The sequence below is a fragment of the Phacochoerus africanus genome, chromosome 1 (genome assembly GCF_016906955.1).
Source record: "Phacochoerus africanus isolate WHEZ1 chromosome 1, ROS_Pafr_v1, whole genome shotgun sequence".
In the NCBI taxonomy this organism is placed as follows: Eukaryota; Metazoa; Chordata; class Mammalia; order Artiodactyla; family Suidae; genus Phacochoerus; species Phacochoerus africanus.
In genome coordinates, this window is record NC_062544.1 from 87,212,846 (window position 1) to 87,339,316 (window position 126,471).

The 126,471-nt window shown below is 39.7% G+C and overlaps 1 protein-coding gene across 1 annotated transcript; it reads right to left on the reverse strand.

The window, feature by feature from the left end:
* Window positions 1-59,553: 59,553 nt before the first annotated feature.
* EFHB (EF-hand domain family member B) lies at window positions 59,554-121,596 on the reverse strand. The gene is given in 14 exon segments (XM_047769056.1): window positions 59,554-59,886; window positions 63,369-63,550; window positions 65,561-65,773; window positions 69,817-69,839; window positions 69,841-70,019; window positions 79,370-79,524; window positions 83,601-83,668; window positions 85,120-85,203; window positions 91,925-92,054; window positions 96,193-96,303; window positions 99,810-99,990; window positions 101,178-101,321; window positions 102,578-102,640; window positions 120,631-121,596. Coding segments are annotated over 14 exon segments (2,634 nt in total). The 5' UTR covers window positions 121,558-121,596; the 3' UTR covers window positions 59,554-59,712.
* Window positions 121,597-126,471: the final 4,875 nt, after the last annotated feature.

Sequence of the window (126,471 nt, forward strand, 5' to 3'; positions counted from 1 at the left end):
AGCTGTAATTTTGGTGTGCCCATGAGAGGTTGTGAGCTTTAGGGTATTTCCACTCTACCATCTTGGCCTGCCCCTCAAGAGAAGATTTTGAAGCAATGCATCAGGCCCTCAATTAAAGTTTTCAAATCATCTAGAAAATTCTAGAAGGGCACTCCCTTAGAAATGATGAGTCCTGAGTGATATAGGACTTTAGCATTTAGCTCTCCAGACAGCTGACTTTGGTCCATATGTAACCACTCACCAAAAATGTTGGCTTTATTAAAACAGACTCAGCACACCACAAAAAAAAAAAAAAATTGTAAGAATTTGAGTTTTACTAAAAGGTTGTAAAGGGAGAGGAGGAGAGGTTTTAATTACTTATGTACTTTTATAATTCTCATGGAAATTTGAGGTTCAAAAAAAATTTACTCCATATGAAATTGTAAAATACTGACTATATTCCTAGTGCTATACATTACACCTTTGTTAAATTATTTATTTTACGCCTCATAGTTTATACCTCTTAATCCCCTTCACCTGTCTTGCTCCTCCCCCTACCCCTCCTCCCTCTGGTATCCACTAGTTTGTTCTCTGTATCTGTGAGTCTGTTTCTGTTTTGTTATATATGTCATTCACTTCATTTTTTTAGATTCTGTATATAAGTGAAAACATTTAGTATTTGCCTTTTTCTTTCTAACTTATTTCACTAAAAATCACTATGTTGTACACCTGAAACCAAAATATATAATGACTCAACTATACTTCAATTTTTAAAAATCTAAATTTAAAATAAATCAACCAGGAGTTCCCGTCATGGCGCAGTGGTTAACAAATCCGACTAGGAACCATGAGGTTGTGGGTTCGTTCCCTGCCCTTGCTCAGTGGGTTAACGATCTGGCGTTGCCATGAGCTGTGGTGTAGGTTGCAGACGAGGCTCGGATCCCGCGTTGCTGTGGCTCTGGCATAGGCTGGTGGCTACAGCTCCGATTCGACCCCTAGCCTGGGAACCTCCATATGCCACAGGAGCGGCCCAAGAAATAGCAAAAAAGACCAAAAAAATTAATTAATTAATTAATTAATTAATAATAATAAATAAATTAAATAAATCAACCAGCTAAAAAAAATTTTTTTCTGTTTACAGCTGCGCCTGTGGCATATGGAAGTTCCTGGGCTAAGGGTCAAATTGGAGCTGCAGCTGCCAGCCTATGCCACAGCCACAGCAACACTGGATCCTTGACCCCCTGAGTTAGGCCAGGGATCAAACCCGCACTTTCATGGACACTGTGTCATGTTCTTAACCCACTGAACCACAATGGGAACTCCTAAAAAACATTTTGAATGCACTAAAATAATCTAAATTCTTCCCATCCAACAAAAACTTAGAAATGCTACATAAAATATAACCATCTCTGATTTGGGTTTTGTTTTGTTTTGTTTAAAAGGAAAGAAAGGGAAATCTCCAAATGCTATATAGGAAAAGAGGCTAAATGTTAGAGTCATAGGGCTTACTCTGGTATTAGACTTCCTTAATGGGTAGGAGTGGATCTTGGTAACTAGATTTGTGCAGGGTTTTTAATCAACTTTGTTGACCGATAATTTATATACAATAAAATGCATCCAGAAATTCCCATCAGGCCTCAGCAGAAGCAAATCTGACTAGCATTCATGAGGACGCAGTTTCCATCGCTGGCCTCACTCAGTGGGTTAAGGATCCAGCATTGCCATGAGCTGTGGTGTAGGTTGCAGACGCGGCTCAGATCTGGTGTTGCTGTGGCTGTGGCATAGGCCAAGAGCCACAGCTCCAAGTCGACCCCTAGCCTAGAAACCATGCCATGAGTGCAGCCATAAATATGCCATAGGTGCAGCCATAAAAAGACCCAAAAAAATGTACCATATTAAATGTACAGTTCAATCAGTTTTGACAAGTTATACACATAGGTGCATTTATAACTACCACAGTGATCAAAACATAGAATATTTCCATCACACTAAAAAGTTTCCTTGTGCCCATTTTAAGTCAAACCTGCTGAAATCCCAGCCCCAAATAGCCATTATCTGATTTCTGCCACTGTAGATGAGATTTCCTTTTTTTAGAATTTCATGTAAGTAAAATACTACAATATACCATTAGGGATAAAACTTCTTTTCTCATAATGCTTTTGCAGTTCATCCATGTTGTTGAGTGTCTGTAGTTCATTCCTTCCTACCTGAGCAGTACTCCATTATATCCATATATCACAGTTTCTTTATGCAGTCACTTGTTGATGAACATTGGGTTTTCTCCAGTTTGGGGCTAATGTTTATAAAAACTACTATGAAATTTGTTTGGACATATATTTTCTTTTCTCTTCAATAAATACCTAGAAGTAGAATTGCTAGGTCATATGTTTAACATTATAAGAAATTGTTGTCCAAAGAAAGTTGTACCACTTAAACTCCCTAAAGCAATGTGTTTGAGCTCCACATCCTCTCCAATACTTTCTATTGAGAATCCTTTTTTTTTTTTTTGTCTTTTTGCTATTTCTTGGGCCGCTCATGCGGCATATGGAGGTTCCCAGGCTAGGGGTTGAATCGGAGCTATAGCCACCGGCCTACTCCAGAGCCACAGCAATGTGGGATCCGAGCCGCGTCTGCAACCTACACCACAGCTCATGGCAATGCCGGATCGTTAACCCACTGAGCAAGGGCAGGGACCGAACCCACAACCTCATGGTTCCTAGTCGGATTCGTTAACCACTGCGCCACGACGGGAACTCCGAGAATCCTTTTAATTTTAGTCATTCTAGGAGGCATAGAAATCAAATATTAATGTGACTGGAATTTGTATTTTTGTGCTGATTAATGAAGTTTAGCATCTTTCATGCTTATTGGCATTCAAATATCTTCTTTTTAAGTTATCTATACAAATATTTTATGCATTTGTATTGAACTGTTTAGCCTCTTAGTGTCAAGTTGTAGAATTTACTATGTATTCTGGACAGAAGTCCTCTGTGAGATATATACGTTGCTACTATTTTCTCCAACTTTGTGGTTTGCATTTCCATTTTTGCAGACTATTAGATCAAGTTAAACTAAAAGGAGCTACAATTATCTGACAGCTATGGAGATCCATGATATTTCTAAAATCTCAGAATCAACTGAGATAGTCTATGGAGAAGTATATCTGAAATAGTCTTATTAAAGTCCTATAAAGAGCTAGATAACTTGGCTTCATTATGTAACTGATTTTCCAGTACAGGGAAGCTAAGCTTAAATGTATGTAGAATCATCCAGAGATGTGGTTCGCATACAGATTCTGATTGAGCCAAGTCTGAAGTAGAGTTTCAGCTTTTGTTTCAGACAAGCTCCCAGGTGATGCCGACACTGCTTGTCTAGAGGCCACACTTTTAGTAACAAGGCTCTAGTAGAGCCAGAACAGTTTCAAAACAAAAGAAAAAACACATTCATTCCCATATTTATACCAAAATGTTGAGTCTGTGAACATAAAACATACAATGGTTGCGTCTATCTTATCAACACCATTATCAGCATACATTCAAAACACTCAAACCCACACCATGGTACAGAATGGGCTTAATTAAAAAACAAAGTTGCATCTGAAGCCGGTGTGAAAGGAAAAGCAGGGGAGAGGGAAGGGAATGAGGAGGGGCCATCAGAACAAAATCTTCTGTTCATGTTGAATTGCCTGGTTAGCTATAGTCAACTTTTCTTATGTTCCATCTGCAAGCTAATATTTTCAATAATCGTTTTTTTGTCCAACTTAGGAGAGGATATAAATACATTTTAGATGCATCAAGGGGCCCAAGATGCAGTCAACTATTCCATCAATTCACATTTAAAAATACTTAGCACAATATTTGAAGAATATAAAATGACCAAGCAAGAATGTTTGATAGCAGCCAGTGTCAAAAGGTTCATATTCAGTGATGAATAAATTTCTATTAAATAAACTCACACCCCAGCCTGAATGGCTCAAAAAGTCACTCATGTCTGCCATCATTTTAACACCTAGCAAAGCAAAAACTCCTTCTGTTTGTGTTCTGGAGTCCACAACCAACTGTCTGAATGCCTGGGCAACAGGCAAATAATATATCTCTGATTGATTCTTTTTTGGGGGGAGGGGAGGCGCACACTCATGGCATATGGAAGTTCCTGGCTAGGGGTTGAATTGGAGCTGTAGCTGCTGGCCTATGCCACAGCCACAGCAACACCAGATCATTAACCCACTGAGCGAGGCCAGAGATCAAAACTGCATTCTCATGGATACTAGCCAGATTCGTTTCCACTGAGCCACGAAAGGACCTCCTCCGATTGATTCTTTAAAGAGATGCAGATTGTATTGTGTCAGCCACCCCAAATGGAATAGAGATTTTTTCAGGACAAGCTAAACTAACTCTTCTCAGGATTAAAATGCATGAAATTTCTGGAAGCAGCTTAGCCATAATGTCATTTGTGAATAACAGATACCAAAGATTTTCCAGAACACACCCCTAAACTTCATTTCCTGTCCTGTTAGTTCCAGTATTACCATTAACAGTAGAGACTGCTAATTGTCATGCAAACTCCATTCTACGTTTCTACAGCAATAGAGTTTAGGCTGTAATTATGCATTTAACACTATGTTGCCTGACTACCCTTGAAGCTAATTGTGGCTATGTAACTGCTATCACTAATGTAACATGAGCAGAAGAAGTGTGCAAATTATGCTTCACATACTTATGAGAAAATATTACTTGCCCCTTCCCAGTCTACTGTGCCTGAGATTCAGCTTGACCATGCAGATGAAGACAAAGCCTTAGGGTATGGAGGAACCCACAAGATGAAAGACTCCTGTGTCCTTTAATGACTATGTGGAGCTGAGCTCTCCTCACCTGGACACTCTTGTGTTAGACTTGAATAGACTACATTCTTCTTTAAACCACCGTAATTTAGCCTCCCTATGTTATATCGGCATTGCCTGTGTTTTATCTGTGCCGTAGCCTTCTGAAGAAGCTGTCAAAAACTTGTCTTACCAAATTAATCTGACAAAGTAATTTCCAGCCTTCCTAAGGAAGCTGTACCAACCATCCATTAGGATTTACTGTGTTTTTTAATAATAAAAGAAATCTATTTGTGAGCAAAACTATTTAAAGGGAGATTGGAGAATTTAACCATTTTTGTATCTGTTAAATCACTGTGCTTTAAATAATAAGGGAAACATATTTGAAGGCAAAACAACTAAAGAAAGTGGAGGAGAAAGCTATTTGTATCACTATCAGTCATTTTTATTTTTAGTTATTCAGTAAAAGAAGATATGTGTATAAAAGAGGAAATTACATGAATTATCAAAGCTAACTGCCTGAAATCAAAGTGAACACTGATTTGTTTCATCACATGCATTGAAGAAATATCATTAGCATGTTTCATTAGGCAGATTCTCCTAGCATACCTCCCTCTTCTCATGGCCCTGTGGATTAAGGAGAACAGCACAGCTTTTGTTATAAGCTCCACCTCCATCTGAACATTGGATTTACCAATTGCTATCTGTTCATTCATTTAGCACTGGGGATAAAAAGACGGTGATGTTTCTGTCATTACCCTCTAGGAACTCACAGCCCAGAGTGGGAGACAGACATCTAAAAAAATTATCACATACAAAATGGCAGAGAAGAGCAGGTGTTTTTAAGAGAGGACAAAAAGATACTTCATCTGTTTATGAAGGTGGGGACTTTGTCTTCTTTCACCTTTGTATCCTAGTTTCCATTCAATATTACTGATCGAACTAAAATTAATATATTTTTTATTTTTAACGATTTTTATTTTTTCCGTTAGACTTGGTTTACAGTTTCTGTCAATTTCTACTGTACAGCAGAGTGACCCAGTCACACACACACACACACACATATATATATATACATTCTTTTTCTCACATTATCCTACATCATGTTCATCATAAGTGACTAGATATAGTTCTCTGTGCTATACGCCAGGATCTCATTGCTTATCCACTCCAAATGCAATAGTTTGCATGTATTAACCCCAGACTCCCAGTCCATTCCTCTCCCCCTTGGCAACCACAAGTCTGTTCTCCAAGTCGAGTTTCTTTTCTGTAGAAAGGTTCATTTGTTTCATATATTAGATTCTAGATATAAGTGATATCATATGGTATTTGTCTTTCTCTTGCTGACTTACTTCACTTAGTATGAGAGTGTCTAGTTCCATCCATGTTGCTGCAAATGGCATTATTTTGTTCTTTTTATGGCTGAGTAGTATTCCATTGTGTATATATACCACATCTTCCTAACCCATTCATCTGTTGATGGATATTTATGTTGTTTCCATGTCTTGGCTATTGTGAATAGTGTTTCAATGAACATAAGGGTGCATGTATCTTTTTCAAGGAAAGTTTTGTCCGGATATATGCCCAAGAGTGGGATTGTTGGGTCACATGGTATTTCTATATTTGGTTTTCTAAGGTACCTCCATAGTGTTTTCCATAGTGGGTGTACCAATTTACATTCCCACCAACAGTGTAGGAGGGTTCTCTTTTCTCCAGCATTTATTTTTTGTTGACTTGTTAATGATGGCCATTCTGACAGGTGTGAGGGGGTACTTCATAGTAATTTTGATTTGCATTTCTCTAATAATCAGCGATATTGAGCGTTTTTTCATGTGCTCATTGGCCATCTGTACATCTTCTTTGGAGAAATGTCTATTCAGGTCTTTTGCTTCTTTTTCAATTGGGTTGTTGGCTTTTTTGCTGTTGCTGTGTAAGTCGTTTGTACATTTTAGATATTAAGCTCTTGTCAGTTGTGTCATTTGAAGCTATTTTCTCCCATTCTGTAAACTGTCTTTGGGGGTTTTCTTATGGTTTCCTTTGCTGTGCAAAAGCTTGTCAGTTTGATTAGGTCCCATTGGTTTAGTTTTGCTCTAATTTCTATTGCCTTGGGAGTCTGACCTAAGAAAACATTTGTAAAGTTGATGTCAGAGAATGTGTTGCCTATGTTTTCTTCTAGGAATTTGATGGTGTCTTGTCTTACATTTAAGTCTTTCAACCACTTTGAGTTTATTTTGGTGCATAGTGTGAGGGTGTGTTCCAGGTTCATTGCTTTGCATGCAGCTGTCCAGGTTTCCCAGCAATACTTGCTGAAAAGACTGTCTTTTTCCCATTTTATGTTCTTGCCTCCTTTGTCAAAGATGAATTAACCAAAGGTGTCAGGGTTTATTTCTGGGTTCTCTATTCTGTTCCATTGGTCTGTCTGTCTGTTTTGGTTCAGGTGCCATGCTGTCTTGATTACCATGGCTTTGTAATATTGCCTGAAGTCTGAGAGAGTTATGCCTCCTACTTGGTTTTTGTTCCTCAGGATTTCTCTGGCAATTCTGGGTCTTTTGTGGTTCCATGTAAATTTTTGGATTGTTTGTTCTAGTTTTGTGAAAAGTGTCATGGATAATTTGATAGGGATTGCATTGAATCTGCAGATTGCTTTGGGTAGTGTGGACATTTTTACAATATCAATTTTTCCAACCCAGGAGCATGGAATATCTTTCCATTTCTTTGCATCCTATTTGATTTCCTTGATTAATGTTTTATACTTCTCAGCATAAGTCTTTCACCCCCTTGGTCAGGTTTATTTCTAGGTATTTAATTTTTGGGGGTGTGATTTTAAAAAGTGTTGTATTTTTGTATTCCTTTTCTAATATTTCATTGTTAGTATACATAAATGCAACTGATTTCTGAATGTTAATCTTGTATTCTGCTACTTTGCTAAATTCATTGATCAGTTTGAGTAGTTTTTGTGCAGAGAATCCTTAGGCTTTTCTACTTACAGTATCATGTCATCTGCATAGAGTGATAATTTTACCTCTTCTCTTCTTGTTTGAATACCTTTTATTTCTTTTGTTTGTCTGATTGCTGAGGCTAGGACTTCCAATATTATGTTGAATAACAGTAGTGAGAGTGAGCATCCTTGTTTTGTTCCAGATTTTAGTGGGAAGGCTTTCTGCTCTTCCCCATTGAGTATTACATTGCTGTGGGTTTGTCATAAATAGCTTTTATTATGTTAAGGTAGATTCCCTCTATACCTACTTTGGTAAGAGTTTTATCATGAATGGATGTTGGACTTTGTCAAACGTTCTTTCTGCATCTATTGAAATGATCATGTGGTTTTTGACTTTTCTTTTGTTAATGTGGTATATGACATTGATATGATTTTCATATATTGAATCATCCTTGTGAACCTGGGATGAATTCCACCTGGTTGTGGTGTGTGATATTTTTTATATGTTGTTGGATTTGGTTGGCTAAAATTTTGTTGAGTATTTTTGCATCTATATAAACTGAAATTAATTTAGATTTAAGATGCATCTACAGGAATTCTCTGGCATTAAATGAGTTGCTTCTTTTTGTAATTTTGTTATTATAGTTGATTTACAATGTTCTGTCAATTTCTGCTGTACAGCAAAGTGACCCAGTTGTAGATATATACATTCTTTTCCTCACATTATCCTACATCATGTTCATCACAAGTGACTAAAAATAGTTCCCTGTGCCATACAGCAGGACCTCATCACTTATCTACTCCAAATGCAATAGTTTTCATCTACTAACTCCAGACTTCAAGTCTATCCCACTCCCTACCCCTTGACAACCACAAGTCTGTTCTTCAGGTCCAGAATTTATTTCTTCTCTGTAGATAAGTTCATTTGTGCCATGTATTAGATTCCAGATATAAGTGATACCATATAGTATTTGTCTTTCTCTGACTTACTTCACTTAGTATGAGAATCTCTCATTCCATTCATGTTGCTGCAAATGGCATTATTTCATTCTTTTTTATGGCTGAGTAGTATTCCATTGTATATATGTACCACATCTTAATCCACTCACCTGTCAATGGACATTTATGTTGTTTCCATGTCTTGGCTATTGTGAATAGTGCTTCAGTGAACATACGGTGCATGTATCTTTTTCGAGGAAAGTTTTGTCAGAATATATGCCCAGGAGTGGGATGGCTGGTCATATGGTAGTCCTATATTTAGCTTTCTGAAGAACCTCCATACTGTTTTCCTCAATGGTTAAACCAATTTACATTGCCAGCAGAAGTGTAGGAGCATTCCCTTTTCTCTACACCCTCAACAGCATTTGTTATTTGTGGACTTACTAACAATGGCCATTCTGACCAGTGTGAAGTGGTACCTCATAGTAGTTTTGATTTGCATTTCTCTAATAATTAGTAATGTTGAGTACTTTTTCATGTGCCTGTTGGCCATTTATATGTCTTCTTTGGAGAAATGTCTATTTAGATCTTCTGCCCATTTTTCAATTGGGTTGTGTATTTATTTGCTGTTGAGTTGTATGAGTTGTTTTTATATTTTGGAGAATAAGCCCTTGTCAGTTGCGTCACTTGCAACTATTTTCTCCCATTCCGTAGTTTGTCTTTTTTTCTTTTATATGGCTTCCTTTGCTATGCAAAACTCATAAGTTTGATTAGATCCCATTGTTGTCGTATTGTTTTTTTTTTCCTATTGCTTTGGGAGACTGACCTAGAAAACACTTGTATAGTTTATGTCAGAGAGTGTTTTGCCTATGTTCTCTTCAAGGCATTTGATGGTGTCTTGTCTTATGTTTAAGTCTTTAAACCATTGACTTTATTTTAGGCCATGGTGTGAGGGTGTGTTCTAGTTTCATTGATTTGTATGCAGCTGTCCAGTTTTCCCAGCAATACTTGCTGAAGAGACTGTCTTTTTCCCATTTTATATTCTTGCCTCTTTTATCAATGATTAATTGACCATAAGTGTCTGGGAAGTTGCTTCTTTAAGTCATATTTTTCCCATAAGTAAAATGGAAAAACTAATCTTTACCTCAAATGTTGTTTTGAGGAATTATTGAAATAAAATATATAAAGTTTCTTCACATAATAAGGACTTAAATGTTAAGGTTCCTTTTCCTTCTCTTCCCCTTCCAACAATGACTTGAAGCTAGAAATATTTCTGTATATTAGATTTGTCATCAATTTTCCCACTTTCACTAATTTCTATACTAAGTACTCTGTCATGTATTTATATTTTCAGTCTATAAATCTCTTACAGATAATCTGTTCTGATAGTTTATTATTTTCTATAAGGGAAAGTATTTCCATATAATAGCTCAAAATTTGCTTCATCAAATGTCAATGGAGTTACTCTATTTTTTAACACATGGTGATTTATTGAACAATTTTTTCACATGAGCCAAGCTGTAATTTCATCACCTGAGTCCAGACACAAGGAAAACAGTTTATCATCAGTGAACAAAGATTAGAAAATCTCAACCCACCAGCCCAAGATTGCAGCATAAATCACTCACCCACCTCAAGCCATGAGTGGAAACAGAACATAAGAGAAATTAGAACTTGTATTATGCATGAGTAAAGATCAAATATGCACTACCTACACATGGAGAAACTCCAGTAATAGAAACCAACATGAAAATCAATATAGAAATGGAGTTCTAGCAAAAACAAAAAGGAAACTTCCCCATAGAAAAGGCTTCACTACAAAAAAAACACATACAGGACCTTCCCTTACACATACAAAACCACATATACACAATCATAGAAGATAACTTCCTTTAAATAATACTCATAGAAATTATAAGATACAGAAGATATTCGTGTTATTGTAAAATTCAGGTGTCAAAAATACTTAAGTGACTTAACAAACTTCTTGATATGAAAGAATAGCTTGTGAAAGAAAACTCTTCCACTAACAACAACCAGGAAAATTGAATACAATACCAGAAAAATCTATTTGAAGGTTCAGAGTACCACCAAGGCAATTAGGACTTAAGAAACCAAGATCTCAGAAAGGCTAAACCAAGTAAGCAATCTTTACCTTCAAAGAATTTGCAAATTCTTTGCATGAATCTGGGACGACAACTACAAAACCAGAGCAATTAGAACTCAGGTTTCCTAAGGCAGCTAATAATGGGTGCACAAGTTCCTGAGGAAAAAAGAAATGGAGAGGAGTTCCCATAGTGGCTCAGTAGTTAACGAATCCGACTAGGAATCATGAGGTTGTAGGTTCGGTCCCTGCCCTTGCTCAGTGGGTTAAGGATCCAGTGTTGCCTTGAGCTGTGGTGTAGGTCGCAGACGCGGCTCGGATCCTGCATTGCTGTGGCTCTCATGTAGGCTGGCGGCTACAGCTCTGATTCAACCCCTAGCCTAGGAACCTCCATATGCCGCTGGAGTGGCCCAAGAAAATGGCAAAAAGACATAAAAAAAAAGAAAAAAAGAAATGGAGAGAAGTCTAGCACGTGATGAGAAGCTGCTTACACTGCCTGGGGCAAAAATCTAAGTTAAACATAAAGGTGCTGAAAAGAAAGAAAAAATTGGAGAGTCTCAAGTGCTAAGGAGGCAAAAATAAGAATTCAAAACCTGAAAGTGTAAGGACTCTATAAGGGTAAATACCTCATCTGGACTCTCAGCTGAGACCTTAAAATAACCACACCCCAAGGACAGGGATAAACCAAATATCATATCATACCACTTATACATGGCATCTAAAACATTATACAAATGCACTAATTACAAAATAGAAACAGACTCAGAGACATACACACTGCTGTGGCTGTGGCATAGGCTCCGATTGGACCCCTAGCCTGGGAACCTCCAAATGCCATGGGTGCAGCCCTAAAAAAAAAAAAAAATGGACTCAAAGACATAGAAAAGAAATTTTTGATTACCAAAGGGGAAAGAGGGGGAGGGATAAATTAAGAGCTTGGGATTAACAAATACACACTGCTATGTATAATTGAATCATTTAACTGAATCACTTTACACCAAGAAACTAAGGACAACACAGATGTTCTTGGATTGGAAGAATTAATGTTAAGTGACCACACTATCCAAGATAATCTAAAGATTCATTGCAATCCTTACCAAAATATGAATGGCATTTTTCATAGAACTAGAACAAAACATTTAAAATTTGTATAAAAGCACAAAAACCACCAAATAGCCAAACAGTTTTGAGGAAGAAGAACAAAACTAGAGGAATCACTCTCCCTAACTTCAGACTATACTACAAGGCTAGAATAATCAAATAGAATGGTACTGGCACAACAATGGGCATAGATCAATGAAACAGAATAGAGAGCCCAGAAATAAACCCATGCACTTATGGCCAATTATCCTATGATAAATCAGACAAGAACATACAATGGAGAAAAGACAGTCTGTTCAGTAAGTGGTGCTGGGAAAACTGGACAGCTACATGTAAAAGAATGAAACTAAGACACTTTCTCACACCATATACAAAAATAAACTCAAAATGGATTAAAGAGCTAAATGTAAGACTGAAAACCATAAATTTCCTAGGGGAAAACATAGGCACAACACTCTTTAATGTAAATCATAGCAATATTTTTTTATCTGTGTCCTAAAGCAAAGAAACAAAAGCAGAAATAAACAAATAGGACCTAATTAAACTTAAAAACTTTTTCATAGCAAAGGAAGCCATCAATAACACGAAAAGACCACCTGAAAAATTGGAGGAAATATTTACAAATGATATGACTGATAAGGGGCTAACATCCAAAATATATAAACAGTTCATACAACTCTATATCACAAAAACAAACAACCCAATTGAAAAATGGGCAGAAGACCTGAATAGACGTTTTTCCAGAGAAGACATGCAGATGGCCAACAGGGACATGAAAATACGCTCAGCATTGCTAATCATCAGAGAAATGAAAATACAAACCACAGTGAGTTATCTCATACCTGTTAGAATGACTATCAAGGGAGCTCTGTTGTAGCTCAGTGCTAATTAACCCAATCAGTATCCATGAGAATGCAGATTCGATCCCTGGCCTCCCTCAGTGGGTTAAGGACATGGTGTTGCTGTGAGGTGTGGTGTAGGCCAGCAGCTGCAGCTCTAATTTGACTCCTAGCCTGGAACTTCCATATGCCACAGGTGTGGGCCTAAAAAGACAGAAAAAAAAATGAATGACTATCAATTAAAAGATCACAAACAACAAACGGTGACGATGTGGAAAAAAGAGATCCCTGTATGTTCTTGGTGGGAATGGAAATTGCTGCTACTGTTTCTTGGAAAACAGTATGAGGTTCCTCAAAAAACTAAAAATAGAATTGCCATGTGATCCAGCAGTTTCATGCCTGGGTATATATATATAAAGAAAATGAAAACACTAATTTGAAAAGATACATGCACTTCAGTGTTCATAGCAGCATTGTTTTCAATAGCCAAGATATGAAAGCAGCCTAAATATTTATCAACAGGTGAATAGATAAAGATGCTGTGCTGTGTGTGTGTGTATATATATGAATAATACTCATCCATAAAAAAGTGTAAAATTTTGCCATTTGCCACAACATGATGGACCAAAGGCTATTAGACTTAGTGAAATAAGTCATGGAAAGACAAATACTATGTGATATCACCCACATTTGGAACCTAAAAAATGAAACAAACAAATGAATATATGAAAGGGAAACAGACTCACAGATATAGAGAACAAACTAGTGATTACCTTTGGGGAGAGGGATGGGGCAAGGGCATGAAGAAGTAGGTGATTATAAACTACTATGTATAAATTAAGTAAGCTATAAGAATATATTTGTGCAGCACAGGGAATATAGACAACGTTTTATAAAATTTAAATGGTGTAACGGTGTACATTCTATAAAGGCATTGGAGCACTATATTGTACACTATAAGGTAATGAAATATTATAACTATACTTCAATTTAAAGAAAAGAGAGAAAAAGGCAAAGTGGAGGCAAACAAAAGCAACTCAGCTGATAGGCAGCACCATGGCTCCCAACACGCATGGAGCCGTCTTGGACATATCAGCCTCTCCCAGCCCCGGATGAACACAGCTGCATGCGAGAGCTCAGCCAGCAATGTGTAAAGCAGAGATAAGCTATCTCTGCTAAGTCCTGCTGGGATTTCCTGACCCACAGAATTTTAAAAAATAAATGGTATTATTTTAAGGCACTGGGTTTTAGGGAGCCTTGTGATGCCATGATCTGATAAACCCGTATCTTTCCCTTACATCCTTATCTCTATTACTCAACTGCATTCCAGATCTCATCTACCTGGGCCCTTTAAGAAGCCAGAAAATTGTGTCTAGGTAGGAAAGTCTCCCAGGAGCCAAAATGGGCCTGCAAGCTTGATTTCTGCCCACATTTCTCAAACCAGTCTTGTCCCATTGCCACTTTGCTTTGGGATAAAATTCTATGAATTCCCCCATTTCTGCTTTATTTTGCAACACCTCCATCTCATAATTCCAAAGCCACTACCATATCCAGTTTGGATATTCCCTTGGAGACCCTAAAATCACAATATGCATATGTTTGTTTTTGAGCATAAGGAAGATCTGGAAAAGTGTATATGTATATATATCTGTATGCATGTACTTATTTGTATATATACTCCATAGGTTTGAACCAAGTCAAAATTATGTTTAATTCTATATACAGTTGAGTAATACAACCTAAATGTCTTTACATGACTCCCAGTGCCAACTAATAATGTACCAATTTCCAACAAAAAGTCCCTTTTAATTCTTTATAAAAGATTCTTTAATCCAATTTGATGTATTCGTAGTCACAATAGGAATATGAATTGACCTGAAGAGCGTATTCAGTGTATTTAAGAGATCTAAACTGTTTTCAATGGCAACCAGAGAATCAGCTTGACATCTCAGACTATAATAACCTTACAGTTCATCCATATGATGAGCCCAGCAGAGAACTGGGAGGTTTATGAAATTTTAATCATTGATAATTTGGGTTGTTGCTGATGAGAAGACTTTAATGTGAGGAACTTGGAGAGGATTCCAAGGAGAGTTGCCAGGGTAATTAAAACAGCCTTGTAAATTGGTTTGAAGAATATGCCAGACTGCCAAAACGACCATCAGCTTATCTGACCCTCCCCTTCCCTGGGCCACCCCCATCCCTTCATCAGATGTTCTCAGCTTTAATTGAAATTGACAACGCAATGAGGACAAAAATGTGCCATGGCTCATGCAGCACATACTACTTCATAATCCCATAGAGAATGTGACACTGAATGATGAGATAGGTCATTTATACCCTGCTGGCTTTCTGAAAGGGTTTTAGGTAGCTTATGTTTAAAATGCAATGAGAATGAATACGAGGGAATAGCCAGGCTTGGGCATCTTTAAACTGATATAGGAGAAGGTAAAGTAGTAGAAACTCAATCCCCAAAAATGCTTAATGAGGAGAACTAGGATATACAGATAAAAATATAAGGTTATATATATATATATATATATATATATATATATATATATATATATATAATGAAGGAAAGATGGTAGGAGAGGAAGGAGAAAGCATACTCATGATGAGGCAGAAGCAGAGTTCTAAGAGACACCAAGTTTTGGTCCCCAAATAGTGAGCTGTTCTAGGTCTTTCAAGTGTCTCATGTAATCTTCATGGGACTGAATGAAAAAATTGAGACTTGAAGCTTGAGTCTTACCCAAAGTCTCACAACCAGAAAGTAATGTAATAATATGTCTATCTAACCTGAAACCAAATGACTCCCAAGCCAGTACTCCCTCTGCCCCCAGAATTCTGAGTCAACAAGGAATTTGTTTAAGGGCACAAAGCAGTAGAATAGTTTATGCAAAGCAGTTACTTCACCCATGCAAGGGTGGATCTGTTCAGACATTTGTACACAGTGGTTAAGGGCACGAGATCAAGAACAGGAAAAAAATTTTAAAAAGTGAATCTTAATCGTATCACTTCCTAGCTGTGTGATCTTTGGCAATTTATTATACCGCTGGGAGCTTTAGTTACCCCATTAGAAAAATAAGAAGAGTTGATTGGGTGGTAAAAGAATAACATAAAATAACACAATGCGGAGTGCTTAACATAGAGTTCTGAACATAGTATAACTTAATAAATGTAAACTATAATAATTGATTTTATTCTCATTCCTTTATATATGATTATTAGGATGGCCATGAGATTTTTCTTTTGTAAACAGCTTTATTGAGGGGCAATTTACACACCACAAAATTCCCTCATTGTATATGAACAACTGCATGATTTTTATTAAATTACAGAATTACACAACATCACCACAGTCTAATATGGAACATTTCCATCATTCCAAAAAGAAATCTCAAGCCATTTGTGTTCTTCTCCTTTCCCACCTCCAACCCCAGGCAACCACAAATCTTCCGTCTGTCCCAACGCTTATCCTGGACTGGATGAGAAAAATATTAAAATATTAATTAAGTGAATTAAACAGTAATATTTTAAAATGCATGACAAAAATTAACAATAAAAAACAATTATAAGAACAGTTGTCAAATAATGTAAAAATTACAGTATGGTGAAGTATATACTTTATTACTAATACACTAAACAAGATCTAGCATTGGCTCTAATAACAACTGTAATTTTAAAAGTAATGATGAGTATTAGAGATAGTTTGAGTATTTGCAACAAGTATAATATGAGAGCGTATCTTTTTTTCGTTGTTTTTGTTTGTTTTGTTTTTTCTTTTTTTGGCCACACCCACAGTATATGCAAGTTCCCAGGCCAGGGATCAAATCCAAGCTGCTGCTGCAACCCACACCACTGCTGTGGTGACACAGTATTTTTAACCCACTGAGCCACAACAGGAACTCCTGATTTCTTTTTCTTAACTAGTGTAAATGGATTCTTTTGACAGAGGAAAAGATTCTTTAATTCTATGTTACTTTACAATTTTTAAGTTTCACACACATGACTTCATGTAATACCATAATAACCCATGTTCTATCTTGCCCCTCCCCCTTTCCTCTCCCCACTGGTAACCACTTGTTCATTCACTATAAAATGGCTGTGAATATTCAATGGAGAAAAGCTGAAAGCCTTCCCACAAAATCTGGAACAAGACAAGGATGCCCATTCTCACCACTGTTATTCCACATGGTACTGGAAGTCCTAGCCACAGCAATCAGACAAACAAAAGAAATAAAAGGCATCCAAATAGGAAGAGAAGAGGCAAAACTGTCACTGAATGCAGATGACATGATACTATATATAGAAAACCCTAAGGACTCAACCCAAAAACTACTTGAACTGATCAGCACATTCAGCAAAGCAGCAGGATATAAGATTAACATTCAGAAATCAGTTGCATTTCTGTATACTAACAATGAAATATTAGAAAAGGAACACAAAAATACAACACCTTTTAAAATTGCACCCCAAAAAATCAAATACCTGGGAATACACCTGACCAAGGAGGTAAAGGACTTATATGCCAAGAACTATAAACATAAATCAAGGAAATTAAAGACGATGTAAAGAAATGGAAAGACATTCCATGCTCCTGGGTTGGAAGAATTAATATTGTAAAAATGGCCATAATACCCAAAGCAATCTACAGATATAATGCAATCCCTATCAAATTACCCAGGACATTTTTCACAGAACTAGAACAAACAATCCAAAAATTTACATGGAACCACAAAAACCCAGAATCGCCAGAGCAATCCTGAGGAACAAAACCAAGGCATAACTCTCTCAGACTTCAGGCAATATTATGAAGCCACAGGCATCAAGACAGTGTGGTACTGGTACCAAAACAGACAGACAGGCCAATGGAACAGAATAGAGAACCCGGAAATAAACCCTGACACCTTTGGTTAATTCATCTTTGACAAAGGAGGCAAGAACATAAAATGGGAAAAAGACAGTCTTTTCAGCAAGTATTGCTGGGAAACCTGGACAGCTGCATGCAAAGCAATGAAATTAGAACACACCCTCACACCATGCACAAAAACAAACTCCAAATGGCTGAAAGACTTAAATATACGACAGAACACCATCAAACTCCTAGAAGAAAACATAGGCAACACATTTTCTGACATCAACCTTATGAATATTTTCTCAGGTCAGTCCCCCAAAGCAACAGAAATAAAATCAAAACTAAACCAATGGGACCTAATCAAACTGACAAACTTTTGCACAGCAAAGGAAACTAAAAAGAAAACAAAAAGACAACTTACATAATGGGAGAAAATAGTTTCAAATGATGCAACTGCCAAGGGCTTGATCTCTAGAATATACAAGCAACTTACACAACTCAATGGCAAAAAAGCCAACGACCCAATGGAAAAATGGGCAAAGGACCTGAATAGACATTTATCCAAGGAAGAGATACAGATGGCCAACAAGCACATGAAAAAATGCTTAACATCAACTGATTATTAGAGAAATGCAAACCAAAACTACCACAAGATACCACCTCACACCATTCAGAATGGATATCATTAATATATCCACAAATAACAAATGCTGGAGAGGGTGGGGAGAAAAGGGAACCCTCCTGCACTGTTGGTGGGAATGTAAGCTGTTACAACCACTGTGGAGAGCAGTATGGAGGTACCTTAGAAATCTATATGTAGAACTACCATATGACCCAGCAATTCCACTCTTGGGCACATATCTGGACAAAACTTTCCTCAAAAAGGACACATGCACCCGTGTGTTCATTGCAGCACTATTCACAATAGCCAAGATATAGAAACAACCCAAATGTCCATCAAGAGAGGATTGGATTAGGAAGAAGTGGTATATATACACAATGGAATACTACTCAGCCATAAAAAAGAACAAAGTAATGCCATTTGCAGCAATATGGATGGAACTAAAGACTCTCATCCTGAGTGAAGTAAGTCAGAAAGGGAAAGACAAATACCATATGATATCACTTATATCTGGAATCTAATATATGGCACAAATGAACCTTTCCACAGAAAATAAAATCATGGACTTGGAGAATAATGGACTAGTAGTTGCCAAGGGGAAGGGGGAGGGAGTGGGGTGAATTGGGAACTTGGGGTTAATAGATGCAAACTATTGCCTTTGGAATGGATTGGCAATGAGATCCTGCTGTGTAGCACTGGGAACTCTGTCTAGACACTTATGATGGAGCATGAAAATGTGCGAAAATAGAATGTGTACATGTATGTGTAACTGGGTCACCACGCTATACAGTAGAAAAAAATTGTATTGGGAAATAACAATTTTTAAAAATGCGAAAAAAATTATATTTTTAACATAAAAATAAATAAATAAAAATAAAATAGCTGTGATTTTACTGAAGTTTTTACAGGTAAAATAACATACAGTTTGGGATTTGCTTCAAAATATTTTAGCTTACAAAAGGGGACTGAGAGGAGTATTATGTGTGAATAGAGGAAACAAGACCAGAAAATTCTAACAGTTGTTGGAGTTCCTGCTGTAGCACAGCAGAAACAAATCTAACTAGTATCCATGAGGATATGGGTTTGATCCCCGGCCTTGCTCAGTGGGTTAAGGATCCAGCGTTGCCATGAGCTGTGGTGTAGGTCACAGATGCGGCTTGGATCCGATGTTGCTGTGGCTGTGGTATAGGCCGGCAGCTGTAGCTCTGATTCAGCCCCTAGCCTGGCAACCTCCATACGCCATAGGTGCAGCTCTAAAAAGCAAAAAGGAAAAAAAGAAAAAAAAAGAAATCAACTTCTAAATAACAAAATTTTGGAGATCCCGTCGTGGCGCAGTGGTTAATGAATCCGACTAGGAACCATGAGGTTGCGGGGTCGCTCCCTGCCCTCGCTCAGTGGGTTAAGGATCCGGCGTTGCCCTGAGCTGTGATGTAGGTCGTAGACGTGACTCGGATCCTTCGTTGTTGTGGCTCTGGTGTAGGCCAGCGACTACAGCTCCGATTCGACCCCTAGCCTGGGAACCTCCATATGCCATGGGAGCGGCCCAAGAAATGGCAAAAAGACAAAAAAAATAATAACAATAACAATAAATAAATAAATAAATCTCCCTAAGTCTTAAATTCACTCTCTATAAAATGGGATAAAAATAAATAAATAAATAACAAAATTTTAGCTCAGTATCACTTATATGCAGATTTCAGCCACAAAAGTGTTTTCCACATTTATTACCACCTCAGCCTGTTTTCTATCCCTTTTGTAGATAGAAGTCTTAAAAGATCAAGTCCAAGCACTCTATTAAGAAATAAAGCATTCTCGGAGTTCCCATCGTGGTGCAGTGGTTAACGAATCTGACTAGGAACCATGAGGTTGCGGGTTCGATCCCTGCCCTTGCTCATTGGGTTAAGTATCTGGCGTTGCCGTGAGCTGTGGTGTGGGTCGCAGACCTGACTGGGATCCCGTGTTGCTGTGGCTCTGGCGTAAGACGGTGGCTACAGCTCTGAGTCGACCCCTAGCCTGGGAACTTCCATATGCCGCAGGAGCGGCCCTAGAAAAGGCAAAAAGACAAAAAAAAGAAGAAATAAAGCATTCTAGAGTTCCCATTGTGGCTCAGTGGTTAACAAATCTGACTGGGAACCATGAGGTTGTGGGTTCGATCCTGGCCTTGCTCAGTGGGTTAAAGATCCAGTGTTGCTGTGAACTGTGGTGTAGGCTGCAGACTCGGCTCAGATCACACATTGCTGTGGCCCTGGTGTAGGCCGGTGGCTACAGCTCCCATCAGAGCCCTAGCCTGGGAACCTCAATATGCTTCAGAAGCAGCCCTCGCAATGGCAAAAAATACAAAAAAAAAAAAAGAAAGAAATAATGCATTCTAAACAGGAAGACGCACAGACATAGAAAACAAACTTATTGTTACCAAAGGGGAAAGGGGAGGGGAAGAATTAGTTAGGAGTTTGGGACTAACATATACATACTCCTATATACAAAATCGATAACAAGGACCTACTGTATAGCACAGGGAACTATACCCAATATCATGTAATAACCTATAATGGAAAATAATCTGAATGTATATATATATATATATATACATATATATATAACCAAATATATGTATAACTGAATCACTTTGGTATACATCTGAAACCATCACAACATTGTAAATCAAATGTCCTTCAATTTTTGAGTTCCCTTGTGGCCCAGTGGGTTAAGGATCCCACTGCATTGTCATTGCAGTATTCGATCCCTGGCCTGGGAATTTCCACATGCCTTGGGTACAGCAAAAAGATTAAATTATACATTTTTTAAAAGAATATATTTTCCCCTGAAAATTCTACATAAATTCTTTGGTCCTGCCTTTTTCCCTCACAGATATAGCAGAAGCTCAGAGATGTTTAGATTCATTCCTTTAGTCTCAGGTTCATTTCATGGTTGTTTATGATTGAAAGCTTTCCAAAAAGGCAGAGTTCCCATTGTGGTGCAGTGGAAACGAATCCAACTAGGAACAATGAGGTTGAGGGTTTGATCCCTGGCCTCACTCAGTGGGTTAAGGATCCAGCATTGCCATAAACTGTGGTGTAGGTCACAGACACAAACTCGGATCTGACATTGCTGTGGCTGTGGTGTCGGCCGGCAGCTGTAGCTCCAATTTGACCCCTAGCCTGGGAATCTCCATATGCCGTGGGAGCAGCCCTAGAAAAAAAAAAAAAAAACTGTGGCCCTAAAATGCAGATAAATAAATAAATAAATAAATTCAAAAAAGAAAGAAAGAAAGAAAGCTTTCCAAAAAAGCATTTGGGCCTCTGAGCATCACTTCAGTGACCCCATGTTAACCTTTGCCTTTGTAATTAGACCACAGCTAAAATATCTCACACTTGTGTTTTCCTTGCTGCCAATCTTTCATGCCCACATTTATTACCAAAGCAATTTAAAGAACTGCATTCTGAAAAGAAAAATTCTTTGCATTTTTCCCTTCTAGATTTTTCACTTCAATTGGAACAATGCTTTCCCCTAACGAGACTGATTAACCCCTTGTGCTGCCCCTTCTGTGTGCATGTTATACTCCATTGTTCTGTTCATTTGGTTGCAGTTATTCACTGACCTGTCAATTTCCCCTCCAGACAAAGAGTTTCTTTAAGGCAAGGAGCATCTTTCATATGCTTCTAAATCACTAAGCATCTAACAAAATGCCTGGTGCACAGAAAATGCTCAAAAGTTTGTGTTGAAAACACAGCCCATACTACATACTGTACTACATACTGTGAGTAAAACCATGTATGACACATAAGTATGTCCACATCAGCTTTGTTTGTCTTCACTTTAAGAACTGCTCTGTGTCTAAATATGGATATAAAGTATGTATTTATATTGCTCAGTTGGCTTTCTATCTGTCTTCTATTCTAGAAAATTTCCTTTATTTCTCTTGAGTATATCCTTCATTCCATTTCTCATTCCAAGAGACTAGCTTTCCTCCTAAAACTCCCGTCAATTGAATGTTACACCTTCTAAATATGCTCTCCTGCTCCCTCCCTCTCTCCCCTCTCTCTCCCATCTGACTTCATATACGTACTTTCTATTTCTTTATCTCTTTGTCCTAAGAGAAATTTCTTTAGCTTGAGGTCTCAGCAGTATCCATTTGTTCATCTATTAAATTTTTTCCAATACCGTATTTCTAATTTACATACAGTGAACTGTGCAGTTTTTAAGTTTAAAGTTTGATGAGTCTTAGCAAATGTATATACTCACCTTTCATGCAAGAACTCAATTTATTACCCACAGATCCAGCTGAGAGAATGATGAAAAAACAAACTTCAGGAAAAAGAAATGAAATATTAGAAAAAAAATTATTCTTAAGTCTAAATAATTGTTAAAACATTCAAAATAATCAGAAACTAAAGTTCCAGTTGAAATCAAGATGGGAAATGGAAAAAGGGGAGGAATTGGAAGACATAAAAGCATCATACATTTTTCATACCATTTAATGGAAGGCTACAGAGATACTAATTAACTCTACACATGAGAATAATACACTTAAGCATTCATGTTAAAATCTAAGAGTAATCATAGCAGAGTAATGAAAAAGTGGAGCCCACATCAGAGCAGTTTGGTATGGCCATTGTGAGAAGGTACTACTTGAGATCTGAAGGGTGAGAAGGATCCTGCCATGCAAAGATCTTGAGAAAAAATATTTTAGGCAAAGGAAGCAGCATGTGCAAAGGTCTGGAGGCAGCAAAAAAGACTGGTGAATTTGTGAACGAGAAAGGAGGCCGGTATAGGTGGCGCACTGAACAAGAGTGAGAAAGAAGCAGTTAGGTCTGAAAGGTCAGACCATGTGAGACCTTTAGGCAATGTTAAAGAACTTGGACTTTATCCTAATTTTTGAGGGAAGACCTTGAAGCGGACTTCTGTTTTTTTGTTTTTCATTATTGGCTGCATTTGTGGCATATGGAAGATCCCAAGCCAGGGACCTACACCAGGATGTTGTGCCGAGACCAGCTCAGCAGGATGGGGCTGAAGAACGGTTGCTGTGAAACTTAGGGAAAAAAGTTAACATAAAACAAGACACAGAGACATTTATCTTAAGTAAAGGTGGGAACCAGGGGACTCAAGGTCTCAGGGACCAAGAGCCCTGCCTCAAGAAACCACACTGCTTTTATTGTGCTCTTTAGATGAGATCAAGTGAGGAGTGGCTAGGGGTGGATAACATAGGGTTTGTTTACTATTTTATAAGTTCTTTTACAATTTTAAAAGCCACTTAGCTGGTAAAAGATTAAGCTCTTGCTCTGACCTCTAGGCACATAACAGTTCTTAAGCTTAAGTCATTTACCAGCACTGTGACTGTTTTTCCCAAGCAGGAAGATGGGATAAAGTAAGGCAAGAAGATGGGATAAAGTAAAGAAGGACAAGATGGAGTTTTCAAAGAAACATGTCTTGTGACAATGTTGCAGCACTAGATCCTTATCCCACTGTACTGGGCTGGGGAATCAAACCTGCACTACTGCAGAGACAACTCAGGATCCTTAACCTGCTTCACCAGAGTGGGAACTCCCTGAAATGGCATTTTTTGTTTGTTTGTTTTATTGAAGTATGGTTGATTTTCAATATTTTATTAACATGTACAACCTAGTGATTCACAATTTTTAAAGATTATACTCCATTTAAAGTTATTATAGAATATTGGCTATATTCCCTGTGTTGTACACTATGTCCTTGTAGTTTATTTATTTTAAACATAGTAATTTTGTACCTCTTAATCTCCCACTCCATCATGTCTCTTCCCCCACCCCTTTCCCCACTCATAACCAGTAGTTTTTTCTCTATATCTGTGACTCTGCTTCTTTTTTGCTATATTCACTAGTTTGTTTTATTTTTTAGATTCCACGTATAAGTGATATCATACAGTATTTGTCTTGCTCTTCAGATTTCACTAAGCATAATCCCTCCGAGTTTATCTTTGATGTTCAAAATGGTAAAAATTCATTCTTTTTTAAGATGAAATAGTATTCCATTGTGGGTGTGTGTATGGATGTGTGTACCACATCTTCTTCATCCGTTCAGGTGTCAGTGGACATTTAGGTTGCTTCCATGTCCTGGCTATTATAAATAGTGCTATGGATATTGGCGTCCATATATCTTTTCAAAGTAGAGTTTTCTCCAGATACAAGCTGAGAAGTCAGATTACTGGATCATCTATAGTAGTTCTATTTTTGGTTTTTTAATGAACATCCATATTCTTTTCCACAGTGGTTGTACTGTTAGTTGGCCATTCCCACCAATAGTGTAGGAGAGTTCCCTTTTCACACCTTCTCCAGCATTTATTATTTGTAGACTTTTTGATGATGGTCATTCTGACTGGTATGAGTTAAAACTACTGCACTGTAGTTTTGATTGCATTTCTTTAATAATTATTCTGCCCATTTTTTGAAGATGGGAAGGTGTAGAGAGGGATAAGATGGCAGAATAGAAGGACTGGAGCTCAACTTCTCTCCTAAAATCAACAAAATTCACAACTAAAGACTGAGCAATCTCTACCCAAATGGACTGGAAACCTTAAAAAAGATACCCTACTCCAGAAGAAAAAGAGGAAGCCACATCAAGAGGGAGGAGGGGTCGATTTCATGATATAAACAACCCCATACTTCCCGGGTGGGAAGCTCCACAGACTGGAAGCTAACTGGTTCACAGAGACTCACCTACAGGAGTGAGAGTTCTGAGCCACACATTAAACTCTCACCTGTGAGGATCTGGCACCAGGAGAAAGAGTCCCTGGAGCATCTGGCATTGAAGGCCAGTGAGGCTTGTGCACAGGAGCTCCACAGGACTGGGGGAAATGGAGACCCCATTCCTAAAAGGCACACATGGACTTTCAGGTGCACTGGGTCTCAGGGCAGAGCAAGGTCTCCATAGGAATCTGGGTCAAACCTGACTGCAGTTCTTGTAGGATATCCTGGGAAAACAGGGGTGAATGTAGCTTCTTGTGAGGGAAGGACATTGAAAGCAAAGCTCTCTGGAATATTCAACAGCTGCCTTTCTCTGGAGGTAGCCATTTTGGGAAAATCTGGCCCCACCCATCAGTCAGTCAGTCAGCACTGAGAAGCCCCAGGGCAAACAACAATCCAGGTGGGATCACAGCCCTGCCCTTCAGTAAACAGGCTACCTAATGACCCCTCAGGCACACAGCTGCCTCTAATACCATCCAGAGACTAAGCCCCACCCACCAGAGGGATTAGAATCAGCTCCACCTACCAGTGGGCAGGCACCAGCCCCTCCCATCAGGAAGCCTGCACCAAGCCCCCATACTGACTTCAACCACAAGTGGGGCAGACATCAGAAGTAAGAGAGGCCACAACTCTATTATCTGTAAGAAGGTCACCACACCAAAAACCTATAAAAATGAAAAACACAGAGAACTATAATTCAGATGAGGGAGAAAGGAAAAACCCAGAAAAACAGCTAAGCAATGAGGAGATTCTTTGCCTCCAGGAAAAAGACTTCAGACTGTTGATGCTGAAGAGGATGCAAGACATTGGAAATAAACTGGAGGCAAAGATGGATAACTTACAGGAAACACTGACCAAAGAGATACAAGATATAAAACTGAAACAAGAAGAGATGCAAAATACAATAACTGAAATAAAAAAACTCACTAGAAGCAGCTAACAGCAGAATACAGGAGGCAGAAGAACAAACAAGCAAAGTGGAGGACAGATTAGTGGAAATTATGGATGCGGAACAGAAAAGAGAAAAAAGATTGAAAACAAATGAAGAGAGTCTCAGAGAACTCTGGGACAACATTAAACGCACCAACATCCGTATTATAGGGGTGCCAGAAGGAGAAGAGAGAGAGAAGGGGACAGAAAATGTATTCCAGGAGTTCCCGTCGTGGCGCAGTGGTTAACGAATCCGTCTAGGAACCATGAGGTTGCGGGTTTGGTCCCTGCCCTTGCTCAGTGGGTTAATGATCCAGCATTGCCGTGAGCTGTGGTGTAGGTTGCAGATGCAGCTCAGATCCCGCGTTGCTGTGGCTCTGGCGTAGGCCAGCGGCTACAGCTCCGATTCAACCCCTAGCCTGGGAACCTCCATATGCCACGGAAGTGGCCCAAAGAAATAGCAAAAAGACCAAAAATAAATAAATAAAAAAAATGTATTCCAAGAGATAATAGCCAAAAACTTCCCCCACATGGGAAAGGAACCTCTCACTCAAATCCAGGAAGCACAGCGAGTACCATATAAAATAAACCCAAGGAGGAATACACCAAGACACATATTAATCCAACTGAACGAAATTAAAGACAAAGAGAAAATCTTGAAAGCAGCCAGGGAAAAGAAACAAATAACACACAAGGGAACCCCAATAAGTTTATCAGCATATTTTTCAGCAGAAACTCTGCAGGCCAGAAGGGAGTGGCATGATATACCTAATGTGATAAAAGGAAAAAACCTCCAACCAAGATTACTTTACCCAGCAAAGCTCTCATTCAGATTTGAAGGAGAAGTCAAAAGCTTCACAGATAAGCAAAAGTTGAGAGAATTCAGCAATACTAAACCAGCCTTACAACAAATACTAAGGGAACTTCTCTAAGCAGAAAAGAAAAGACAGCAACAGAAAACAAAAATTCCACAAATGACAAGGCTCACCAGTAAAGGTATATATACAGTAAGAAACAAAATCATCCATGCACAATTACACCACCAAAGTCAGAAGTCATGAGAAGAGTTGGGTACAAATGCAGGACACTGAACTTGCAACTAAGAGAACAACAACTTAAAACAATCTCATATACATACAGACTCATATCAAATCTTCAGAATAACTGCAAACCAAAAATCTACAATTGATACACAAACAAGGAATCTCTGGAGAAGAAATATATCTCATAGTAAATAAGTGCATAATCCACCATGAAGGGGGGCATTTGACATCATTCTTAGAATGCTGAAGTCTTCTTAGATCTGATTCTGATTTCCTCTCCATCAAAGAATTTATGATAATTATAATTAAATAATGCCACTTTACAATTAAATAATACAGTTCTACAATTGTATTACTAATGACCATTTCTCTCCATGGCACAATGTAAAGTCTATAATGTCTTGTTTATCACATCACCTAGAATGGTGTAATGCCTATATTGAAGAATCAATAAGATGTAACAAACTGTGAGGACATATTTATATAGTTACACTGTTTTTTAACCAATTTATGCATTTTATATTTTACTTATTTTCAGAAGGTGTATTGTTTTTGTTATTCTTACCAGTTAAGTTATTCTTTTTATGATGCTATATAAAATATTTAATGGTATACAAGGCTTTCTTCTCTATAAATTTTAATTGCACAATATACACAATTTTAATATAATGCTAATATTTAAAGAAAAATTGAAATGTAATAGATAATACTAAATAGTAAGGATGAAAGCCATACAAAATGGGATAAAGTATAGAATAAATTTCCTATTTGTCTCAGCATATTTTTCATTCCACTTCTCCAGAGGGAGTCACTTAATCTGTTTCTTAAGATCCATGATATAATAATCTGTGTGAATATAATTGTGTTTAAATATATGTACTTTATTCTGTAAAAAAAATTAAAATTAAATTTAAAAAATAAATTTAAAAATTAAAAAAATAAAGTGTGCATCTTATACACAGCAAAAAAAATTATTATTATGCCCATTTTTTTTTGTCTTTTTGCTATTTCTTGGGCTGCTCCCAAGGCATATGGAGGTTCCCAGGCTAGGGGTTGAATCAGAGCTGTAGCCACCGGCCTACACCAGAGCCACAGCAACGAGGGATCCTACACCACAGCTCACGGCAACGCCAGATCGTTAATCCACTGAGCAAGGGCAGGGATTGAACCCCAACCTCATGGTTCCTAGTCGGTTTCGTTAACCACTGCGCCACGACCGGAACTCCGATTCTGCCCATTTTTTGATTGAGTTGTATAAGTAGTTATATCTTTTGGATATTAAACCCTTATTGGTCATATCATTTACAAATATTTTATCCCATTTAGTAGGTTGTCTTTTCGTATTGTCAAAGGTTTCCTTCACTGTGCAAAAGCTTTTAAGTTTAATTAGGTCCCTTTTGTTTATTTTTGCTTTTGTTTCCCTTGCCTTAGGAGACATACCCAAAAAATACTGTTACAAAGTTATGTCAAAGAGTGTACAACCTATTTTCTTCTAGTTAGTTTTATGGTTTGCAGTCTTACATTTAGTTCTTTAATCCATTTTGAGTTTATTTTTGTATATAGTATGAGAAGCTGTTCTGTATTTGGAGTTCCTGTCATTGCACAGTGGAAAGGAATCTGACTAGGGACCATGAGGTTGTGGGTTTGGTCCCTGGCCTCCCTCAGTGGGTTAAGGATCTGGCGTTACCATGACCTGTGGTATAGGTCACAGATGCAGCTCAGATCCTGCCTTGCTGTGACTGTGGTGTAGCCCAGCAACTGCAGTTCTGATTCGACCCCTAGCCTGGGAACCTCCACATGCCATGGGTGTGGCCCTAGAAACCAAAAAAAGAAAAGAAAAGAAAGAAAAAAAAATGTTCTGTATTCATTCTTTTACACATAGTTGTCCAGTTTTCCCAGCCACAATTATTTAAAAGACTGTCTTTTCTCCATTGTATACTCTTGCCTCCTTTGTCATAGAATTCACTCATAGAATAACAAGTGAGTAGGTTATAAAATTATTATGGAGAACAAATTACAGAGAAAGAAAAGTGAAATCCAGGAGACTAAGTCAGAGATAGTGTGTATTGGATAGGGGATAGCAAAGGAAATAGAGAGAAATGAGTGGATTGGGGGAAGTTTTTAGAGGGAACACTGACAGTCCCTGGTGATAAGCTGGATATGAGGGTGAGAGAAAGGATGAAATTAAAAATAATTCCCAGGTTTCTGATTTTAACAGTTAGGTGAGTCATTTTTACAGTAGGGTAAATGGCTTCTATAATTGAATGAGTGGATTTTATAATTGGGTGGCCCTTACTGAGTTGGGAAAGGAATTCGTCTGAGAACAGGGAATGAGATGGAAAACCACAGGCCTACTTTAAACACATACAAGAGCCCTTTTAGAAATCCATATCCAGGTGCCTGTCCATAAACCAAGGATTCTTTTTTTTTATTTAAGTATAGTTGATTTACAATTTTGTGTTAGTTTCAGGTGTAGAGCACAGTGAAAAACTGAATCACTGTGTGTTACACCTAAAATATATATATGATTTTTTTTCAGATTTTTTCCATTATAGGTTATTGCAAGATATTGAATATAGGTCCTTTGCTATATAGTAGGTACTTGTTGTTTGTCTATTTTATATATAGTAGTGTGTATATGTTAATCCCAACCTCCTAATTTATCTCTTTCCCTTGTTTTATATCTATGCACAGGTGGCCATGAGTATACGCCCCTGATCGATAGAAAACATTAGGATATTTTTCCATCTGCAAGAGATCCCTGTTTTAAACAACCAACCAATTTTGATAGTGAACAGATTTTTTAAAACCATATTCATCTATTACATTATTAAATATATAACTTGAAAAAAAGGAAAGTGTCTCCATTAATACTAATGACTCCATTAAGCATCTAGGCATGTGGGGGACCATTGAAGAGGGAGGGAGTCATTGAATTCATAAGATCTCTAAGGAAAGAATCCCAGTTCCCACATACAGAAGTGCAGCTGCTGTCTTATCTTATCTAGAAAACAGGACGGACAAACAAAATCTGGGGTAGTACACAGGATATGTTTCTGCAGCATCTTTCTGTCATGTGCACATGAGAAGATGCCACTTTATACACCAGCCATTTCAAGGTAAAAGGAGGGGCCTGCTGTATAAATATATAGGTATATTTCATTCAAATACCAGTTGGTAAGTAGAACTAAGTGGAAATCCCCATGATAGTGCCACTAGAGGTGAAAATAGCAGAATAAAAATAGAGGGTTGAGCACTGAAATTGGCTTCCCAGGGTAGTAAAAAAGTATTTGCCTTGGATCACCATTAGGCAGGCAATGGCTATCTGCTGTGCTGTCTGTAACCTCTGTAGTTGTGGCTGTTGTAAGGCGGGTGATTAAGGCCTACATGAAGGAGACAGGATAAGATGGAGGAATAGAAGAACTAGAACTCAACTTCTCTCATAAAAACAACACAATTACAACCAAATGCTGAACAACCTTCAACCAAATGGAGTGGAAACTTTAAAAAAGATATCCTACTCCAGAAGACAAAGAGGAGACCGCATCGAGATAGTAGGAGAGGCAATTACATGATATAAGCAACCCCATACTCGCCAGGTAGGAAGACAACAGACTGGAAAGTAACTGTATCACAGAGACTCACCTACAGAAGTGAGAGTTCTGAGCCCCATGTCAGGTCCCCATGCCTGAGGTTCTGGGATTGGGAGAAAGAGCACCCAGAACACCTGGCATTGAAGGCCAGTGGAGCTTGTGTGCAGGAGTTCCACAGGACTGGGGGAAATGGAGACCCCCAATCTTGACAGGTGCACCCAGGGTTTGTTGTGCACTGGGTCCCAGGGAAAATCAGAGGCTCCATAGGAATCTGGGTTGGACCAGATTGCAGTTCTTGGAGGATCTCCTGAGAAAACAAGGGGTGACTGTGCCTCATTGTGGGGGAAGGACATTGGAGGCAAAGGTCTTAGGAATATTCATCAGAGTGCATTTCTCTGGAGGTGGCCATTTTGGGAAAATCTGGCCCCACCCAACAGCACTGAGAAGCCTCAGGCCAAACAATAATCACAGCCCCATCCATTAGTAAACAGGCTGCCTAAAGACCCCCCAGGCACACAGCTGCTTCTAATCTCACCCAAAGACAAAGCTCACCCACCAGAGGGATAGGAATCAGCCCCACCTACCAGTGTGCAGTCGCCAGTCCCTCCCATCAGGAAGCCTTCCCATCAGGAAGCCCACAAGGGGGGCAGAGATTGAAAGTAAGGGAGAGGCTAGACTCTACTGTCTGCAAAAAGGAGACCACACAAAACACCTATAAAAATGAAAAGGCAGAGAACTATAACTCAGACAGGGGAACAAGAAAAAAAACTGAAAAACAGCTAAGTAGTCTGGAGATTATCAGCCTCCAGGAAAAAGATTTTAGACTGGTGATGCTGAAGATGATGCAAGACATTGGAAATAAACTGGAAACAAGGATTGATATTTTACAGCAAACATTGAGCAAAGAGGTACAAGATTTAAAACTTAAGCAAGCAGAGATGCAAAATACAATAACTGAAATAAAAAATTCATTAGCAGGAAGTTCGCTTCATGGCTCAGTAGTTAATGAACCTGACTAGGATCCATGAGGATGCGGGTTTGATACCTGGCCTTGTTCAGTGGGTTAAGGATCCAGAGTTGCTGTGAGCTGAGGTGTAGGTGGAAGATGTGGTTAGGATCCTGCATTGCTGTGGCTGTGGTGTAGGCCAGCAGCTGTAGCTCCAATTCGACCCCTAGCTTGGGAACTTCCATATGCTATGGGTGCAGCCCTAAAAAGCAAAAAACAAACAAACAAACAAACATCAGAAGCAACCAACAGCAGAATACAGGAGGCAGAAGAACAAACAAGCAAAGTGGAGGACAGATTAGTGGAAATTACGGATGCAGAACAGAAAAGAGAAAAAAGATTGAAAACAAATGAAGAGAGTCTCAGAGAACTCTGGGACAATGTTAAATGCACCAACATCCATATTATAGAGGTGCCAGAAGGAGAAGAGAAAGAGAAAGGGACAGAAAAAATATTCTAAGAGATGATAGCCACAAACCTCCTTAACATGGGAAAGGAACCACTCATTCAAATCCAAGAAGCATAACAAGTACCATATAAAATAAACCCAAGGAGGAACCCAGTTTGACATATTAATCAAATTGACCAAAATTAAAGACAAAGAGAAAATATCGAGAGCAGCCAGGGAAAAGAAACAAATAACATACAAGGGAACCCTGATAAAGTTTTCAGCAGATTTTTCAGCAGAAACTCTGCAGGCCAGAAGGGAGTGGCATGATATACTTAACATGATGAAAGGAAAAAACCTCCAACCAAGATTACTTTCCCCAGCAAGGCTCTCATTCAGATTTGAAGGAGAAATGAAAAGCTTTGCAGATAAGCAAAAGCTAAGAGAATTCAGCAACACTAAACAAGCTTTACAACAAATACTGAAGGAACTCCTCTAGGCAGAAAAGAAAAGGCCACAACTAGAAACAAAAATACCACAAATGACAAGGCTCACCAGTAAAGGTATGTATACTGTAAATACAGGAAATCTGCATACAAATATGCTACCAAAATCAGAAAGCATGAGAAGAGGAGGATACAAATGCAGGACACTGGAGATGCACCTGCAATTAAGAGACCAAGAATTTAAAACAATCTCATATATACATAAACTCCTATATCAAAATTTCAGGGTAACTGAAAATCAAAAATCAACAATTGATATACACACAAATAATAAAAATCAACTCAAATACAACACTAAAGATAGTCATCAAACCACAAGAGGAAAGAACAAGAGAAGAAGGGTAGAAAAAAGACCAACAAAACCAAATCCAAAACAGTTAATAAAATGGCAATAAGAACATATCAATAACTACTTTAAATCTGAATGGACTAAATGCCCCAACCAAAAGACATAGACTGGCTGAATGGATACAACAAGATCCATATATATGCTGTCTTCAAGAGACCCAATTCACTTCTAGGGACACATACAAATTGAAAGTGAGAGGATGGAAGAAAATATTCCGTGCAAATGGAAATCAAAAAAAGCTGAAGTAACAATACTCATATCACACAATGTAGACCTTAAAATAAAGAACATTATAAGAGACAAAGAAGGACATTACATAATGATCAAAGGATCAATTCAAGAAGATATAACAATTGTAAATATATATGCACTCAACATAGGATCAACTAAATATATAAGGCAACAGCTAACAACCTTAAAAGGAGAAATTGACAATAACACAGGAATAGTGGGGGACTTTAACACCCCACTTACAGCAATGGACAGATCATCCAGACAGAAAATCAACAAGGAAACACAGGCCCTAAATGAAGCATTAGACCAGATGGACTCAGTAGATATTTATAGGACATTCCATCCAAAAGCAGCAGAATATACATTCTTCTCAAGTGCACATGGAACATTCTCTAGGAATGATCACATTCTGGGCCACAAACCCAGCCTCAGTAATTTTAAGAAAATTGAAATCATATCAAGCATCTTTTCTTACCACAATACTATACCACTGGAAATCAACAAGAAGAAGAAAACTGCAAAAAACACAAACATGTGGAGAGTAAAGAATATGCTACTAAACAAACAAAGGATCACTGAGGAAATCAAAGAGAAAATTTAAAAATACTTGTAAGCAAATGACAACAAAGATACAACACTCCAAAACCTATGGGATGCAGCAAAAGTGGTTCTAAGAAGCAAGTTTTGGAGTTCCCGTGGTGGCGCAGTAGTTAACGAATCTGACTAGGAACCATGAGGTTGCGGGTTCAATCCCTGCCCTTGCTCAGTGGGTTAAAGATCCGGCATTGCCGTGAGCTGTGGCATAGGTCGCAGACGCGGCTCGGATCCCGCGTTGCTGTGGCTCTGGCGTAGGCTGGTGGCTACAGCTCCGATTCGACCCCTAGCCTGGGAACCTCCATATGCCGTGAAAGTGGCCCAAGAAATGGCAAAAAGACCAAAAAAAAAGAAGCAAGTCTTTAGGAATTCAAGCCTACCTCAGGAAACAAGAAAAAGCTCAAATAAACAACCTAACTTTACAGCTAAAGCAGCTAGAGAGAGAAGAACAGACAAGACCTAAAGTTAGCAAAAGGAAAGAAATCATAAAGATCAGAGCAGAAATCAATGAAATAGAAACGAAGAAAACCATAGAAAAGATCAATGAAATGAAAAGCTGGTTCTTTGAAAAGATAACTAAATCGATAAACCCTTAGCCAGACTTATTGAGAAAAAAAGAGAGAGGACTCAAATCAATAGCATTAGAAATGAAAAAGAAGTTACAGTGGACACCACAGAAATATAAAGGATCATAAGAGACTACTACATGCAATAAAATTGGCATACTACTACATGCCAATAAAACAAGAAACCTAGAAGAAATGGACAAATTCTTAGAAAAGTGCAATCTTCCAAGACTAAACGAAGACAGAATAGAAAAGATGAATGGACCAATCACAAGTACTGAAATTGAAACTGTGATTTAAAAACATTCAACAAACAAAAGTCCAGGACCAGATGGCTTCACAGGCAAATTCTATCAAACATTTAGAGAAGAGCCAACACCTATCCTTCTGAAATGATTCCCCATCAAAAAATGGGTGGAAGATCTAAACAGACAATTCTCCAAAGAAGACATACAGATGGCCAAAAAACACATGAAAAGATGTTCAACATCACTCATTATGAGAGAAATGCAAATCAAAACCACTCTGAGGTACCACCTTACACCAGCCAGAATGGCCATCATCAAAAAGTCTACAAACAATAAATGCTGGAGAGGGTGTGGAGAAAAAGGAACCCTAGTACACTGTTGGTGAGAATGTAAATTGGTGCAACCACTGTGGAAAACAGTATGGAGACTCCTCAGAAAACTAAAAATAGAACTACCATTTGATCCAGCAATCCCACTCTGGGGCATCTATCCAGAGAAAACCATGACTCGAAAAGATACATGTTACAGATGGCCAACAAGCATATGAAAAAATGCTCAACATCCCTGATTATTAGAGAAATGCAAATCAAAACCACTAGGAAGTACCACCTTATACCTGTCAGAATGGCCATCATTAATAAGTCCACAAATAACAAATGCTAGAGGAGGTGGGGAGAAAAGGGAACTCTCCTACACTCTTGGTGGGAATGTAAGCTGGTATGACCACTATGGAGAACAGTATGGAGGTACCTTAGAAATCTGTAGAACTACCATATGACCCAGCAACCCCACCCCTGGGCATATATCCGGACAAAACTTTCCTTAAAAAAGACACATGCACCCACATGTTCATTGCAGCACTATTCACAATAGCTAAGACATGAAAATAACCCAAATGTCCACCAACAGATGATTGGATTAGGAAGAAGTGGTTTATATACACAATGGACTACTACTCAGCCATAAAAAAGAACAAAATAATGCCATTTGGAGCAACATGGATGGAACTAGAGACTCTCAGACTGAGTGAAGTTGTCAGAAAGAGAAAGACAAATACCATATAATATCACTTAAATCTGGAATCTAATATATGGCCCAAAGGAAACTTTCCACAGAAAAGAAAATCATGGACTTGGAGAATAGACTTGTGGTTTCCAAGGGGGAGAGGGAGGGAGTGGGGTGGATTGGAAGCTTGGAGTTAATGGATGCAAACTATTGCCTTTAGAATGGATTGGCAATGAGATCCTGCTGTGTAGCACTGGGAACTATGCCCAGTCACTTATGATGAAGGATGATAATGTGTGAAAATAGAATGTGTACATGTACGTGTAACTGGGTCACCATGCTGTACAGTAGAAAAAATTGTATTGTGGAAATAACAATTTAAAAAAAAAAGATACACGTACTCCAATGTACATTGCAGCACTATATACAATAGCCAAGACAGGGGAACAACCTAAATGTCCATCGACAGAGGAGTGGATAAAGAAGATGTGGTACATATACACAATGGAATATTACTCAGCCATTAAAGGGAAAGAAACAATGGCATTTGCAGCAACATGGATGGACCTAGAAATTATCATGCTAAGTGAAGTCAGTCAGACAGTGAGACACCAACATCATATGCTATCACTTACATGTGGAATCTAAAAAAAGGACACAATGAACTTCTTTGCAGAACAAATACTGACTCACAGACTTTGAAAAACTTATGTTTTTCAAATGAGACAGTTTAGGGGTGGGGATGCGCTGGGGATTTGGGATGGAAATGCTATAAAATTTGGTTGTGATGATTGTTGCATAAGTATAAAGGTAATAAAATTCGTTGAGTAATTTTTTTAAAAAGGCTAGATGAGATGTCACAAAGAGGTCATCAGTGAGGCCATCATGAGAGACTTCGCAAATGGATGGAAGTAGCAGTATTTCCAATGGGAAACTAGTTCTATGACAATAAGGCCCTCTTCCCACAACCTGTGAATCCCAGGCTCTTCCAGATGCACAGAGGGAAAACTGCTGCAAAGGTCTACAAATTCTTCTCATTGTCTGATATTTATTGAGTGCTTACAACAAATCACTTTTCATGGCCCATAATCCTATTTTAAGCATTAACTCTTCCATTTAAACATAATCCAATGACCACAATTTTCTATGTATTAACATTTTGGGGAGATATATTTGTAAAGAAGATTTAAGATGCATCTGTCTAGTTGCTCTGGGCAACATGGAGGAGGGGGCCTTATCTTTAGAGGCTATGACACTAGTTTTCAGCCACAATCTTCCCTGACAATGGAACCTTTAAATTTTTTAAATTGTTAAGACACATAAAGTGATCAGATCTTAAGTATACAATTGGATAATTTTTGACATATGTATTCACCTACAAAGCACCGCCCAGATAAAATTCTGACATCCATAGCCAAGAATATATTCTGTATGATTGCATATAGGCAATGTGGAAGAAGAGGCAAAATTAATGCATTTATCCAATCACCACCCAGATCAAAATAGAGAACATTCCAACATCTAAGACAACTACCTCTTGCCCCTTCTCCATCATCACTGTCTCTCCCAGAGGTAAGTGCAAGTGGCATTGATGGTATAGTGGTGAGAATAGCTGCCCTCCAGAGGTGACTGAGTTCTGACACCATAGATTATTTCTGTCTATTATTGAAACCCATATAAATGGACTCTTTTGATTCATCCAGGCTGTTGCATGCATCAGTAGTTCTTTTTATGCTGTATAAAATTCCACTCTGTGAATATACTACATTTTGTTTATCTTTTTTCCTGTTGCTAGACATTTGGGTTGTTTCAGGTTTTCAGCAATTTTGAACAAAGCTTCAGTAGTCATTCTTATATATGTCTTTTTGTAGACATATTTGAATTTCTGTGTTAGATAGAACTGGAATTAGTGGGTCAAAGAATGAGCATTTGTTTAGCTTTGGTAGACGTGACCAAATGGAATAAGCTCCTTTATGAAAGTTTACAAAATTGAAAGAATGAGTCACTTATTAGGAGAAAACTCTTTTCCTCCAAGCAGCCTTCCCAGGTGCCAACAAACAGCCCAAACTGGTCTCTACTTTCCTCACTCCTTTATCTGCTCAGGGCGAGCCAAGCTTTAGGGCAATGCTCTGGCCAGGGAAGCAGAGTTATCCTTACTTTATAATTCTTCACATTTCCATGAAAGAAGGCACCTCTTCAGGATGACATTTTACAATTTCCAGTTAAGAAGAAATAACCTAACACATAAGAAAAATCCAGTACAGTAGAGTCTCAGAGGCTAAGGGAAGAAGTAATTTAAAGAAAGAAGGAACACTTCAAAAAAGTCAAAGAGAAAGTGAATTAAGAAAAAAAAAGTCAGGAGAATAGGGAGGATGGAGAAAACAAAAATGACGATATCTTATAATTGTTGAAGCTGGTTGATAAATATATGAGACCCACTATACTAGTTACTTTTGTGTGTTTTTGAAATTTTCCATAATGAAAAGTTTTAAGGCATTGAATTTAGTCATTTTAAAATTGTATTAACTTTTGAAAGAATAGTTTCAGTAGAGAAATTGTCTTAGAAGCATGATTACAAGGGGATGGGTGGGGAGAAAGGAACAATACTATAGATTCTCTTGTAAGAAGGATGGTAGTGAAAGTCAAGAAAGAGATTCTGGGGAGTTCCTGTCTGGGGCAACTTCTGGGGCAGTGGAAGGGAATCCAGCCAGCATCCATGAGGATGCAGGTTCCATCCCTAGCCTTGCTCAGTGAATCAGCAATCCAGCATTGCCTTAAGCTGTGGTGTAGCTCAAAGATATGGCTCGGATCCCCTGTTGCTGTGGCTGTGGCCAGCAGCTGTAGCTCCGATTTGACCCCTAGCCTGGGAACTTCCATATGCCTCAGATGCAGCCCTAAAAAGCAAAATAATAAAGAAAAAAGAAGTAAAGAAGGAAGGAAGATTCTGACAACTTGACTGGATAAAATGAAAGAAACATGCAGTGGGTGTTTTAAATGTCTACTTAAATATTAAGTAAGTAGGAATATGCTTTTAGACAGAGAGGAAGGAGCCAAATGACACTGTTCAGCTACAAGGGTCAGACTGTCAGGGATAACACATTACAGAAAGGCCTGCCTAACCCATGAACTTGAAACTCCATCCCACTTAGACCTCTAAATGCTCCAGCTGCCTACAAGCTCCTGAGGCTCCCCCTTCTTCCACCTGCTAACATGGACTCTCCATTTGGAAGTCACTTGATACTAAAAAATGACAGTAAAACAACAATTTTGTGACAGTATTTGGTACTTAAGCCAGTCTCCCTAGCTTAAGTACCTCCCTTTGGCACTTAAAAACATGTCCACTCACAAAGGAGGAAACAGAAAGAAGGCTCAAGCAAGATTTCCTGTGTACTCTCTGAACTGGGATTTTGAGTCAATCTGGGGACACAAGGCTGTGGTAAAGGAAAGTGCAGTGTTTCTTGCAGGAGCAAAGCAAGGAGTCCAGGGAAGCTAGTCCTCAAAGCACCTGAACTCCCTGATGGGTTTATCAAAACATTTTTAAAGGCAAGGTGCAGAGGGGCATCCCAGGGAATGTGACCAGCTCATGCACAATTCTCCGATGGTTGGTGGTGAAGTTACAGAGGGTGTCACAGGTGTTAACCCTTAGGCACCAGTCAGCTGGAGGCTATGTACTCATGATCATCAAGTAGTTAATTTCTTCCTTCTGGTGGTGGTTTTGGCATTGTAAAATGCAGGAAATATGTATGAGATACTTTTATCTTGGTACTTCAGAGAGGAGCTAAAGCAAAGGATATGGGAGAGGTGGTCTATCTGGGAAAGTTCCCACCACCACCACCACCAAGGTCCTACTCTGTTCACCTTCATATTGTTCTTGCCAGGCTTGCCTGAGGTCTCTCAGCCTCAGCCGTGGCCTCAGTCTAAGAGCTGTCCTAGGAAGTGGCCACAGTCTCATGGGCAGCAGTGAAACAGGACCGCTTAACCCAGATCAGGCCTCCAAAGAAAAATGGGGAGGTTGGTGATGATGCAGAGAGAAAATATCCCTGAAGAAACACAGATCCTAACAGGTGTTGAAGGTACAGACCAAAATGTCAGTCCCCCAGGAATGAAAGATCAAAGCCACGCTTTATTATTTTTACTTCTAAAGGACTGGAGAAGCTCAGTAATTACAGGCTCATACAGTGGCTTTCAGTCCTTGACTGAGATCAATAGTAAAAAAGTGTGTATGTGTGTGCATGTGCATACACACAAATGTATACATATATCTGTAATTTAACAAATAAACATTAAATACACATGTATATATCTGTATATATGTATTTCTACTCTAATTTTTATTAATATCCCAATCCTTGATTTGAAAGTCACTGCACTAAAAAAGTCTCAGGGAAAAAGCCTCCACTGGCAAATAGCCCCTTAAAAACCCTTACATTTCATCAGGAGTTGTGATTTTAAATGCCTTTTGAAACAAAGTAGGAACTTTAGAAAGTACCTGGAATAAATAGAAAAATATAATGAAATAAAATGACTTGAAATGAAAAATATCAGCTCATTCCCTGCAGTAAAGATAAGTATTGTTTCCTGAAATCATGTGTAGGAGTGTATGTGTACTGGCTTTCAATGTGAAATGCACTTTAACTGGGCATCCCAATCACAAAAGTTTGAAAGACATTATTAAAGCATTACCGTGAGGTTTCTCCAGTCGCTAAGCAGAAGGATCCATATCTGAAACGTCCGATGAGTGATTTGAGGCTGTCAAGTCTTCTTTACAACAGAATCAAGGGATGTGAAGGTCTCACTCTCTCACAATGGTGACAAAATTAAGATGCTTTACCAAGAAGATGTCATTGCTCCTCTCACTGCTGTCGTCAACTTCTTGTCAAAAAACAAAACTGGCAGCCTCATCCAGGTTGGAATCTGAGCCTCCCAAAGTAGCCTTTTTAAAAGTCTAATGTAAAGGCACTGACATCTTCAGATTTTTCCAAGTATGTGAAAAAAAAATTGCTATCTATGAGAATTCAATCTGCCCCCTCATCTTCTTACTTGAAATTAATTCAACCGCTATTTTTCAGGAGTTTGCTCTTCTTGAGTTTCTTATTACTTTAACACAATCCTGCCACCCAGGGTCCAGTTAGCATGATGTTGAGGCCCCATTACAGCCCATTATAGTACATTCTCTACCTAAACATAAGACACTCTGTACCCTTCGAGGTTCCCATGTGTTCTTCGGCCAATATAAACATTGATTTCTCTGGCTAACAAACTACATTCTTATGAGCTCTGAACACACAGAATAGAAGATACTTTGTTCATTTAACAGAAGTTTAATTCCTCTGCCAATAGGTGTTATCATAACTTGGGGTTGACACGCAAACTCGAATAGAAAAAAATTATTTCACAGCATCCAACTGAAGTTTAGCACTTCATTCAATTATGATGTAGGCAAACAACTGCAGTATTATTTGCAGTACCTGTGACTGTGTTACAAATACATCCACAAATATTTTCATATCACATCAGAGGTGTTGCAGATATCTCAAAATATCATTTATGCTCATTGTTTCTTTGAAATATGGCAGTTATTTGACCTGACACTAGATCTTTTTATTTAATGTGTTATTAAATATCAGATGTATCACAATATTTTTAAGATTTGATAACTCTATTTCAATATAATTGGTTTACTTTGTACTCCTATGCATTTTATTTTATGCATTTAAAAATGTTATTCTGAGAAGAAACTCACAGTGTTCACCAGATTCCTAAAGTCTGTCAAGTGCTTAAAACATGCCCAGCTCATATTAGCACTTAACATGTTTTAATTAAACAAATAAAAATAAGTTTAATGGGTTACTGGTGGGGGGAGGGGTAAAGCTAGGTGAAGGAGGGAAGTTAAAAATAAAGTGAGAAAAATAAAATTCCAGAACATAAAACCCCAGTATGTGTGACATGATCCCATTAATGCCTGTTCATACAATTTTATGCTTATTTATGAAGAAAAATTATAAAACAGTGAGCAAGTTTTAAATGTCTTCTAAGTGTTGGAATCAGTCTTTCTAAACACTATATTGAAAGTTTAAAGATAAAATACTCTAATAAGAAGCCAGAGCTAAGGCATCCGCAGAAAAATCATCTACAGCAAATTCAACCACTGTGGCTATACTCTGCCTTTCTCTGAGTGTAGAAGCAGTCCCAAGTTACTGAATTGCAGGAGATTTTCATTAAAAAATAAGACAGGTGAGAATTTGAGGAAAACATTATCATCTGTGCTGTGAAAATCTCTTTCAAAAAAAAAAAAAAAAAAAGTCCGGTCTTTTGGCAGCTCACTTGAGAACAACAACAATAAAAAAGTGTCAAGTAATGTGTTATAAGATATATGATGAGAAAGTCAAAACACACCTTTAGAGTCCCCAGGTGCCCCCCATCACCCACTGACCTCCTGGCCTGGTGACTCTCTCCAAGCTCACTGTGTCTGAGGACCATTCCCCTTCAGTCAGTGGGCCTCAGCCTTTGTGGGTTTTCCCTCCTGCAAAGAAGAGATCAGAGATTAGACTATAGTCACCATGCACTTCCACCCACCCTCGATCCACTTTTCTTATTGCAGCCAAAATCATTATTTCTAAACTCAAATGTGATTCTCTCCTACCCTCCTACTAAATGCCTTTTAGGCTCCCCATTTCTCTTCATATCTGGACAAAACTCCTTCACTCCTTCACATGGCTACCACACCCTGCATGTTCTCACCCAAGCCCACCTCTCCAGCCTGACCCACCACCATGCTCCCTCTATCTCTGCTCCACACATCTGGCCTCTCCTTGGGGACCTTTGCATGTGCTCATGCCTCAGGCTGGAATGTTCTTCTCACCTCCTCACAAAGGTAAAGCCTGTGCATCTTTGAGATCTCAACCTCAATCCCAGGTTCTTCATGTTTCAACCTCTCTGAGATTAGAGAGTGTCCTACAGATAAAGGGAGTCTCACAAGCACTGTTAGCCCAAATTCAAGTCAGATTCTTCCAGCAAGAATTTATTTGCTTCTGCCAGTCATCCTGGGGAATACCAACCTGTAATTATTTTAAAATCTCTGCTTGAGTTTTAGGACATATTATTGATGTGAATTCAGATGGAAAATCGAGTACTGACTTGATGTTGGAATTCTCAGGGGAGTTTTATTTTCCTCCTTCAACTCAGTGCCATCATTGAAACAAGCAGATTTCTTTGCTGTCCCTTTCCGTGAGATCTTTTAATTTCCATTTGCCCTTTTATCGTGGGGGGCATCCCAGCTTCATGTGGAGTTCCCTTTTAGGATTTTCATAATAGTACATAGAATAACCATGCATCATATAAAAACTGCCTCTAGGAGTTCTCACCATGACAGAGTGGAATAAGGATCAGCATTGCCACAGCAGTGGTTGCAGCTGCAGCTCAGATCCTTGGCCAGGGAACTTCCATTTTCTGTGGGTGCAGCCAAAAAATATAAAAATAAAAATAAATAAAATAAAAACTGCCTCTAAATTTTGATGAAACACAGAGGTTCAAAGTCCCAGTATTCTAGACAGCTCCAGTTTTCTCACCTGTCACAGTATAGTTCAGCTGTGTTTCTATGTGTAATTAAATATGCCTCCCTTACTAGACTATAAGCTCCATGAGGACTGGAATGTGAGACTTTATTTTTTTCATCATTGCAATCCTAGAGCCTTGCACAGAGCTTGATTGAATATTAGGTGCCCATTTGATATTAACTAAATAGGGAGATCCTGTTGTGGCTCAGCAGGTTACAAACCTGACTAGTATCCATGAGGATGTGGGTTTGATCTCTGGCCAAGCTCAGCGGGTTGAGAATCTGGCGTTGCCATGAGCTGTGGTGTAGGTCACGGATGCAGCTTGGATCCAGCATTGCTGTGGCTGTGGTATAGTATAGACTGGCAGCTGCAGCTTTGACTTGACCCCTGACCTGGGAACTTCCATATGCAGCAGATGTGGCCCTTAAAAAAGAAAAAAAAAATTAACTGACTAAATGAATGAGTTGATGGAAGGATGGATGAATGAATGAGATACCTCCTTTGCGGCATAACTAATAAACATGCTATCAAGATCATGGCCCATTTGGTTCATTGTTTTCCAAATCAATCAGAGCTGTGATCTTCCATATTTAGTGCCACAAAAAATAGAAACCCATATTTGAGAAGCAACACACACCTCCCAGACCATTCAGATCCTTTAGATATCTTCATTCCTCTTTTATTTCTGAAACCACCTCCTGCCTTTCCCCTGCCTCCTCTCCCTAATTCTAAAATCTTTAATACTTTCATGGAGTGAAAAGGAAGGATGCAATCAGTGAATACAAGAAGGATTTACTTACTAGTTTTTCCTCTTAGAAAGTAAAAGTGACTACTAAAAAAAATCACATGGGTTTCCTAAGGCAGATTTGATGATCCAGAAATCATCTAGGATAATAATAATAGTTATTTCCTTGCGGTTTACCACATAAGGTATATGCTAGTATCATGCCTTTTAACAAATGGGGAAATCATAGCTAGGAATGGTTAATACTTGCCCCCAAGGTCATAAATCTACAATATGATTGATACAAAATTTGCTTTCAGGAGTTCCTGTCATGGTTCAGTGGAAACAACTCTGACTAGCCACAAGAGGACACAGGTTCTATCCCTGGCCTTGCTCAGTGGGTTAAGGATCCAACGTTGCTGTGAGCTGTGGTATAGGCCAGCAGCTACAGCTCTGATTTGACCCCTAATCTGGGAACCTCCATATGCTTCAAGTATGGCCCTAAAAAGCAAAAAAAAAAAAATTCAGATAGTCTGATGTCGCTAGTGAAGGAATGAATCTCAAAGAAGAAAATGATGACTGGTTTCTCATTGCAATGAAAATGCATCCCCTTTAAACCTTGAAATAATTCATCTGTTCATAAATGTAGGTAATTATGATGTACCTTAGGAGGATGTGACCTTAAAACATAGCTTCTTCCTCCATTTATATGGTGGAAAATTTAGTTGTCAGTATTGATTAGTCAGAAGTCATTTCCTTCAAGACCATTTTAAACCTCCTGAAAGAGAGAAACCTTAAATTCTAAAGTCCCTTATTTACATAGTGATCGTGCACAGTTACTTGCCATTTACATTTTTTCCTTACATTTTTTTGTTGGCCAGTACATAGTAGACATTTATTAAATGCTGCATTGGATGGATAGATGGATGGATGGATGGACAGACAGATGGATATTATTTACTCTTGGTCTTGAGCATCTGTTTAAGATCTACTCTGACTGGATGTTTTGATCCTTGGCTATTTCAGTTATCTTTTGCTGCCTAATAAGTTATTCCAAAACTCAATTGTTTAAAACAATAACAATTTATTATTTCTCATGATTCTGGGGGTTGACTGAGCTCAGCTGGGCAATTATGCTCCATGTGTTGTTGGCTGGATCACTTATGAGGCTGCATTCAGCTAGGAGCTGGGCTGGGCCACCTCAGTGTTCCTCCACATGGTATAATCTCTCAGTGATGTATCTTATCCTCTACACCTTCTCCAAATGGCCTCTTGCTGCAGCAGAGTATTCTGGACATCCATGGCAGCTGAATTCCAGGAGAGAGAATTCAAGAGGACCAGCCCCCAAGTGCAAATACAGGTAATCATATGGTCAAACCCAGACTCAATGTGAGAGGGGAAATACAGAACATGAATCTGGGAACTATGGTTCAGTTAATCCACTGCAAAAGAGTCTACCTCACTGGCTAATTTGCTTCCCCTTCCTATCTCTTTAAATAGGAATTGGTCCAGAAAAAAGTGGAGTGGTAATAGATAGGATGCTCTTAGTTGGAAGTAACAAAAACTCAACTCAGACAGATGAAAACAAAAACAAGATAAATTGACTCCTATAATTGTAAATTCAGGCATAGCTGGATCTAGGTGCTCAAATACTTTACCCAAGACTCTCTCTACCTCTTACTTTTAGCCCTTCTTGATTCCATATTAGCTTTATTTTCTAAAAAGCAATAACCATGTGTGAAAAAAATCACCAAAAATCCATATTTAAATGGTCTCCATACCTTAAAAATTCAGAAGGTGACAACTCTCTTATGACTTTAATTTCTCAAAAGAGACTATTTGTCCAGAGTGCCTAAAGAGAAAGGCAGTTTCTTGCCATATCAGTGGGTCTGTGGAAAGGATCCTCTTCTTCCCTTTTTCACTAAGAGAACAGCTATTCGGGTCATTAACACAGCATAACAAATTGCTAAAAGTTTGAGTGGCTTAAAATTAACATAAAAATGAAATAATTTATCTCATTTCTGTTGAGCAGAAATGTGGCAGTTCTGGCTCAAGATCTCTCTCAAGAGGTTGCAGTCCTTAGGTGACGGGGTTTGGAAGTGGCATGGGTGAGATGGGGGGCGGGAGGCCAGCAGGAGCAGGTGGGAGCTGGCCAGGCATCGCTCTAAGTATGGTCTCAGGGCCTCTCCATGCGGTCTCTCTACCTGGGATACTTTAAGCTCCTTCAGAGCATGGTGGCCTCTGGGCAGTTGGACAGGCACAGGCCCCAAGCATGAGTGTCCCAACAAGCAGGTAGGAGGAAGATGCATCTTCTTTTCTAAACTTAGACCTGGAAATCATGCAACATCCCTTTCATCAACCAACTGTAGTGGTCATAAGAGAGACATAAGAAGGAGTTCCCATTGTGGCTCAATAGCTAACGTACCTGACTAGTGGCCATGAGGATGCAGGATATATCCCTGCCCTCAATCAGTGGGTTAAGGATCCAGCATTGCCATGAGCTATGGTGAGCTATGGTGTGGCTTGCAGATGCGGCTTGGATCTGGCATTGCTGTGGCTGTGGCTGTAGTCTGCAGCTCTGATTCGACCCCTAGCCTGGAACCTCCATATGCTATGGGTACAGCCCTAAAAAGACAAAAAAAGACAAAAAATAATAATAACAAAAAGAGAGACATAAGAGATTCAATAGAAGGGGAATTAGACTCAGCCTGTGATGAAGAAGGGAAAGTTTCTGCAAAAACATGTGGACAGAGAAGTAGTCTCATGACCATCTCTGGAAAATACAACCTGCCACAGGAGCCCTTGCAGGGGCCTGGCCGCATGTGGGAGCCTCAGTTCTAATGTGCACCCTGCATGGGCCCAGGTTATCTTGATAGTGTGCTGCTAACATGCTTCTCTGGCTTCAAATTAACTTTGTTTTAAGGTAAGCACCCATGGATTTCCATCTTTTTTGGGAGGGGGGGATATAATTTAGTTTTATTGTTGTTCTTGTATTCTGTCCATCAGGCCATGTGTTAGTAGTGGGAAAAAAAAAAACAGTGTTAGTTCAGTCCACATGCCCAAAACTAGATTGTAACTCTGTTCCTTATCTCTGAAACTTCAGCCTCGCTTGGCAAAAATCTACACCAAATTTAAATCAAGTTATTCTCAATTTTTTAACCTGAGGGAATAAAGCACATGAAACTCAAGTTTTCTTTTTAGTTCTCTTGTTAAAAGTGAGTCCATATATAAGGAGTACATGGGTTTGAGCAGAATAAGCATAATAGAGTCACACACAAAAATATGAGAAAGTGGAGTTCCTATTGTGGCTCAGCAGTAATGAACCCAACTAGCATGCACAAGGGTGTAGTAGGGTCGATCCCTCGCTCAGTGGGTTAAAGGATCCAGTGTTGCTGTGAGCTATGGTGTAGGCTAGCAGCTGTGACTCCAATTGGATGCCTAGCCTTGGAACTTCCATATGCCGCAGGTGTGGACCTGAAAAGGAAAAAAATAATAATAATACAAAAAAGTCCTGAAAGCAAGCAGAGGGAAAAGACATATGGCCTACATGTAAATAATAATGGTCAGAAAGCAGTTATTTCAAAAGTGACAGTGTAAACTGAAATACAGTGAATATTGCCAACATGCAAAGTGGCAATAATTATCAATCAGAATTCCACATCTGACCAAAATATGATATGATTGAAAATGAAAATGCAGTTGGAGGTATGACCAAGATGGTGGAGTAGGAAGACCCTGAGCTCACCTCCTCCCATAGGCACACCAAAATTACAACTTACAGAGCAACTATCTGTGAGAAGACCGGAAGACAAGCAGAAAAGATTTTCCACAACTAAAGATATAAAAGAAGGAATCACAGTGAAATGGGTAGGGAAGGCAGAGATACATAGAATAAGGACCCACACCCCTGAGTGGGTGACCCCAAAACAGGAGGAATATCAGAGTTGCAGAGGTTTATCCCTAAGAAACAAGGGACCCAAGCCTCACATTGGGCTCCCTGGCAGGGGTCCTGCACCAGGAAGACGAGCCCCCATAACATCTGGCTCTGAAAACTAGTAGGGCTTATGTTTGGGGGCTGGAGGGCTATATGATACACTTGCTCTAAGTCGCAATGCAGGAGTTCCCATTGGGGCTCAGCAGGTTAAGAACTCAATATAGTGTCCATAAGGATGTGGGTTCGATCCCTGGCCTCACTCAGTGGGTTAAGGATCCGGCATTGCCATAAACTGTGGTGTTGGTCACAGACAGAGCTCAGATCTGGCATGGCCATGGCTGTGGCATAGACTGGCAGCTGCAGCTCTGATTGGACCCCTGGGGTGGGGACTTCCATGTCATATGCCAGAGGTTCAGACCTAAAAAGAATTTTAAAATAAAGGTCCCAATGCAGAGGCAGTATTGGAAAGGAGCCTGGGTCACACCCTCTTGCTAATCTTGGAGATCCTGCCGGAGAGGAAGGAAGAAACTGGGACTTCCCCTGAGGATGAAGACACTGGTGGCAGCCATACTGGGGCTCTCATGCCACCACAATGACACCAGCACTGGAAAGTGCCATTTTGGAATCCTCCCTCTAGCTTAACATGAAGCATACTCACCCATCAGCAAACAAGCACTCACCTCAGCCCCCTCTGGGATGTGCAGAAAGCCATGTAGAAAACTGGCTCCAACGATCAGTGGGCTGCAGCCCCCTGGACCACAGAGACAGCCATGCAGAAACCTGGCCTCACCCACCCAGCGGGCCCTCAAGTCACCACATGAGGCAGGGCCTCAATGGGTGGCAGAAGGTTGGAGCCAGGAGTTTCACTGTTGGAGTGAGTGGTTAGAGGTAAACAAGGAAGGAAGTCTAGAATGATCCATTTGGTAACGGATTAAAGTCAGAGACATCAATATAAATTCAGGTTTAGCTTAATGGAGATAAAGGTATTTACATCTAGAAATATTTGTAGATATGCGTACATACACAGTTTAACATACACATTGGAGTTCCCATAGTGGCAGAGTGGTTAATGAAGCCGACTAGGAACCATGAGGTTGCAGGTTTGGTCACTGACCTTGCTCAGTGGGTTAAGGATCAGGCGTTGCCTTGAGCTGTGGTGTAGGTCGCAGACGTACTTTTTTAAGTTTTATTGACATATAGTTGATTTACAATATTGTGACAACTTCTTCTGTACAAATGCACATATCCATTCTCTTTGAGATTCTTTTCCCTCATAGCTTATCACAGAATATTGAGTAGAGTTCTCTCTGTTACACAGCAGGTCCCCCTTGGCCAGTCATTCCATGTACTTCAGTGTGCATATGCCAAAACCAAACCCCGAGTCCATCCCTCCCCACCCACCACCTGTCCCCTTTGGTAACCATAAGTTTTTCAAAGTCTGTTTCTGTTCTGCAAATAAGTTCATTCGTATCCCTTTTTTTTAGATTCCGCATATAAATGATATCATATAACTTCCCACTTCTTTAGCCTGGATTGCACATAGTGACTGCTTGCCATAGAGAGCAGTGGAAAGGGGGAGAAAAGAGTAACTTGACAGTAGAGGAACTTGAAAACACTGCCTTAGCCAGGTGATCATGGTCAACACCAACTATGATAAATAATGTTGGCGGTGTGTTCCTTATTAGGAATGTGATGGATGACGCTTTATCTCTGTGGTCTTCCCCTCAAAACACATAACTGCAGTCTAATCTTGGGGACAAAATCAGACAAATACCAACTGAAGGACATTCTACAAAATACCTGAGCAGAACTTCTCAAAACTGTCAAGGTCATCAAAAACAAACAATGTCTGAGAAGCTATCACAGCCAAGAGGAGCCTAAGGAAACATCACCAAAAAATGCAATGTGGTATACACAGTGGAATACTACTCAGCCATAAAAAAGAACAGAAGGAATGTCATTTGCAGCAACATGGATAGACCTGAAAATTCTCATACTAAGTACAGAAAGTTAGAGACAAATATTATATGATATCACTTATATTTGGAATCTAATATATGGCACAAATAAACCTATCCCCAGAAAAGAAAATCATGAACTTGGAGAAGAGACTTGTGGTTGCCAAGGGGGTAGGGGAAGGAGTGGGATGGCCTGGGAATCTGGGGTTAAAAGATGCAAACTATTGCCTTTGGAGTGAAGAAGCAATGAGATCCTGCTGTATACCACTGGGAACTATATTTAGTCACTTGTGATGGAACATGGTGGAGGATAATGTGAGAAAAAGAATGTATATATATGTATGTGTGACTGCCACTTTTCTGTACAGTAGAAAATTGACAGAATACTGTAAACCAGCTATAATGGAAAATATAAAAATCATTTTCTAAAATATAAAAATAAAAACAAAGTGAAAAAAATGCAGTGTGGTGTCCTGGATGGAATCCTGGGGCAGAAAAAGGACATCGAGTAAAAACTAAGATCTAAATCAAGTGTGGTCTTTAATTAACAATAATATATCAGTATTGGTTCATTAATTGTAAACAATGGGCATTACTAATGTAAGAAGTAAATAAGAAGAGAAATAATAAGGAGGCTATCACAATTTTTCTGTAAATCGAAAACAGTTCTAAAAGTAAAATTTTATTTTTAAAAATAAAAACGGAATGCCTCCAAAAAAGGGAATGTGTGTACATATGAGTAGAGAGCAGGAGCGTAAACAGCAAAAGATCTATACCAGCAGGGAGGGTGAATAATATAGAGCTGGTCACATAAAGCAAAGTCATAGAATTGCTGAAAGCATAAAGCTTTATCACTCCAAGTGTGACCCTTATCCAGCAATACTGTATCATCTGGAAAAGTTAGCAATGCAGGATCTCAGGCCCTATCCCAACCTACTGAATAAGAATTTGCATTTTAACAAGTTCTATAGGTGATATTTATATGCACATCAAAAATCTGATTTGTACTATTTTTAAGTCATTTTATTTTTGGCTGTAGATATTCTCTTTTTATTGATGTATATATTGAATATATTGAAGTATATATTTTTATTGATTTATAATGTATCAATTTTAGTTATACAGCAAAGTGACTCATATTATTTTTCTCTTTTTCAGATTCTTTTCCCTTATAGATTATTACAAAATATTGAGTGTAGTTCCCTGTACTACACAGTAGGTCCATGGTTGTGTGTATTTGTTAATCCTAAACTCCTAATTTATTCCCCTTCTTCCCCCTTTGGTAACCATCAGTTTGTTTCATATGTCTGTGAGCATATTTCTATTTTGTAAATAAGTTCATTTGCATCATTATTTTTCAATTCTCCATATAAGTGATATCATATAGTATGTGTCTTTCTCTTTTGAAATGGCTTACTTAGTATGATAACCTCTAGGTCCATCCTTGATGCTACAAATGGCACTATTTCATTCTTTTTATGGCTGAGTAGTATTCCATTGTCTATATGTACCACATCTTCTTTATTCAGTTCATCTGTCAATGGACATGTAGTTGTTCCCATGTCCTGACTGTTGTAAATAGAAATGCACATTAAAATTGAAAAGGCACATTAAAATTGATAGCTTAGTGGCTATCAAATATAGATTGCCTACTCATCCTCTGTCCTCCTCAATCCTCACCTCTCCCCAGCAAAATTCTTCTATCTATACATTTTTTAAATGATCTTTTAATTTTATTTTGTTTTTAAAATTATGCAACTTTTAAATGTTAGTTTCCATTAACAGTTATTACAAAATATTGGCTATATTTCCCATGTTGTACAATACATCCTTGAGCTGGATAGTTTGTACTTTCCACTCCCTCACCCCTATAATGCCCTCCCCCACACACTGATAACCACTAGTTTGTTCTCTGCATCTGTGAGTCTGCTTCTTTTTTGCTATATTTACTAGTTTGTTGTCTTTTTTAGATTCCGCCTATAAGTGATATCATACAGTTCAATAATTCGGTTTTTCTGATAGACATTATTTACCACAAAAGCTTATCAAGGATTTTAACTGTGAAAATATTTCTAACAGGACAAATTACAGGCTGGATCTCTGGACAAAGACAGCCCTTTTAGTCTTAATTTAAATTTGGTACTAGTTAACTATACTTTAGATAATGTAGAGAGTTGGTAGAGGGAGGTGTTTTTTTTTATGGTGTGTATATTGATCACTTTGAAGTATTGATAGATGCAAGCTCACTCCAGGAGATAAAGAAAAAGGCTTTCCCTCTGCCCAAATGAAGGTGTGTTCACCTCTATCTACGGAGTGAGAAATCAGGCAAAGTAATTACAGGTGGAATAAGGACTGTAAGCTCCAGATTACTCTCAGGAAACATTTCTGAGTCTAAATGCACTTTTTAATTAGCTCTTCCAATAGCATCATGCTAATTGGCTAATTTGGATATGATATGAGACCCTGTGTGCTTTAAAGAAAATCTGTTTGTTGATATATTTATTTGCACCTGAGACTGTCTTATAGCTGGCAGGACAGCTATTATTAAAACAGAATCACCTGCTTATTTTAACCAGAATTTTTTTAACGAACACACATGAATTGCATTATCCCTGGGGTTTCAGGAGGAAGTATTAGCATTTTGAGTGATGGGAAATTGCCACTTAGCCAGGAAATAAATGAGCTTTAAATAGATCCCATTATTTTTTACAAGGTTATTATTGTAAATGTTTCATAATAGAAGAAATGCCCTTCAAGTCTGTCCTCATTGTTGTTTTATGATTGGGGTGTTAACCTCTAACTACCCCAGCTCTTCACATCAGGCCACAGTGAGTTTTTATAAATGGTTATTATATAAAACAAAATTACCTTTTATTGGCCCACATAGTATTTCCAACAAGTTTGTCCATTTGTTAGCTATTTTGTGAAGAAAATTTATTGAGTTTATTTGTCTGGTCTAGGACAACGGTGGCTTTTTTAAGTTTTTATGAGTTTAACCTATTTTACTATTAACAAGACTATGCAGAATTCCATAGAAACATGATTCAGGTGAGAACACGGTGATATATTTGTATATTCATTTATATCTCACCTGAGTATTTCACAGTGCTTTCCTTGTTTCATTAAAAGATAACACTTTATAATCCAAACAAACCTCCCCCTCTTGCTTACAATACTGCCACTAAATAATGAAAAAAGAAACTGCATGGATCTCCCTAGATTTCAGAAAGTGCGGAGTGTTCTCCCTCCAGCTTAACGGTCTCCTTTTTTTCTGAGTGTTACTGAGCCGGCGCCCCTAATCTGCACTGTGAGCTAAACTGCATCGCTAAGTTTAGAAATGCTAGGGTGCCCCCTACCGTTGCAAATGGGGAAGCCCTTTCTTTGCCTTTCTATTCAGAGAACAAGATTCTTCCAAAAAGAATACTTAACCAAAGTTCAGATAAGTAATTAGTTACAAGGAAGGAAAGAAAGATGGAAGGGAGGGGGGGAGAGAGAGAGAGAGAGAGAGAGAGGAAAATGAAGACAGATAACCCTGCCTAGGATAAACTTAAAATTTTGGAGCAGAACTCCTTTAATGTTCAACCTGATCCATAAAGAAAGGGAAGAGGCTATGCCACAGCCACAGGACTTGGAGAATAGACTTGTGGTTGCCAAAGGGGAAGGGAGGGACTGGGATGGATTGGGAGCTTGGAGTTAATAGATGCAAACTATTGCCTTTGGAATGGATTAGCAATGAGATCCTGTTGTGTAGCACTGGGAACTATGTCTAGTCACTTATGATGGAGCTTGAAAATGTGAGAAAATAGAATGTGTACATGTACATGTAACTAGGTCACCATGCTGTACAGTAGAAAAAAAAAATAGTATTGGGGAATAGCATTTTTCAATTTAAAAAAGAAAAAAAATCAGGCAAAATATCACAATATGTTGAATATGAAAAAAAAAAGGGAAAAAGGGAAGAGGGTTGACTATTACATGACCAAAAGTAATAAATATTACTTTATATGAACTTTTTTTTTTTTTTTTTGCTTTTTAGGGCTGTACCTGCAGCACATGGAAATTCCCCAGGCTAAGGATCAAATCAGAGCTATAGCTGCCGGCCTACACCACAGCCAAAGCAACGTGGGATCCAAGCCACATCTTCGACCTACACCATAGCTCACGGCAATGCTGGATCCCCAACCCACTGAACCCACGGAGCCAGGCCAGGGATTGAACCCACATCCTCATGGATACTATTGAATTCATTTCTGCTGAGCCATGATGGGAACTCCGACATGAACTTTTCCAAAATGATAGTGTATAGCTTTCATCATAATTTCACAGGGATATGTAACCAGGGTCACCGTCTCTCCGATACCTTTCCTGTCGCCTTTGTTGGTAATGTCAACATCCCTGTCAGTGATCCTTCCACTTAACACCAGACTTTCCACTTTTTGAACTTTGAACTCCTCTCTTTCAGTGATCTTGTTTGCCACCTACTTCGGTCACTCAGGCCCATTGTCACATCCCCAACCACTCTACCACCTCCAGAATCTTACATGCAAGCATTCCACTCTCTGAGAACCAACTCATTTTACTCCAGCTCTTTTTTTTTTTTTTTTTGGTGGTTGATATTTCTCCATAATTCTTTGACCCACTGAAATGGTCCAATCCATTGACCCTGCCATTTTTCACTACCATTTCACTTCTGAACTTCCTCCTTACCCGCCTTGGTTTCCATAGTACCTCACCAGAATCGCTTCCCTGCATGCACTCGGCTCCTTTATCCCTGCCTCCTGCCATCTTATTTACCAGGGGAAATCCTTCCCTTCCTAAATCTAAGCTCCACTTACTCCAGATCTGAGGTTCAGCAGTTGAATATGAAGAAACCAATGGAAGATAAACACAAAACCAAGTGATCAGTTTCACCTTAAATTTATAATCTCCAAATTCAAGAAGGCTGGCAGATTTCCTATATTACTGATAAATTGGACTTCATCAAAATTTAAAACTTCTTTCTTAAGTTCAAAAATATCTGCAAAACACAAAGCTGATAAAAGATTTGTACCTAGAATACCTAAAGAATTCTCAGGGATATCTCTGGTGGCTAAGGAACCCACATTGTCACTGCTGTGGCACAGAGTTGATCCCTGACCTGGTATCTTACACATGCCATAGGCATTGCAAAAAAAAAAACCTCAAAATCAATAATAAGAAAAAAACTTCAATTTTTTTTAAAAAGGCAGCAATAGAATTACCATATGACCCCAGCAATCCTACTCCTAGGCATATATCCAGACAAAGCATTCATTGAAATGATACATGCACCCCTATGTTCATTGCAGGACTATTCACAATAGCCAAGACGTGGAAACAAGCCAAATGCCCGAAAACGGATGAATGGATTTTTAAAATGTGGTACATACACACAATGGAATACTACTCAGCCATAAAAAAGAACAGAATAATGCCATTTGCAGCAACCTGGATGGAACAGGAAACTTATACTAAGTGAAGTCAGTCAGAAGGAGAAAGACAAATACCATATGATATCACTTATATCTGGAATCTAATATATGGCACAAGTGAACTTTTCCACAGAAAAGAAACTCATGGACTTAGAGGATAGACTTGTGGTTGCCAAGAGGGAGGGGGAGGGACTGGAAGTTTGGGGTTAATAGATGCAAACTATTGCATTTGGATTGGATAAGCAATGAGATTCTGCTGTGTAGTTTAAGGAACCATATCTGATCCTTGTGATGGAACATGATGGAGGACAATGTGATAAAAAGAATGTATATATATGTATAACTGCATTACTTTTCTGTACAGCAGAAATTTAGAGAACTATAATAAAAAAAAAAATTTTAAGTCTCCATATTAGAACAGACTCTTCACCAAAGAAGGTATACGGGCATGGCCAATAAGCACATGAAGGATGCTCAATATCATTAGCCATCACAGAAATGCAAACTAAAACCACATGTGCTGTTACTGTGCACCAATTAGGATGACTAAAATTTTTTTAAAAAACTGACAAATACCAGAATATATTAGAACTCTCATGAATTGCTGGGTGATACAAATGATACAGCTATTTTGGAAAATAGATTTTCAGTTTCTCATAAAGTTAAACAATGCTTACCATATATCCCAGCAATCTTACCCATAGGTATTTTCCTTAGAGACATGAAAACTTTTCTTTACACAAAACCTATCCATGAGTATTCATAGCAGCTTTATTCAGAATTGCCACAACTGGAAACATCTCAAATGTCTTTAGTGAGTGGATGAACAAATTGTAATCTATCCATGTAGTGGAGTCCACTCAGCAATAAAAAGAATGTAGTACTGATCCACAGAGTGACATGATGGATCTCAAAAGCATTGCACTAAGTAAAAGAGGCCATTCTCAAACGGCAACCTACATACTCCATGATTCCACATAAATGACATTTTGGAAAAGGCAAAACTATAGGGACAGAACAGAGATCAGTTGTTGTAGAGGTTGGCATGGGAGGGGAAGGTGTTCCCTACTAAGGGGAATGAAAAAATTTTAGGAAGTAATGAACAGTTCTAATATTTGTTTGTGGTGGTAACTAATTAGATATATTTGTCAACACTCAGAGGCTTACACATCTAAAAAGAGTGGATTGACTCACAGACATCAAGAACAGACTTGTGGTTGCAAGGGCGAGGGAAAGAGAGTGGGATGGACTTGGAGTCTGAGGTTAGCAGATGCAAACTATTACATTTAGAATGGATAAGCAATGAGGTCCTATTGTACAGCACAGGGAGCTATATCCAATCTCTTGTGATAGAGTATGATGGAAGATAATGAGAAAAATAATATCCATATATTGTTTATGAATATTAAATATATTAAATATAAAAATATTTATTATATTAATTAATATTTAGTAATAATTTATTATAATAATATTGATATTAAATATATGAATATTATGAATTCACTGGGTCACTTTGCTATACAGCAGGAATTGGCATAATTGTAAACCAACAATATGTCACTAAAAAATTTAAATAAATAAATGAGTGAATTTTAGTTTATGTAAATATATCTCAATAAACCCATTTAAAATGGATACAACTTATCACAATGTCAAAAACCAAAAAAGAGAAATAAATTTAACAGACAATGTACAGTATCTCAACATGGAAAATTAAAAGAAATGCTAAATAAATGCATAGATCTACCATACTCATTGTTTGGCTGTCAAAACATTTATCAAAATGTCAGTTCCCCCAATTAATCTTTAGAGTCAATACAATCACAATAAAAATCCCAGCAGGTTGTGTGTGTGCACATTGGGGGGAAAAAAAAAAAGAATGAGGAGCTCTGCTTAAAGCATAGAAAAGTGATAGGCCATGATAGGTGTTCTGAATTACCTAGAGCAGTAAGCCAGAGGGAAGTGTCAAATCTGCCAAAATCACCATAGACACCTAGCTAAGAAAAATAAGAATCATGGGGATGAGGGCAAAGCCAAGGGGTCAAAATAATGATTATATTGATAAATTGAGAAAAAGGGGTACTTACAAGTAAATAGGATGAGCTATGACCTAAAGTAGGCTTTTTGATAATATTTACTGAACTAGACACAGTGCAAGGTACATCTGTGAAAGGCCAGATGTCTTTTCCAAAGTCACCAATACAGTGAATGACAGATTTATTATTCATATCTAATTTTCCCAATTTGCTCCTCAGAAGGGGTCTGATTGACGAACCAAAATTGCTAAGCTGTATAACACTTTGCAGTCAGACCTAGTGAAGCATGAGGACCTGAAGACTGTGTCTTACTAGGGATTCTGATTCCTGCAAATGGGAATCAAGAAACTAGCACTCCATATCTCATGCAGTACAATTTAAGAAAAGGGGGTCATTGTAGCAAAAAGCAGGGGAAAAAACCTATTGAATTTGAAGTTATGGAAAGCATGAAACAACTGAGATTACAGTTCTTCGTACTTTATTAATATAGCCAAAGCTAAGAAATGTAAATCACAAAAAGTTCATATCTTACTTGGACACAAAATGTCTAGTATCAAGTACCTTAAAGCTTCCTGAGCACCCTAGACAGCACTACATCTATTTGATTTCAGGAGTCTGTATGGAGCAATGCAGCTAGTCTCACAGCTGGGCCACTTGCTTTTTGCTGAGCCCTGGTCAGAGATGACTGCAGCTCGTGGCAGCTCCATCCGCAGGTTAAAGTCTGCTTCCTTAGTGACAGGACATCATATGCAAATGACATCAAGCAAACAGCAGAGATGCTGGCCTTAACTACAGATAAACTAGAAAGTTTCCAATTGCTCAGATGTTAGAAAAAAGCAAACTTTATAAAATTACAAAAGGCCCTTGGTGCCCCCAAAAGCTGTGGAGGTGTCCTCAGTCAGGCTTCTGGCAAGGAGCCAGCAGGCCCGTAACAGGCAGAGGTGGCCTCAGGGTGCAGCCTTCTGTAATTTGACTGCATTTCAGTTAGAACACGAGCTGTGCTTTTGAGTGCAGTGACCTTGGCTGATATCAGATTTCCAAAACCCATTAAGAAGTGGCAAAGGCAAGGATTCAATTCTAGAAAAGAGTAAACCTTTTTTTAGACATTAGGAGATAAAACTTTTATATGGGAAGTCAATTCAGATGCCATTTTGTTACAGAGCTTGGTAGTAGGGCTCTAGATTTTAAACAGAACTTACACAGATTGGCATCACTAGGTCCATGGCCCCAAAGCTATCCTACATAGGGACAGAGAGCAAACCATCAATCAGCTTCACTTGGATTCATGAGACTCAAGGCATCCCTCACATACCCCGCAACATAAAATGTTCTAATTTATTGCAGGAAAAACCTTCACAGGAGATAGGTTTCTGAACCGTAAGCCATTCCAAAGCAAGAAGCAATGGAGACAGCTTCTGGGTGTGGGGTTAAAGAGGCCCACTGACAAAGAAATACTGCCAATAGGCTGTAATGTAGCACCTACACTCAGTCCAGTCCCAAGAGGCTGCAATAATGTCAAGATTAATGAAGTTTAAAGATGGAAATTTGTTTCAGATTAATGGAAACTAAAGAAACACGACAACTAAATGCAGCATGTGTTTGTAAATCGGATCCAACCTAGATCGAGAAAAAATGATTTGTAAGGAATTCCCATTGTGGCTCAACTGGTTAAGAACCCAACTAGTATCCATGAGGATGCAAGTTCAATCCCTGGTCTTGCTCAGTGGGTTAAGGATCCAGTATTGCCACAAGCTGTGGAGTAGGTCGCAGATGTGGCTCGGATCCCAAGTTCCTGTGGCTGTGGTGTAGGCTGGCAGCTGTAGCTCCAATTAGACCCCTAGCCTGGGAATTTTCATATGCTGCAGGTATAGCCCTAAAAAGGAAAAAAAAAAAAAAAGGTTTCATAATTTTTTTAAAGTATATATACACACACACACATATGACTGAGTCATTTAGCTGTACAGTAGAAATTGGCACAACATTGTAAATCAACTATACTTTAAAAAAAAGAAAAAGAAAAAAATTTTTCAGTATAAAAGATTATTGGAGAAATTTGAATAAAGCCTGTAAATTGGATAATAATGCCATAGTAATAATAATCTCCTGATTTTGAAAATTGTACTACAATTGGGTAGTAGAAAGTGCTTGTTTTCAGAAAACAAGTATTTCGAAATAACATGTGTGTGCCATGGTGTCGTTGTTGGAACTCAAGTTGTTGATTCCTAAATTCTGCTTCTTGTGATCAAGTCTCTTCTCCTCAGATGCTCATCAAGCTGAAGTTGCGTCATAGTGATACCTCCAGAGAAAAAATTTTAAATGTTGAGGGCAAAATTTTGTGAACCTGGTATCATGAATTGGACTTTGAATTCCAGGCAACCAACTGAAGCATAGAATTCTTAAGCATACTACACATTACAAACTTCCAATATCATCCTCACCTTTGGTGAGGTTAAAGATTAACTCTGAGTGTTTGTCAAGTTCTCTGGTGCATTATAGGAAAGGATAAAATAAATTTTAAAATCCAAAATCTAATTTATTAGCATTGAATCCAGGCATATGAGCCCTCCCACAGTGATTCCTGAATATAATGTAATATCTAAAACCAGAACAGACTGAACATTTTAGAGGAACACATATTTAACAATCCTTTGGTTTAAATGAATGAACTCCAAAAAGATCACACGGCTGTTTTGCACTTGGTCCGCTCCGCATGCTGTAGCTCATCCAGAATATTCCTGATGTTCTCAACACAAACTTCTCCTCTGTGATGTTTTTTTGACGCAAGATTCCACACATTTTCAAATTCATCTTCAGAAAGGTTGACACCTATGTTGCATAATATCTCTGCAATCTAGGGGAAAATGTTGAAGGTCAGATGAAGATTTATGTTTTTAAGTTTGTGTTATTAAAATATCTTTATTATAATACCTAAGACTATAGACATTTCTCCCCAAAAAGGTATGTCAATGTCTGCATGTACTTATTACATATAATAAACAAATATCAAAATTCCAGTACTTTCAGTTCAGGAATCATTTTGCTAATATGAATGAATATGAGGGTGTTCAGCCATCTGAGCTGATATATAAAATTTCTTTCAACTTTGTTTCTGGGTTTTGTTTGTTTGTTTGTTTTGCTTTTAAGGGTCGCATCTGTGGCACATGGAAGTTCCCAGGCCAGGACTCGAATTGAGAATCGGAGCTACAGCTGCCGGCCTATGCCACAGCCATAGCAACGCCAGATCCTAGCCACATCTGCAACCTACACCAGAGCTCTCAGCAACACCGGATCCCCGACCCACTGAGCAAAGCCAGGGGTTGAACCCAAATCTTCATGGACACTAATCAGATCCTCATGGACACTAGTCAGATTCGTTTCTGCTGCGCCACGACAGGAACTCCCTGTTTCTGGTTATTTTAAAGAGATGCAGCCAAATTCAAGCAGAAAGAGTAAGAGAGTTAAAGGAGTTACCGGATCTGAGTTCTATCACAGTCAACTTTTTATGTATGTTGTCTGAACCCCTTGCATATTAGGTTCCTTTCTTTAAAATAAGAACACTGGCAAACTGTCTCTAACTGGCCTGCTGTAAACTTTAACAAAGTTGCAGGTATGCAAATGTCAGAGATAGTACATAAACCAGTGAACAGCCTAAAATCTGAACACATTGAAAACTTGCACATTGCAAACTTTGGTTATTAGGAACTTCCATATACTGCAGGTGTGGCCATAATAAGAAAATAAAAATAAGAAATAAACCAGATGAAAGGAGGGGAGGAAACATGTTTTATATACCCCAGGGAAAATATAAGAAAAGAAAGATATAACACAACATTGTAAGAGAACTATACTTCAGTAAAATAAAAAAAAAAATTTTGTCTTTTCAGGGCTGCACCCTCGGCCTATGGAAGTTCCCAGTCTAGGAGTTGAATCAGAGCTGCAGCTGCTGGCCTACACCACAGCCACAGCAACCCCAGATCCGAGCTGCATCTGCGACGCTCATGGCAACCCAGGATCCTTAACCCACTGAGTGAGGCCAGAGATTGAACCTGTGTCCTCATGGATACTAATCGAGCCACAATGGGAACTTCCAAATAAATTTTTAAAAGAAAGAAAAGATAAGAACAAGTATTGGGGGAAAATATTAGAATGATTAGAGAAAAGAAAAGATTTGAAGAAAAAAAACGAAACTAAATTTCAAAGAGGAAAAACATTTACTCTGAAGCTTGGGGGAAAGCAAAGAGGAAAATAGAAAGAACGATTAGACAGGGAAAAGGAAAGCCAAAGAAATAGAATAGGTGCAGGATACAGAATCTTAACAATTAAAAGATCCCCTAGATACGATGCGCCTCATGGGAAATTAACGGTATAATCAAATAAACATGAAATTCAGAAGAGCTATGCTGCCAGCAGCTGCGGCTACACAGCAGAAACGCCCAATGTCCCTGCACAGAGTTGCTGTTTTCCCCCAGCCAGCAGTAGGTGAAGAATGTCCCTGCAGAGTGAACCCTGAAGGTGGGCTCTTGAGCATCCCAGACTTCTCCCCACCTTCCTCTCCCAGCATTCCATTCCAGTGTACTGATTAGCTAACACTTACAGAAACCCGTCTGTTCTCACGGTAACGTTATTACTGCAGCCAAGCCTCTGGGTTCTTATTTGCTGCCTAGAATTGTGAGATAAAGGATGACTTCCTAGTTAAAAGGATTTTAGGCACCAGGAAACAAGCAGAAGGTTTTTGTTTCTTTTGGTGGGCCTGAAGCCCTATTTCACAAGCCCTTTGGAGTGACTGGGGGAAGAGAATATACAATCTTCAAGTCTCTCTTCTCTGTCCTTCTGTTGTGGATCCTGGGTTCCTTCTTTGGGACCAGCCGGCAGGCATCATGTCTGGAGTTTCTCCCTTCCACTCTCCCTCAGTGAGAATGCATCATTGGAATGAATCTGGTACTAAATTTGCAAGTTTGCAAGCTATTGACCCTTCATTGTAGTCCCAGAAAGCATCCTATGCCTGTTCACATCATTTTTAGCTCTGGATTTGAAAGTGTGAAGAAGCAACTCCTCCCTAGATCACAGCCTGCTTTTCACAATGGCAGATCTAGACAGGCTGGTCTGACCAAGACCTGCTATTACTCCTTGCCCCTCAGAACCCCACTGGCTATTCTAACCCAGCAGGTTGTGCCTTATTTATAACCAACCCAGGAAGAAAATCACCTGGGACATGAGGACCATGTTTTCTGAGTGAAAAAACAAGATACATGAGCTGATACGTGGTGTGGCTACAGGACAGAACATTGGAGATCAGTTCTTGTTGCAGATAATCTGAGATGTAAGATAGTAGCACATAAGGAGGACACCAGAGTGGCCCCCTCACACTTTTGCTTAGGTTTTGGAGACCCACAAGCACAAGGATCCTTACACAAGAAAGGGATGTAGAACATAAGAATACTCTGCTCTTTCTCAACAAAGAATAGTATTGAATGTCTTAGGAAAACATTTTTCTTTGTATACATAGGTAATAGTGAATAAATGATGTGAGAATAATGCTTCTTAGAGTAAATTCTACTTCTAGAACTGTACCAAATTGGAGTTCCTGTCATGGCTCAGTGGAAAAGAACCTGACTAGCATCCATGAGAACGCAGGTTCAATCCCTGGCCTCGATCAGTGGGTTAGGGATCGATCCAGCATTGCCATGAGTTGTGGTGTAGGTCGCAGATGTGGCTCAGTTCCTGAGAGGCTGTGGCTGTGATGTAGCCCGGTAGCTGTAGCTCTGATTCGACCCTTAGCCTGGGAACCTCCATGTGCCATGAGTGTGGCCCAAAAAAAATACAAGAAAGAAAGAATTTCACCAAATATCACAAGCAAATTAAACATTATCCTCAAGAATCCTAACTTAGCGGCTCCTGATGACTTTTATAATGACTTTTTTTTTCTTTTTATAGCTGCTCCCTTGGCATATGGAAGTTCCCAGGGTAGGGGTCAAACTGGAGCTGCAGCTGCCAGCCTACGCCAGACCCACAGCAACCCCAGATCTGAGCCACATCTTCGACCTACACCACAGCTCACAGCAATGCCAGATCCTTAACCTGAGTGAGGCCAGGGATCGAACCCCATCCTCATGTATACTAATCAGGTTCTTAACCTGCTGAGCCATAGCAGGAACTCCTATAATGACTTTTAAAACCAGAGCGTTATGGATTGAATTGTATTCTCCCCAGACTCTTATGTTTAGGCTGTTTCCAACAGTCTAAAAGTAAGTAGCTGTTGATAAATAAGCATTTCCCACTCTGTGAGCTTATGTGAAGTTGGCCTTTCCACCCTTTTCAAATAACATGCTGTACCTCCTTTTTTGATCTGGTCTTGAAGAAGTCTCTTTCAAACACTCCTTTCTGGCCAAAGATGGTAGGATATAGCAATGAATAGGCATTTCCATCTTCGCCGTAGTTAGTTCTGTCGCTGATGCGGCGAATTCGAGGGGCAGGAATATCGGAACGAATGGTTGGAACACCAAAGATCGGATGACCTAAGACATCAGTGGGGGATGAAATCAGACCTTCTAAATACCTCGGCCACCAGCCAAGTGGCTGTTGAACACTCAAAATGTGGCTAATCTCAATTGAGATGTCCAATGAGTGTGAAATGCACACTCAATTTCAAAGATTTGGTACCCCTCTTAAAAAGTGAGAGTTAATTAATCACTTTACATTGATTACTTGTTAAAATGATAATACTTTGGAGGTACATATTATAAAGAAATATATATGCTACTCCAATTAATTTCACCTGTTTCGTTTTAATGTGGCTACTAAAACTTTAAAAATACATATGACACTGGAGTTCCCCCTGTGGCACAATGGGATCGGTGGCATCTTGGAAGCACTGGGACACAGGTTTGATCCCTGGCCCAGCACTGTGGTTTAAGGATCTGACATTGCCACAGCTGTGACTCAGGTTGTGACTGCAGCTCAGATCTGATCCCTGGCCCGGGTAACTCCATATGCCTCGGAGCTGCACCCCCCCTCCCAAAAAATGACACTAATGGTATTTCTGTTGGACAGCAAGAAAGTAGCAACAGAATGTAAGGCATGTCTATGAAATCCAGTTAAGAAAAATATGTAAATCCTTAGAGTCCCCATCATGGCTCAGTGGAAATGAATCCGACTAGGAACCATGAGGCTTCTATCCCTGACCTGGCTCAGTGGGTTAAGGTTCTAAGGATTTGGCGTTGCCTTGAGCTATGGTGTAGGTCGCAGTCTCAGCTTGGATCCTGCGTTGCTGTGGCTGTGGCGTAGGCCAGCAGCTATAGCTCCTGTTGGACCCCTATCCTGGGCACCTCCATATGTTGTGGGTACAGCCCTAAAAAACAAAAAAAAAAAGAAGAAAAATATGTAAATCCTTAACCCTGGCCTTAGCCCAGGAAAGTAATCTTGACGGATGTATTCATCATGCTTGATATTAAACTATGGGGTGTTATGGATAGAATTGGATTCTCCCCAGACTCTTATGTTACAAACCTAATCCTAGTACCTCAGGATGTGACCTTATTTGGAAATAAGGTCATTGCAGAAATAATTAAGTTAAAATGAGATCATGCTGGAGTAGGGTGTACCCTTAGCCCAATATGACTGGAGTCTATAAAAAGGGGACATGGGGCATAGACACTGGCACCCGGGAAAGATGAAGGCAGAGATAGGGGTGGTGCAGCAGAGGCCAAGTAGCACCAAAGATTGCAAGCAAACCCCTGGAAGCTGGGATAGGATTCATACACTTTCTCCTTCACAGCCTCCAGAAGGAAGCAACTCTGCCAACACCTTGATAGACTTCTAGCCATCATGACATCTCAATTTTTGTTGTTTAGCCATCCAGTCTGTGGTACTTGTTATTGGCCCTAGCAGACCAATAGAGGGGGAATGTAGATGTAAGGAATTGTTTTGTAGGAGCTTTTCAAATATTTGAAGGCACATCTGTTTGTAGCAAAGAGTTGCATGGTTTAAAAGTCTCCCAACGCTTGGGAGTTCCTGCTGTGGCTCAGGAAATTAAGAACCCAACTAATATCCATGAGGATTTGGATTTGATCCATGTCCTCCCTCGGTGGGTTAAGGATCCAGCATTGCCACAAGCTTCAGCGTAGGTCACAGATGTGGCTTGGATCTGGCATTGGTGTGGTTGTGGTATAGGTCGGCAGCTGCAACTCCAATTCAACCCCTAGCCTGGGAACTTCCATATGCCTCAGGTGAGGCCCTAAAAAGCAAAAAAAAAAAAAAGTTTCCTAATACTTAGCAAAGTATAAATTATGACAGTGTGTAACATTCAGGATTCTCAGCTCTGATGGTTTCAGTTTCAGTCATACATTTTACTTGGGTCACCATTAACACCAGTTCAATTCAGCTTGCATTTATTGAGATCTCCTAGTGCTTAGAATGGGCTTTGAGAACCTCAGCGTCTGGGGACAATGCAAGGACAGATAAGGGACACACCCCTTCTGTGTTCTGCTGATTCTTTTAAAACTCAGCACATAATGTGACATACTCACAAGTAGAAAGCACAGCACCTACATCTGCACCGATTTCCGAAGAAGTTGTCTTGTAGTGATTAGAAACTTTATCACTTGGCCTCAGAAGTGTCCGAAGAGTCTTTTCTGAGCTCCCGGGTTCTTTTAAGATGATATCTTCGGGCTTTATCAGGAAAGCTGGTTCAGATTCTTCTGCGTTAGTCTCAACAGGGTTTGCACAATCTGGTTTTCTGCCTTCAAGCAAAAAAGGAAAGGGGAAAAAAGTACAAGTGGCATGTGGAGGTTCTCAGGCTAGGGGGTCTAATTGGAGCTACAGCTGCCAGCCTACACCACAACTCATGGCAATGCCGGATCCTTAACCCATTGAAGGAGGCCAGGGATCGAACCCTCAACCTCATAGTTCCTAGTCGGATTCATTTCCTCTGCCCCACGATGGGAACTCCTCCCTGTACTTTAGAATAAAGCTTTTATTTTTTTCGTTATTCTATTTTATTGCTTCTTTTTAGGGCCACACTTGCAGCACACAGAAATTCCCAGGCTAGGGGTAGAATCAGAACTGCAGCTGCTGGCCTACACCACAGTCATAGCAATTCAGGATCCAAGCCGCATCTGTGACCTGCACAACAGCTCACAGTGTCACTGGATCCTTAACCCACTGAGTGAGGCCAGGGATGGAACCTGCATCCTCATAGTTACTAGTCAAGTATGTTACTGCTAAGCCACAGCAGGAACTCTGTAAATAAAGCTTTTAAATCTGAATAACCAAAGAAAATTGAGAACCTGGTTTTTTTCTTTTTTTTTAAATTAGAGCTTATTTTCATGTTTCACTTGAACTACAGGGTTACCAGATTTGTCCCTAGAACTGTGCCCTGGGGAGGAATAGGAGAAGATATTTTGGGAGGTGTAAATTCCATGCATACCTGATCTGGTGGGGGAAGCCCCATGCATTCATTGCAACATTGGAGAGGGGGCGAGAGCTCGCTGTGAGTGCAGGGTTACATAAATAACTCCCTTCAAATCAGTGTATAAAAGATAACCTTGAGGTAACTAAGATTGTAAGACCCTGTCCTCTTTTGCAGACTTTCTTTGCTGAGTCAGTTCTGAAGTCGAGGAGTAAATTCCTGACAGCTTTTTAACGGAGTTGGTGAGTACACATCTGGCACTAGAGGGCGCTGAAGGCTTTCAAGCCCTAGAGGAACTCAAGGTGATGGGAAGGCCCAGGCAGGGTTGCAAAGCCAAATGGTTGCCCCAGTGTCAGATTTGGTGTGGGGGGTGGCACACCAAAAAAAGGCAGGACCATCAAAAGCTGGCATCCCTCACTCAGCTCTGTGGAAAGTAACATAATATCTTTTCTATCAAAGGAAATCTTGGTTACTCCATTTTGCTCTGGTTTCAACTGAAAGGGACTCCAGCAACCCCCTCCTCTTTCCCTCTTCTCCCAGTAACAATTTGTTTCAAATTCACCAAGGGGGAGAAGAATGTGCTCCTGACCTGACCAATGGGAAGGGGACAGGTACTTCACTTTCATTAGGGATAAATAGGGAGGGTCTTTTCTTCTAAGCCCATGCTTTTTGAGGACCCGCGCCCTTCTGCAGAAGTAAAGAGCCTTGTCGAGATCTCCCCTGTTCATGTGTCTCATTTTCTGACACTGACTATCCGAGCCATTTCCCCAACAGCTCCTGCCAATTGTTGTTGTGAAAGTGTTCAGGCCCAGTGTTCCAGACCCCCTAATCCCCTCCCTGCACAACCTCCTCCCTCCCAAAAAGAGGCAGAAATCTGAAAAAAGAATGAAAAATAGTTACTCAGAAAACTGCTCAAAAGCCACCATCTTATAGTACTCACTGCCTCTTCCGCAGCCATCAAAAGTAAGAATTTGATATAAGAAAATTCCTGGCCAAGTTCTTGTTATGGCTCAGGGTTAAGAATCCTATTAGTAACCATGAGGATGCAGATTTGATTCCCCAGCCTTGCTCAGTGGGTTAAGGATCTGGTGTTGCCATGAGCTGTGGTGTAGGTTGCAAACGTGGCTCAGATCCTGCCTGGCTGTGGCTCCTATCCGACCCCTAGCCCAGGAACTTCCATATGCCGAAGGTGCAACCCAAAAAAAAAGAAAAAAGAAAAGAGAAAATTCCTGAGCCCCTTCTGACTGACCCACCAACCACTGTCTTAGAAGATGAAAACCTCAAGAACTTCCTTGAAATTGCTGATGAAATCAGGACCCCCAAACCAAGAACAATTTGAAGAAGCATCAGGTTTGAAAACAGGCTTCTGCTTTCCCCCACTACTCCATGAGTTGGGCCAAGAAGAACACTTTTTTACCCTCTTTTTATTCCTGAGAGGACTGGTATAGAGTTGTTTTCTACAAAAAGCTTCATGAGGTAGAGATCCTTCTCCTTCCTAATGGGTAGAATAAAAAAGCCAGCCTAGAAACCACTAAGGGCTCCCATCATCAGTGAGGTCCAAACTGTGGTATGAACTTTGCAGGAATAAAAGTGAAAAGAGTAGTATCCTCACTTTTTAGAGGAGACCTATTCCAAGAGGAGAGAAAAATGTAAACAACATTTTACAAGTTAATCCTCTCTAATAATCAAGACTTGAAAATTAAAGCGCATGAGGTATCATTATATAACAACTAAATTACAAGAATGTTTGAAATAACACTCAATGGTAGCAAGATTGGAGCAAAACCTCCTCACAGCCTTGACTGATAAAATTGCAAATTGGTACAATCATTTTAAAAAGCAAAATGAAAACAGAGAGAGAGTTACTTCTGGGATAATAATAGCATTCATAGGAAATGAGATATAATTAGAAACAGAAATCTTTTTGAGAGATGATAATCATTATAGCATCACCCATATTACTTTTAAAATATCTGGAAATAACCTAAATTTTAAAGAGTGAGGAAATGGCTTAGTAATTCATAATACATCAGCATTAGGGAACTGAAAATGAAGTGTACAGAAACCATGAAAGTATGTCTTCATTCCATAGAAATTTGAGAGGTAAATTTTTAAAATAAAAATGGTATAGTCACCATATTTCCATATGCACACACATTCACATATATATATATGCCTAGTGATGCAAGAAGATAATGTGTAAACATAAAAATATTTGAATAAAGGTAAAGATTATGTTTTTTCTTTTCTTAAAAGATTTAATGATCAGGAATTCCCTGGTGGCTCAGTGGGTTAAGGACCCAGCATTGTCACTGCAGTGACTCAGGGCGCTGCTGTGGTGCAGGTTTGATCCCTGGCCTGAGAACTTCTGTATGCCAAAGGCACAGCCAAAAAAAACCAAAAAAAAATCTAAAAGATCGAATTTTCTTATGTCAAAGTCTATTTCACAATTGAGTTTTCCCGGGGGACAGAAGCTAATTTCTCTAAGAAAATGGTTTTCAAACAGCTTTCTGAGGAACTCTTTTATATTTGGGGCTTCTATGTAAATTGTTTTGCTTTCAATTGGTTTTTTTGAAGGAGTAATACATGGTTCCAAATTCAAAATGTAGTAGTTCCCTGGTTGCCTAGTGGTTAAGGATATGGCGTTGTCACTGCTGTGGCTCATGTTCAATCCCTGCCCTGAGTGCAGCCAAAAAAAAAAAAAAAAAGACTCAAAATATACAAAAACATAGATTAAAAAGTGAGTCTTGGGAGCTCCCGTCATGGCTCAGTGGGTTAACAAACCTGACTAGTATCCATGAGGAATCGGGTTCGATCCCTGGCCTTGCTCAGTAGGTTAAGGATCCAGGGTTGCCATGAGCTGTGGTGTAGGTTGCAGACATGGCTCAGATACCACGTTGCTGTGACTGTGGCGAAGACCAGCAGCTGCAGCTCCGATTCAACCCCTATCCTGGGAACCTCCATATGCCTCAGGTGTGCCCCTAGAAAAGACAAAACAAAGAAAGAAAGAAAGAGAGAGAGAGAGGGAGGGAGGGAGGGAGGAAAGAAGGAAGGAAGGAAGGAAGGAAGGAGGAAGGAAGGAGGAAGGAAGGAAGGAAATGCGAAGGAAGGGAAGGAAGGAAGGAGGAAGAAGAAGAAAGAAAGAAAGATAAGAAAGAAAGAGAGGAGAGAGAGAAATGAAAGAAAGAGAAAGAATAAGAAAGAGGAGGAAGAAGAACAGAAAGAAAGAAAGAAGAAGAAGAAGAAAAGAAAAAGAAAAAAAATGTATATACAGCATATTTGAAATATATAATATACAGTTGCTGCGTTCCCTCCTAGGAAAAATAAAATATGAAAGTCCATTAGGAATTTAGCAAGGCTTTAAAAATTAAGTACCTTTAATAATGATCCTTTCTTCCTTTAAGGGGGGTTTTATCTTTCCAGTTAAGAAAATTTGCAAATTCTAGGTAGTTAATCAGCCCATCATTATCCACATCACAGTATCCAAATAGCTGGTCCAGGAGCTTCTCATCCAAGTGCAAGCTGGCCTGGTTACAAGCTTCCTGAAGCTCGGCTTTATCTATCGCCCCATCTCCCTTCTGTTAGACAAGAAGCAGAAAAAGACGTGAGCATTGCCTTCAAGAGCACAGTATGCAACATCTGTTATCTCCTTTAAGAAAAAAGAAAGAGCTGTATCACATTCATTCAAAGAATGTGTCTTACTTTTCACATAAGAAGAGTCAGCTATTAAATGAGACGGGTCCCCATCATGTCCATCTGATACGTGAATGGTCTTTTGCACCCTGGTTGGAGCAGGGCATGGCTCATAATCTTTATTTATTTTAATATCTTTTTTTTTTGCTTTTTGCTTTTTAGTTGCAGCATATGGAGTTCCCCAGGCTAGGGGTATAATCAGAGCTACAGCTGCTAGCCTACGCCACAGCCACAGCCACAGCAACGCCAGATCCGAGCCTTGTCTGTGACCTACACCACAGCTCATGGCCCAGATCCTTAACCCACTGAGGGAGGCCCAGGATCGAATCCACAACCTCATGGTTCCTAGTCAGATTTGTTTCCACTGTGCCACGTATTTTAATATCTTTTTCTTGGGAGTACCCATCATGGCTCAGTGGAAAGGAATATAACTAGCATCTATGAGGATGTAGGTTCAATCCCTGGCCTCGGTCAGTGGGTTAAGGATCCAGCATTGCCGTGAGCTGTGGTGTGGGTCACGAAGATGCAGCTTGGATCCTGCAGAGCTGTGGCTGTGGCATAGGCCAGCAGCTACAGCTCCAATTCGACCCCTAGCCTGGGAACTTCCATGTGTCATGGGGGCAGGGCTAAAAAGACCAAAAAAAAAAAATTTAATGTTTTTTTATTTAAATCATGCTCTTTACATTGTGATAGAGCAGGTGGAACTGTAATTCGTGCTTGACATTACATTTGATCAACATGGTGCACTTTTGACAGCTCTCTACAGTTTTCCATGCTTTTAAAGTTTTTAACACCTCTGTTGTTCCGACTGGGCAATAAGTGGTCCTCCACTCCATTACCGGGTAAAGGAGGAAAAAATTGGGGAAGTGGCTGCAGGCCAGGTACAGAGAGGTGGATTCAAAGACAGCTACCTCTGGCAGTTAACACTCCAATGAGCCAGATAATTCCCTAAGATTCATCCCAGTATGGTATGGGGAGGAGGGGAGGTTTCCACCCCTTTCCAACAAAAGTTAAAAGACTCTCATACTAAATGAAATAAGTCAGAAAGAGAAAGACAAATACCATATGATATCACTTATATCTGGGATCTGATATAAGGCACATATGAACCTTTCCACAGGAAAAGAAAATCATGGACTTGGAGAACCACTTGTGGTTGCCAAGGGGAGGAGGAGGGAGTGGGATGGACTGTGAATTAGGGGTTAATAGATGCAAACTATTGCATTTGGAGTGGATAAGCAATGAGATCCTGCTATATAGCACAGGGAACTATATCTAGTCACTTATGATGGAGCACAATAATGTGAGAAAAAGAATGTATATATGTAGGTGTGATTGGGTCACCTTGCTGTAGAGTAGAAAATTGACACAGTACTGTAAGCCAGCTATGATGGAAAAAATAAAAATCATTTAAAAAAAAAAAAAGACTGAAGCACGTGTGCTGAGCACTGAGCATGAAAGGAGGGAAGTTTAGCAAGGCTCTGGGTGGAACTTGGCTGCTTCACTTGGGGATGGGGGAGCGGAGCACAGAAATGCTTGTTAAGGAAGAATGGCTAGAACTGGGCATCTTACCACTCAGCCCCTGCTGCAGTCTGTCCAGCCAACCTTAAAGGTCTAAGTGGCCTTTCAGAGTGGCTGACCTTTGGGCCTCTCAGAAAGATTTCCCTAAGAAGATAAACTCCTAAGGGAAACTGTAAATGACCCATTGACTAGCATGCAACTCCCTGGCCCAGGACTGGATTCACAATGCTGAAGGAGGGTGATCCCCAGGGGAATGAGAAACTAACCCAGTGAGCTCTGGATAAATTCCTGCAGCCAGACCCACAGGTCTGGAGACCATCCCTAACCCTTCTGTTGAAACAGAAGGAGAATTCTAAATATATTATCCTTATTTTTTTAATGAAAGTAAAGTTGATTTACAATGTTGTGCCAATTTCTGCTCTACAGCACAATAACCCAGTTATATATATATATATATATATATATATATATATATACACACACACATTCCTTTTCTTTTTTTTTTTTTTTAATGGCCACACCTGAGGAATGTGGAAGTTTCCAGGATAGGGGTCAAACTGGAGCTCCAGCTACAGGCCTACACCACAGCCATGGCAACACCAGATCCTTAACTCACTGAGCAAGGCCAGGGATCAAACCTGTATCCTCACAGACCTGTATCCTCCTGCCACAGCAGGAATTCCACATTCCTTTTTTTATATTATCTTCCACCATGGTCTATCCCAAGAGATTGGATTTAGCTCCCCGTGCTATACAGTAGGACCTCATCGCCTATCCATTCTACATGTAATAGCTTACATCTACCAACCCCAGACTCCTTGATTGGGAGCTGCAGTGCCCTGGATTAAAATGAACTCCTTTATGAAAGTCTCTGCCTCAAGCCCAAGTCAACCAAAACTGCAAATCCCACAGCCCTAACTGAAAAGCAATGGGGACAGAGATGGGGGTTGGCTGTTGAATCAAGGGGACTCCCAAACTGAAATAGATGGTGGTAACAATGACTCTGCTGCCCCATGTAGGGCCTTGTGTGGATTGAGAGCACATGTGAGAGCACATGTGATTTGTTTTACTGAGTTGCATGCTGCCACATACTACTCAAAACTCAAAGTCATCTTTCTTACTTACAAGCCTTCCTTGTCTCTGCATCCTTGCTTTTTCCCTCCTCCATACCCCAACCTCAGCTGTTCTAAGGAGAATGATGACTAGGCATGGGACAAGATCTCCTTGTCCCCGAGGGGATCAAAGGCCACAAGCATCTATCCAAGCAGGGGAACTTCAGTGGGGAGAGACTCAAACTACTATGGCTTCGTTGGTTAAGGGTGCCAAAGTCATCCTCCAACCCAATCTGCAGGGAGAAGAGATGTCAGGATTCCGCTGGTGGGGCCTGTTCAAAGTGGAGAAGGAAAGTTTACAATATATTGAGAGTTCCCACTGTGGCTCAGCAGAAACAAACCTGACTAGTATCCATGAGGATGTGGGTTCCATCCCTGGCCTCAATCAGTGGGTTAAGAGTCTGGCATTTGCCGCGAGCTATGGTGTAGGTCACAGATGTAGCTCAGATCTGGCGTTGCTATGGCTGTGGCATAGGCCTGCAGCTGTAGCTCTGATTTGACACCTAGTCTGGGAATTTCCATATGCCATAGGAGTGGCCCTAAAATGTATTTTATATATATTTTTAATAGATATATTTACTTTAAAATTACATATAATAATATATAATTATATATAATTTACATATAATTTTATATATTAATATTGTATTATTAATATATTATATATAGATGTATATACAGTTTGTGTGGCTTTCACACTGGATGTACAGTTGGTATGGGTACTTTCCATGCCTGTATTGTAAATGTTTACAGACATTTGTGACCAAGAGAAGCCACATGTAGAGAATGCTAGTCCCCTTGGGGCCCCACAGCCCTAATGACCCCTTTGAGCTGCAAGTCTCTATCAGTAATGATTTTACCACTTAGAGTCTCTGGGCCTGGTTCACTAATCTGAAACTAATGGTCTTCACTGGTCTGCTGTGCCTTTCAACCCCAGTGAGAACTATGAAGGACCAACAAAGGGCAAAGTCACTCTATTCAGGGGGCAGATTTCAAGGTTATTCTCATGTCTCTGGCCAGAACTCCTCTGGATAAATCTGTTATAGTTTTACTGATTCTTGGACTATTGCCAATAGCCTGCCTGTTTGGTTGCCACTTGGAAAACTGCAGACTGGAAGATTAAAGACAGCACCTTTTGAGTCTGAAAACTATGGAAGCAAATCACAGCTGCTGAGTGGATGATTCAGGTAATTCATATAGATGCCCAGGAAAGAGTCCATTCTTCATTGAGAATGACTGAAATCAAGCTTCAGATTGAGCCAGACCCACGCAGATTGCCACCATCACTGCCTGGATCCATCACTGTTCCAGATATACACCCACCTTTAGACTGGGCACAAAGTAAAGCAGTTTGTGTTTCGGCAGGAGAGGCTACCACCACGTGCCAAACTTGTGACTCCTGCTACAAGCTGACCCATCTGGCTCATGGCCAGGGAGGACACATCACACACAGGGTATTGTCCCATGCTCCTGACATACTGACTACATGGAACATTGTCCCCTCTCAGAGTGGCTCATCCCACTGTTGACATATTTTCCATTTATGGAATTGCTATTACACACCAATCAGTCAGCTCCATCACGAGAGTATGGCCCATGAAATTAATCTGAGTCAAGTGCTGTGCTGTCTGGACCATTTTCAGTCTGACAGTGGTGTGCCTTATAGCACAAAGTTTACTCAACAGTGAGCTGTTAGCCAAGGCATTCAATGAACTTTTCCTGTTCCCAACCATCCACAGTCATCTGCTATTACCAAGCTTTGGAATAGCCTTCTCAAAAACCATCTACCTGGAAAACAAAAAAACAAAAAAAACCGTCTACCTGGACCTAGAAATTATCATGCTAAGTGAAGTTAGTCAGACAGTGAGATACCAACATCATATGCTATCACTTACGTGTGGAATCTAGAAAAAGGACACGATGAACTTCTTTGCATAATAGACACTGACTCACAGACTTTGAAAAACTTATAGTTTCCAAAGGAGACAGGTTGGGGGTGGGGGGAGGGGCCTGAGGTTTGAGATGGAAATGCTATAAAACTGGGTTGTAATGATCACAATTACAACTATAAATGTAATAAAATTCATTGAGGAAAAAAAAATCTACCTTCCTCACCAGCTCCTGGCTCACAAGTCTTAGTAAACCAGTTTTGTCACTGGATGCCACTGTTCCCCAAAAGTAATTGTCCCATCCTGCGTAATAATTAGAATGGGAGGAGTTGGAATTACATATACTTGTTTTGAAAATTCGAGACTCTGCCGTGACCACTCTTGAACATAAGTTGCCTTTTTCTCCCCTCCTCTAGATTTTAAGTTCCCTGAGTGGAAAGTCTACACCTTATCTGGAGTAATGTTTGATGCACTGCGAGTGTTCACAAATAACATAATTAATCTTCTAAGCCAAGAAGATTTCATTTAGGAAATCAGTTTATTTGTTCTGTTTTGTTTTTCTTTTCAATTAAATTAAATCTGGGCATTCAACGGTATAAGATTCAAATCATCAAAAACCATCCTACAGCTGTACTAAGAAGACCCATATTTTATTACCCTCTGAGAAAAAAAGCTCCTCAAGGACACCAAGCACTACATTGTGAATATTAAAAGTTAACTATTTAAAAGGTATATCAGCATTAAATAATTCTCAGTAATTTTCTCTTAGTAATTTAATTTTATCATAAGGAATGTGCCTGGTGGTTCACTAAGATAAATCAACAGCTATTAAGATGATTGTCTTGCCTATAATTACATTTAAAATGAAAAAATTTTAGAAAGCAGAGCATTATGCATTCTGCTAGGTTTTCTTATTCACACCCCTACTATGTAAATTTCCCCAATACCATCTTTGTAGATACTTTGATTTGAGTAAAATTTAAAGTATACTTGTTTTTTGGCCCCGCTCACTGCATGTGAAAGTTCCCAGACCAGGGATCGAACCCACACCACAGCAGCAAGCTGAGCTGCAGCAGTGACAATACCAAATCTTTAACCCACTAAGCCACAGGGGAACTCCTAAAGAATAATTTTTAAATTACATGTAAATATCAGTCAGTCTCTAAATTAAAAACCAGAAAAACAGTTGAATACTTACATTTTCTTTAAACATAACTATTAAAAAATGTCACTGATGACTGATTGGTATTTGTCCCAACATAATTAATACAAACTTAAATGAGATATTTAGCCCAGTTTTTATTTATCAACACAACACAGGCACACACACCCCTAATCTAAAAGCAAATAGAATGAAAGAGCTTAAAATGAATTAGCCAGTAACTAATCAAGTTTTGGGTTTTTTGGGTTTTTTTTTTTTTGTCTTTTGTCTTTTTAGGGCTGCACCCAGGGCATGTGGAGGTTCCCAGGCTAGGGGTCCAATCAGAACTATAGCTGCCGACCTATGCCAGAGCCACAGCAATGCCAAATCCAAGCCGCATCTGCGACCTGCACCACAGCTCACAGCATCATCAGATCCTTAACACACTGAGCGAGGCCAGGGATTGAACCCACAACCTCATGGTACCTAGTCGGATTCGTTTCTACTGCGCCATGGCGGGAACTCCTCAAGATTTTTTAATAAGATAGAATGTATGAAATATAACTTTTCTAAAACAGTACTCAATATTGGAATAGAGATATGAATATTATATTTTCTTTTTGAGATAAACTAAAATTATTCTGCTCTTTCTTTTCTTCTCTTATCAAGATTATATCCCTATACCATATAGGCTTATTTACGAGCTCTTACTTGTTTATACTAGACTCTTTCTAAAACAGTTTTGAGGCTGCCTAGAAAAATAAGTACCATTAGAGCCAAAAAAGTGAGGAATCAGGGCAAAGAGAAAATAAAGTTGGAATAAAATAAGATGAAACTTGGAGTTTCCGTTGTGGCACAGTGGTTAACAAATTTGACTAGGAACCATGAAGTTTCGGATTCGATCCCTGGCCTTGCTCAGTGGGTTAAGGATCCGGTGTTGCTGAGAGCTGTGGTGTAGGTTGCAGACTCGGCTCGGATCCCGAGTTGCTGTGTCTCTGGAGTAGGCCAGTGGCTACAGCTCTGATTAGACCCCTAGCCTTCGAACTTCCATATGCCAAGGGATCGGCCCTAGAAAAGGCAAAAAGACCAAAATAAATAACTAAATAAAATAAGAAGAAACTTGAAATAAAATATGTTCTTATAGCACAAAATGTATGCTCCAAGATCATGTTCAGAAACTACATGTGTTTCTCTGAATTGGCTGTAAGCTTCCTAGCAGCCAAATCAAAAAGACATGCACAGTCAGTACTAAATCATTGCTGTACATGAGGTAAAAACAAAGCAGATACTTATTTTTCATTTTGTTTGGGTTTTTTGACCACACTCACAGCTTGTAGAAGTTCTCAGCTGGGATTAGACCCTACCCGCAGCAGCAACCCAAGCAGCTGCAGTGACAACACGGGAGCCTTAACCCACAAGAGAGCTCCACAAACCAGATACTTTGATGAAACACAGTTATTTTGTTTAGAAAGAATGGGTTTCCTTATAAAGAGGATGTGTGTGACAAAAATAAATAACAGCCATATGGGCGTGCTATTTTTAAAAAAATCTACATTTCACAAGCAGTTTGTATAATAGTGCACCTTGGTGTCAACCAAAGGCAGCGCAGCTTGGTAAATTCTGTGATGGCCTAAAATGATGTTAGATAATTATGCAGCCTTGGGTTGACCTGACTTGATCAAAGAATAAAGCTTAGAGTAGCTTGACTATTGAACAATCTTGCTCTCTCAAAACTGAAACCATACCTGCTCCCCCAGGGAAAGCCTTCTAAGCTTGACATGGACCAGACTGACAGTACTATGTATACATATTCAGAATGAGATAGGGGTTGTCCACCTCCCAGGCTCCTAGCACACTCCAATTTAATCACCTGCAACAGTGGTTCTCAAACCTGAATATATGTCAGAATCGCTGAAGGGCTTGTTAAAATTTCTAGACCCCCAATCCCAAGTTCCTAATTCAATTGATCTGGGGTGGGCCTTAGAATGTGCTTCTTCTTCTTCTTTTTTTTTTTTTTTTTTTAAGGGCAGCATATGGAGGTCCCAGGCTAGGGGCCGAATCAGAGCTACAGCTGCCAGCCTATACCACAGCCACAGCAACGCTGGATCTGAGCTGCCTCTGAGACCTACACCACAGAAGTTCCCATCGTGGCACAGCAGAAACGAATCAGACTAGGAACCATGAGGTTGCAGGTTTGATCCTTGGCCTTGCTCAGTGGGTTAAGGATCCGGTGTTCCTGTGAGCTCTGGTGGAGGTCAGAGACGCATTTTGGATCTGTTGTTGCTGTGACTGTGCCATAGGCCAGCAAGTCTAGCTCCGATTAGACCCCTAGCCTGGGAACCTCCATATGCCGCCAGTGCGGCCCTAAAAAAAAATTAAATAAAAATTTTAAAAAGACAAAGGAAAACTACACCGCAGCTCACGGCAACGCCAGATCCCCAACCCACTGAGGGAGGCCAGGGATCAAACCCTCAACCTAATGGTTACTAATCAGATTCATTTCCGCTGTGCCACAACAGGAACTCCAGAATGTGCATTTCTAGCATGTTCCCAAGTCATACGGATGACGGTGAAAGAATCACATTCTGATAACACAGGTCTGTCTCTTCCAGCTGTTAGCACACTTCTTCTCTCAAGAGGCAAAAAATAAATATCATGGGCCTTGCAAGCTATTCAGTATCTGATGCACATATATAGTTGTAAAAACAGCCATAGACAATTCTTAAAAGGGCATGCATGTGACCCAGCAATCCCACTCCTAGGCATACATCCAGAGAAAATTCTAATTTGAAAGGAAGGTGCCTCATTAGCACAATAAGTAGCACATCAGTTTCATAATTGGAAAGGATACATGCACCCCTATGTTCGCTGCAGCACTATTCACAATAGTCAAGACATGAAAGTAACCTAAATGTCCACTGACAGATGAATGGATAAAGAAGAAGAGGTATATTTATACAATGGAATACTATTCACCCATAAAAAAGGATGAAATAATGCCATTTGCAGCCACATGGGTGGACCTAAAGATTACCATACTAAGTGAAGTAAGTCAGAAAAAGGAAGACAAAACACCATATAATATCACTTATATGTGTAATCTAAAATATGGCACAAAGAACTTATCTATGAAACAGCAACAGACTCACAAACATGGAAAACAAACTTGGGTTATCAGAAGGGAAAGGGAGGAAAGGAGGAATAAATTACGAGTTTTGGACTAGCAGATATGAATTACCATATATAAAATAGATAAACAACAAGGTCCTAGTATATGGCATAGGGAACTATATTCCATATGCTACAATAAACCATAATAGAAAAGAATTGCAAAAAAGAATATGAGTGTGTGTGTATGTGAACCACTGCTGTATGCCTGAAACTAACATTGCAAATCAACTACACTTCCATTTTAAAAGGTCAGGGGGCTGGGGTGGAGAGTCATGTAAAAATATTTACAAAAACAGGTGGTAGACAGGATTTGACCCATAGCCAGCTAATCCTGATTTACATGAGCCTGCTGAGAACTGTAAGCCCATGCACAAACCAAAAAGCTCTGCTTCACTACTGGCCTTATCGTAGTGCCTGAAGGCTGCCAGCAAAGTGTCAAAGTTTTGGTAGTTAACTTTCTTCAAGTGATGTCTCGCGGCTGCAATGAGGGCTCGCTCTCTGTCCTTGCCTCGGAGATACTCGCCTGGAAGTCTTCTGTGAATGAGATCACCAGCTCCTATTGAAGAGGGGGAAAAAGTCTTTTATCGGAATTTAAAGGCAGTCACTATTATTCCCATCCTAAAAAGAGATCTAGCAACTCATGTGAATGAAAAAAACCTAACTCCAATACTATTACACAGCATGACAGAAAAATCTTGTATAAAAAAAAAAAATGTACAAAGCAATTGATAAAAACAAATGCTTCTGCTTTATGTGAGTTCTCTGCTCAATGAAACAAATCTGAAGAAATGAATTTTATGGGGCAATCGTCAACCCCACTCAGCTGTCAAGCCCTTTCCTAAGATGGCCAAGCCCTTGCCTGTCTACCTCTAAGCAGACATTTGTCTACAAACTTGAGGATCTGCAAGCTGGGGCTAATTCCATGTGGGGGCCATTCTGTGTGCCTCAGGGTCGATTAAACTTCTGAAAAAATGGACACAAATCCCCTGCTCCTTTCTAACAGGAGTTTCCAATCTTCATGTCACGTCCCCATTTCTCAATCTTGCTTCCTCTACACTATTAACAGCCAAAGAGACCTGCCTCATCCATAGCTCCATTAACTGAGTCCTGACCCACAACCACCTGTAATTACCTCACCAGTCTACCTGCTACAACCCCTAGACCCAGCCCTTACTTCCACTTTTCTTTCATGACTTAAAGGAACTTCCCTGTATACATACATACTCCCTACAAACCCCATTCCTTGGATATTAATGGGACAGAGATCAGACCAGAGTTAACCAGATGTGATGGCTTGGTGGATGTCACTGGAAGAGACCTTTTGCCTCTATTCTTTTTCCCCTGGTCTATTACACTTCTTCCTTCCTGCTTCCTTGAGGCAAGGACATGCTGGCTACTGGCTGCAATATCCTGGGTAGGCTGATTTAAATTGCAACAACTTAAATTGTTAAATTCAAGGCTACTCGTATTTATACCTACCTTGTACAAGACACTATATTAAATATTAAGCTCTATCAAGTGTCTGTTTTAATAGATATTTGCAGCACCTCTATGTTTATTATAAAATCAGGAGCTAATTCTACACGTTCCAATTAAAGTTTTCTTTCTAAGGGTAGACCCTGAGTATGGGTGAAAATCTCACAATCAGTGCTGGTTCCAGGAACTGGGGAAGTGCCAGAACAAGATCATCTGAAATGGGGTCAGTTACCATCAGACCATCCTTGGCCAAAACCCAAGCAGGGCTCTGCGAGACCCAGCAATCAGAATGGTTAGGGGTGACTTTTGACAAATAAACGTGGCTTCCTCTCCTCCTCATTCCTTCCCATGATGTAAACCTTTTGGTGGGGCGGGGGCGGGAGACGACTCTTCTGTATAAGGAGGTCCCTCCTCTTCCATAAGATGGTTCTTGATTAAGGTTTTTTACCTTGAGAGGCCTTTCCTCTTTATTAATATCCAAAAATAACCAATGGAATGGTTGTATCTCCAACTCCACTTGGTTTTCCCAGCACAACTCCCACCCCCTGCCAGGGATAACCACCTAGTGAGTGAGATATACCCTGATACCTTCTTCTGCTTTCACCCTGAGAGAATATTTCTGACCCTCAGGTCAAATCACTGGCAATTACACAAGAACCATCTCTAAGGAGTTGAAATCTAGAGTGGAATTTCTGGCCCTGAGAGAGAGGCCCATGACCGGGATCCCACACCAGGGCATCAGAAAAGCAAGCTCCTCATCTGTGCCCCACCTGCAACCGGTTCCCAGATACACCACTGCCCACCTGTCCTGGAGTCTCCTTCCTGTTGCCCCTGCCCTGGTGCATTCTGGGAGCTGGACACAGCCCTTGTACCTCCCTGTAAGCATCTTAACATAACCAGCAACCCCAGGCCCGAGGGATGAAGCCTTCTCTGTGCAGTTGCCTTTATTACACTAAGTAAGGCTGAGGAAGAAATCCAAGCCCAGTAAAGAAACCAGTTATGTCCTCGGAAGCAGGCAGACCCTGAAGCTTTCCACAGAATAGATGTTATTAGCTAACCTCAATAGTAGTCACAAAAGACAGCTGGAGTTAATCTGTGTCCATCCTGAGCTCCATGAAAAGTCTAGAGAGATCTGTCCTCTTTCATAGTTGCAACGTACAGCGTAAAGGCCGATACTGTCACATGTGGTTTTTAAACTATTAATGTCAGTGTTCTCTGGTTTCTTTTTTTTTTTTTTTTCTTTTTATGGCCACAACTGTGGCCTATGGAAGTTCCCAGGTCAGTGCTAGAATCAGAGCTACAGCTGCAGCCGCATCTGCAACCTATGCCACACTGTGTGGCAACACTGTATCCTTCACCCAATGAGTGAGGCCATGGATCCAACCTGCATCCTCAAGGACACTATGTTGAGTTCTCAACCCACTGAGCCACAGCAGGAACTCCTTGTTTGCATTTTATAACAATATCTTATCATGCAATTTATAAGAATAACATAGCTCAACTATTAGGAAAGTTGTCGATGCTATCTACCAATGTGATGAACTATGTGTTGATAAACTATGTGCTGGAATACAATGTACTGTGCCCTAGACCCCAAGAATGCAACAGACAGCAAACATGAACCTGCCCTCCAGTACACAGCTCACGAGGATCACCTACTCTTTCTTCAGGCTAATGGATGGGTTTCCTAAATCATCCCTTACTCACTCCTAAAGGTATGAAGAGCCTCTAAGACGGGCAGGCATCCACTAAACATACAACAGTTGATCTAAAAACAGAACAAAAATACGATCTCCTAACGTGGTGATTCATAGTGTTCTAAAGCACTATGTTGCATAAGCTCAATAAATATTTATTTTATTTGTCAGTGAGTGGGTTTTAGCCAACATGTTTTCAGTAGTGGTTCTTAAACCGTAGTGTACATGAGAGCTACTGAGTCAGACTATCTGGGCATGGGTCCCAGGGACCTGTATATTTAATAAACTCCCTGGGTGATTTTAATGCAGGCCGACTGCAAACTTTATTTTGAAAACCGCTAATAAATACCCCAATCCCAATAAGCTTTAGCATAGTTTTCTCTTTTGAAGGCTGCTGTTTAGATTGCTTAGGACTAAAAACACTATCCTGATAAGTTTCCTCTGCCACTTTATAGGCTGAGTCACGGACTGGCTGGCGGGAATAGTGGTTCTTAAAAACATGATTGTAGAGTACAGTGTTTTCTTGAACTTGAATGTCCCTACAGTTCATCTGGGAATATTGTTAATATGCAGTCTTAAGAGTTCTCCAGTAGTGCAGCAAGTTAAGGACCCACCGTTGGAACTGCTGTGGCTCAGGTCACTGCTGTGGTGTGGGTTCGATCCCTGGCTGGGAAATTTCTGCATGCTATGGGGGCAGCCAAAAAAATTTTAATTTAAAAAAAAAATTTTTAAATGCAGTTTCTGATTCAGTATGTCTGGAATGGAGCCTGAGATTCTGCATTTCTAAGAACCTTGCAGAGGACACCAACACTGGCCAACCACAACCACATTTTGAGTAACAGGGCCCTAGTATAATATTTACATTCATTAAAAAACTGCCTCACTTCACTTTGGCTTGTTTAATACAGGCCTTATTTCTTTTCTTTTCTTTTTTTTTTTTTTTTTTTTGGTCTTTTGTCTTTATAGGGCCACACCCGCGGCATATGGAGGTTCCCAGGCTAGGGGTCCAGTCAGAGCTGTTGCAGCTGGCCTATGCCCTAGCGACAGCAACGCCAGATCTGAGCCACGTCTGCAACCTACACCACAGCTCTTGGCAACGCTGGATCCTTAACCCACTGAGTGAGGCCAGGGATCGAACACACAACCTCATGGTTCCTAGTTGGGTTTGTTTCCACTGTGCCAGGACGGGAAGTCCAAGGCCTTATTTATTTTCTAAATATTCTGAGCCTTAACTACACTAAAGGAATTCATTATAAGGGCTTTAGTCTGTACCTAGTTCAAATGTAATAGAAAATAAATTTTGTTTCTTTCTTGTGCTACAAATTGTTCTTATTAATGTTAATGTAATATTTTAAGCCTTAAAATTGGAAGCTTGGAGGGAAGGAGATTATGAATTTAACAGCATAATTTTAGGGTGATTTTGTTGTTTGCTTTTTAAGAAGAAAGTGTATATGTTTACCATACTCGTCAGGACGGAGACAAGCCCCAAATGTGTGGTCAGGGGGAACAGTCATCGTTTCTGCAATGCTATCAAAGAAAAAAAATCCTTTAGTGAAAATACCCACCACACGGCATCCCTGGAATTTAAAAGGTGTTTGTCATATGTTTTTAATCGCCTATATTTTCTCCTATAACCAAACTATGAAGATCAAACAGAAGTTCTCCAATAGATCTTTTGTCTAATCTTCCACTTGCATTAGCAATGGCTGAGTGCTGTCACCTGCTTTCAGTAGCCCAGACTGAAAAAGAAAAAAAACAGAACAACAGAACATATTCAAGACAGAATTACGGAAGTAAATATATATCTAGATATAGACATAGATATAGATGGGTCCTGGGTGATGGAAAACAGCAAATGTCACCACGGAAAATAAAAAAAAAAAAAATTTAATAAGGGAAATAAAAAATAAAGCAGTCTCTCCGTACTTTCTAGAACATAGGCCTCACTGAAAGGTTTTTTTTGTTTGTTTGTTTGTTTTGCTTTTTAGGGCCGCATTTGCGACATATCGATGGGGTCAAATTGGAGCTGCAGCTGCTGGCCTACACCACAGTCACAACAACGCAGGATCCTAGCCGCATCTATAACCTACACCACAGCTCACGGAAACGCCAAATCCTTAATCCACTGAGCAAGGTCAGGGATAAAACCCGCATCCTCATGGATACTAGTCAGATCCGTTTCCACTGAGCCATGTCGGGAATTTCTGAAAGTTTTGTATGTGCAGATGATTACTTACATATATAGAGATATCATGCTAAATATATATATATTTCTTTGTTTATAAATAAATATCACAGATAATATCAGAGATACCACAGTAAATATATGTATATCAGAGATATACACTGTAAATATATATATATGCCTTTGTTTATAAATAAATTCCTTTTGTCCAGATAGATAGATAGATAGATAGGCACATGCAGAGAGACAGGGAAGAGAGGAAAAAAATGAAATTTCTAATATCCCAGAAATAACGCTTTATACAAAATTCATCCTCCCTCTTCTTCAAATACCCTCTCCATTTTGGAGGGCTCAGCACTTTCCTGAAACCTCAAACTCGATAGAGGCTAACAGAGTTCCCTTATTAAGACAAAAGGAATATTCTTAATAGGTAGAATCTCATAGAACACAGGCCAAAATTTACCACAAGAGTTTTTTTAAAATTTGATCCAAAAAACATTATTAGGAGTTCCCACCATGGCTAAGTGGTTAACGAACCCGACTAGGAACCATGAGGTTGTGGGTTCGATCCCTGGCCTTGTTCAGTGGGTTAAGGATCTGGCGTTGCCAAGAGCTCTGGTGTAGGTTGCAGACGCGGCTCGGATCCCGCATTGCTGTGGCTATGGTATAGGCTGGCAGCTACAGCTCTGATTAGACCCCTAGCCTGGGAACCTACATATGCCACGGGATGTGGCCCTAGAAAAGGCAAAAAGACAAAAAAAAATTATCAATCCTAAATTAATCACTGACTTACGGATCTAGGACTCTTCCAAGTTTATGTTGAAATTTTTCTTTGAAATCATCAGCTCTCTTGGATTCAATCTTTGCTCCTCTTTTCCTATAAAATTAGAAAATTGTCAGGCATCTCTGTTACCTAAAGTATTCATGGCTACCAAACATGCATTTGGTGAAGTGTACCATTGTATCACTTGATCCATCAAAAAATAAATCCAGGGAGTTCCCATTGTGGCACAGAGGAAATGAATCCAACTGGTATCCTTGAAGATGAGCATTTGACTCCTGGCCTCACTCAGTGGGCTGGGGATCTGGTGGTGTGGCTGTGACCTGTGGTGTGGTTAGAAGACACGGCTTGGATCCCACGTTGCTGTGGCTGTGGCGTAGGCCATCAGCTGTAACTCCGATTGGACCCCTTGTCTGGGAACTTCCATATGCCTCGGGTGCGGCCCTAAAAAGCAAATAAATAAATAAATAAATCCAGCTTCAAAAGAGATAATATGTTAAAAAGAAAACCTTATGTATCCTTCTATCATATTTATTCTATTATAAAGATACGTTTAGAATAGAACATTTTGATTAAAGAATAAGACAAGCAGACACAAAATTTTACAGTAAACAAAACCAGTGTTAACATCATTACTATAAATGCAACTTCTAAAATTGCTAAAAGAAAATTAAGCATCAAAGAATTAAGTGAACAAAGGATATAAACAAATAACTCACATCTGGTAGGCAAATATGTGGAGAAATTCTGATACTCTCCAGTAATAAAAGAAATATAAAAGAACAACAAAACATCACTTTTAATATAGTACATAAGTAAATAGAGAATATTTAACTTTGGCAAAAAGTATGGTAAAACACTTAGAGATTGCTAGTGCAAATTGCTCTAATCCTTTTGGAAATAATTTGGTAACATGATTCAAAAAGCATAAAAATGTTCACCCTCTTTTCTCTACATCTAGAAACCAATCATAAGGAGATAATGCACATAATTAAAAGTGTGAAAAAGTTATTTTTCTAAAAATGCTTATAGCCTCATTGACTATTTTGGAAAAAAGAAAACAATCTAAATGTTCAGTCATAGAGAGTATTTAATTATGTCACATTAACAAGAACATACTCTGTGCTCATTCTAAATGTTGGTTATTAAGAATACACAGCAATATAAAATTATTTCATGTTTAGTGAAAAGGTGGGATATAAAATGGGTTTGCACTCTGATTAAAGCTATACAAAAATCTACACAGGAAGCCACACTAGGAAGAAATAGACTAAAAAAATAATAACGGTTGAATTAAGGTGACAGGATTATGGGTGATTTTATTTTGCCAATTTTCTGTAATATAATTTCATCACCTCTATCACTGTGATTAAATAAGATTTCTTTTGAGAACAGTAAAATTACACCACTATTTAATAACACTAAAATTAATAAATTCTCTATTGTTTTGCTAAGACTAAACACAATGAACATTAAATTCTTAAACTCCATTTGCTTTTAAAACTATTTCCTGTTCTGTAGAAATATGAAACTGAATAAATTTCTGGAGAAGAGTGACACTCTGTGGAGAAACGAAAGATGAAATATAAAGTAATTTATCTCTTATTTCTTCATTTACTTCCCGTTAGTTCAAAAAAGGGAAAAAAGAACAATGTGGAGAAAATCACAATAAATCAGTGGCAGTTTGAGCTGTAATTTGGACACAAAGTTGACAATCTAAAAACCAGCTCCAAAAGTTTGAGAACCATTGGTATCAGCAATTGATAGTCAATGTGAAACAAAATTAAACAAACAAAAAAACCAAGAAAATACAAGAAACTCATTTATGTTTTTAAATATATTCCTTCAACAATTATCAACTAAGGACATAAACTGAGGGGTCTTTTTTTTTACCTTTTTTTGACTAAAAATATGCTTTTATTACATTTTAAAAATGACAGAGAAGCTTAAAAAATAATTTAAAAAAGTAAAAATCAGCTCCAAGGGGTGTAATTAGGAACATGCAGGGATGGTAAGGGGAGAGATTCTAAGTCATGGAGCCTATACTTTTCAGCCTCAAAATGCCTGGATTATGTTTCCGAAAGAATCAGGAAGTGTTTGTGAGCAGCCATGTATGTCAGAATATCAACAACTGTAACATCAGTATACACCTCACAGTATTCACTAACCAATTCAGAGTAAAGTCTTCTGTGTGCAAGTGAATTTTTTCTTTCAAACACACACACACACTGCCTACCATTTTGAGATTCTAACTGATTCTTCAGACCAAAGGTCATAAACAAGATAGACAGAAGTAGTTTTATGGAGAAAATATATCCCTTCAAAGTTAGGAGCAAACTAAATTTATGTTAAAATGGTGCATATCAAATTGAGATGTAAACAAAATACAAATAGTCTTATAGACATAGAAGGAAAACTTATGGTTACCAAAGGGAAGGGATAAATTGGGAGTTTGAGACTAACATATACACACTACTACATATAAACTAGATAGACAAAAAGGACTCACTGTATAGCACAGGGAACTATATTTAATATCTTGTAATAATCTATAATGGAAAAGAATCTGAAAAATACATTTATACATATATATGTATGTATTTATAACTGACTCACTTTGCTGTACACCTAAAATTAACACAACATTGTAAATCAATTAAAAAATAAATTTAAAAAAAAGAGAAGAAAATAGGAACAAAAAAATTGAGATACAAACACGCTTTATTCTAGGTTTATAATAACAATCACACTGAAGAATGAAGTAGTGAATTCTTTTTGAAATTCAATAAACCGAGGGAATAAAGAACCTCTACTATTTCAGCAATAATTTTCCAACTAAGTTTTGAAATACAGAAAGTATGATCAAATAAAACATTGCACCATAAATGAAGTTTCCTTGGGGGCAGAGAAAAGTTGGCAGGAAATGTATCCTGCAAATTGCTTGCTTTTATAAATTTGGTGTGTTTTTCTATGACTATCCCAAAGCACTGATAAATATGTCCTTGTTAGAGTTCCCATTGTGGTGCAGCAGGAACAAATCTGACTAGTATCCATGAAGATGTGGGTTCAATCCCTGGCCTCACTCAGTGGGTTAAGAATCCAGTGTTGCCATAAGCTATGGTGTAGGTCACAGACAAGGCTCAGATCCCAAGCTGCTATGGCTGTGCCATAGGCTGGCAGCTGCAGCTCCAATTCGACCCCTAGTCTGGGAACTTCCGTAAACAGCAGGTGCAGCCCTGAAAAAAAAATTTTTTTTAATGTCCTTGTTAATGACTCAAAGGCTCTGCTCTTGGGACCTTCTTAAAGACTACGTTGTGAATGGGTTTATTTTATATTTTTTATATATTGATAGCAGGTTGATATTTCTAAATTTTCAGGAATGGATAAATCATGTTTGTCATCTCTCTTTAACTATCAGTTTCCATACTATATTTATTTATAAGTATGTACAGTGAAATATTTAAGTCATTTCTTCATATTTTCCTTTATGTATGAATAAACCACTTTAATAATGATAAATTAATGAATATTTATTTTCAATATTCATTAATATGAGCTCTTCTATACCCTAAAGAAAACTATCTCATATGGGCTTACTATAATATTGTAGGAATTTCTTCTGTGTTTGTGTGATATCATTATTTGTTTTGAATTCAAGTATCAGAAACACATACAACAAGAGATATGTGGAAGAAGAATGGAAATCAGTATTTCAGGCCTGCAATCACAGAATGAAGTGCCTGTGAACCTGGGGGAGTGGTAAAGGACAGCCTCTGGAGGCACACTGCCAGGATTTCATTCCTACCCCTATACTTAGCTGCATGATCCTGGGCAAATGATTTAATGTCCCTGTACCTCAGTTTCTTCATCTGTAAAATGGAAAGGATAAAAATTATAGTACACCTACCTCATGGAGTTGGTATGATTAAGTTATTAATATATAAAGTACTTAGCACTTTGCCTCTGTAACTGGGAGCTGTTATATCAGCGACCAGACAGGGATAGCTGTGGGGGTGCAAGCTTTGTGTGCACTCTGAGGCCTATGGAAACTTGGAGGGTCAGTGTATAATTTAAAGATGGAAGAGGGCAAAACAAACTCTCACCATTGAGGGATAGCAATGCAGGTCCAGTATATTCATTTCTGTGGTTGCTAGAACAAATTACTACAAACTTGTGGCTTGAAACAACAGAAATGGGAGTTCCCTGGTAGCTCAGTGAGTTAAGGACCCAGTGTTGTCACTGCTGTGGCACAGGTTCAGCCCCTGGCCAGGGAATTTCTGCCATGCTACAGGAACAGCCAAAAACAAAACAAAACAAAACAAAAAAACAACGACGACAACAACAACAAAACAAACAAACAAACAAAACCCAGAAATGTATTCTCTCACAGTTCTAGGAACCAGTATTCTGAGATCAAGGTGACAGCAAGGCTGCATTCCCTCCAAAGGGTCTAGGGGAGAATCTATTCATTGCTTCTTCCAATTCTGGAAGCTGTTGGCATTGTTTGGCCTTCTTGGCTTGAAGCTGTATTATTCCAGTCTGTTCCTATCTTACCTTCACCTTCTCTGTGTGTTTTCTCCCTCTGCCTTTCCCTTACAAGGACACTTGTCATTGGATTTAGGGCCCACCCACATATCTAGGAAATGATCTCTTCATCTCAAAATCTTTAACTTAATTGCATATACAGAGACCCTGTTCTTATAGAAGATAATATACCTATAGTCTGGGAATCAGAACATGGACATCTTTGGAGGCCACCATTCAACTCACTACCCAAGTTTTTGTTTTCAGTTTGTTTGTTTGTTTTTTCATTTTACTGCTGCACCTGTAGCACATGGAAGCTCCTGGGATAGGGGTCAAATTGGAGCTGCAGCTGCTGGCCTACACCACAGCCACAGCCACAGCCACAGCAATACCAGATACAGTTGCATCTGTGACCTATGCCACAGCTTGCATCAACAGCTTGCATTAACCCATTGAGCAAGGCCAGGGATCAAACCCACATTCTTACAAACACTGTGTCAGGTTCTTAACCTGCTGAGCCACAACAGGAACTTCTACCCCAGTATTTTCAATCTTCTGATTTTTTTAAGCATAGTTAAGTAATAGGGATTTTTATGAGTAATCTCCCAATATTTGTTGCCTTAGATATAAAAAAAAGACAGGAAATGAAAAACTAAGGAATCATTTCAATTTTTTAGGAAAGTAGTAGTATATAGAATGCAAGCATAAAAAGGTCACAGTTAGCAAGAGTTAAGTCAGACACTCAGGTGCCCAAATAACTATTAAAAGAAGCTGAACGATAAATGGCAGTTCAATTATATATGACACAATTGTGTTTGTAAAGATTTGAAAGTCTGCCATCTTTAAGAAACATAGCACTGTTGATCCCATAGATTAAAAACACTCATGCATGTCTTCAGATTTGCTGAAAAGGCATGAAGTAACTGGTTTTTTTTTAATTTATTGAAGTATAGTTAGATTTACAATGTTGTGTTAATTTCTGCTATACAGCAAAGTGATTCAGTCATATATATATTACATATAACTGAATATATATATTTTTTTTCATATTCTTTTCTATTAAGGTTTGTCATAGGATGTTGAATATAGTTCCCTGTTTTATACAGTAGGACCTTATTGTTTATCCATTGTATATATAATAGGTTGCACCTGATAATCCCAAACTCCTAATCCTTCCCCTCTCTCCTTGATGACCCCAAGTCTATTCTCTGTCTGTAAGTCAGTTTCTGTTTTGTAGATAGGTACGTTTGTGTCATATTTTAGATTCCACCTGTAAGTGCTATCACATGATACTCATCTTTGACTTGTTTGACTTAGTATGGTAGTCTCTAGATCCATCCATGTCTCTGCATATGGCATATTTTCATTCTTTTTCAATGGCTGGGTAATATTCCATTGTGAGTATATATACATCTTTATCCATTCATCCATCAATGGATATTTAGGTTGTTTTCATACCTTGGCTATTGTAAATGGTGCTGCTATGAACATTGGGGTAAATATTTCTTTTCAAATTAGAGTTTTCTTTGGACGTATGCCCAGAAGTGGAATTGCTGGATCATATGGTAACTCTATTTTTAATTTTGTATGAAACCTCTATACTGTTTTCCATAGTATCTGCACCAATTAACATTCCCACCAACAGCGTAGTCTTTTCCTTCATAACTTCTCCAGCGTTTATTATTTGTAGATTTTTTTATGGTGGCTGTTCTGATGGGTATGAGATGATACCTCATTGTAGTTTTGATTTGTGTTTCTTTTTTTTGTCTTTTTTTTTGCCTTTTCTAGGGCCACTTCCCACAGTATATGGAGATTCCTAGGCTAGGGGTTGAATTAGAGCTGTAGCTGCTGGCCTACACCAGAGCCACAGCAATGCAGGATCCGAGCCGCATCTGCAACCTACACCACAGCTCACGGCAATGTCAGATCCTTAACCCACTGAGCAAGGCCAGGGATCAAACCTGCAACCTCATGGTTCCTGGTCGGATTCATTAACCACTGCACCACGACGATAACTCCAGATTTGCATTTCTATAATAATTAGTGATAATGAGCATCTCTTCATGTGCCTTTTGGACATCTGGGCATGAAGTAACTTTAGAATCGTGCACCCACACACAACCATATTATGGTTATCTCTGGGGGAACTTGACAGTTTGGAAGACATATCACCGTGTATCTTTTTCTGTTATTTTTATTTTTGAACCATGCCAAGGCAATAAATAAACTTTTCTTTAAGTCCATATGCCATATATCCAACACTCATTCCAAGACACAGTATACTTAAACTTACATTTGTAGTTCATGAAGCCAATGTAAAGTTTTTGCCATGTTTCGTCCATCATTTGTATGGGGTGTTGGGACCCCGTACAAGTTAAACCTATGGAAACTTGATGGGTTATACTTTCGGTTCTTTGCTTCTCCTATGGGGAGAAAAAAAAAAAAAGGAACCCTTCCGACTTAAGCAACACTAATAACCTTATCTTGCAAAAAAGAACATTATGGTTTCATGGTAAACGAAAATGAGAGTGGGAAAAAGAATGAAACCACAACAGTGCCGGGAATTGCACAGATCTAGCTACAGATGAGAGAAGCATTTTCCCACACAAGCTGGGAAGTGGTGGGACAAGATTTCCTTATGTTACTATTTGGAAATTAAGTAGAAAAATGATGTAAGAGAAAGACAAATATAAATGATGAAAAATTGTCCCCATCAATGTTAAGGAAACCCTGAAGATTGGGGGGAGGTATGGCAATGCTTTGGGAAGCCAGTGGCGCTTTGAACTATGCTAAGATTTGAGAGTTTGGTGTTTTTATACCTGCTCTCACTGAGATTTTCATTAGAACCCTCACACTCATTATAATCACCTATATCAGAGACATTAAAAGGGTGGTAGAGGGCTGAGAACCCAACAGGGAGGTCTTTAGATTTAAGATCTAATACTGTACTTTTTTCAGGTCATGATGTGGTTGGTATTAGCGTTCTATTTATAGGTAAGAAAGTAAGACTGAAACTAGAGATCTGCTAATAGGTTATGAAACAATAGGGAAAAGATAATTCAGCCTCACCAGTAACCCAAATAATGTGAATTAAAACAGTAACAATCATAATTTGGGTGCAGTCACAATTTGTCTCTCAGTTAAGCAAAAATAAAGATTGGCAAAGCTTGCTATTGGAGAGGATGCAGAGGAAAGGGAAATTCTCATTCATCGTAGGTGTGAGGACAAATTGGGGCTGCTATTCAGGTGACAGTTCAGCTCTAAGAGTGAAATTTTCAAGTATTCAGAAATCTAGGAATATATCCTAAGGAAACAGATCACGTTCATAAAGATATATAAACAATACAATATTGATACTGACCTGAAAAGACAGCTAAGATATTTACTACAATCAGGGAGAAGCAAATAGGAAAAAAAAATGCATGTATAGCAGGGAGCAAAACACACACGTATTCATCTACAAATGAGCAAAGAAAAACATATATGAAAGTATCATCTATGGCAGACTGACAACTGTAGGAGATTTTCTTTGTGTTTTATGTATTTCTATAGAGCCTATATTTTATACAAGAAATATCTATTACTTCGGTAGTAATTTAAGCGGTTTTTTTTTTGGTCTTTTCTAGAGCCGCACCTGTGGCATATGGAGGTTCCCAGGCTAGGAATCCAATTGGAGCTGTAGCAGCGGGCCTACTCCAGAGCCACAGCAACGTGGGATCTGAGCCACGTCTGTGACCTACACCACAGCTCACAGGCAATACCAGATCCTTAACCCACTGAGGGGAACTCCTAAGTATATTTTTAAAAGGTTGTTATTAATGGAGTTCCTGTTGTGGCTCGGTGGTTAATGAATCTGACTAGGAACCATGAGGTTGTGGGTTCAATCCCTGGCCTCGCTCAGTGGGTTAAGGATCTGGCGTTGCCGTGAGCTGTGGTGTAGGTCACAGATGCGGCTGGGATCCCGTGTGCTGTGGCTCTGGCATAGGTTGGCAGCTGCAGCTCCGACTGGACCCCTATGGAAACCTCCATATGCCGTGGGTTTGGCCCTGGAAAGGACAAAAAGACAAAAAATAAATTAAAAAATAAAAGGTTGTTATCGTTATTGAATGGTGTCCTTGAGATGTTGTAAGTTAAAAAATTTAAATGTATATAGCATGTTCCTCAAAAGCGTGGAGGTCATTATCACACTTAACTGAAAGTAGAAAGCTCAGAGGTTGGGGGTTAGAAATGTGTTCTAAAAAAAAAAAAAAAAGGAGTTCCCATCATGGCACAGTGGTTAACGAATCTGACTAGGAACCATGAGGTTGTGGGTTCGATCCCTGGCCTCGCTCAGTTGATATGTGTTCAACATATCAACTGTAGTTATCTCTGACTAGTGGGATTTCAAGGTTACATTTTCCTTTTTTTTTTTTTTGTCTTTTTAGGGCCGCACCCGTGGCATATGGAGGTCCCCAGGCTAGAGGTTGAATCGGAGCTACAGCTGCCAGCCTACACCACAGCCACAGCAACCAAGGATCCTTAACCCACTGAGTGAGGCCAGGGATCCAACCACAACCTCCTGGTTCCTAGTCGGATTCATTTCCACTGCACCACGACAGGAACCCCTACATTTTCTTTTTCTTCATTTTTTACATGATATATACATTCTCTACAATGTATGACATATTTTATGGTAAAAAAAAAAAGTGCTTCATTAATGAGAAAAAATAAAAATAAAGAATTGGATTCTATTCCTTTTCAAGAGGCTAGTGAAACTTCTGCAAAAATCAGCAAATGAAAGTAGAGTAGTAAAGTCATGTTATAGTCCATTAGAGATCTTCTAAATATATTTTTAAAAATCCACACTATTTTTCCTCCAATTGCTCAATACATGTAAGATGTCTCATTAAAAAATGTCTATAACAGGTTAGGGGTTGGGGAGGGACTGTAGGTTTGGGATGGAAATGCTATAAAATTGGGTTACGATGATTGTTGTACAACTATAAATGTAATAAAATTCATTGAGTTAAAAAAGTTGTCTATATTCATTGATATAGTTCTTTTTTAAAGCAACTAGATAGCATTGGATTAGATTGTGCAATAAATGCTAAATTTTTGCAAAAACAAATAAAATATTTTCACAAGAGAGGGAGAGATGGAAGGAGGAAGCTAGAGGGAGGAAATGAAGGCAGGAAGAGGGCTAGGGAAGTAGAGATGGGGGAGATATAGCGAGAAGTCTTCCCAAGGCCAGCGGGATGACCAAGTGGGTGGAAGCAGCCAAAATCTGGAAGAGAAGATGGAAATGGTCTCGGGAACAGGATCATACTGGGATGTGTGAGGACCCAGCAGAGACTGGTCACAAAAGAAGGGAAGGGCAGATTCCACACAGTGGAGCAGAGGGCACAGGAGAGAAGCCCTAGGAATGATTCGAAGTTTAGGAGGAAGCGTACAAGAAGGAGCATGATATGGAAGGACCAGGAGAAGAAAAGTAAAGAAGTAAAAAGGGAGCAAGGGAGAGAAGAGCTTTGTGCTGCAGTAAAGGGCTAGTCTTGCTTCTAACTAATGCAGATTAGTTCATGGATCATGCCCAATCCATGGGCTCTCCCAGGGCCTGAATCAGTTTTCTCAATCCTCTCTTAGATAATGATTCGATTTAGCATCAATACATCAACAATCAAACATCCAATGCCTTTTTATTTATTTATTTATTTATTTATTGCCATTTCTTGGGCTGCTCCCTTGGCATATGGAGGTTCCCAGGCTAGGGGTCGATTCGGAGCTGTAGCCACTGGCCTATGCCAGAGCCGCAGCAACACGGGATCTGAGCCGCATCAGCAACCTACACCATAGGTCATGGCAACACCGGATCCTTAACCCACTGAGCAAGGCCAGGGATCAAACCTGCAACCTCATTCTTCCTAGTCGGATTCATTAACCACTGAGCCACGACGGAAACTCCATCCAATGCCTTTTAATTATGCTATAGAATAATTCTAATAATAGACTACTTTGAAGATCACTTAATAAGAAGAACAGTAATGATAATAATAATTATTGAGCCTTTGCTGTGTTCCAGGCACTGTGCTAAGCATTTTGCAGACATTCACTTCAACCTCACAATATTATTACCCCCATTTAAGAAATTAAAATAGATGATAATAAAATATTCAAGGTGTAAAAGATAATAAATGGACAAGCTAGGACTTGAACCTGATGTGATTTGAAATTTTCTGCACTTGTCCACTATCTGATATTCCTCATAAAAAGCTAAGCACTTAGAATAATGCTGATATTTGAATCCAAATGTTATTTTTAAGCCTAAAGCCATTTAAAAAAGATTAGACTACCTAACATTTAACCTTACTAAGCAATTTTTTTTGTTTTAATGATACATATTTTTCTACATTTTATACACAAAATGCATATGTGTTTCTGGCTATCAGGGCTTGTAACCTCATAAGCAATAAGTTATGATTTATTGGTCACCAGGCATTTAAACTTTAAGCACATTATCTCCTTTATTCCTCTTCACAAATCTGAGGTCTGTAACCTCAGGCCTGTTTTACGCTGGAGGACACTTACCCACAAAATAATCATTGTGAGAAACAACATACAGATCATGTCCTGCCTGTCCTTCTTCAAATACTTCTTCGTAGGGTTTTGGTGGGTTCACCACATCTCCAAGGGATAATTCTGAAGGAAGAATTAAGGAAATCAGTTTTAAGATATTTTTCTTCTATTTATAACATATTTTACAATGTTTTATTAAAGGATAGTTGATTTACAATGTTCTGTAAATTTCTGTACAGCAAAGTGACCCAGTCATACAATATATATACATTTTTTTTCTCATCTTATCTTCCATCATGTGCTATTACAAGAGACTGGATATAGTTCCCTGTGCTATATCCCAGTAGGACCTCATTGCTTATTTATATTTATAACATATTTAAATTGACTAGAGCAAATGACAGACTAGGTAAACTGACTGCATAAGCTCCTTGGGCACAAAGCCGACATACATAGAGATTTTTTATGAAAGACAGGAGCAACCTAGGCATCACTGTCTTAAGGACCCCTCCTCCGCCACACTCTTGAGCTGGCTCACTCCTTAGAATTCTGAAGAATGTCAGAACTCCGAATGGGTTAATCGCTTTCATTGTCCTGAGCTGTATTCCCAGCCCAGTTAAATTCTCGATTCTGAGCATCTCAGGATAATTTTTATTTTACATTGCTCCAGACTTGGCAAGATGATCTAGGCAAATTTGAATCACAAATTAGTTTCAGAAACCCTGATGCCCTGTGGGGAAGACTTGATGCAAATTTTAGCAGCTGTAGACAAGGAGCACAAAGACTGAATATGTTTTGATGTGAATATCCATCTTAAAAGTAGCCAGTAAACTGTGACTTCTGGATTTGGGATGGATTTTTGTGCTAGGGGTGGGGTCGTGGGTTAATGTTGAACAATTTTTAAGTCTGCATTATGTTTAAAAATATTAATTATTTAAAAGTTAAAATTTTTAATTTTATATGTGAAAATACTTCCTGTTGGCTACAAGAGAAGCTCAAGTGGTGTCTTATGTGCTGTTAAATATATATTATATACTTTGGAAGAAGAAAAAAAAAAAAAGTAGCCAGAAGTTGCAGGGAAATCACTGGGATCAGGAAGAAATTCTCCCTCCTACTGGTCCCAATCCTAGAGCTAGAAGATATTTGTTAAACAGCTGCTTTCCCAGGACTAGTGGCCCCGGTGTTACATACAGAAAATTATTTTTGTTTTTATTGTTGTACGTAATGATTTTTAGGTATAATTCCATTTATAATTTCACCCTTCTCTTTCTACTTAACAACATAATGCATTAAGACGTTTTCTTTTTCGGGAATTTCTGACAAGAAGTGGGATCTGTAAAGCAAACAGTTAAGAACACCGGGTGATCCTACTCAAAAAATCCTATAAGACAATGCTTCTTTTTGATGTAGGAACCCATTACACCTTTTAATACGCACATACACGTTTTGGAACATTCTTTATATTACATATTTATTTACTTATTTATTTTTGTCTTTTTGTCTGCTCTAGGGCCACACCCTTGGCATATGAAGGTTCCCAGGCTAGGGGTCTAATCAGAGCTGTAGCCACGAGCCTATGCCAGAGCTACAGCAACGCAGGATCCAAGCCGCGTCTGCAACCTACACCACAGCCCACGGCAACGCCAGATCCTTAACCCACTGAGCAAGGCCAGGGATTGAACCTGCAACCTCATGGTTCCTAGTCAGATTCGTTAACCACTGAGCCATGACGGGAACTCCTCTATTACATATTTAAATGAAGCATATCTAGACAGTACTTTCCATATTAAATGAACTAAACCTAGATGGCAGTTATGATATAATCACTGTAATAATGTAATGCCATGTCTACTTTTTTTTAATTTTATTGAAATTAATTGACTTACAATGTATGTTTCAAGTACAGCAAGGTGACTCAGATACATATATATATGTATATATGTGTGTGTATATTCTTTTTCAGATTCTTTTCCATTATATGTTATTACAGGACATTGAGTATAGTTCCCCGTGCTATACACTAGGTCCTTGTTGGTTATCTATTTTATATAGCTGGGTGTATGTTAATCCCAAACTCCTAATTTATCCCTCCCCTCCCTGCCATGTCTTCTTAAATGCAATTTTTAATCCTATTTGAAAGGGGAAAAAAAGATATTTTATCTGTTCTAAAAGACATTTTTCATGTTTCAAATGTTAACCAATTTTAACCTTAGCTCTGACACAATAAAGTACAGCAGCAGATTTTGCCTATTCTAGGAGAAAAGCATTCTTTATCTCCAGAACGGATGTTACCATGTTAAGAAAAATAATATAATGGACCTTCTGGTTGAAAAAAAGATAAACTCCTAGAGCAAAGCCTTAATGGGTTCAGAAAGACAAAGAGAGAAGCAAATTTTTCTGCAGAATGAAGAAAAAAAAAGATGGAATTTGAGGTCTCCTGTAATAAGACCCCTGGAGGGAGAGGGTAAGCTGCCTGAAAAGACTAGTGGGGTAGGGAGTGAGGGGGATAAATGTGAGGAAGATATAAAGGAAAGCACTCAACAACATGCCAGGAGCTGGGGCTACAGAAGAAATACTGGCATGTAACCAGTTTTGTTTTTGGTGGTGGTTTTTTTAACAGCCACACCTGCAGCATATGGAATTTCCAAGGCTAAAGGTCAGTCAGAGCTGCAGCTGCAGGCCTGCAGCCCAGCAACACTAGATTTGAGCCACATCTACAGCCTATGCTGCAGTTTGCTGCAACACAGGATCCTTAACCCACTGAGCGAGGCCAGGGATTGAACTCTCATCCTCTTGGATACTAGTTGGGCTTGGAACCTGCTGAGCCACAATGAGAATTCAGGCCTGTGACCAATTCTATTCTAAGTTGTTCACTGAAAGATGTGTTCCAGTCCCTCTCAGAATTTGAGTGGGATCTGCTCTGATATTGCCTGTTTAGTTAGTGTGCAGGTAGACTTGTGAATGTGCATGAATGAGTGTGGCATGCTGCAGTTACCAAACTTATCTGTAGGTGGTCTATTGTATGAAACAGAGTGTCATAGTTACAGATTAGGAACACATCAGAGGCATTAATGGAAATAAAACCCACAAATAGATGCCCTGGAGGAAGGGACATCTGCCCCTATAGTTGGCCCCAATGTAAATTTCCCTGAATCCCTTTCCTGTCTTCACACCGGCTCCACTTTGCCCCCTGAAATATCCTCTCCAAACCCTGAGCTCTTCCTAGATACACATCTGCTCTAAGCTTCTGGGTCTGAGAGTAACTTTTTTGCTATGACCCCATCTTTCTTTTTTTTCTTTTTCTTTTCTTTTCTTTTTTTTTTTTAGGGCCATACCCATGGCATATGGAAGTTCCCAGGCTAGGTGTTGAATGGGAGCTGTAGCTGCAAGCCTACATCACAGCCACAGCAACTTGAGATCTGAGCTGTGTCTGTGACCTACACCACAGCTCACGGCAATGCCGGATACTAGTCAGGTTTGTTACTGATGAACCACAGTGTGAACTCCCCCATCTTTCATTCTGAAATCATCCTTTATAACAGCACTAAACAAATCCCAATGGGATATTTAATCCCATTTTTAAAGAAGCCTTATTTTATCACCCCCGCCCCATCTGTTATTTGTACTACCTCTGATGATGGCTGTCCCAAATGTCGTATTAGGTACATCCAAGCCTTTAGGTAATCCTGGCGTCTGATCATGAGATTTTCCTAAAGGTGCCCGTTGATTGCTAAAATATACTGATTCCTTTTTATCTTTGATTTTCTGTTGAAATGTTGTAATAGGCTGTGGGTTTATCAATACCTTTGCCTAAAGAAATCACACAAAGCAAAGATGTAACAACAAAAGAAGTTTAAAATTTTGATTTTTTTTTATTGTTGCTTTTTGTTTTGTTCTTTGCCACACATATAGAGTTACCAGGCCAGGAATCAGATCTGAACTGCAGTTGCAATCTACACCACAGCTGCAGCAATACCAGATCCTTTAAACCCACTGTGCCAGCCAGGGATTGAATTTGTGTCCTGGTGCTGCAGAGATGCTGCCAATCCCATTGTGCCACAGTGAGGACTCCAAAAGTTAAAAAAAATGGAAAACCGAAACTCTAATCAATAGCTGGGGAAAGAGAATATTATTGTAGGAAAACATTTCATTATCATTGCCTTGGCTCACCTTCAAATGAACTGTCAGAATTGCAGCTACTCAGCTTAAACATGCCTAAACATGATTTTTCATTGGGGCTAAAATGTTTAGGAGGGCAGCTTCCTGGTTACTTAACTCAAAGATTCCAGAAAAGTGGGAATGGCAAGCACAAGAGTCATGTGATTGCCACCTACTCCCTCCAGATATAAGATCAGGTCTTCCAATCCTAGACTGTCTACTCAATAAGTAGTAGGTAATGCTAAGACCCTATGTGCACCTTCGTGCCTCCAGGCAATATCACCCAGCCTTTGTCCTCACTGGCCATTAAAAAACCTTGACAGCACGTTTCCTGTGAGAAAATGAAGTGCAACTCTGCTTTTATTATCTGAAGAGAGAATAAATAAATATGGTCTGTGGCTTAACACATTGATTTTTCTATACCCTCTTGGCTACTGCTGCTTTTGGATTTTTTTCACTGCCCAAGATTAAGAGTGAGAAGAAGCTTGGAAGTGATGATTTCACTAATGTCCCATTTGTGCATTTTCATCTTTCTTTTTTTTTTTTGGCTTTTTAGGGCTACACTTGAGCATATGGAGGTTCCCAGGCTAGGGGTCTAATCGGAGCTACAGCTGCCAGCCACAGCCACAGCCACAGCAACTCAGGATCTGAGCCACATCTGCGACCTACACCCAGCTCATGGCAACACCAGATCCTTAACACACTGATTGAGGCCAGGGATCGAACCTGCAAACTCATGGTTCCTAGTCAGATTCTTTTCCACTGTACCATGACAGGAACTCCTGCATTTTCATCTTGGTAAGTTAATAAAGTAGAGGGGAAAATAGAAATGAAGTTACCGGTATTGAAATTTTAGATCTTATCCCATGTGTCAAATACGGTGCGATTTGGGGGTCGTTTGCTCTGCCATAAAATACTCTTTCGGCTCCAGCAGGTGGATATCTGAAGTTGAAAAATTTTTTTGCCTCAGGTGGGGTCATTAGCTGCAAACAGGGAGAGAAGAAAATAGAATTATCAAGTTCAGTTTATTAGATATTAGCGAGACTGCTCTGTACCAATCACTGAATACTGTTCAAGACAGTAAGAATGTAAGAAGTACCTAGGGAACTGCAGCCCCAAATAATCAAACATTCTAAAATTTTTGATTTGATTTTTAATGGGAAAAAAACACATTATTTTTTTATTTATGTGTTTATTTTGTCTTTGTTGTTGTTGTTTGTTTGTTTGTTTGTTTTTGGTCTTTTCTAGGGCTGCTCCCTTGGCATATGGAGGGTCCCAGGCTAGGGGTCTAATCGGAGCTGTAGCCACCAGCCTACGCCAGAGCCACGGCAAGGCCAGATCCGAGCCGTGTCTGTGACCTACACCAAAGCTCACGGCAACGCTGGATCCTTAACCCACTGAGCAAGGCCAGGATCAAACCCGCAACCTCGTGGTTCCTAGTCGGATTTGTTAACCACTGAGCCACGAAGGGAACTCCTTATTTTGTCTTTTTAAGGCCGCACCCACGGCATATGGAAGTTCCCAGGCTAGGGGTTGAATCAGAGCTGTAGATGCCAGCCTAAGCCACAGCCACAGCAACGTGGGATCCAAGCCATGTCTGTGATCTATGCTGCACCTTGGAGGAACACCAGATCCTTAATATGCTGAGTGAGGCCAGGGATCGAACTCATGTCCTCATGGATATGACGAGAGCTCGATAAACCACATTTTTTTTTTAAGTTATATTTAAAAAACAACCAGGAAGTATCCAGGTTAGGAAGCATACCCTAAATGACTATTTCTTATTTAAATAAATGGAATCTCTGGTGATTTTTGTAGAGCCGGAAATCGTAAGCCTGAAATTTGTACTTCTTTGGACAAACTTAGAAGGCCTCAAAACACAGTTTTTTAAAAATACAAATTAATCACATTAAATTAACACAGCTTTTCATAAAGAATGTTGAGGGAGGAGTTCCCATCGTGGCGAAGCAGAAATGAATCCGACTAGCTCAATTCCTTGCCTCGCTTATTGGGTTAAGGATCTGGCATTGCCATGAGCTGTGGTGTAAGTCGCAGACATGGCTCTGATCCAGAGTTGCTGTGGCTGTGGTGTAGGCCGGCAGCTATAGGTCTGATTAGACCCCTAGCCTGGGAACCTCCATATGCCATGGGTGTGGCCCTAAAAAATAAAAAGACAAAAAAAAAAGAATGTTGATGGTTTTTCATCTTATGTATACAAATGCTTATTGAAAGCACTTACCCTGGGAAGTTTTTCAGTCAAGCATGTTGCAACTCTGTATCCAATTGGAAGAACTTTCCCTGCCTAAGGAAAAAAAAAAGCAATAATTGGTCATCGTCAGGGGAGAAGGGGAGCCTTTTGAAACAGAATGTATTTCAAATTTGCCCTATGCGTCTAATGCTATAACATTACTTTCAACTACTTAACACAGTTAAGAAAAATAGTAAGAACAAATAGAAAATCTAAAACAATCCTGATGTATAATATAACAATAAATACTATACATATTCAAGTGTACCCTTTTTTACAATGCACTGTGAGCGATCCATCCAATTATAGGAGCTCTGTGACATTCAACTTTCAGAAATAATCTTGGAGTTCCTGTCGTGGCTCATCGGTTAACAAACCTGACTAGTATCCATGAGGACGCAGGTTTGATCCCTGGCCTTGCTTAGTGGGTTAAGGATCCAGCGTTGCCATGAGCTGTGGTGTAGACCGGCAGCTGTAGCTCTGATTGGACCCCTAGCCTGGGAACCTCCAGATGCCATGAGTGCAGCCTTAAAAAGATAAAAAAAAAAAAAAAAAGAATTACCTGAAAATAAAGGTACTTAAATAAATAAATAAAATATATATTTAAAAAAAAAAGAAATAATCTTGCCATTGTCCACAGGTTAATTATCATCTGTACCGTTATTATCAGGACAATGAGAGTATGGCTGAATTTAAGCTAAACACAAGATAAAGTGTTAAGTATTTCTGAGTAGGTGTGTTTTCCTGAAGGTATATTTCCACCAGCACCCTAATTTTTTGCATATGCGAACATGTCACCCCTGGCCAAGTTTTTTCATAAAATGTCTCAGATTTCACTTGGCTCCATTCAACTTGGGTTTTATCTGCCCTTCCTTTGCCCAAGCAAAGATTTTAACAGTTCATTCCCAGCAATGCACCTCTTATCTATTTCCCCTTTATCAGTTCAAGGCAGATGATAGTTACTTCTCTAAAGCACAAGCTTCTTCTTAAAAAACTGAAAGAAGGAGTTTCCGTCGTGGCTCAGTGGTTAACAAATTCGACTAGGAACCATGAGGTTGCAGGTTTCATCCCTGGCCTTGCAGAGTGGGTTAAGGATCCATCATTGTGGTGAGCTGTGGTGTAGGTTGCAGACTCGGCTCGGATCTGGCATTGCTGTGGCTGTGGTGTAGGCAGGCAGCTACAGTTCCAATTAGACCCCTAGCCTGGGAACCTCCATATGCCTTGGGTGCGGCCCTAAAAGGATAACAGACCAAAATAAATAAATAAATAAAAATAAAAAAATAAAAAACTGAAAGAAGCTTCCCATTAAGAATGGAGGAGTGTGGAGTTTCCGTCGTGGCTCAGTGGTTAGCGAATCCGACTAGGAACCATGAGGTTGCGGGTTCGATCCCTGGCCTTGCTCAGTGGGTTAAGGATCTGGCGTTGCCCTGAGCTTTGGTGTAGCTTGCAGACGCGGCTCGGATCCCGTGTTGCTGTGGCTCTGGCGTAGGCTGGTGGCTACAGCTCTGATTAGACCCCTAGCCTTGGAACCTCCATATGCCAAGGGTGCGGCCCTAGAACAGGCAAAAAGACAAAAAAAAAAAAAAAGAAAGAAAAAGAATGGGGGAATGGTGGGATAAACTAGGAGTTTGGGATTAACATAGACACACTATTATATGTAAAATACAAAGCCACAGGGAACTATATTCATTATCTTGCAATAACCTATCATGGAAAAGAATCTGAAAAAGAATTTATTTCTATATACATGAAATTGAATCTGGATTTCCCATCTTGGCTCCGTGGAAACAAATCTGACTAGCATCCATAGGGACACAGGTTCGATCCTTGGCCTCCATCAGTAGATTAAGGATCTAGCGTTGCCGTGAGCTGTGGTGTAGGTCACGGACGTGGCTCGGATCCCAAGTTGCTGCCATTGCTGCAGCTGTGACGTAGGCCAGTAGCTACAGCTCCGATTGGATTCCTAGCCTGGAAACCTCCATATGCCGCAGATTCAGCCCTATAAAATCCAAAAACATAAATAAATAAAACTGAATCACTTTTCTGTACGCCTGAAACTAACACAACTTTGTAAATTAACTATACTTCAATTAAAAAAATAAATATGTAAGGAGAAGAAAGTGTGTTCTAGGTCTGTGGAGAGGCATGGGGTGAATACAGAGAAAAGCAGAGTGGTCGAGAGTTGTGTGGGTGGATGAATGTGAAGGTGTTGGCAGGGGGATGGATGGATTAGATACATGGAGGGATGGATGGATGACACAGACAGAAAGTTTATTATGTTAAATGTTAAGTGAGGAATTTCTCTTAGGAGGAGAACCATCAAGGATTAAGAGAGTATCTTGTTGACATCTCTGAGTAAAAATGAGGAAGCCTACAGACATGGTTAGACAGAGAAGTGAACTGCTTTGCTTAAAAAAAAAAATAAGAGAAAATACGAACTATTGATGGGATAGGCTAAGGAAGGGAGGATTAAGGGAGATGATAGAAAGATTAAGAAAAAGGTGGGGGAGTTCCTGGAGTGGCTCAGCGGTTAACAAATCTGACTAGCATCCATGAGGATGCAGGTTTGACCCCTGGCTTTGCTCAGTGGGTTAAGGATCTGGCATTGCCGAGAGCTGTGGTGTAGGCTGACAGCTATAGCTCCGATTAGACCCCTAGCCTGGGACCTCCATATACTGTGGGTGTATCCCTAAAAAGCAAAAAATGGAAAAAAAAAAAAAAAGGAAAAAAGGTGGGAGGAGGGCAAGTTCCAGGAACCAGGCATGGGGCCTGGTTGGAGGGATGGGGAGCAAAATGAGAAACTGGGCAGTGACAAGCAGCCCAGCCTTAATGCCAAATCTTGAGTAAATTCTACACTGTGTGAGAAGAACATTGTATACAAAAGGGAAGGGGCTATGGTTCTAACTTGGGCTGAAGCAGGGTTGGGAAAAGGGAGAAGAGACACAATTGATTTTTTTTTTCTTTTTGTTTTTTATAATTGTTTAATTTTTTAAATTTGAGATCCAAGTGATTTTTAATTCAACTGGAAATTGTAAGAAATCTCAGAGATATGAGGCAATAAAAAGTCTCTCTGGCTCTACATGTTATAGAAGCTCCAGCCATTCTTTTAAATATTCAATAGAAAGATTACCTCATAAGGCTGGGGATGCCCAAGGCAGCTATACTCCAAGCGACAGACGATTAGATAGAAAGAAGGATGGACTGATTGATGATGCATCAGTCAGTGACCTACTGATCACTTTACTTGTCCCTCATCTGCTTCTCTTCCAAGTGTTTGACCGTGGATATTCTGAGTTTCTATCATTGCAAACATTCTATTGGACCGTCCTCATAGAGTTGCCCACTTGAAGAACAATTTGAGGAGCTCCCACTGTGTCACAGTGCGTTAAGCATCTGAATGCAGCAGCTTGGTTTTTATCCCTGGCCCAGCACAGTGCATTAAAAGTCCTGCTTAGCTGCAGCTGTGGCATAGGTCACAGCTGTGACTCAGATTCAGTCCCTGGCCTGTGAACTTCCATATGTCATGGGTGTGGCCATAAAAAAACAACAAGAAACAAACAAAAAACCCCAATAAGAAAAGCAATTCGGGAGTTCCATCATGGCTTGGCAGTAACGAACCCAACTAGTATCCATGAGGACTCGGGTTTGATCCCTGGCCTCACTCAGGGGTTAACAGTCCCTCGCTGCTGTGAGTTGTGGTGTAACAGCTGCAGCTCCAATTCGACCTCTAGCTTGGGAGCAAGTTGATTCCAAATCAGTGCTATAATCAGGTTTTGATGTCCTCAGGCCGTTTGATTAGAGACACAAAAATGGAAGTCATTCTGTTTGATTTCTTTCTTTTTTTGTGGGGAAGGGGGGAGGTCTTTTTAGGGTTGCATCCCTGGCATATGGAAGTTCCCAGGCTAGGGGTCAAATCGAGGCTGCAGCTGCCGGTCTAAGCCACAGCTCACAGCAACTTGGGACCCTTAACCCACTGAGTGAGGCCAGGGATCAAACCCCAGTTCTCATGGGTACTAGTCAGGTTCATTACCATTGATCCATGACAGTAACTCCCCATTCTGTGTGATTTCCATCTCCCATGTCATAATGTGTTATATCTCCCTCATCTCTTCCAGACATGGGTTTCTTTTTATTTCAGTGTTTCTAGGGATGCCTGTTCATCAATTTGAGGTGTAAAGAATAGCAGAATTTGCCACCCCAAAATATGCCTTTTGGCATGAGGATTATTTCGAACCATTTTACAAAGGAAATCACTTGTAAAGGTATCTACCTCTCTGTATTAGGAAGAGAAGGTTGACTTTGACTTTTTTTTTTTTTTTTTTTTTTGGCTTTTCAGGGCCACACCAGCCACACATGGAGATTCCCAGGCTAGGGGTTGAATCAGTTACAGCTGCCAGCCACAGCCATAGCCACAGCCACAGCCATGCCAGATCCAAGCCACATCTGCAAACTACACTGCAGTGTGTGGCAACGCCAGATCCTTAACCCACTAAGCAAGGCCAGAGATCGAACCCAAAATTTCATGGAGACTATGTCGGGTCCTTAACCCACTGAGCCATGGGGAGATCTCCTGGGTCTTTTTGTTAAGCTGTCTTTTTTCAACTGGAGGTCTCAGCCAAGAATTCAGAAGAGTAGAGGAAAAATGATTTCCCCTCCCCTATCACTTCTCCACTGAGCTCCACAAAATGAATTCACTCTATTCTTCACAGCCTACACTCTTAATTTGGCTACCCCAAACACACTCTTCAAGTTTAGTGAAAATCTGTTGTGCAAATTTTCATGTAGTCCAGTAAGAGACAAACAGAATGAACTTGTGTTTTATTTACATAGATGTAAATACAACAAATATGCAACAATAAGCAAATGTTTACATAAAATGTGGTACCTTCCAATGAAACACTCTTGTGGATTCATTTAAAATGATAGATATAAATCATTTAGTGGTATAGGAAAATGTTCATGATATAACATGAATTAAAACAAAGATGTACATTTGTATCATACAGGTACAAAGAAGTGCATCTCTATACACAATACACACAGAACACATGACAGGGAGTTCCCATTGTGGCTCAGCAGGTTAGCAACCTGACTTAGTGTCTGTGACGATTCAGGTTCCATTCCTAGCCTCACTCATCAGTGTTGCAAACTGCAGCATAAGTTGCAGATGTGGCTCAGATCCGGTGTTGCTTTGGCTGTGGTGTAGGCCTGCAGCTGCAGCTCTGATTGGACCCCTAGTTCAGGAATTTCCATATGCCATAGGTGAGGCTGTAAAAAGAAGAAGAAAAAAAAAAGAACACATAGATTAAAAAGTTGTTAGCTATGATTGCTATTTCTAAGTAGAGAGATCCATGTGCTTTTATTTTCTTCTTTGAACAGTTTTCTCACTATTTTACCATGTACTACTTTATTAAGCCAAAAAAAAAGGCAATGAAAGGTTATCAAAAAGTCAATAAACAATATCAAATAGAAGGCAAACAGCTGTAGATTCACTAGAAATAAGAAGGAGAATCAAAAGTATGTAGAGCCAGGACAGAATTTAGGAGCAGCTATGATTAGCCACCTTGGGTTCTACTTCCTCAGCTCTAAAGAGTTGGGGGCTCAGCTGATCCCAGTGACCTCCACCCCAACCTGATAAATGGTCATTTTAAAAAAATGTTTATTTTATTGAAGTATAGTTGATCTACAATGTTGTGTTAATTTCTTCAATACAGCAGTGATTCAGTTCTACATATATACATTCATTGTCTTATTTTTTCCATTATGGTTTATCATGGGATATTAAGTATAGTTCTCTATGCTATGCAGCAGGGAAGTTTTATATATATATAAAAGTAATAGTTTGCATCTGCTAATCTCAAACTCCCAGTCCATCCACTCCCTCTCCCCTCCCCCTTGGCAACAAGTCTATTTTCTATGTCTGTGAGTCTGTTTTGTAGATAGGTTCATTTATGTCTTATTTTAGATAGTGCATATAAATGATATCACATGGTATTTTTCTTTGACTTACTTTACTTAGTATGATAATCTCTAGGTCCATCTTTGTTACTGAAAAAGGGCATATTTCATTCTTTTTTTATTTTTTATTTTTTTTGTCTTTTTGCCTTTTCTAGGGCCACACCTGTGGCACATGGAGGTTCCCAGGCTAGGGGTCTAATCGGAGCTGTAGCCACTGGCCTATGCCAGAGTCACAGCAACACAGGACCCGAGCCATGTCTGTGACCTACACCACAGCTCATGGCAATGCCGGATCCTTAACCCACTGAAAAAGACCAGGGATTGAACCCAAAACCTCGTAGTCCCTAGTTGGATTCGCTAACCACTGAGTCACGACGGGAACTCCTATTTCATTCTCTTTTATAGCTGAGTAGTATTCCATTGTATGTTTGTATCATGTCTCCTTTACGCATTCATCTGTCAGTAGACTTTAGGTTGTTTCCATGTCTTGACTATTATAAATAGTGCTACCATGGAGACTGGGGTGAATGTGTCTTTTTGTCTGGATATATATAAAGGGCATTTGTCTTTGATTTCATCCATCAGTCTTTTACTGAATTTTTATTTAGGTTATCAAAATATTTAAGTTCTGAAATGTTCTTCCTTCTCTATTCTTTAAAAAGTTCAGTCTTGTCTTCTGAATGCAACAACTTTTATCTCTCAGGTAGCTTTTCTGTGTGCTTACGTTTTCCCTGTTCCCTCTGGCTTTTCTATTAGCTTGTTTGAGCCCTGCCCTTCGAGTTGGCTCATCTGTGCACAAAGTTAGGCTCCACAAAATGATACGTAGCTCCATGGGTTACAAGACTTGTTGACTCTCTGTCTTTCCTATATGATGATCAGACAATGAGGCAGCCTTTATTTTGGTAGAGCTCCCAGTATCAGTTTTTCCCCCATGCTATTCAGAATTTCCAGAGAACAGTAATACAGTAATAGTACTAATAACAGGTGACAATTATAAAGCACAGAGCGAATGGTGGACACTGTTCTAAGGGCTTTCTGTGTATTAATTCACTTACTACTCATAATGATTGCCACCATGTAGGTACTCTTATCATCTCCCTTGTGAGCAAACCAAGGCACCGACAGGTTGAGTGACATGGTTACACTGCTTCCATACTGGCAGATATCTGAACCCAAGCAGGCTGACCACTGAGTCTCTATTCTCATTCCTGATACCCTGCTGTCTCTCTACTCACTGCCTACTGGCAACTGGTCCTGGGCCTGTTGGGAGAGGAAGCTAGGAAAATGCCCATGAAGAAAGTACACTTGCACTTATTATTATTAATGCCCCATCTTCAGCCTGGAGCTGCTCCCCTGCCTAATCTTCAGTTTGGTGACTTTTGGTTCCAAAAACCACTTTGGGAAAATAAGCCCACAGTTTTGGTAGAAGGAGCAGGAGCTGGTGCAAAGAGGTGGGAATCAGGGTAGCCTAGGGTGGAGAAGGGGAACCAGAAACCTAACTATGCTAAATTCAGATTTTTGGCCCAAACTTCAATTTTTACATCCAAGCTTTACTACGGCCTCTTCCAAGGGCTGAGCTTCTTGGGGAATATTCCAAGCAAATGGGATCATTTCTGGTGGAAATGACAACCTGATTTCACATTCCCCTTCAAAATCAGTTGCCATATCTTCATCTTCCCTTTTTCTAAAATTTATTGAAATTTTAAAACTGTTGTCTCCTACTTTCTAAATTAGCATGGGTATAATACTAGTATATAATGTAAGGAGCCTATTCAAATATCACCAGTTGCCACAGTACTGTCCTTTCTAGCAAAAGGAGCAAATCCAAGGTCGCAGTGTGATTGGTTGGTTCCTCTGAGAAGCAGACACCACGATTAGCCATATGAGAGATTTATGAGGGGAAACACCAGTGAAAGATTAGTGGGTAGGAGTAGGCAGGGAGCCCTATCAGATCAGGACATATGTGAAAAAAGAGTGGGAAGGAAGTATTAAGAATGAAGATCTGGGAGTTCCTACTGTGGTACACTGGAAATGAATCCAACTAGTAACCATGAGATGGAAGATTTGATCCCTGGCCTTGCTCAGTAGGTTAAGGATCCAGCATTGCCCTGAGCTATGATGTAGGTTGCAGACATGGCTCAGATCCCGAGTTGCTGTGGCTGTACTGTAGGCCGGCAGCTGAAGCTCCAATTTGACCCCTAGCCTGGAAACTTCCATGTACTACAGGTGCAGCCCTAAAAAGCCAACAAACAAACAAACAAAAAAGAATGAAGAACTTCAGGAGTTCCCGCTGTAACAGTGAGTTAGTGATCCAGCTTGTCTCTGTGACATTGCTTGTTCCATCCCTGGCCCAGCACGGTGGGTAAAGGATTTGGCATTGTCCCAGCTGGCTCAGATTTGATCCCTGGCCAGATAATTCCATGTGCTGTGTGGTTTATTAAAAAAAAAAAGGGGGGGGGGAGAGAGAAAAGAAGAAGAATAAAGAGTGCCTGACCACAACACAGTTGTGAGAACACGTTGACCAGGCCATGGGTGGTCTCTGAGATTACATTTGCCATTAAAGGAAGCTCTGTTGGGTAAACTGGTTCAGTTCTAGAGTCCTTAGACATGCTCTCTCACTGGGAGTGTGGGCTAATGAAGGAACGCTGCAGTGGGTCCATGGGCAGCAAGTGGAGGCTGTCAAACGACTACACTCCCCATGGCAGGGCCTCTTGAAGTGGGTCAGGATCCAGGCACCTTGATAGCCGGCATGGATGCATGGCATTCAGTCGTCCTGTCTCTTTGTCTCCTTTGGTCAGGAAGACTTCCTGAAGTTTTCTTGTCTTCTATGACCTTGACACTTTTGAGTCTGGGCCAGTTATTGTATTAGACGTCCCTCAGTTGGGGTTTGACTAGTGTTCTCATGATTAAAATTATACATTTTTATCAGCAGTATCCCAGAAACAATGCTGTGTTCTTCTATCAAGGAGCACACACTGTTGATGTGTCCTATTACTGGTAGTGTTGACTTTGATCACTAAATGAAGGTAAAGCCTGCAGGGTTTCTCCACTGTAAAGTTTGTGATCATTAATTATTCTATGTAGGAGTTCCCATCATGACTCAGTGGTTAACGAATCCAACTAGGAACCATGAGGTTGTGGGTTTGATCCCTGGCCTTGCTCAGTGGGTTAAGGATTCAGCATTGCCATGAGCTGTGGTTGCAGATGTGGCTTGGATCCCGAGTTCCTGTGGCTCTGGCAGAGGCCGGCAGCTACAGCTCTGATTAGACCCCTAGCCTGGAAACCTCCATATGCTGCGGGTGTAGCCCTAGAAAAGGAAAAAGACTAAATAAATAAATAAATAAATATTCTATGTAAATATCCAATTCCTCACTAAACTTTTACCTACCTACTATTTTAATATCCATTGACGACTCTGGCCTAAACCATGACTACTATGATGGTTGCCAAATGGTGAATTTCTAATTCCATCACGCCATCTACATTCACTAGTTGGCATTAGTGAATGCAAGGAAAACTTCTTCTCTTGCCATTTATTCAGTCATTCATATATTTATATCAGTATGGGCTCATGGATTTCAATTTTATTCAATGGTGTTTTTTTTTAATTGAAGCATAGTTGATTTACAACACTGTGTTAGTTCCAGGTGGACCACAAAGTGATTCAATTCTTTCCAATTCTTTTCTATTATAGGTTATTGCAAGATACTGAATATAGGGAGTTCCCTTTGTGGCTCAGTGGTAACAAACCCGACTGTATCCATGAGGATGCAGGTTCAATCCCTGGCCTTGACCAGTGGGATAAGGATCTGCTGTTGCTCTGAGCTTCGATGTAGGTCACGGACAAAACTTGGATCCCAGGCTGTGGTATAGGCCAGCAGCTACAGTTCTGATTCGACCCCAGCCTAAGAACTTCCATATGCCGCAGGTGTGGCCCTAAAAAAAAGGGACCAAAAAAAAAAAAGATACTGAATATAGTTCCCTGTGCTATACAGTAAGTCCTTGTTGTTTATTTATTTTATATATGGTAGTATGCATTTGTTAATCCCATACTCTTAATTTATCCTTGCCCCTCTCACCCTTTCATTCATTGGTAATTATATTTAATACTCAAAGGTATACATTTGAGCCACCAGGAGCCCCTTCAAGTTTGTTTCTATACCCCTTTGAGATATATGCATTATCCTTTGAGAATTTTCCTACTTTTTGGCTCTCGAAGTGTTCCAAGTTCATATTATATTACACCAGCCCTTTAGTTGGCCATTCCCCAAAAGAGTCCTGATTCTTTTTATTTTTTTTTATTGAATTTATTTTTTTTGCCACACCTGCAGCATCAGAAATTCCCCAGCCAGTGATCAAATCTGCACCACAGCAGTGACCTAAGCCATAGCAGTGACAGTGCTGGATACTTAACCTGCTGAGCCACCAAAGAGCACCCCTGATTCTTTTTAGTAGAGAATGATATTTACAAATCAAGATTTGGGTTCTGATATGCTCATTGCTACTAGATAAACACTGTTTCTAGTTCCTATTAGAAGTCAGAGCTAGGAAATGTGTGTGTGTGCACACTCCCCCACACACTTGCATCTACATCAATTCTATAATACATTTAGTTAAATGTATCTAGTTTGGATACATACACATGGATTTTGACATGGATATATACGTAGATATAGATGTAGAGATAGGGACAGAGATAAGTAAATATAGATACACTATGAGTTTTCACCAATACCTCCAGTTACAATCCAACACAACAGGATTCCTTCTATCCTTCTCTTTTTTGTGTTTGTAACATTTTTCTCTACCAGTAAGAAACCTGCCTCCTTTTTCCTTCTTTTCTTTTCTTTTTTTTTTTTAAGGGCCACACCTACCGCATATGGTATGGAAGTTTCCAGGCTAGGTGTCAAACTGGAGCTACAGCCTCTGGCCACAGCAATGCAGGATCTGAGCCATGTCTGCGACCTACACCACACTCACAGCAATGCCAGACCCTTAATCCACTGAGCAAGGCCAGGGATAGAACCCATATCCTCACGATGCTAGTCGGGTTAGTTACTGCTGAGCCAAAAGGGGAACTGCAAACCTGGCTCCTATTGTCCTCAGTATATTAACTTACCTGCTCAGGCCCACTGTATGTAACCGAACTCCCAACTGCACTGACCACCTCCTGGCTCAGCAGCCTCCTTCCTCAGTTCCCAGCCACACCAGTACCACCTTGCCTGGCCATCTCCTCAGTTAGTCCTCAATATTCTAGTTTTCAGTGACCAAGTACCTCTTTCACATCTCAGAAGACTGGTTCCAAAAATTCAAGTCAACTTAGAAAGGTTGATACAAGACCATTTTCAGCTACACAAGACCCACCAACCCATAATCATCCACTCTACAAACTAAGTGTGGGTTAGCATAATGGTCCCATCTTTCCCCGCCAGGCCCAAGACCACTGCATTTTACTCATAGAAATCCCTACCTTTGAATATTTCAGCAAAAAAGTTAGGAGTGATAGCATCAGTCTTTCTGCCCAGAAGGCTCTGAACCCATTATCCAAATTAAACCACTCACTTCTCAGAATTCTGCAGAGATCAACTCTTTGCAAATTCAGACAAAATGAATCTTTGCACCTCTTTATTTTTCAGTATCAGGGTTTGTATGGCTACCAGGTTCTCACAAGATTTACAAATGGGTGACCCCTCTGCCTCTACCTACCCACTAAATAGCTATCAGATTCTCTTAGTATAGAACAGGAAAAAAAATAAAGCAACCTTTTGCAGGACATTTATCATATGTCAAGTAAAATCACTTGTCTATTGGTCTCAAGCCTCTAGATTGTTAAGATTTTGAAAGCAGGTACTGTATCATTTTTCATCTTTGTAGCCCAGCACCTAACATACTGTCTAGTTTTTGTAGACAATATAATTTTTTAAACCTTTCTTTGAACCTTTCCTTTCTTCTCCCTCTTTGTACTTCAGGGCTCATACTATTTACCAATGCATGCACTTTGTAAGTTTCCATTGTTTTATCTTTATAACTCCAAGGTCTCTGCTATAGTCAGTACACTAATGGCAATCAAGGGACAGTGTCAGGATGTCTTGGAGAAATGACTATTGTAGAGGTTTTGATCTCTACCAGAGTACTGTCCAAGACACCTTTCAAGGACCTCCTTTTACTAGAACATTTTTAGTTCTTGAAGGCCACCATTTCTTGGAGACTTTTCCTGAACACAGTGCTTTATGGCTATACCAATGACTGTTTTACTAGCAGGACTAGAGGCCTACTGAGGTCTCATAAGCTCATCAGAGCAGACCTTCACCTGCAGCTCAACACCAACTTTGGGCAGCAACTTCAAAGTACAGGATGAGTGTCCTTCCAATGAGATGTATCTGCTCCCCCTCCCCTAACACTGGAAAGGAGTCTGATTGGGATGAGCTCCCCAGTTCCCTTGGTTCCCAAACCAAGTGTCCTCAGGTGTTGTTTTAGAAGGCTCTACACATGGGTATTTCTATCTGAACTCTCCTCACTTGCATGCTTGAAAATGGAATTTGACCTCGCCCCAATGCACTGTCTCCCTTCCCTGAGACTGGATGAACTCAGGGGCATCAAATACTTTACCCTCCCTTCCCTTTGTCAAGAAGTTGGAGGATCTCCTGTTCTTTTCCTTTTAGCTGTGTGAGCTCTACAAAGCCTACAAGGAATAGATAATACAACATAATATCTAAACCATCACAAGCATAAAGAAAGTGAAAATACAGAAGGCTTCCCAATTTTTTCATGTACTACCATTACCCTAACACCAAACTCAGAGAAAGATAACAGAAAAAGGAAAACTACTGTCTAATATTACATGGGATCATAGATGCAAAAATCCTAGTAAAAAACTGGCAAATAAAATGCAAGTATTATAATAATAATATATCAAAACCAAGTGAGGCATAGCCCCAAAATATGAAGATGGCTCACCATTTGAAAATTAACCATGTTAATTCAGAAAAGCAATATTTCGGAGTTCCTGTTGTGGCTCAGCAAACCACAACTAGTATCCATGAGGATGCAGGCTCTATCCCTGGCCCCACTCATTGGATTAAGTATCTAGTGTTGCAGTGAGCTGTGGTGTAGGTTACACATGTGGCTCAGATCTGGCATTTTTGTTGCTATTGTGTTGGCTGGCAACCATAGCTTTGATTTGACCCCTAGCCTGGGAACCCCCATGCCAGGGGTGTGGTCCTAAAAAAAAAAAAAAGAAAGAAAGAAAAAGAAAAAAAGAAATATTTCAACATATGTGAAGAAAGTTCTTCATAACTTAAGCTCTATTCCTGATGTTTAAACATTCTTAGTAAACTGGGACTGGATATACTTGTTCTTAATTTGATACACCAAAGAAATTCCAACAGAAATAATACTTAATGGTGAACAATTAGAATCATTCCCATTAAACCTGAAAAGATGATATGGTTTGGGTTCAATCCCTGGCCCAGGAACTTCTGTGTGTCCCAGGTGTGGCCCCAAAAAAAGAATAAAAAACCTGGAAAGAGACCTTTCAATATTGTGTTATTGATCATAGGCAACACAATGAGATAGGAATTGAAATGAGAGTTATACATGCAGAAGAGGGAAAACAAAAGTGTAAATATGATTGTCTACTAGAAAATCCAAAAATAATAATAATAATAATAATAATAAGCCATTAAGACTAATCAGAGTTCAGCAAAAAACAAAAACTAAAACAAAAAAGAGAAAAAAATTTAAGAAAAAAAGAATTTAAAAAATGAAAAACAAACATATGAAACAATTTTCATTCTCATTATAAATCAAATAACTGAATTAAAACAATGCCTTGCAAATTATTATTATTAATTTTTTAAATTTAGAGGTTTAATTTTTTAGGAAAAGATTTGGCAATAAGAACTAGAAAAAGATCCCTCCTTTGGCTTCTGCCAAAGCTCGATCCTAAGGAAATATTCTAATACATATGTATAAAAAAGTTCATAGACTACTTTTACAGAAAAATCTGGGGAAAAAAAAATTTAATGTCCAACAAAAGAATCATATATTGGGGAGTTCCCTTCGTGGCCCAGCGGTTAGTGAATCCGACTAGGATCCATGAGGATGCTGGTTTGATTCCTGGCGTCACTCGGTGGGTTAAGGATCCAGCATTGCTGTGAGCTGCAGTGTTCCAGACACGGCTAGGATCCCGAGTTGCTGTGGCTCTGGCATAGGCCAGTAGCTACAGCTCCAATTCGACCCCTAGCCTGGGAACTTCCATATGGCATGGGTGTGGTCCTAAAAAGCAGGGGGGGAAAAAAGGCTCATATATTGACTTTAAAAATATTGTTCTTTATCACTAGAAGATATTTAAAGTTCTCTGTATCAACACTGGAAAACATTAAATAAGTGAAAAATTAAGACAATGTTTATGCTTGCTGTGATAACTACATAAAAATGAATTTGCAGAAAAGTGTCACAGGAAGTGTAGCATGGTCAAGAACTCACACTCTTGAATTGGAAGTTATGACTTCAGGGAGTTCCTGTCACGGCTCAGCAGAAACAAATCTGATTAGTATCCATGAGGACTTGAGTTCAATCCCTGGCCTCGCTCAGTGGGTTAAGGATCCAGCATTGCCATGAGCTGTGGTGTAGGTTCCAGACTCAGGGAGGATCTCACATTGCTGTAGCTGTGGCTGTGGCCAGCAGCTACAGCTCCAATTTAGACCCCTAGCCTGGAAACCTCCATATGCTGTGGGAGAGGCCCTAAAAAATTAAAAAAAAAAAAAAGGGAAGTTATGAATTCAAATCCTGGGGCTATCACTTCTTAGCTGTAAGACTTTGGCCAACTTACCTAATTTGCCTCAATTTCTTCACCTATAAAGAGTTAATATCTGCAAAGCTCCATGGATGGTGATGATGATAAAGTAAAGCCACCAATGATTGTTAATGAATGTGAATGCAACAAATCGCTAGTAGGCATAGTGTTAGGGGGATTAAAATTATGAGTGTTTTCTAAACTTTCTACAACATTATTATCTTTGTTTTATAGTGAAAGTAGGTATTGTAATATTTTAAAAATTATTTTAAAAGGAGCCTCTGTATAGCACAGGGAACTCTACCCAATAAACTGTGATAATCTATATGGGGAAAGAATCTGAAAAAGAATGGATGTATGTACATGTATAACAGAATCACTTTGTTGTACAGAAGAAATTATCACAACATTGTAAATCAACTATACTTCAATAAAACTTTTAAAAATGGAAAAAAGAAAGTCAATTAAAAAACAAAAGGGAGGTTCATTTCTAGTCTAGGCTAATCTCTTCTCTTGCCAATGATCCTATTTCCATTCCCTCTTTCTTATCTGGGGTCTGGTTCCAGCCATTATCTCCTTTGTGTTATCTCTGGAAACTCCTACTGACTCACTAAATAAGTAAAAATATTGCTAAATGGAATCTTTACTCCATTCTCTTTACCACTGTTTTTTGTTTTTTTGGTTTTTTTTTTTGTCTTTCTACCTTTTCTAGGGTTGCTCCCGTGGAGGTTCCCAGGCTGGGGGTCTAATTGGAGCTGTAGCCACCGGCCTACTCCAGAGCCAGAGCAATGCAGGATCCGAGCCTTGTCTGCAACGTACACCACAGCTCACGGCAACGCCGGGTCCTCAACCCACTGAGCAAGGCCAGGGATCGAACCCACAACCTCATGGTTCCTAGTCAGATTCGTGAACCACTGCGCCACAACAGGAACTCCCACCGCTTTCTTAAGGGGAGAAAAAATTCACAAGGGTTTTCTGCAATTCTAATTTCGCTCTTCAGTATACTGGAATCTGAATTCTCCATCATGCTCTTCTAACAATGCTGCTAATTTCTTTAATGTCCAAAGCTAAATCATCTTTATTCTATTTACCCTATCAGAGACGTTTTCATACTGCAAGTCACTTTCTCCTTGAAACTCCCTTTTCTGTCCTCTCACATTTAGAAAGGAGGATGTGAGAGGTAGGAGGAAGCAGAGGTTTTAGAATTGCCTGTATTGGAAACCGGAAGCTGGTAACTGCTAGTGTGTGAGATCAGGTCTGAAGCCATAGACTGCAGATCCGATCCAGAAAGGAGAAGCAGGCATGGTCAAGTGAGAAAAGAGCAGCTGGGGAAATCCAATAAGGAAACCAGAAAGCAAAGTGGGTCAAAGACAAAAGAACACCCTGAAGTCCCAAGGGGAACAAAAGTTTTGCAGATGCAAAAAAAATTCTGCAGAATCCTTGTGACCACTTCAGCAGAATTGTGATCTCAAATCTCATTGCATGGTATCCTTTATTCCCAGAATAACTTAAGGACACTGAATTTATTTATTTGTTTGTTTGCTTGCTTTTTATGGCTGCACCTGAGACATATTTAGGCTCCCAGACTAGGGGTCTAATCCAAGCTGCAAGCTACTGCCCTGCACCACAGCCACAGCAACTTGGGATCCAAGCCAAGTGTGCGACCACAGCTCCCGTCAATGCCAGATCACTGACCCACTAAGCGAGGCCAGGGATTAAACCTGCTGAGCCACAATGGGAACTCCCGTTCCCTTTATGTTGCTCAGTACCACCCTCTTAAACTCACCTCCTTCTTTTCTGACTGTTCTTTCTCCCATTTAATCATCCAGCCTTCTTACCATTTATCAAACATATATTTACTAAATGACCACTGTATACCAAGCATTGTGATATGCCATGAAAATACATAATAAATAAAAGAAAATCCTTGTCCTCAAGAATTCACCTAATTGACATTTCTTTCTCTGTCATATATTTCTAAGGTTCTTGCCTAGACCTTCTTCTCCCATCTCCACCCATGACTCCAACAGTCTCACATTAAAAACTGTCTCCCTGGCTTTTCATCTGACATCCTGCAGATATTTCAAATGCAGGATGGCCAACACCAGATGTTCATTTGCCACCAAACAAAAAGAGATCTCATCAACCTAGAAACTCCTAAGTCATCTATCAACTTCCGTCTCTTTCGCCACATAGATCCACAACTGGACGGAAGTTGTTAACAATACTATCTCCTAAAAGGCTCTCAGAATTGCTCTCTCCTCTCTATTCTTTTTAAGTCTACATTAACCTCAGGCCATCAATGCTTTGGAATAACCTTATAACTTTTTCCTGTCACTCAATATTCCCCCTTCCAGTCCACCATTATTATTGATATCAGAATTATCTTTCCAAAAGGCAAATTTTATTTATTTCTTCATAAAGAACCATCATTGCTTCTGTATCCATATGTTTTACCCCTACATTCTCGACCTTCAGATTTCTTCTTCATCTTCATCTTACAACCATGCTGGCTACAAAGAATTGCTTATACCTCCCCAATACTAGAAGCTTTGATCATACTCTATGCCATTCTTCTTTCCCAAGATGCTCCAACCCTTTTTCCCATCTGACAAATACTGACACCTTTCTAAATTAGCTCAAATACTATTCGCTCTGTAAAGCCTTTCCCATCTCCTCCAAACAGAACTGTCCAAACTTTCCATTGAGCTCTATGTTGAAGGTGTACTTCTATTAAAGATCACATTTGTTTTCTATTCATTTAGATGTCTATACAATATCTGTTTGGTTATTGTCTCCAAAATTGGAAAGCCTAAACCCATAGGATAGGGATTATAATGCTTTACATTTTATAGTGCACTGTACCCAGGATAATGGCCATCACACATCTTTGCTGAGAGAATAAATAACTCAGAATAATGAATGGAAAAAGAAAAATGTTTTTGAAAAATGTACATGAATATTAGGATAAAATATGTATTGCAGTAAGAGGGTTGAGAAAATGCAGATTGAAGAATGAAATGTAGGTCAAAGGATGAAGGGAGAAATCAAGAAGAACCACTCCTGTCCACAGAAAACAAAGCTGACATCTAGAAAGGGAGGCAAAGAGTCAGAGGCAATCACATAAAGTAACAACTGAAGAACCGTCCAAAGGGACAAAGAATACCAGAATCTCAACAAAACCTTTGCAATTTGACTTCACAAATCCAAACAACTCTCATTAGTTTGTCATCTGGATAAAGTCATGGCTATACATAGGTCCTAGGGAAAGTACCAGAAAACAACTTACACTTGGCCAGCAAGGCATCCGATCAAAAAACTTCCCGGAGTATATGGGTCTGATGAGATCTGGAGGTTCTACTCCCAGTTCAGTGTTCTCAGCCACCTTCTGCTCTTCATGTAGTTGAGCCAGCTGGCACTCAGATGGTTCTATCACCAAGCCCATATGAAGATCTGTAGGATTAGTTTCATCTGGATCCTCTGGTTGGGGTAGCCCCATGTCCACCTCCACAGGAGGCTCCATCTCTGCTCTGGGCTTCATCACCACACAGGTGGACTCTTTTTCCAGTTCCTGTCTAGGTTCCATATCCAAAACAAGTTGCTTCCCCATTGAAGCACCTAATCCTTCAAGGTCATCAGCCACAGGACATCTCCTGCTCCCTAGAGCCCGTGGACTTTTACACACCATGCCCAGTGGAGGCCGTTTTACCCTCCCAGGACAACACCCTGCCAAAAAACGCTCATTTTCTAAACCCACCCTTCCTGGCAACATACTCAGAGAAGGTTTTGTCTCCTGTAGGGCTGAGACCCTGTTGACTCCTAAATTACTCCCATCCATGAAGGTCCTAGAAATATCCGGTCTTTTTAATCTCATTTCAAGCCCTTTGCTTGATGGAGATTTTGTTTCTGATGATGCTATCCTCTCCTCATATTTATTAGTGCATGAAGAATCTTCTTTTCCTAATCTCACTCTGAGCCCTAACTCCGTAGGAGATGTTGTTCCCATGAAGACTCTTCTCTCTCCTAAGTCACCCTTTCCTTCCTGGACGAATCCCACCGCCATGCTCAGGGGAGATTTCCTCTCAGACATCCTCACTTTTCCAAGGGCACTCATCTCTAAGGGGTAAGCTGTACCTGGCTGGAGGGAAGATCCTAATGCTTTGGAGGACCCCAACACTTTGGGAGATGGCACTCTCACGAAAGAGCACATCTCCATTTGGACTCCCTGCCCACTGCTTCCTGCCTGCTGCTTAACACTTAACGGAGTTCACTGGGGAAAATGGAGAAAGGAGGTCTGTTTACCCGGTTACCTAGGAAACAGGGGCGGGGCTTGGAGCGCAATTCTTTCTCAGGCCTGCCTTCCCATCTCTCTCCCTCTTACTCCTCTCTCCATTTTTGTCTCCCTCTCTCTCCTCTTTCTTTCTCCCTCATTCCCTCCTTCTCCTCTCTTATTTCCCCCTTCTTTACTAGATTTGGAGGGCAAGAAAACTCGAAGAATTTGGTCTTGAGCACCAGAGCAAATAATCACCAACTTCTCTTTGGTTTCCTAAGCAATGCATTTTCCTTGGGATGAGTTCAGCCAGGCACCTCCTCCTGGCCAAGGGCCTATGAATTTTACTTGTGACCAGGGATTAAATAACCCTATTTCTATCGTGACCACCCATTTTAGGTACTTCCTTGTGAAAGAACATGCACATTGTGTGTAGTTCTTTCAGCGCTTAAGAACTTTAAAAATTCTGCAAAGTTATTATTTGGCAGCTGTGGTAAGAAACACCTTAAAGTCTTTCAGAATACTTACACTTCAAATAGGCTTTAAAAAACATTTCAACTAACTATATTAAAATCTATATTATCTGCAATAATACATATTGAATTTTTTAAATAACATGGCAAATTTTGTTTTTAAGTATGGAATTTCCTTTAAATTCTCCTTAAATTCTTTCAAGTCTTGGGTGTTTCCACTGTGGCTTACTTGGTTAAAAACCCAAAGTAGTGTCCATGAGGATTTGGATTCCATCCCTGGCCTTGCTCAATGGGTTAAGGATCTGGTGTTGCACAAGCTGCCACATAGTTCACAGATGTGGCTCAGATCCGGTGTTGCCATGGTTGTGGCATAGGCCAACAGCTTCTACCCCAAGCCTGGGAATTTCCATATGCCGCATGTGTGGCCATGAAAAAAAAAAGTCTTTGAAATTTTAATGAATGTGAACTTGGTGAATATTTGTTATGTTCTACACATATGGGGTATACAGAACACCTCTCTTGGAATTTTAATGGAATTTATGATTCCCCTTTTTAAAAAGCTTATGAAAAACTTGTAAATCCAAAAAAATTTTAAGTGATTGGGGGTACTACTTCACATTTGTAAAAACTATATTGTAATATTCTAGATAGTATATTCTTCTTCCCCTAAACACTTTTTTTTTCTTTTTTTGCAGCATGTAAAAGTTCTCAGGCCAGGATCCCAAACCACAGAAGTGACACTGACAAGGCCAGATCATTAACCCAATGAGTCACAAGATAATTCCTCCGTCTAAGCACTTCATTATTGTTACTATTATTTGCTTTTTAGGGCCACACCCACGGCACGTGTGGCTTCCCAGGCTAGGAGTCAAATTGGAGCTGTAGCTGCCAGCCTACACCACAGCCACGGCAATGCAACTCTGAGCCGTGTCTATGATCTACACCACAGCTCACAGCAGCATGCTGGATACTTAACCTACTGATCAAGGCCAGGGATGGAACCCTCAATCTCATGGTTCCTAGTCAGATTCGTTTCTGCTGTGCCATGATGGGAAGTCCCCTCTAAGCACATCAAACGACTTAACTTGCTAGCAAGGTTTGTCTGTATAAGGGTTCATTTCATTTTTTCTTTTTTTTAAGTGGCCGAACCCAGGCCATACAGAAGTTCCCAGGCCAGAGACTGAATCTGAGCCACAGCTGTGATGCAGCTGCCACAACACCAGATCCTTTAACCCACTGCACTGGGCTGGGGATCAAACCCTCGCCTCTGCAAAAACCTGAGCCACTGCAGTCGGATTCTTTTTTTTTTTTTGTCTTTTTGTCTTTTTTGTTGTTGTTGTTGTTATTTCTTGGGACGCTCCCGCGGCATATGGAGGTTCCCAGGCTAGGGGTTGAATCGGAGCTGTAGCCACCGGCCTACGCCAGAGCCACAGCAACTCGGGATCCGAGCCGAGTCTGCAACCTACACCACAGCTCTCACGGCAACGCCAGATCGTTAACCCACTGAGCAAGGGCAGGGACCGAACCCACAACCTCATGGTTCCTAGTCGGATTCGTTAACCACTGCGCCACGACGGGAACTCCCTGCAGTCGGATTTTTAAACCACTTTGCCACAGCAGGATCTCCTATTTCATTTTTCTGGTTTGTTTGTTTACAAATATCTATCATCAGTTCTGGGAATGCAATGGAATAAGCCAATCTCTATGTCATAGAATTTACATTCTAGTGGAGATAACCATCAAATTAATCAATAAATAAGATTGTTTCACATGATAAGTGATGAGTGTTTTGAAGAAAACAGAATGCTCTGATAGGGAGGAAAGCTACTTTAGAATCGATGGGCTTAGAGAGCCCCTAGGTAAGTGACATTTGAGCTGAGGCTTGTATGATGCCCTGCAAAGACACTAGCTTTTTAAACATGACTAGTTCCCATTGCGGCTCAGCCCTAATGAACTTAACTAGTATCCATGTGGATGGGGGTTGGATCCCTGGCCTCCCTCAATGTGTTAAGGATCCAGGTATTGCCATGAGCTGTGGTGTATGTTGCAGATCTGGCGTTGCTGTGGCTGTGGTGTAGGCCAGCAGCTACAGCTCCAATTCCACCCCTAGCCTGGGAACTTCCATATACCCCAGGGGCGGCCTTAAAAAGACCAAAAAAAAAAAAAAAAGACATAAACTTAAAAAAACCTTATTAGATCATTTCCATTGCCTTTTTCTCATTGCCTTGCTACAATGCCTAAGATTTCTTATGTTAGAATTACCTTTCAATTCATCTCCAGACATTCCCAGTTAAAATTAAATGTTGCCATTCACTACCATCTACACAGTCATTCTTCAGCTACACAATGGAAGACAAATTTCCTGGAGGAAAATGTAAAAGATATGCATTGCTGTGGGTGATGGAGAGATGCAAGATGCTGGGAATTCATGAATCAGTGTTTAGAGATTGAGGGCAGAGTTCATTCAGGTCTGCATGACTTTATTTAGGCTCCATCCATTGTGTAGCTTCCTTAACAAATATTATCAACTAGTAGGATCCCACATTTGCTACTGAAAAGTACACAATGGTCAGTCCTTCTCAGTTATCTGGGGTTAGGGAAATAAACACAGGCATATTGTGAGTGGCAGTACAAGACCAAAGCTATACTGTGGCATTTCCATCTCTCCAAAATGACCACTGGATTTTACAAATACTAGCCGCTGGAACAGCACGCCACCAGGCAAACATTATGACTAAATTACAAAAATACTATGGAATTTATTCCTCATAAGGAGTTGAATTAAAAGACAAAATTGGGAGTTCACGTCATGGCTCAGTGGTTATCAAATCCAACTAGGAACCATGAGGTTTCGGGTTTGATACCTGGCCCTGCTCAGCGGGTTAAGGATCCAGCGTTGCCATGAGCTGTGGTGTAGTTGCAGACGTGGCTCGGATCCTGAGTTGCTGTGGCTGCGTTGTAGGCTAGCAGCTATAGCTCCAGTTAGACCCTAGCCTGGGAAACTCCATATGCCGCGGGAGCGGCCCTAAAAAGGAAAAAAAAAAAAGGTATAAATTTCAGCATCCATATGTTCTTTGTGAAGTCTTCTTTTTTATTTTTTATTTTATTTAAATATTTTTTTAGGGCTGCACCTGTGGCATATGGAGATTCCCAGGCTAGGAGACAAATTGGAGCTGTAGCTGCTGGCCTACACCACAGCCACGGCAACCCCAGATCTGAGCCGCATCTGCGACCTATACCACACTTCACAGCAACACCAGATCCTTAACCCACTGAGTGAGGTCAGGGATCGAACCTGTGTCCTCATGGATACTAGTCGGGTTCATTACTGTTGAGCCACAATGGAAACTCCTGTGAAGTCATAAGTCAAATGTTCACCATTCTAAATGTAACTGAGCACACAAATATTTTTGAGATCCCTAGTATATTAATCAAAGGTCCTCTGTGAGGAATTGAAATGATGAATAAATTATGGTCCTGACACTTAAGGACTTTAAAATCTTAATGAGAATGAAAACCTGAGGAGAAAATCTAGGTACTCTCTAAGCATAAAACAAGGCAGATATTAGAAATATTATAGTGAAGTATCATGAAACTACAGGAAAACAATCACTAAATCCAGTATAAGTAACCTCGGGTGCCATCCAGAGGAGTTGGCATCCTGGCCAAGGTTGATTGTGGTAATGGTGTTTGTTCCAGGCGGAGAGAACAAAGCGATCAAAAATGCCAAGATAAGAACACAAGATGACACTCTGGGAACACGAAGTAGACTGGTGCCATCAGGGCAGAAAGCAAGAGTTTGGGGAGAGGGAAGCTTTACAAATAGAATGAAAGGAGTTCCTGTTGTGGCTCAGTGGTAACGAACCCAACCAGTATCCACCAGGATACGGGTTTGATCCCTGGCCTTGCTCAGTTGATTAAGGATCCAGCATTGCCGTGAGCTTTGGTGTAGGTCACAGTCACAGATTGGATCTGGCGTTGCTGTGGCTGTGGCCTAGGCTGGCAGCTGCAGTTCTGATCGAACCCCTAGCCTTGAAACTCCTATATGCCATGGTGTGGCCCTAAAAAGCAAAAAAAAAGAAGAAAGAAATAGAATGAAAGAAACATGAATTGGGGAGTTCCCTTGAAGCACAGTGGGTTAAGGATCCAGTGTTGTCACTGTGGCAGCTCAGGTTGCTGCTATGGCAGGGATTTGATCTCTGGCATAGGATCTGGACCCATACCATGAAAACAAAATAAAACCAAAAAACATAAATTGGAACTAGAGTTGAAGACTTTGTACTCTATTTAGGAACTGAACATTTTTTAGTAGGGGAGGGACTGGCAAAAGTGTAGAGAATGGATTGAAAAGGCAGGAATGTGCATTAATTCCCATTTATATGAATTC